General features: G+C 41.7%; 1 protein-coding gene across 8 annotated transcripts; it reads right to left on the bottom strand.

The window, feature by feature from the left end:
* Window positions 1-33,249: 33,249 nt before the first annotated feature.
* Window positions 33,250-143,944, bottom strand: ARHGAP12 (Rho GTPase activating protein 12). 8 transcript variants are annotated; one of them, XM_067704691.1, is made up of 19 exons: window positions 143,803-143,940; window positions 126,953-126,991; window positions 124,554-125,308; window positions 82,610-82,873; window positions 76,449-76,589; window positions 75,279-75,359; window positions 68,747-68,872; window positions 65,183-65,257; window positions 57,689-57,750; window positions 53,553-53,634; window positions 47,706-47,807; window positions 45,371-45,469; window positions 42,506-42,608; window positions 40,631-40,747; window positions 38,522-38,620; window positions 37,127-37,204; window positions 36,893-37,027; window positions 36,561-36,663; window positions 33,250-35,728 (listed from the first exon to the last, which is right to left on the bottom strand). In XM_067704691.1, the coding sequence occupies exons 3-19, from the start codon at window positions 125,235-125,237 to the stop codon at window positions 35,554-35,556; spliced, it is 2,526 nt and encodes an 841-aa protein (XP_067560792.1). In that variant the 5' UTR covers window positions 125,238-125,308; window positions 126,953-126,991; window positions 143,803-143,940; the 3' UTR covers window positions 33,250-35,553. The 8 variants fall into 8 exon arrangements, with proteins under 8 accessions (XP_067560792.1, XP_067560798.1, XP_067560806.1 ...); XM_067704697.1 differs by lacking the exon at window positions 65,183-65,257 and having other exon boundaries at window positions 143,803-143,941; XM_067704705.1 differs by lacking the exon at window positions 68,747-68,872.
* Window positions 143,945-144,179: the final 235 nt, after the last annotated feature.

Here is a 144,179-nt window from a genome sequence, read left to right as displayed (position 1 = left end):
AAGCAAAGGTGGGCCCTCAGAGGCCGGGGCACAGGAGAGGCCGGGTGGGCCCCGGGACAAGTCTGGGAGGGAGTGTGACGTTGCCCCACCTCTCCGCCAGGTGCTCTTGCCACAGGCTGAAGTGTCCCTCCAAAGTTCGTAGCTTGAAGTCCTACCCCCCAGCCCCTCAGAATGTGACTGTATTTGGAGACGGGGTCTTTAAAGAGGTGATCAAGTTAAAACACGGTCATGAGGGTGGGCCCTAATCCAATACGACAGTGTCCTTATAAGAAGAGGAGATGGGGGCTTCCCTGGTGGCGCAGTGGTTGAGAGCCCGCCTGCTGATGCAGGGGACGCGGGTTCGTGCCCCGGTCCAGGAGGATTCCACATGCCGCGGAGCGGCTGGGCCCGTGAGCCATGGCCGCTGAGCCTGCGCGTCCAGAGCCTGTGCTCCACAGCGGGAGAGGCCACAACAGTGAGAGGCCCGCGTACCGCAAAAAAAAAAAAAAAAAGAAGAGGAGATTGGGACACAGATGCTCACAGAGGGACGACCATGTGAAAGGCTCAGCAGAAGCCGGCCGTTTACAAACCAAGGAGCGAGGCCTCAGAAGAAAGCTACCCTGTCGACACCTCCATCTCTGACTTCCAGCCTCTAGAACTGAGAGGAAATAGATTTCTGTGCTTAAGCCCCCCGCCGGTGCTACTACGTAACAGCCACCCTGGCGAACCCATACAGCCCCTTCTGCCCCACTGGTGCTGTCCCACAGAAGCGCTCCCCCAGCCAGCTCTGCTAAGCGCTCACGACACCTGGTCACAGAGCCCTCCTGTCTGTCTGGCCAGGACACTCTGAGTCAAAGGCCGCTTCAGGGGCAATTTCTGTCCCGCTGCTAAGACGTTTGGGAGAGTGTGTCCTCTGTTTCTCAGACATGGTGCTCCAGGGGGTCCCAAAGGTGTGCCCTTGTGTAGCTGTCAGCATCACCTGCAGGGGGGTGGGGGACTGATCAAAATGCAGACTCCTAAAACGAAACACAGAGCTACCATACAATCCTGCAATCCCACTCCTGGGCATACATCTGGAGAAACCCATAATTCGAAAAGATACATGCACCCCACTGTTCACTGCAGCAGTATATACGATAGCCAAGACACGGAAGCAACCTAAATGCCCATCGACAGATGAACGGATAAAGGAGATGTTGTTTATATATATATATAATGGAATATTACTCAGCCATAAAAAAAGACAGACATAGGGCTTCCCTGGTGGCGCAGTGGTTGGGAGTCTGCCTGCCGATGCAGGGGACGCGGGTTCATGCCCTGGTCCAGGAAGATCCCACGTGCCGCGGAGCGGCTGGGCCCGTGAGCCATGGCCGCTGAGCCTGCGCGTCCGGAGCCTGTGCTCCACGACGGGAGAGGCCACAGCAGTGAGAGGCCCGCGTACCGCAAAAAAAAAAAAAAAAAGATTGACATAACGCCATTTGCAGCAACATGGATGGACCTAGAGATGATCATACTAAGTGAAGTAAGCCAGACAAAGACAAATGTCATATCATGTCGCTTATACATGGAAGCTAAAATAAATGATACAAACGAACTTATTTACAAAACAGAGATAGAGTCACATAGAAAAGAAACTTATGCTTACCAAAGGGGAAAGGGTAGGAGGGATAAATCAGGAGTTTGGGATTAAAATATACACTCTAATATATATAAAATAAATAACCAACAGCTCCTCCAAGGGCAGAGTGCATTGACACAAAACGCCCCCCAACTCTGGGGAAATCCTCTGAAACCCCTTTGTGACGTCCGACGGGCCCTTGCTGCTATTTCCAGCCTTCAGTGGCACCCCATTAAAACTGATCTCTGCCCCGAGTCACAAATCACAAGATGTTGGAGCTGGAAGGCACCGAGAGGGTCACGGAGTCCAAGCCCCTCCAACCACCTGCAAGAGACCAGTCTGCAGGCGGGGCAGCCGCGCCCGGACCGTGACCCACTGAGCCAGAGGCAGGTCTCCAGACGCCCCGCTGGCTCCTCGCCTTCTCCAGGGAGCTCCTGAGCACCGTTCGGTCTTCTGCATGTGACCCTGAGGGGCTCCGCTGGGGCCCCCCGGCCCCCTGAACGCCAGGCACGTCACAGGCAGCATCTCATTTAATCCACAGGGTGACCCTGTCTCCTTAGACCTCGTTTTCCACATTTTATGTTACACAGACCTGCCCAACATCCCACAGACCCTAAAGCTGGAGCCAGGGCTCACCCCAGTCTGTCTGCCTCCAAGCCCCAGGTGGCCCATCATCTGGGGACAAGAAGCCTGTACAGTTTAAACGGCGGCCGAGAGCTGGACAGGCTCCAGGAGCACCAGGGACGCTACGCGTCCGCTCTGTGGCCACAGCCCGGCCGGGTCAGGAGCCCTTCCTGCCCCGCCGCACGGCCTCTGGCTTTGCCGGCTCTCTGTGCCGGGCCCACAGGTCCCTCCTGGCAGGTCTCCGGGGACACCTGATGGGCTGGGCAGGCAGCGGTACCTGCGCCAGGACCCCCGGCAGCCCCGCCAGAGGAGAAGGCAGTGCCCGCCCGGATGATGCCGCCGGGCGTCTGGGCCGGCCCGAGAGAACCCTCGCTTTCCTCCCAGCCTGTTTCTCCGCCCACGCCCTTACCTCGTTCTCTTCCTGGACTTAGGGGAGGCCTTCCTGGGGGGGGCTCCCTAAGCTGACTGGATGCCAGGGTCCACTCACAATCACCTGCGACCCCGGTACTTAATGGAGGAGAGGGGTGCGAGGCGTGCAGGGCATGCGCCCCGCGTGAGCCGTCAAGTGATGGACGGCATCCCTAGAGCAGGTGTCACGGAGGCCCTTCCACCCACAGCCTACAAGCAAAATGAGGATGAAGGTGAAAACACACCCGATCCTCTCCATCGCCAAAAACGGCGAAAAGCTCTGTGTCCTCTGACGTTAGCTCAGCGCCCCAGCCTTCTCACGGAGAGCACCTGCTTCTCAGGTGGTGAATGGTCTCCGACCCTGTTTTAAACTCTGCACGATTTGGCGACAGGGTTTCCTTGGGAGGCCGGCTACAAATGCTGCCCGAAAGTACGAGGACCCCGGGGGAGAAGGCCCTCCTCCTGCCGCCGTGGGGGGCCTGCCCCCAGCCTGAGGGCGTGGTTCCCCGCGGCAGCAGGTGAGCAGCAGGTCCGTGCGAGCCCGAGGGGCCGTTCCAGGGCCGTCTGGGTGGGCGCCAGCGCAGGGGAGAGACAACAGGGAACCAGCGCTGGGGCCTTTTTCTTTCCTGAAATGATCATCACTTGCAAGCTAATTGCAATTTCTGGCCCTGCCTGGGTCTCAGAGTCAGCCTTAGTGGCGGAGCCTGTGGCCCATCACTGCTGGCACGCTCTCCCTCGAACTCCTTTTCCTTGGCCAGACGCGGCCAGTCAGAAACTGACAGGGAAGAACCCAGCTCTCCAAATTCTTCTGGTGTCTTGTCCAGGGTTACTGTGGAGCTTGGGACAAACCCCAAACAGGTCTCAGCAGTTAGGGATGCTGACCTGTGCTGACACCTCTCTCGACTTTCCCACCTCACCTTCACACCCCGTTCACTGACACCAAACGGACCCCTCTCTCCTCGACCCCTCCCACGCTGCCCCACAAACCCAGGACCACACGAAGGGCAGGGGCAGCCCCTGTGGGAACAGGAGGCCCTCTGCCAGGACTGGACCAGCCCTCCCATTTGAAAGGCCCTTTCTTCCAGTACTTAATGAGGCAAAGGCCGTTAAGGGCGGGACTGACCAGATGCGGATGGAGAAGGGGGAGTTTGCAGGGTGGAGAGGAATCAGATGAGGAAAGGAAGGGACTCCGGGCGGGGCTGAGTCTGGACGTGGGACAACACAGCACATCTGCTTGGTTTCATTAGAGCCTCAGGTGGTAGAGGCAGCCCTTAGTGTTCTTAGTACTTGAGGGCAAAACCGGGCATCAGCTTAGGTTTTCGAGCACAGAAGTAATGATGAAAGCACATTTTTTCCCAGGGTGGGACCGAGAGGAGGTTCAAGGCCCTGAAAGGCTCACACACCTTGTTCCTGGCCTTCCAGCTCCGTGAAATTTGAAACTGCAAAATTGATGTATGTCAAACGGGTCCATTTTCTACTTGGTGCAATTCATAAGTTAGACTGTGTCATGAGAGCTTGTGGAAAAAATGGAATTCTCTAAAAATCTGAGGGAAAACAAACTCTGAATGCAAAGGATGCAGACCAACTCCCTTCACATCAGTGCTCACTCAGGATGCAAGACAGGTCCTAGATGACAGGAGACTGACGTCTACACTCTACTTACAGGTTCGTTTTTATTTTCAGTTTTTTATTCTCTCAGTGGCCGGAAGATAGGAGGGAAACTCTCCTTAAGTACTGACTGCCAGGTTTTGTCCCGAGAACAAGAGCTGTGAAGCCACGTTCTTGAGGAATGTTCATTGCCTTGACCTTTAGCATCCTGGTGGTCTGACGACGCGGCCCTCGCCCGGGGGATCAGCAGGGTGATAAATACCCAAGACTGCCTCAGTCCCGGCGCGGTGCGGGGTTCAAGTCCCTCCAGCGCCCGCCCCCGGGGGAGCGGGACAGTAAGCGCCCACCTGCGCGCGGGAGGGTGGGCGTGGCAAGCACAGGTGGAGGCAGTGGGGGCGGGGCTCGAGGTGAGGCCCCACCCCGCATCCCTAGCAGGCGTCCCGGTGGGCGACCACGGCCTTCGCATGGGGAGCGGTGGTGTTTCTGCTCCATCAGGGATCACCCGAGGCGCCGCAGGGCTCTCCCACCAGGCCCGTGGTGGGAGAGCCCTGCGAGGAAGCAGCCTCCCTTCGAGCCACAACCATCAGAGTCCCGTCGGGAAGCCCTGCACGTGATGCAGATGCGCTCGCACAGACTCGAGGACGGAGCCGTGAAATTAAAACCACTGCAGAGTCCGGGCGGCGTTGAGGAGCTCTCAGCCTCCTGCAAGCGGCCCGGCACCGGGGCGGAGACTGAACCGGCGTCCACCGCGCGGCGCCGCGGGAGCGATAACCACGGCGACCGCGCGCGCGCCCCGCCCCGGGAAGCCCCGCCTCCCTGCGCTCCCCACTGGCCGCCCGCCCCGGCGCTCCCCGAAGCCACCAATCACCGGCCGCGTCTCCCTACAAAGAGTGGAGAGACCCCTCAGGCCAGAAACCGCGCTCTGTACACGAAACCTAGGCTGATGGCTTAATTGAGGTCAACGTAAACTTCAATTGGAGAAGCAAAAAGCAAGCAAGATTATCTAATCGCCCATATGTAAGGGAGCAATCTGAGAGTCCGAGCAGCTCCTAGTAACCGGCCCTGGAAAGGTGTCTGTGCGAAGAGCCAACAGACTGTGCTGATCCTGGACGTCTGTCTCTCTAGACGGGAGTTCAGGCGCCATCACTACCTGATTCCGTGTCACTTCCCATCCGGGGGTCTCTGATTCCTCAGCTTAGAGAGAAGGACTGCATGGTCTGTCAGGACCCTTCCAACTCCAGATTTCTCTGAGCTGCAGAGTCTGAGTTACACCCCCCGCCCCCGGGGGGGAGCCAATGATGCTTAGCGTTCAGACTTGAACAGGAAAGCACTGAATGGGAGCCTGATTTAATTTTGCTTTTTTTTCTTTGCTTCTATCTGCAGGAAAAGAAATAGCTGTCTCATTCCCCTTTGCCAGAGGAAAAAAAATCGATAGGTGTTTAATCTGCAAGGGAGATTAATTTCCCATCTAAGCCGAGGAGATCCGGGACTGCTCTGGGCTGAGGACTGATAGAAGTGTCCGATGCCAGAGCCGACAGCGGCCGTAAACAATCCCGTCCAGCCCCCTGGCTTTACAGATGAGGAGAGTGCGGCCCGGAGATGCTAGGGCACTTGTGCAAGGCTGCCCAGCTGTCCGGGCCAGGTGGAAATCAGTGTCCTTTCTGCCACACCATCGTGGACAGCTCTGGCCGCTTGCTTAACTCGGGGACCCCCCTTTGCTGTGCCTCCCCTCGTCTTCCTCCTCTTCCTTGCACACTGTCCAGTAATAACTGGCAACATACAGTCCAGCCCTGGAACCTCAGAGGCCAGGACCAAGCTGAGATTCTGGTGCATTCCTTTTCAAAAGAAGGAAGAGGCTGCCTTTAACTTGGCCACAATCTGAAACTCTGAAAATTCCAGTGATTCTGCAGCACAAAGGCTTCAGGTTTACAGGACTTGCAACTGCTTTCACAAACTCTCGAAGCCTTGAAGATCAGAGTGATGGAGCTCAGCAGTATAGCAGATCCTCTTACTTCCCAAATCCACAAAACACAATCCACTGGGTTTGGTACCTGCAAAGTCTTGCCGCCATCCCAGGATACATTCCTTTATTTTACTAAACCCACCTCATTCCCTGTCGTCTCGGACAACCTCCTCTACCCCAGCAACAGGTGTTTCTTGAACTCCAGTACAATCTCAGCACTCATGAGACAAGGGGAGAATCTCAGAAGCCTCCAGGTCTATTCTTGCCCCGCTGCCTCTGCCCACCTTCTGACCCGGGCTGCAGCCTCTTCCCTTCCCATCACATGCGCCAATTCAAAACGCTTCCCAGGGTTCCCGTGGTTTCTCCTAGTTTTCTGGTTAATTCCTGGAATCCAGCTTCTCCAGGAAGCTGGTGCCTCCTTGGTTTGTCCAGGGCTGCTCTGAGACAGCCACACAGCAGTCAGCCAGACTGGTTCACCATCTGCATAAAAGCTGCAAGGTGATGGTGATGTCTAGCCAAAAGGAGGAGGCGGGGTAGGAGGAACGGAAGAAGAACAAAAGGCAAAGGGCTAAACGGCATCCCTTTCGAAAAGAAGCTGAAAGAGAATAGATATATGTATATATATCACTTTGCTGTACACCTGAAACTAACACAACATTGTAAACCAGCTAGACTCCAGGAGAAAACAAAAATGAAAAATAAAATAAGATGCATCCTTTTCCACCCTACAAAGTCCAAAATCTTTTACCACCCGGTTCAAAGCAGAGCCTACCCTGTCACTAACGGGCACTGCGCGTTCATTTAAACAACACTTCGAGCACCTGCTCTGTGCCGGCCCTGGTACACTGGCGAAGGAGATAGGCAAGGCCAGGCCTCACGGAGCGCGCAGGCTTGGGCTCCCGGCACAGGACAGCGTGAAGGGTTCAGGCTGGATGGTGCAGGAGCAGAGAGAGAGGCATGGCTGAAGCCAAGTGCGCAGAGCAAGCAGGGCAAGATCCCCCAGAGCCTCGTACTCAGAGGAGTTGGAATTTTAAGCACAATGAATTCTTTATTTTTTAAATTTTTATTATTTATTTTTGGCCGCACCTCGAGGCATGCAAGACTTCCTGACCAGGGATCAAACCCACGCCCCCTGCAGTGGAAGCGCAGAGTCTTAACCACTGGGAGCCTTTGCGGGGGGGGGGGGGGGGGGGGTTTCAGCAGCAGAGAGGCATGGCCTGATTTACATTTGTAAACCCCGCTCTGCCTGCCCTGGGGCTCCTGTAGCATTATCCAGAGAGGAATCTTCTTGGCACGAGAAGAACTCCGTGCAGCCGCCTGAGTAGACATCCCCTCCTGCACTTTAATCTGCCCCAGGAGGGGACGGTTATCCCACCCAGTCTAGCTTGGGGTGTTGCTTTTGGGCCTCCAGGTTTGTAAATCAACCTCTTATGCAAAGCTATGAACTAGATTCTGTCCAAAGTCCTGCCCGCCTGTGAGGTCCTGTGAGCAGTGAGTGGATTGGAGCCCTCTGCTTTAAACCATCGTCATGTTTGCTGAATGAACCAATGAAAAAGCAAGTAGATGGCTGGCTGGCAGGAACGTGTGTGTGTGTGTGTGTGTGTGTGTGTGTGTGTGTGTGAGAGAGAGAGAGAGAGAGAGAGAGAGGGAGAGAGAGAGAGAGTGTGTGTGTGTGTGTACGTGTGAAGGGAGAGAGAGAGAGAGAGAATGAGGGAGCGCTGGAGGTAGCTAGGGAAGGGTCCCCGGGGAGGAGGGATGGGTCAAGAGCCCCAGCGGAGAGATTGATCTCACCTCTTAAGCGCCGCCTGCTTATTCTGGGACAGCGCTCAGTCTGCCTTCCAGGCTCTTTGGCTGCCTGGAGACAGGCTACGTAAATGGCCCGAAGCAAGCGTCAAAATCTCCCCAGGTGCTTTGCGCCCAGTGGGCAGATAAATCGCCTTCTCTTCAGACCCCACAACTGCATCCAGCCCGCTCTGGGAGCCCAGGCTTTTTCCACATCCCTAGATGTCCCCTCTAGCCGCAGCGGGGTTAGGAGAGCCCAGGAAGGAAGAAGGGGGTGTGGCTGCAGAGACCCCAGGTCAGGGCTCCCCGTGAGGCCAGAGACAAGGTGGAAGCAGAATCCACCCCCATCCCAACCTCAAGGCTGGCCCTCGGATCCCCAAGCACCCTCCCTGCACACAGGTGGGTGCCAGAGTGCTGAGGGTCGGTGCCAAAGGCTCCCTGACCGCGCCATCGTCCCCCACGGCCCAGGCTGCCCCTGCGCAGGGGATCCAGGCCCCCAGGCGCCTGCCATGGGTGAGGCTGACACCTTCCACCAGGAGCCGCTTTCAATACGTTGGTCGGAACCCTGCGTCGGACCGGCTGTTCCTTCGTGGGGTCTGGGCCTCCAGAGGGAGAAACGAGCTTGACGTGGAGCAATGTGCCGACTTAGGCTACCCAGAAACGGAGAAGAAAATGCCAGCACTTTGCCGGGAGGCCACCCTGCTTGCGAAATCGGCCTTTTCGGTTTCTGGTGGGAAGTCCCACTCTGCTCTGTTGGCAAAAAGACAGGGAGAGGGAGAGAGGGAGAGGGAGGGAGGGAGAGAGACAGACAGACAGACAGACAGCCAGGGCCCCACGTCCTCGGCAAGGTTGCTTTTGTTCTCCTGTGAGGGAGAAATGCTTTCCACATGGTCTGAGTGCAGGAGGCTTCTTTCCCCCTGCGTTTGATCCCTGGACACCGCAGCGTGTAAACAGTCATCATCCCACAGACAGTTTCCAGAAACAGAACCTCACTGGCTGACCCCACTCCCGCCTCTGAGGGAGGTGACCACATCCCCGCACCAGCCGGCACCCGCCCCCCTGACCACCTGGAGCTGGACCGCTAAGTCCCCAGGAAGCTCATCCTGGCAGAGAGGAAGGGCCTGAGGCAAACGCTGCTCTCGGTGGCCGTTGTCTGAGGTCACCCAGGCTCCCTGCCCAGAGCTGCCTTCTCTGGGGCCCCTGGGCTCCACGACTGCCTGAGACAGACCACGGTCCTCTCCTCCACCAGGGCTGGGGAGAAACACTCTCATGGGTGCCTGTGGGCACATCGGATACTGTGGATTTCCTCCGTCTCTGCCGGCAATTTGTAATAAATAAATAAATATAAAATACTCCCTGAAAATGGATAGGGTCTCTGAATAAGCACTTCCAGTTCTAGGAATCCATCCCCAGAAAAATAAGCCAGGAATGTGGCAAACAGAAAAAATGGGAAACAACCTACGTGCCCAATCAGAGAGGATTGAATGGTCTCTTCTACTTTGAGTCAACAGCTACAGACCCCTAGCAAACATAATGTTTGAGAGCACATCCTGATAAATAAATGTGTATTTATTTATAATAAGTTGTGTATGGGTACTGTGGTACTACACATGTTATGTGCATTTAAAAACATACAATATGGGCATTCTAAGCAATATTTTAATTTTTATTTTATTCATTAATACCACAGCAATGTTTAGGCTTTGAGAGAGCAAGTGATTTGGGACATGCTCAATCGTCGTAATTACCACTTTGTGATGCAACTGTTGAAAGTTCAATATATTTCTCTGCTTGGTTATAAAGCTGCCATGATTGAAAGTAATCTTTTATGAAGGCAGATACAAATAGGAGGAAGGCATAATTGGGCACACAATAAATCAGTTAATTTTTCGTTCTCATCTCCTAAGCATACAGAGATTTGTTCTGGAATGGGGCTAAGTAAATTTTCCATTTCTATGATGTCAATTAATCCATCCTACATTTTTTTAATACTTCTAACAAATGCATCCAAAACACGAAAACTTTCATGGGAAAATCTTTCAACGAGTTAGAAATTTCTGTTTCCACATTTTAAACTGAGCAAATATGAGAGTATTTATATATAACTGCATTTTTTCCAGCAATAAAATTGCATAACATTGCCATCCACCTGCCATAACAATCGCATCCACCTGCCAATGCAGGGGACATGGGTTCGAGCCCTGGTCCAGGAAGATCCCACATGCCGTGGAGCAACAAAGCCCGTGCGCCACAACTACTGAGCCTGCACTCTAAAGCCTGCGAGACACAACTACTGAGCCTGCCTGCCACAACTACTGAAGCCCATGTGCCTAGAGCCCGTGCTCCGCAACAAGAGAAGCCACCCCAACGAGAAGCCCATGCACCGCAACAAAGAGTAGCCCCCGCTCGCCGCAACTAGAGAAAGCCCGCGAGCAGCAACAAAGACCCAATGCAGCCAAAAAATAAATTAATTAAATAAATGAATTTTTTTTTTAAAAAGCGGGCGCTCTATTTTCTATCTGCTCTTTTACCTATGTATAAGAACAACATTTTTTGTTGCTGTTCTTAACCATTATCGCAAACAGTATTTAATATTGAGACTATATATCCTTCAGTTATCCTTCTTGTACTGGCTTACAAAAACATACTTCATGTGTTTTGTTTTTGAAACAGAACTCAGCAAATGCTGTAACCGAATCATGTTGAAAACGTGTGAGATTTCATCCACCTCTAGAGCAAAACTTCCACACTGTGTTGTGTGTTCGAATACTTGTTTCTCCAAATATTCAGCAACTGCTTTCTATGCATCATCCAGTAGTATTTTCTGGCAAAAACTACATTTAAGTTCATCCCCACATTTTCCCCACGTGTTATTTTGGCCAGTTTTACCCTGGTAAGTGGCTTTTAAGCTTCTAAACATTTATTAGTAGTAGTTGAGTCAAAACGTATAAGTTCAGAAATATTTCTTGTCTTTAAACATCGGTGGAAAATGGTGAAATTTGTCGTTATAGTCTCAATGCCTTTTTTTTTTTTAATGTCCTGCCTATGGTGATATTCTTATTAGCTCTCAAGGTACACTTAGAGTAAGGCCATTACAAACGGAATGGCTAATATATCCATTATTCTCTCAAAACGTTGATACGTTTGAGGCTGACTTATTTTCAGGTCTGTTTATGTTGGTGGTGTTCTTACATCTAACAAGAACTATGACAAGCTCATACCAGACACTGAAGAACCTATTCTGTTATCTTCTTGTTTTCCTCTCACTTTCTACATTTTCTTTGCAGGCAGCTTTTTCAGCCATCTGTCCATTTTGTGACAGTTATTAAAGAGTATGATCTGGAGATCTCTCTAACCAAAAATCAAAAACTGCAGTAAATTGCAGTTTGCTAAAAGCAAAGAAAGTTGTGGGGTTCCCCACCCCGAACAGCCTCCCCCAGGACCATGGGCACCACCTGGTACCATCAGGCTCACAGACTGCATGCAGCACCATGGTGAGTCCAGACATCAGCTTATTTGGGGATAAAAATAAATAGCAGAGGAAGTTGCAACATTTTCTTCCCTCACCCCAGGGGACTGTCTTGCATGTGCCTCACTTTGGAGAGACCACAAGGGAATACTTTGCAGTTTTTAAAAATTATGTTATAGAAGACTATATACAAAGATACAGAAACAGAGTCACAGTATGCTAAATGGAAAAGATCAGGTTCAAAAACAGGATATACACAATAATTTTATTTTGTATATAAAAGTGTAATTCAAGATGATTCAAAGAAATGGAAAGGTATCCCATGCTCTTGGACTGGAAGAATTAACATTGTTAAATGGCCATACCACCCAAAGCAATCTACAGATTTAATGTGATCCCTATCAAATTACCCATGTCATTTTTCACAGAACTGGAACAAATAATCCTAAAATTTATATTTTAGGAACCATAAAAAACCAGAATTGCCAAAGCAATCCTGAGGAAAGGAAACAAAGCTGGAGACATAACCCTTCCAGACTTCAGACCATACTACAAAGCCACAGTAATCAAAACAGCATGGTCTTGGCACAAACACAGAATATGGATCAACAGAACACAACAGAGAGCCCAGACATAAACCCACACAACTAAGATCAATTAATTTTTTGTGTGTGTGTGGCACGTGGGCCTCCCACTGCTGTGGCCTCTCCTGTTACAGAGCACAGGCTCCGGATGCGCAGGCTCAGCGGCCATGGCTCACGGGCCCAGCCGCTCTGTGGCATGTGGGATCTTCCCGGACCGGGACACAAACCCGGGTCCCCTGCATCGGCTGGCGGACTCCCAACCACTGTGCCACCAGGGAAGCCCCGATCAATTAATTTTTGACAAAGGAGACAAGAATACACAATGGTGAAAAAACATTTTTCAGCAAGTGGTGTTGGGAAAGCTGGATAGCCACACGTAAATCAATGAAGTTACAACACACCCTCATACCATGCACAAAAATAAACTCAAAATGGCTTAAAGGTTTAAATGTTAGACACGACACCATAGAACTCCTAGAAGAGAACATAGGCAAAACATTCTCTGACATAACATCATACCAATGTCTTCTTAGGTCAGTCTCCCAAGGCAATAGAAATAAAAGCAAAAATAAACAAATGGGACCTAATCAAACCATAAGCTTTTGCACAGCAAAGGAAACCATAAACAAAACAAAAAGACAACCTATGGACTGTGAGAAAATATTTGCAAATGATGCAATCAATGAGGGCTTAATTTTCAAAATATACAAAGAGCTAATACAACTCAGTAACAAAAAACAACCCACTCAAAAGGATAGGCAGAAGACCTAAATAGACAGTTCTCCAAAGAAGACATACAGATGGCCAATGACAAGATGCTCAACGTTGTTAATTATTAGTGAAATGCAAATCAAAACTGCAATGAGGTATCACCTCGCACCAGTCAGAATGGCCATCATTAAAAAGTCTACAAATAACAAATGCTGGAGAGGGTGTGGAGAAAAGGGAACCCTCTTGCACTGTTGGTGGGAATGTAAATTGGTGCAGCCACTATGGAGAACAGTATGGAGTTCCTCAAAAAACTAAAAGTACAGCTACCATATGATCCAGCAATCCCACTCCTGGGCATATATTCAGACAAAACTATAATTCGAAAAGATCCATGCACCCCTATGTTCATAAGCAGCACTATTCACAATAGCCAGGACATGGAAACAACATAAATGTCCATCAACAGATGAATGGATAAAGAAGATGTGGTACATATATACAATGGAATACTACTCAGCCATAAAAAAGAATGTAATAATGTCATTTGCAGCAACATGGATGGACCTAGAGATTATCATACGAAGTGAAGTCAGAAAGAGAAGACAAATACCACATGATATCACTTATATATGGAGTCTAAAATATGACACAAATGAAAGAGAAACTGACTTTTATCTATGAAAGAGAAACTGACTCATAGACATAGAGGACGGACTTGTGGTTGCCAAGGGGAGGGGGGGTGGGGGAGGGATGGATTAGGAGTTTGGGATGAGCAGATGCCAACTATTATATATAGGATGGATAAACAAGGTCCTACTGTATAGCACAGGGAACTATTGATATATTCAATATCTTGTAATAAACAATAATGGAATATGAAAAGAATATATATATATCAATATATAACTGAATCACTTTGCTGTATACCAGAAACGAGCACAACATTGTAAATCACCTATATAATATCGATGATATCCTGTTAAATTCAGTCTCTTTCCAGTTTAAAAGTAGAAGCCCCATCCTCGTGGCTCATCTGACTGCACGGGGATGGCTGGTGAACACAGACAGAACGCAAGGACCTGAATTATCTACGAAGGACAAGCATACTCCCAAGCCACCAGCCCTAAACAACTACAGACACAGGCTTTAGGGACATTAACTCAGGGACAGGCCTGTGAATTGGACATGGCCAGTTACCTGGAAGGGTTTGGCCCAGGCCTGTGGCAATGGCAAAGTAATAAGACTACCCTTGGGCTTCTGTTCCCAGCTGTGGAAGGGGCAGAGCAGCAATGCAGTGTGGTGGAACAGCAGCCACATGTGGTCCATAAAGCATCGTAGCTGGTGGGAGACATTATAAAAGGCCTACTCGAGTTGTCGAGCAATGCAAAAAACCACTATTCAGCATCTAGAACAGCTGTGCACGACATATAGGACCCCTGGGACAACCATACCAACCAAGGGATCCACTTTACTGGCCGTGAAGTTCAGAAATGGGCCAATGAAAATGACACACTGGCGTAAAATAAATGAATAAAAATAAAATAAATTTTAAAATAAAACGAAAAAAGTGTATACACACACGTGACATTTATTCACGTACACGGCAGGGAGCAAATGCTTCACGCTGTCACCACCTGTGTCTGCCTGCCCCCTCGAGGTAAGTGGGTGCGGGGTGCCCACGTCCTCCTGGAAGCGAGGGAGCGGACACAGCAGCAGAGCTGTGCTTCTGTGCTTGGGGGATGGGAGATGGGGGGCTGCAGTCAGGACTCGGCTTAACGAGGGCAGGCCGTGAGCCAGGAGCTGCGCGAAGCCCGGCCGGGTACCAGGTGCCGGCGGAGGGCGAGCACAGGGCGGCGGCCCACTTCCCAGCTTCCCGCCCCGTCCCCGGCGGTAGACTGCCTGTCAGCTTGGTCTTAGCAACGACCTGTGTTATTCTAACACGGTTCTTCCAAGGGGACCTCACCAGACTTCACGTCGTGGCCTCGCATGTCCGACAACGTGGTTTGGGTGCTGGGTCAGGAGAGAGACGGTCTTCACAACCGACGCAGACATGAGGCGCCAGCACCTGGGGAACATTAGGCCGTTGGCCCAGGGCTGCGGTGCCACACTCCCTGCTCCCCGCCGGGCCTGCTCAGCCCTTCGGTCCCGCCTGCCCCCGCTCCAGCCGGGCTGGCTTTGGCCTCCCGCCCAGGTGGCCTGGAGCAGCCGGTGCGAGCCCCCGGCCTCCGTCCTGACCTCCGCGTTGGGAGGCCTTCCAGGGCTGGCAGGGGCCCAGCGCACATCCCTGGGGTGACCCGGGACTGACCGCACATCCCGGTGGCTTCAGACCCCGCGCCCACCGGAGCGCGGAGACCGGGGGACAAAGCGGGTGAGCCGGGGGCCCTGGGTGCCGTCTCCGCCCCCGCCCCAAGGCCTGGGCTTGCTCCCTCTCAGACTCTCACCTAAAAGCTGAGGCTCCATGGGCCCCGCCGCGGAAACCAGCGCTGGGCCCGGCAGCCTGCTCGCGGGGCAAAGCCTCTGCCCAGAGAGGCGAGGAATTGAAGATGTTATTGCCTGCACCTGCTGGGTATTGAGCCCCAGACGACAGGCCCTTTACACACGTGCTGCCCTTTAATCCCATCAACAGCCCGGGCCAGGTGGGCTCTTTCATCTTCACTTTTACAGATGAGGAAACAAGCTCAGGGAAGCTGAATAAATAAATTGCCCGACGCCTCACAGCCCGGAAGTGGGAAGCTGGACCTGCGAGCCCCACGTGTGTGTCTGGGGACCCTGCAGTCCATTTCTGAGGCAGTGCAGCTGGAGTTCCGACCAGTCGGCAGGCAGGTCACTGGGGTGTCTGTCGTGAACTCTGTCCCAAGGTACACTCTGGCACCCACCGAGGACGGGGCAGATCGGCCTATGTGGCACGAGGCCACCGGGGCCAGCAGCTGGGCACATAGCTCTCAGAGACACCCCGTCCCCCTGGTGGGACTTCACTCCCCACCCAGACCCAGGCGGGGCTGCGAGCACCGAAGTCCCCGGACCAGGCCTTCCCAGTCCATACCTGATCTCCTCTGAGATTTGACAGGAGGAGGGGGCCGGGATGCAGGGAAATACAACTGAGTCTGCCATGAACCCACATGGCTGACGAACCAGCTTCCTGGGCCCCCAGCTCAGCCCACTGAGATACACGCGAGGGAGTGTGTATGTGTACGTGTGTGGGTGTGTGCATGTATGAGTGTGTGCGTATATGAATGTGGGGGGGTGTATTCATGTGTGTGTGCATATGTGAATGTGTGTGCATGTGTGTGGGTGAGTGTGTGTGTGTGCATATGTGAATGTGTGGGTGTGTGTGTACATATGTGAATGTGGGTGTTGCATGTGTGTGTGCATTGTGGGTGTGTGTGCATATGTGAATGTGAGTGTGTGTGCGTGTGCATATGCGAATGTGTGTGTGTTTGCATGTGTGTGCATGTGTGTGGGGTGTGCATATGTGAATGCGTGTGTATGTGCATGTGGGTGTGTGCATATGTGAATGTGTGTGTGTGCATATGCGAATGTGTGTGTGTTTGCATGTGTGTGGGGTGTGCATGTGTGAATGTGTGTGTGCGTGTGTGTGCATATGTGAATGTGTGTGTTCATGTATGCATCTGTGAGTGTGTGTGGCAGTGTGTGTGTGCATGTGTGTGTCTGTGAGTGCACGTCCAAGTGTGTGTTGAGGGGGACCCAGATTCTCAGCAGCCCGAGCTAGGGATTGCACTTTAGTTTGAGGCACCAAAGGCCACACATGTGCTCCCCACTCTCACCAGCTCTGGGGCCTCCTCCTATTTCATGGAGAAGAAAAGCCTCACACAAATGTAAGAGGCCACCAGGAGAGTTGATTATGATGTTGAAGAGCTAATGCTACCACCCACGACTCTCTGTTTACAAAGGACACTTGCTTACCGTCACTCTCGTAAACTGTGTGTACCGTGAGCATGTAAACCGTGTGTACCGCGAGCACTTGGTGGGCAGGGCCCTGAGCTCTCATTCCGGGCAGGCGGGAGGAGAGGGGCCACTGCTGTTGGGCGGGTGAGAGCAGAGACAAAGGCACAGAGGCAGCTGCTCTGGCCCCAGATGCGTGGCGGTTAGGGAAGGTGACAGATCCCGTTAAGGGATGCTGCCCAGCACACACAGGGGAGCCGTGTCCCCATAAATCAACATCAGGCCTAGGTCCTGGGAAGGCTCCTGCAAACCTGGGGCCCAAACAGGCTTCCTGCCTAAGAAAAGACGGGGAAAAGGAAGAAGGGGTCAGTGGCTGTCCTTCAACACTGAGAACAGGGCCCTGAGGGCAGAGGTGGAGTGAGAACTTCAGGGGTCCCCAGTCTCCCAGTCCTGAGCCCCTGGGAGAATCCCGGGGCTCTGAACTGAACCCGAGTCCCCCTAAAACGGAGTTCCTCTGCTGTGTTCATGATTACCCTCTCTATCCAAAACTTTATTCCCCTTCTTGTCCTACACAAGCTCCCCTCAGGACAGAGGAGTGTCAAAGGAAAGGCGGGACTGAAAACAAGCAGGACCCCTCGGGGCCCTCCTGCCTACAAAAGCCCCTCTGCTTCTCCATTTCTTGTTTGTAGAAAAAGGCTTTAGTCTCCTAGGCCTTCCCTGCGTTCCAAAGAGCAGATTTAAGCAGTTACTAATTAGAGAGGCGAGGGAATGCAGAGAGAAAGGAAAAGCAGTTAAACAAGAAAAGTAATGACAGGGATTTCCCTGGTGGCATAGTGGTTAAGAATCCGCCTGCCAATGCAGGGGATATGGGTTCAAGCCCTGGTTGGGGAAGATCCCACGTCCTCCCCGGAACAGCTAAGCCCATGCACCACAACTACTGAAGCCAGAGTGCCTAGAGCCCATGCTCTGCAACAAGAGAAGCCACCACAACGAAGAGTAGCCCCCACTCACCACAATGAGAGAAGGCCCATGTGCAGCAACGACGACCCAACGCAGCCAAAAAGAAACAAATAAAATAAATAAATTTATTTGAAAAAAAAAAGAAAAGTAACAACAATGGTTCAGGGATAAAACAGAGTCCTAGTTTGAAATTCCCTGGCGGTCCAGTGGTTAGGACTCCGTGCTTCCGCTGCAGGGGGCACGGGTTCAATCCCTGGTCAGGGAACTAAGATCCTGCGTGCTGTGCAGCGCAGCCAAAAAGAAACAAAACAGGGTCCTAGTTCCTCCTCCAGGGATGTGGGTAACAATCTGGTGGGTACCTTTTAGTTGTTCTTTAGGAACTAAGGACACCCTGCCCCCAAGGGGAGGATGCTGACCACAAGCACTAGACCCCAGACTGGTTGGAACTGGCTGATGATTGAGATTCCTGCAACATCGCCCTGTTACCTCACCACTAACCAATCAGAAGGAAGTCATGCATCCTGCAGCCCTCCCCCCAAATGTGACCTTTAAAAACGCTCCCCTGAGAATCATCAGGGAGTTTGGATCTTTTGATCATGAGCTGCCCATTCTCCTTGTTTGATGCCTGCAATAAATACTATACCTTGCTTCACCCCAACCCGGTGTCAGTAAATTGGCTTTGCTGTGCCGAGGGCAAGTGGACCCAAGTTCGGTTTGGTAACAGAATCCCTAGGGCAGCCAACTTGGGCCCAGAGCTGCCCCACCTGGTGCAGACAGTCCTGCAGCTGCCAGGGAGAAGGTGTGCTTGTTCCCTCTGGGCGTTTGCTTCTGCTCCTGCATCTGCTGCAGCTAAAAGGCACTTCTCCCCGAGAACCACAATGAACTCATCTACAAAATGGGCTCAGGATTAGTCCTTTCTGACCCTTCCAGCTCCTCCAGTTCTGAGTCCACAACTGTGCAGAGATTCCCCCTGATGGTGGGAAGGAAGATGGTCCCAGCACCTCGGAGCGGGGAGAGACCCCGGCAGGCACTGAGCCTACTTCCTGCATTTTGCAGAAGAGGAGACCTGAGCTGCAGAGATGTCACATGCCCAAGGTTAAGGATGAAGCTGCGAGCAGGACCCAGGCGCCTCGGTGGCCTCCCAGAGCCCGAGGCAACAAGGCTCTGCTTTGCGGCGGCTTAATTTCTGAAATGGCCCTTGCGCGCTGAAACAATGACACTGAAATAAAAGCTAACGGGTTTTCAGCTTAAAATAGTGACTGTTTGGTAAAAATGAGAACGCGTTCAGCTCCAGCTCTTCAGTTTTGCCATGGCTCAACTAACCCTCACCACCTCCTGCAGACAAAAGTGGGAATTAATCACTACTATTCACAGAGCAGCACTGTTCCTGCAGCCTCTCAACGATGCTGAAGCCTTGGGAGGTGAACACCGACTTCCAATACTGTGCAAACAAAGTGTGTGTGGGGGGGAGGCAGGACTGGGTGACAGGAGCCCAGGGAAGGCGCCCTGCCCATTGTGGCCCACATGCTCTCTTCACCAGCCCAGTGAGCCACACACTCTGGGAGGCACTCTGCCTCCTTCACGTGAAACCCTTTAGCATTTAGAAAGGCAAAACCTCTACTGAGCACAAATAAAGATCTTTCCAAAACGGATGGGAAAGTTGCACAACACTGTGAGTGCACTAACACTGCTGAGCTGGACACTGAAGGGTTAAAATGGTAGCTTTTATGTTCTGTGAACTTTACCATCATTTTTTAAATGGGGAAAACCCCTAAGGGGAATAAAGAGAAGACTGGTCCATTGTTTCCAGATCTGGCCTCTGGAGAGATGGCATAAGCCCTTGTGCTCCCAGGAGCCTGGAGCAGCATTGAGCCCAGAGGGCCAGGCCAGCCGAGCTCCCAGCCCCGGCCAGCGAGTGGTGCCCAGCACCGGCACGTGCCTCAGTTCGGGGCACCCTGCTGCACCCTCTGCCCGCACCCTTAGAAGCCAGGACAGACCCAAGGCTGCCGTGTCCATGGGGCCAGAGTCAGGGCAGGGCTGAGCTCAGAGCACTCAGATCTAGCTGCGTCCGCACTAAGTCTAGTTGACGGGGAAACAGTTCTCAGAGGCCGTGTTCCAAAGCCACAACCCTTGAAAGGGAGAGTATAAAATAGCCGTCAAAGAGAATTCATTCAGCTTGCCAGGCACCGTGTCCAGTAGACACAGACCTCGCCCTGCTGGAAACCCCAGGAGATGCACCTAAGTCTGTGTGGTCACAGGGCCAGTGTAGGCGTTACAGGACCACACAGGCAGGACACTGTTGCAGAGAGGATCAGCCTTGAGGAGCTGTGCTAGGAGGAGCCCAGGGCATGGAGTTCATGTCAGAAAAACTGACTTCAAGAAATATATGATTCAATTTACAATAGCGAAGACATGGAAGCAACCTGTGTCCATCAACAGATGAATGGATAAAGAAGATGTGGTGCATATATACAGTGGAATATTACTCAGCCGTAAAAAATGATGAAATAATGCCATTTGCAGCAACATGGATGGACCCAGAGATTATCATACTAAATGAAGAAAGACAAATATAATATGATATCACTCATATGTGAAATCTAAGAAAATAGTACAAATGGACTTATTTACAAAAAAGAAACACACTCACAGACACAGAAAACAAACTTACAGTTAAGGGGAGGGAGGAGGGATAAATTGGGAGTTTGGGATTAACAGATGCAAACTACCATATATAAAATAGATAACCAACAGGTCCTACTGTGTAGCACAGGGAACTACATTCAATATCTTGTAATAACCTATAATGGAAAAGAATTGAAAAAAAGACTATAGATGTATACATATATATGTAAAACGAAATCACGTTGCTGTACACCTGAAAATAACGCAATGTTGTAAATCAACTGTACTTCAATGAAAAACATACACGATCAGATCCTCAAAAAGTTAACACAGAATTACTATATGACCCGGGAATTCCACTCCTAGGCATATGCCTAAAAGAATTGAAAGCAGGGACTCAGACACCTGTACACTCGTGTTTATAGCAGCATTATTCACAACAGCCAAAGGTGGAAACAATCCAAGTGTCCATCAGTGGATGAATGGATAAACAACAGATGGTGTATATACAATGGAATATTATTCAGCCATAAAAAGGAAGTAAATTCTGACACACGTTACAACATGGATGAATCTCGAGGTTATGATAAATGAAATAAGCCAGTTAAAAAAGGATAAGTAAAAAAAAAAAAAAAAAAAAAAAGGATAAGTAAGGGCTTCCCTGGTGGCTCAGTGGTTGAGAGTCCGCCTGCCGATGCAGGGGACACGGGTTTGTGCCCCGGTCCGGGAAGATCCCACATGCTGCAGAGCAGCTGGGCCCGTGAGCCATGGCCGCTGAGCCTCCGCGTCCAGAGCCTGTGCTCCGCAAGGGGAGAGGCCACAAAAGAGAGGCCCTCGTACCACAAAAAAAAAAGGACAAGTATTATACAATTCCACTTATACTAGGCACCTGGAGTAGTCAATGTCATACAGAAACCCAGAGGGGTTACTAGGGGCTGGGGGAGGGGGAATGGGGAGTTATTGTTTAATGGGGACAGAGTTTCTATTTGGGATGATGAAGAAGTTCTGGAAATGGATAGTGGTAATGGTTGCACAGAATTGTGTATATACTTAATGCCACTGAATTGTACACTTAAAATGGTCCATTTATGTATATTTTACCACAATTAAAAAAAAATTCTTCAGTTACTTAACTCTGCAGCGGAAAAAAACCCGCATCACTCCCAGGTTGCTGCAGGCGTCCACAGGCTGGGAGTGGGGCAGCCGGCAAGAGCGTCGGGTGGACTTCTGACTCCTGCAAGGAGACAGATTTCCAAGCATCTCGGCTGCTTTTACCCTAACGGCTGCTGCTAAAATGGGCAAACTGATGGGTTTTAGCTTTAACAGCCCCTTGGGGCAAAGAAACAGAAACCGAAGCCTGCCTCCCCCACGCACACCGTGATAGGGCGCCCAGCAGAAGACCCTTCCCGCAGGGAGGCCTACCCCGGGGCTGCACCCGTTCTCCACCCCCGGAAGCACACTCACCACGGGGCCCATATGACAATGGCCTTGGCAGCTGGCAAGGAAAGCGGACGACCCAGGCCTGGCCACTGGCGCTAGACTGAATTTACAGCCTAGATTCACAGGGAAACTCGAGCCCAGCATGTGTGTCAGAGGGTCCCAGATGGGCCTGCTCCGCAGGTACAGGTCAAGGTATGCTAGCAGCCACGCCCACCACGCCGCCAGCGTGACGGCCTCCCCATCACCCCCTCCATACCCCCTCTGACCCCTCTCCCTCTTCCGTCACAGCTCTGCTTCCTCCCGTTTCCTGGGAGTCCGCTGCTCTCTCGCCCTGGCCCCCACGTGGGCTGGACATTCTCTCTGCCACCAGCAACCCTACTCATCCTTTTGACCTCAGCCCCAAAGGCATTTCCTCAGGGAAGCTTGCTCTGACCCCAAGCCTAAACCCCTTTTTAAATACACTTTTATAAACCTGGTTCCTTGCTTTCAGAGCACTTAAATCAGTTTTGAATTATACTTTTATTAGTGGGATCATTCAATTAATATCTCTATCCCTCACTAGACTATAAACACCCTGACAGCAGGAACTATACCTGGTAATATTCATCATAATTCCAGTGTCTAACACATTGGATGGACTCAAAATTGTTTTTGAACAAATAGCTCAGAAGACTTGGGGTTTGTCCCAACTTTGCCACTTGTTTTATGACCTTCGTCAGCCACTGATCTTTCTGAAATTTGGTTTCCCTTCTCGTATAATGGAATAACGTGACTTATATTTGTGTGTACACATTTAGTTTTATTGTAGCAAAGCAACTTGTACTCTTTTAACATTTAAAACTGAGTGTCATCTTTCCTCTCCAGTGAAACAAAAAGAAAAATCGAAAAATAAACAGGAACAAAATTGCAATAGAAAATGTCAATTGCACATAAGATCCTACAGGTCCTGCCGGGTCTCCATGGAGTGGCAGGGCTCAAGTTATCATTAGCAGAGAATTTTATTTTAAAAGTGTCATCTTAAACTGCAAGGATGTCTGTTAAACACCACAATTCCCGGGGTTCTTATAAGGACCAAATAAAACGCAATATATGAAAAATGTAAGTTTTATTACAGGATTGCAGCTGGAGTAATATCATATTTTGCTCTGTGATTAACACTGATTAGGCACTTACTGTAAACCAGACACTATGCAAGGTGCTTCCAAGACATTTTCTCATTTAATCCTTGTCTTAAAAGCTGCAAAGAAGGTGTGATTGTCTGAATTCTATATATGAAGAAATTGAAGTTCTTAGAAGTTCAAGAAATTTGCTTTGACTCCAGCTGAGAAATACGGGATCGGAACTCAGGTCTCTCTGATCCCAGCGCCTGCACTCTCCTGACCCCCAGCCTCGGGGTATTCTCCAAGCTCCCCCTCGCCCAGAGCTGCTCTGGAACTGACTAGTTGGCTGGAATCAAGGAGGGAACGCCAGAGGGTCTCTGCTTTCCATGTCCCTCCCAAATTCACTAGAAGTGTAGTCACCAGAGCACAGCATTCCCCAGTATAAGGGCAGCTGGGCAAGAACCCAGATCTCCTGGGGAAACCCAGGTCTGCAGAGCATCTCCCTGACTTTGGTGAAGGGGGCCACCGGCCTCAGGTCGCCCCAGATCTGCTTCAGTTCACGATCACTCACCCTGCCTTCCACTCACAGGCGTGTTCAAGCAGCCCTTGAGTGTCTAAAAGATCGTGCAAGGAGACGGTGATACCAAAGGAAGTTCTTTTTCAATTTACAAAAGGTTTTCTAAAAGTGATTTTTCAACCTAAGACAAAAACCAGCTTTCAATTTTTGCCATTGTCTCCAGATCCAAAAGCCCTGTTTCCTAAGTTTGAACAGAACCACACCTCGTCCACTTTGGAATTAGTTTAGTTTCCATTTTGCTCTTTCGAAGGCCTTCCTGTGTTTATGGCAAAGTTTTTTTCAATGTCCATCACCCAAGGAGCAGAAGAACCCTCTGCATTCAGTGCGTCTTGGGGGTAACAAGTGACAACCAGAAAAAAATTTTTTTTAATTTTTTTTTTAAAGAGTGACAACCAGAAGAGTTTCCACTATTGTTTTCTAGGACCCTAAAATTAATTACTATGAACAATTCCAAACAGTAAATGCCTACATCTATGTAGGTTATGAGTGGGTAGATATTTTATTTTAAATATAAACATACTAAGTTTACTTTCTGCAAAGAGACATTTCCAACTCCTACCTCAAGCTCAAGGAAATTAAACCACCACACATACACACACACACACACACACACACACACACACACACACACACACACACACACACACACACACACACACACACACACACACACCCTGAGCCGTATTTTCACCAAAGAAAATGAACAGAGTAGACAAATCAGTCTGACAGGTAATTTACCATTAACGGTTTGATTTCATCAGTCTAGCCACAATGCATTATGAACCAGGAAAATTAGACAAGTCAAGAGCATGATAGCATCAGTGTTTAGTGTTTATTCTCCATTACCTGGCAGCACAATTATTCTCAATAAAATATAACTGTTCTCTAAGAGAAAGACTTGAAGCTGTTTGGCTAATAAAATAGTACTATTAAAGTTTCAAGCAGACGCAGCTACTTGGACAAAGGGACCATGTGCCTTTTATTGATGATCACTGTGACAGCTGGAAAACCATGCAGATTTATCACTCGGTTTAGAAATGCAGGGAAACAGGGCATTCTCCACACAAATAACTTCCACAGCCACTAAATGAAAAATGTTTTTCTCCTTCCCTTTTGAATGTCACGCAAAATGTAGTCATTTTTTAACTGAGTTGACAATTCTGTGTTGGTTACCCCAACCCAAAGTAACATATGACAAAGTTATTGAAAATCTTACATCAATATGAGATATATTAATAAATGTCACACATGCTCTGGTGCCCTAAGCCCAGGTATAAATTCATCCAAAAATGATGAAAAGAGTCTTAACAGTTAGCCTTGCCTATCAGACTTTTCAGAAATTGAGTTTTCAAAAACAGGTAAATTGTTTGAGATTAGCCTCACACACAAATATTCCTGTCATATGGGGGAATTTTTCTTCCCAATGCTCTGTTTTGAAAAAAAAAAATAGTGGAATACAACTTTGGAAAAATGTAGACTCCTTACACTTCAAATGTAATTTCAATGTTCCTAATTTTACCATTGTAGCCCTTATAACCAGTCACCAAACAAAGCAGCTGAGAATCCAAGAAAATCTTCAGTCTGAAGATAGTGTCTTCTTAGAAGCGGAAAGATAGTCATTTCAAGAACATCAAGGCCAAAAGATGGTAAAGGGCAGTTTCTAAGGCTTCATGAGGTCAAGCCTAGCTCGTTCTACCACAGAGACACTGAGGGTTGATGTAAGAAGGGAAGGAGGACTTCCCTGGTGGCGCAATGGTTAAGAATCCGCCTGCCAAGGAAGGGGACACGGGTTCGAGCCCTGGTCCGGGAAGATCCCAAATGCCGCGGAGCTACTAAGCCCATGCGCCACAACTACTGAGCCTGCACATTGCAACTACTGAGCCCGCAGAGCCACAACTTACTGAAGCCCACACACCTAGAGCCCGTGCTCTGCAACAACAGAAGCCACCGCAATGAGAAGCCCCCGCTCGCCCTAACTAGAGAAAGCCTGCGCGAAGCAACAAAGACCCAACACACCCAAAACTAACTAACTCAATTTATAAAAAAAATTTTTTTTAATTTTAAAAAAAGGGACTTTCCTGGTGGCGCAGTGGTTAAGAATCCACCTGCCAATGCAGGGGACATGGGTTCGAGCCCTGGTCCGGGAAGATCCCACATGCCGCGAAGGAACTAAGCCCGTGCGCCACAACTACTGAGCCTGTGCTCTAGAGGCTGCAAACCACAACTACTGAGCCCACGGGCCACAACTACCGAAGCCCATGCACCTAGAGCCCGTGCTCCACAACAAAGAAAAGCCACCGCAGTGAGAAGCCCACGCACCGCAACGAAAGAGTAGCCCCCGCTCGCCACAACTAGAGAAAGCCCACGCACAGCAACGAAGACCCAATGCAGCCAAAAATAAATAAATAAATTTATTAAACAAAAAAATTTTTAAAAAGAAGGGAAGGAAGAGGAGGGGAGGAGGAGTAATAGTAGTAATGATAATAATCAAGCTGAAAAAAAAAAATAATCAAGCTGTAGCGAGGGCTAGAGTCTACAGATCACACAGCACTTGCAGTGTGAGGTATGATTGAAAGAAGAGGGAGGAATACACCTCATATCTCATTCATCCTCCACTTGCCAGTTCAGCATCTACTGACGATTCTTGCCTGAATCCCTTATTACTTTCATGGTTGCTCTTCTCTTTCTTCTTCTGTTCATTTTTCTCCTGGATTATTGGTCTTTTACTTCCTAATTTCTAAGAGTTCTTTAAATATTACGGAGATTATTTCTTCGTCTATGACAGATTTCTTTGTCTATTTTGTTAATCATAAAAAAATAGTAAAAGAATATATAGCTAATAGTTACAGTAAGAGAAGTGAAATATTGAAAACTACTAGAGTCAAAAGAAGACCAGAAAATGAGGGGGAGACATTTCACTTTTATGGCTTTGATATTTCCAGGAACTGAGGACAAGAGACCAAATATTGTAACAAAAGATACTCCCACTGCTCTTACCTCTCAGGCTCTCAGGGAATTCCAAGTGTTTTGGGAGCTGTGAGCCAGGAATTGCAGACAAATACTAAATACATACAGAAAAAAATTTTTATATATATTTGAATATATATGACCAAAATATATCTGAATGACCAAATATATATTTCTTACAAATCACAATAACGCAAGTAAGAATTCTACGTTGGCAGTTTGCTTTCAGTATTTTACTGTTTTTGTTGAGAAGTCAGTAGCCAATTTTATTATTGCTTATGAAGGTAGCGTTTCTCTTTTGTCCCCACTGTTTGGTGCTCTCCCTATGACATCCCTACAATGATGGGGGTTTTGTATTTATCCTGTGTATTCAGAGAGCTCCCTCCATCTATGGTTTGTCGATTTTCAATCTATTTTTGGAAAATTCCCAGCCATTCTCTCTTCAGATGGTGCTTCTACCATATTCTCTCTCACCTTTCCTGGAAGCCCTGCTACATGGATGTTAAATTTTTTTCACCATTTCCCATATAACCCTTATGTTCAATTCTTTATTTTCTATCCTTTTGTCTCTCCAGGTTTCAATCTGGATATTATCTGTTGAGCTATCTTCTGGTACAATTCTCTCTTTAGCTATGTCTAATCTGTAAGCTCAGCTATGGAGTTCTTAATTTCAACTACTGTATTTTTCAGTCCCAGAAATTCCATTTGAGTCTTATTATTTCTAGTTCTTTGCTGAAATTCTCGATCTTTTCATTCAATGTCTTAAACATACTAATCACAGCATTTGTAAAATAGGACAATTCCAATATTTGGAACTCATGTGTAACTATTTCTATTGTCTGTTTTTTCTATTGATTTTGGTCAATTATTGCTTTTATTCTCTGCTTTTTTGCTTTGTTTTGTCTTGTTTTAATTTAATGCCAAACACTGTGTATGAAAAATTGTGACTTAGATGTTCTGGTCCCACAGTGAGGCTAAGCTTCTTTTAAAAGTTTTAAACACATCTCCCCCCCTTTTTTATTGTGGCATAATTTACATGCAGGGAAATGTGAAGATCTTAAGTGAATAGTTTGATAACTTTGACAAATACACACCCCACATCTATCAAAATATGGCACATTTTGTCACTCCTTGGGCCTCTTTCCCAATAAATTCCCTCTCCCCACAAAATAAATATAGAGATGAATGTATAAACAAATGCAATAGAGACACAATGGAATACCACGCAGCAATAGAAAGACACACAAACACCTGGGTGAATCACAAAACGCTACAGTGAATCAAAGAAGTTGGACAGAATAGAGTATCTGCATAATGGTTACACTTATATGAATCTCTGGCAGAGTCAAATCTCATCTAGAGTTATAGAAAAGCCCATCGGTATTTGTGCTTGGGACCAGGTCTGGAGAATAGATATTGGCCAAAATGGGCTCTTGGAACTTCTGGGGGTGATGGAAGTGGTCTTTGTCTTGTTTGTGCTAGTGGTTTACACAGGTGAGTACATCTGTCACTAATCAAACTATACACTTAAATGGGCATATTTTATTGTATGTAAATTGTACCTCAATAACGTTGATTTTCAAATGTTACCAGGTTTTCCAGTTGTTCTCAGCTGGAGAATCTTGATTCTCAGGGACCCAGGGGATGACAGAATTAGTGTTCATTTGTTTAGTCTCCTGTTACATATACACCAACCAGAATAATACCACCAATACAATTACTAAAAATATTTTTGAATTTTTGCGTATGTCCTCCCCATTCTTCGTAACAATGGTACTGAATCTTCATTTGGAAGGGTGTATGTAGTCATTAAGGACTATCTTTCCTCCCTGTTGGCCCTCATTTAGTCTTATTTCTATTATAAGTAACTAAATATTTAATACTCAACCACCAGTCCTTATGCAGATGTCTCCAAGACATTTTGGTAGCCTGAAACTCTGTAATCTGTAAACTTCTGTAATCAATTCTTAAAGATGGGATCATGAGAAGAGGCTTTCTTGAATTCTTAAATGATGCTGATAACAATTTGTGCCTTTTATATTTCAAAGTCGTTTTGTTAGATAGGAAATCCTTGACTTTCTTGAGAATCTTAAACACATTGCTCCACCTGCATCTGGTATAAAATAGTACAGCTGAAAATTCTAATAATCTAGTAATTTCCTCTTTACAGTCCAGTAATTTCACTAGAGTACGTCTTATTGATGGTTATTTTCGGTCAATATTAGTTATCTGGTGTGCTCTTTCAATACATAATTTCTAATTTCAGGGAAGTGTTTCTTTTATATATATATATATATATATATATATATATATTTTTTTTTTTTTGCAGTACGTGGGCCTCTCACTGCTGTGGCCTCTCCCGTTGCGGAGTACAGGCTCCTGATGTGCAGGCTCAGGGGCCATGGCTCACGGGCCCAGCCACTCCACGGCATGTGGGATCCTCCCAGACCGGGGCACGAACCCGTGTCCCCTGCATCGGCAGGCGGACTGTCAACCACTGCGCCACCAGGGAAGCCCTAAAATATTTTTAATGTCTTTTTCTTGCCTTGGTTTTCTTATGAACTCCTATTGGTACTATGTTTGACCTTCTTTACCTATCTCCAATGTCACTTTTTAATCTTTTAAAAATCTTTAAGTCTTTTTTATTAAAATTTTTACACCTTCTATTTCTTTTAAGGCATTATGTTTTATTTATCTGCTCTCATTATGTTTTATTTAATAGCTCTTGCTATTTATGATCCTAAAGTGTTTTATTTCTAATTCTTTCCTGAGTTCTGCCATCTTATAATTCTGATTTGATGTTCTTTCATGTCTTATACTATTTCTTAAAAAGCTCATTTTGCAATAAAAAATTAGTTTTCTTTTATGGGCACATGTTTCTGGAATGCTCCCATTTTCCATAGGGGTGTTATTCTGCTTATTCTTTTTCCTTATAACTTCATATGGGATTTGGCCTTGATGTTATTATTTTGCTCATTTTCATGTACAATTGATTTTCCTGAACTTACGGACTAAGGAGTCAGGAAAGCTTTGTTAACTTCACAGATTCATTCTTGTGTTGTTTCTGCATTGTGTTAAAAAGTATGGCAGCTTGATTCCTGGGACTTCCTGGCTCTACTTCCCCTGCCCACCTTGAACTAGACAACCTCCTTTATCTACTGTCCCTATCCCACCCAATTTTGATTCTACTCCCAGCAACTTTTCTTCAGTGTGAGGCCTTGTCCTGGAAGGGATCTCTGGCAAGTTGGTTTTGAGAATTCCTGGGGTGACAGTGACTCAGCCCCTTCAGTCCTGGTGGTTATACTGTGGTTCTCCTGCCCTCGCGTTTACCAGATGCTACCCTACTGCCTCTTTCAAATGCTGTATGCTTCCAGATCTTGGAGCTGGTGGTGCTTTATCCCCAGCTGCTCGTATTTTGGGAGTTGTGAGGGTATCTTGTTACCTAGCTCTGCTGTCAATGTCATCATGCTGTTGTTCTAACATGGGGATTGAAGAACTATGCCATCACCACTACCTCCCAGGAATCCTCTCCATATATTAATTTTCATACAGGAGGTGTGGTGTGGATTACTTGTGTGGCCACTGACAATGTGGTTAAATCCATGCTTTTCCTGACACTTCAGTTGAGAATGTCCCACTTCACATCTTATTGCTTCATGCCACGATGATCCGTCTGCTGTTTAAAACCAGGCCTCATCCACTGAAATATGCTTCATCAAAGTCTTTGACATCTCCTGTATTTATTTGACAAACTTGCCTAACTTCAACTCCACAAGTACTCAAGAATTATGTCATTCTCAACTCATACCCAATCACGTAGCAATAAATCTTAGTTCAATCTCAGCAACCTGGCCTGGCCACTAGCAGCTGACTGGGAAGGCACATTTATAATAAAACTACTGAGATTGACCATTTCAATTCACCCACTCAATAAGGGTTTATGTCAGAACTAAATATATACCAGCTGTCATAATACCAATCTCAAAACCAGAAAATGGGACTTCCCTGGTGGTCCAGTGGTTAAGACTCTGTGCTTCTGTTTTGCTTACCGTTATATCCCCAGAGGTTAACACCATGCGTAAACACCTAATACAACGTCACTGAATTTGTTGAATGAATAAATGGGATCCTAGCAGGTTGTTTATATTAAACTCTCTTCAGTGGGGGATGTTTCAGTACTACCTGTTATTTAAAACAGCAATTTCACATTGTATGATGCTGGCTTTGTGGAACCACTGATGCCAACTGAATATGCTCCAGCCGCTTCCGAGTGTGGTAAGATGGGTAAGGAGGCTGAGCTGTTGGTACTGGCAGTGCTCAGGCAATCAATCTGGCTAATGTAACAGGCCAGGAAACAGGGCCGTTATAAGATGCAGCCAGGTGTCAGAAACACCACATCTGATCTGGTTCCCAACGTAAGGCATTGAATTCAGGGAACCTCATAGTCAGAACTAAAGATATTGGTATCTTTAGCTACTGTCCCCCTTTATAACGCAGCTGTGCTGGCTTCTGTAGAGGCCTTTGATTCCTCTTTGATTCCTTTCCTCTTTAAGTCTTTGATTCCTCTTTAAGTCCACTGTGGACACAAGGACCTCAGCAAGCCCCAATACGGCCTGTGTGAGTAGCCACACATCTGACTGTCCAAGGCAAACAGCAACTGCTGAGGCAGGCCACCTCCAGACTCATAAGAGATGTACACAACATATAAAAGCAAGAAAACAGAAGTTTCAGCATGCCCCATAAATAAAAATTTAGCTTGAAAACAGATGTCCACAATAGGTAGACAAGCTACATGCTTCCTCCTCAAATGATACTATGTGAACATGCCACAATATGCTTTACTTAAATTCATCACAAACTTTTTTTTTTTGGCCACGCCGTGTAGCATGCGGGATCTTAGTTTCCCAAGCAAGGATCAGGGATTGAACCCGAGCCCCCCGTAGTAGAAGCGTGGAGTCTTAACCACTGGACCGCCGAGGAAGTGCCTGTCACAAACTTTAAACTGAAATAACATAACTAACCAACATCCCTCAGGCTTCTGAGCCGCTAACCAGCCATCAGGCTGTAGGCACTCACATGCACTCTGGGCCTCCATAACATAAGACTGTGAGTGTGAGAGTCCCTATGGTTCTGGCCTGCTTTATCAATCAGTGAGACTCCGTTTTACCTGACTGTTAAGATACCCATTTCTCTTGACTACATATATAAACAATCTCTCCAAATGCCCAGGAGGCGGCCCTGAAGGCCATGCGGAACCCGCACTAGTCATGACCCTGACCGGACGGCTGTTTTCACTTCTACCTCCGCAAGGGCTCTGTTGATAAGAGCTTCCACGACGTTGTCACTCTGGTATCAGCAGGTTCCATGAACGTTACAAGGTTCACGACAATTTACAAGTTTCAGTGCTACCTGCAGTGCGAGCCACAAGGATTAGAACTACCTAGAAGATCTGGCTGTCTGTTAAAATCTTTACCAAAGACTGCTCTTCTGAAAACGTGGAGAGAGCAAGTGAAACAGAGGGAGGGGCAGGCTGATGAGAAAAAGTAAGAAACCAAACTTCTTTAAATTCGTATTGTAGTGATTTGTTAAACAGTTACCTTGTCCTGGAAGTGCTCTGTTTATGAGGACCATGGAAGTGATTTTTTCTTTCCTGTGGGAGAAGGGAAGCAATGAGGGAAATGAAAGAGTTCATTTGAGTGCCATATTCACATAAGGCTAATTTGAAAAAGCTCAAAGCAGCTGAACACATTTACGGCCAGCACTGCCCCACAAAACTTCACTTGAGAAGGCTAATTGAGATTCTTCAGGAGAACTCCCGGCCTTCAGCAGTTAGGGAACGTTTCATTAGCATTCTGAGCCTCCCCCTTTTCTAGAAGGCTAAGTGTGACTCTGCCTGGCCTGGGTTCACGGCTTGTGAATTTCCAGCAGAGTCTAATCACTATCATTGTAAGGCTGCTGATGCGGTTTTGCAGCCCCTTTGCCTTTTTTTTTTTCCTTTTGGTTTCAAACTAAAGTTGCATTCAACACGACTGTATTAGTTATACAGGAATACTGTTTAAAAAAAAAACAAAAACAGAAATGATGCCCCACCTTCAGGACTGTAACATACAGGCTGAACTCGCTAATTAAGACACCTCTGTCTCAAACTAGAGGCGTGCTTTCTATAAAAGAGAATCGTTAGAGCTGACGGCTGGAGTTCAGAGACCAGTAAACTCAATAAAATCTTATATTCTACCATTTTCAACTCTATATAGATGCAGTATTTGAACAGTTGACTTTTTAAGATCAGTGAGAGGATGACACCCATTTGACTATGCTTATTTTTTACTAAAATGACATGTTGTAGGTTCCTCTGTATATTTTTTTAAATGCTTAAAGATGTTGGAGAAATCAGTGTCATGGGAAACTGCATGTTTACTTTAAACATTTAATTAGAAGCCTCTCCCACGAACTAGGAAAAATTTCCTCTCACTGCTATCTTAATATCTATTATTACAGGCTTACAAAGAACCATAGGATAAAACTAAAATAGTACAAAGGTCCGCAGGTATCTGCCATGATTATTATTGATGAGTTTTCATTTGTATGTAAGCAATGACACATACACACACACATTCACATACACATATATGTGCATACGTGTATATAACACAACTGCCTAGCCCCAAAGTTCGGCTGAATTATTCCATCTGTACTTTTCACATAAGAAAAACAAAAATCTATACATTTGCCTCTATCTAAAAGGTAACATCGTCTTCCAAGAAATATTTCCTAATTTTTCTAGAGTAAAAGGTAAAATTTCTTACTGCTGTAACATTTAAATAAGTATTTTACTTCTATTGGATTATAACAACATACTTGAATATACTTTTTCCTTTCAATTTCCAACTACTTTTTTTAATGACATTCTGAAGGAACGCCTATTAGTAAATGAAATTCCACTGACAATTTATTTCAGCCTTTAATATATTTTCTACTAAAAATCAAGCTGTCAAGACAGAAAAATATTACTGGTTTTGTTATGACAAGAAAACAAGTGAGAATTTTTAATTCACAAAGGATGAAAACACAAGACATTGATCTCATTATACATACAATATTACAATAAGCTGATTAGCTGTGGACTATTAAAACATTCAAGACTTCACATACACACAGGTGTACTTGGAAACAAGAAACACAGGACAATTTTAATCTTTGATATGTCATAACTACCAAGAGAAAGAACATCACTGATTTGAGTCTAATTGTTTTCCTGGCATTACAATCACTATATAGGCCAGGCCTAAAGCATACTGTATATTGTTAAGGACATCTTTAGGCAAATACAAACATTCTCATTTGGGAGCTTTTTCTCCCTACCCAAAAAACAATACTTTCCCATTGCTGTCAAGTAGCTTGGTTTGTTATCAATTTAACAAGATCACAACAACAAACAACATTTTCACCACAAAACTCAGGTGAGAGGTTTTTACGCAGGTCATACAAAAAATATTTGTCCCCAAGAAAAGTAATCTGTAAATTATAGATGCAACCCTAAGAAAAAGAATCTTGGTTACAAATAATTCACTTTCAAATATTGATGAAAAAATAAAGAGTGGAGGGATGGGAGGGGGTGGGAGGGGATGGAAGGGGTGGGAGGAGGTGGGAGGGTATGGAAGGGGTGGGAGGGGGTGGGAGGGGGTGGGAGGGGGTGGGAGGGGGTGGGAGGGGGTGGGAGGGGTGGGTGGCAGAGGCACTGGCATGGCAGGGAACACAAAAGGTGTGAAACGAGGAAAACATTTGCCACAGGAAGTACTGGATTCAGTTGATTTTTTAAAAATGAGGTATTATAAGAGTGTGCCAGTAAATGCAAAAACAAAACAAAATTATAAACCAAAATACACATTTCCAATGGAAAAATCTCTAAACCTCTTATAGTTTTCTTTATTCGGATTAGACATTTCATATACAGCAGTTAATCTAGAAAAATACATTTTAAAAAATCTTCAGCAGACCATGCTCTCTGTAACAAAACCTTCCAAACCCTGTTTTATTATACAAACCAATCTACAATAGTAATGCAAAAAGAAATTCTCAAATTTAGCAATGTCATTTTCGATCTGACTTCCCTCTAATTTACATATGGGTTTCCACTATTCGTACTGCAGTTAGAATTCTGTAATAAAGTTTTTCTAATGTATTCTGTACATATTAAATAATCTAAAAGGTTCCTCTTGTAGTGCATTTACCATTTAGCAAGTCTATTCAGCATTGTTCCAGTACCATTTGCATTACAGTGATTTGCCTGTAAATGTAATTAAAATCTAAAAGTGCACACAGTTAACTTTCTCAAATAACGGCCTATTTCTGGAGGAACCCTAATATTCACGGAGAATTACCAATATCGTGATTAGAAATGAGAGGTTAGAATGTACTCTGAGACTATATAACACAATTATATACATAAGCTAAAGGACAGTGAGTCTTTAGCCTGCATTTACATCAAACAACATTGGTTTCCACAGGATCATACCAAGAACTCAGTATGGCACTAGGTAGATTAGGACTGTTAGCTACAAGTCAGTGTAGCACAGACAGCCCCAAAATACCCCGAACCGGCTTATGCTAAATTAAACTCCAGTATATCACAGTGTTTTAAGTGCTGTTAGTATGCTGCTGTGCTACTCCGTGAAGACAGCAAGCCTTCATCGAGGGATCGCATCTGGGTTATAATGGGTCCTAGCAATCAGACTGCCACTGCATGCAGAAACCCCGAAAAAAAACAACACAGGTTTCAAAACAGATATACTTCATTTCGTTTAAAATGCCCAGGAGCGTTTTCAAAATAGGTGATAGTAAGTATTGTTCTATCGAGTGATCAACCTATTGAATCATGAGAAGAAATTCTACGTCATCCAGTTTGAGGAGAAAAAATGTAGTATTCTTACCGAATTATCCAGTGTATATGACTGGTTAGAATCGCAAGTTTTGATTTTTACTGGAATTCAGAGTATGAAATGCAAACATTCAGGATAAAATTAATTCAAACGTACACACAGTTCTATCAACTTGCAAGAGAGCAGCAAATATGAGGGCCTATCACACATCTGGACTCTCCCATTCCCTTCCGGTCCCTCAGAAAAGTGCAAAATCAAAGAGTCACTGCTTGGTCCAAACATAAAATACATCAGGTGTAAGGACTTGGAATCTGATGAAATCCGGCTTCTATTCCACAGGTTCTCTTCAGTAAGAGTCAACGTCCGAAGATGGAATTTACCTCGAGAAGAATTAACTCTACAATCTGATTCTGGTAGACGGTATGAACTGCTATGTTGCCAGTCTCCTTCTCTGGCTTTAACAGAGTAGGACCGAACACAATTGCTATACTCTGATACGTCATTCTGTTTTTCTCTCCGTTTTCTATCACTCTAAGAGGAAAAACAAAAATTTTAGTTAAAAGAGAAAATTTTTAAATAGGGGAAATTCTTCAAAAAATATTATAAACAGCTTGCATTTAGAAAAGAGAAATAATGCTCATTTTCCTAAGGTACATATAAACTATTTAACCAAATAGAATTCAGTCTGAATAGCACGTAAAGCTTTCTTTTGCATAAACACAGCTGAAAGGTATACATATTCTCACAAACTTTAAATGTGTGATATTTCAGCTTAGTTTTAAAAATAAGACATAGACTTGAATACCTATTACAATTCAGGTAACAATGATTCCTCCGCTAGGGTGACGGGGAAAATATCATTAGGGCACAGAGATTAAACTTTGAATTTTACTCATTTTATGCTATTTTTTAAAAAAATCTCTCATACTGTGATCACTTATTTTAGTAATCTCGTGTTCTTTCTATCAGAAGTTTCAGAGTGACTATGTAGTAACTTAGACCTAATTACCTTGACTTCAAGGTAACTGAATATTCCTCACTTAACCAATCTCATCTTCATCATAATTAACTTTTAGCAACAATTTCTGAACACTTACTACGTGCTAGGCATTATATAAATGCTTCACATATGAAATCTACTTCAGTGTATTCTTTATACCGAACCGTTTTACCTACGAGGAACTGGGGCTCAGAGAAGTCATCTTTCTCATGTTACAAACAGGCGAGCAGCACAGCGGGGCTCTGAACCTAGGTCTGCGTGGCCCTGGCCCCGGGGGTCCTACACCACATCTCATACCTGTGCACTTCTCCGACCTTCTTTTTCCCCCTAATTATTCCTTCTCTTTTGTGGTGAGACTCTTACCTTTTGAGATGTCTAAACAGAGTCTGCATTGTGTCCTGATTAGGCTTTGGCAACTGTTTGATTAGATCCTTCACAGCAGAGACACGCTGTCTTGGTTCTTGTTCTGAAAAAAGACAATGACTGGAGATTTTGCATGAAACTGAAAGCAGTGACATTATTTTGGAACCTGGTATTTGGTAATACACAGTGACACCTGGTGGTTACATTTAAAATTTCTGGAGTAAAACAATCCTTTGAAAAAACTTGTTTAAAATATCAAGCAGTGTTGTAGCAGCTACAGAGGGTTTTCAACATCTAGGGAAAAAACCGAGTGGAGTTAATTACATACTTACTAATTGCATTAACAAAATCATTAAAATGATTAAATGTAAAGAGAGGTTCTGGTAATTCTCGAAAAAACATTTTCAGTGCTCCAGTGATGACATGAATATCTTCCCATTTACTATCCTTCAAGTCCAATTTCTCATCTGGAAAACAGTAGGAACGGGAAAGTTTCTGAAATTATTTTAAACCAATTCTAACAGTCGTGAGTTATTTATTCTGTATATAACAATACATGATCTTACCATGATTGACTGTAAACCTCAGCTTCTGGATCACTGCAAGGTTGCCACTAACTCTATAAATCCCATCAACATCCAACCCTAAGAGACAAATAACAATAATTTTATGTTTAAAGTTCTTGTTGGCGTCTTCTAAAGATGCTTTCATGTTTTAGAATTCTTATTTATTAACATTAGCCTAAAATAAAATTACTCTTTTCCTCTAAATGGCTTTTTATAGATGCTTGGCAGTGAGAGGGGGGTGGAGATTCGCTCTGCATCGTCTGGTAAACAGCAACAAGTCTACTTTATCATGCAGACCGTGGATCACCATCTCAAGGAAATCATCTCAAACTTGAAATATTAGCAATTTAAGATAAACTTCGGCAAACACCTGAAGATAATTCAAAGAGTAAAGGAAGCCAGTAGATAAAATCAGCCCACCCGTTTCTCGGCACGTCACTTGAGAGTGTAAATGTACATATTAAGGTGCTCTCTGAATCAAAGTGCTTGTCATATTAAGTGCTTGTAATAAATAAACTTAATACAAGCCAGCAGCTAAAATAATGGTTCTATAACAACAGATAATTTGATAGTTATTCATTTCTTTTACATATGAAACAGAATCATTTGAAATTCACGCAATGAAGCCCAAAAATTCATATATTCATTAAATGATAATGATGCACACACTTAACACTATCTAATGTGCTACTCATTTAAGTTCCAGTAAAGCCAAGGAGCATGGTGTCTCTATTGTCAGGCTGAGAGTCAGAGACCTGTGACTAGCAGAAATTACATTTTATGCAAATATTTTAATTACACAAGATATTTTTGATGATATACTGATATAAGTTAATGGGACTGCAGTCAAGATACTGTTATTTTAAAAGCTAGTATAAATATTATAAACATGTTAAAATTAACCGAAACAGAAATTAGTTTAAGTCTTCAGAAGTACAGGAAATGACATAAAGAGGATTTGTCTATTTGCACACTTTAGAGTTGATTTAGCAGTTTGGGAATGTCATCTCATTTTTATTATAAACAGAAGAAACTTCCCCTTAGTAAGTAAACACTATCTCCTCCTGTCTCTTACACTGCTGGATCATTTCTTAATAAACACAGTTTCACAATCACCACGTCCATTTTAAGCAAATGCCAACAACTCCCAATGGCTTCAAGGAATACCATACGCTGAATCAACCCTAAGTACTGAACATGCAATAGATGACTGCAAAGGCCTTAATTTGAAACAATGCAAAAAAAATGGTTTTTTGCAAAAAAGATGCTTTTCTTGACAACTTATGACTATAAAGAACTTTTGGTTGCAACACTCAAAATCATAAAAATCCTAGAGATTTTGATGGCAAAACAATGGGTGGTGTGCTTAACTTTAAAAAAAATTCATTTTCTTACCATATTGCTCAACATGTTCAATGCACAATTTCACAAATTTTGGCACGGTGCCATTCTCTCTCTGACACAGATTAGCAAGATTGGCTCCAAATACCTGATCTGAAAGAGATGTCAAGAAATGAGTCACCTTGCTAAACTTTAGTTCACAAAATGGCTAAATGGTTCACAGTGCAACAGAAGATACCCCTGCATGCAGACACTTTCACCACAACGCACGCCTGTCTGATCTGCACTCGCCTACCTCTTCCGACTCCAAGCTCCAAGAACACCCTCCTTCATTCCTGCCTGGCTCCCTTCTTACCTTCCCCTCCTGTGCGGAGATCAACCTTCCCCCAAAGGGAGCTCCTTCTCACCACTCCTGGTCTCAGCTAAAATGCCACCTCCTTTTAAGAACCCTCTGACCATCCTAAGGCAGCCCAATTCCAGTCACTCTCTGTTTTATCACTATGTCAGATTCTTCAGGTAAGTCACCATTATTCTAAATTACCTTGTCTGTCTCTCATCTTTATAGAAGTTTCATGCGGGCAGGGACCCTCTCATTCTTGAATGCCAATAGTTATTCCCAGCACTGAGGCTCAAGTCCACCACTTAGCAAATACTCAAATATTTTTTAAACTATTAAAACGTGCCCATCTGGGCTTCCCTGGTGGCGCAGTGGTTGGGAGTCCGCCTGCCGATGCAGGGGACACGGGTTCGTGCCCCAGTCCGAGAGGATCCCACATGCCGCGGAGCGGCTGGGCCCGTGAGCCATGGCCGCTGAGCCTGCGCGTCCGGAGCCTGTGCTCCGCAACGTGAGAGGCCACAGCAGTGACAGGCCCGCGTACCGCAAAAAAAAAAAAAAAACACATGCCCATCAGATTGGGATTGACATATATACACTAATATGTATAAAATGGATAACTAATAAAAACCTGCTGTATAAAAAAATAAAATAAAATTCAAAAAAACAAAAAAAAAACACATGCCCATCGTGTGCCAACATCTGATTTCACAAAATATATCAAAGTCCGTTCTAGTAATCTTTCAACCCAACAGTTTTGAAATTCCACATTAGTGCTAAATATTCAGGAAAACAAATAAAATACAGTATTTGAAGTGGATGAACAACACCAGAAAGTGGCAAGTTTGTATTTCTCATTGAAAAGGTCTGACGAAGAATGAGCAGCAGTTTCTATCCATTTATTTGTGAGGCTTTTTTGAAGGTTCTAAGCTCAACATGCTAAATTCACGTGCATTATCTGGGGGTGCCTGCTTACCCTTAACTCTTTAAGGCTGCTAATCTGAATCACTTAATTAGCTGAACTCTTCCTAGAAGTTTTAAATAGCTTTTTAATGAAACTCATTTGTGTATTTTAATCTAGATGCTTTGCATAACGGATGTTTCTGCAATGGTCTTTGTTAGAAACTTCATAATCAAAGACAGCTCTAATATATATGGTATAAATTATGTTACCTTTTCCTATAGTTTTATTATGAACAAATGTCTCTGTTTTGAGTCATGTGTTAGAAAATTTTATCTTTGGAATTAAACATGCTTGTAAAAACTAAAGGTATATATATACAAGTATATGTGATTTTAAAGAGTACTTTCCTATTAAGAAAATATTCTGTTAGTACATTATGGTTCTTATACATGAAAATAAAATGTAAAAATTAGTTAGAAAAAAACACTTTATCCTAATTTTAAAATTACCTTAAATGAGAACTGAAGGCAAACCATCAAGAATAAAATTGTACATTATCTTTTCTTTCTACAGCTAGTGATTACCTGAAATTTCTTCTGATCTGTGCATCTCAAAACTAAAAATCTGTCATTCTGAAAATCTCCCACGCCACCCCATCACATCCATGTAGCTCCTCTGGTACAGGGTTTCTAAAAAGCTAATTTGGTATTTATGTCTGTTTGATGCTTTAGTTAAAATAAACTCTTCATGTGCATTAAAAAATCAATTTTAATTACTCAAATGTATTTTAATCACTGAACCTGATAACTTTATGAATAAAGAATGAGACATTTTTACTGTTTGGAAAATTTTCAGCTTTTAATGTAAAATGTCTTATTTCCGATTTAGGCCAAAGTTCATTATTATAAACATCATTTCTACCTACCTTTAATATAACCTTTTTCACGAACAGCTTGCAAAGTGGGGCGTCGTGTAAGAAATTTCTTTAAGTTTTTCTTGGTTTTTTTCTGTTCTGAAGAATCTATGCTAGATACTTTCGTGGCTTAAGACAGATAGATATTAAGCATTTTATAAAATAAAGGCTTTTTTGATGAAAATTTTTCCACCTAGTACTCAAAACATATTAATCTCATATATAAAAAATCACAGTATATAAATTCAGTTTTTCTAACTTTAATACGGTTTAAGAGTAACACATGAAGAATCAAACACTAACACAATTTCAAAGTGACAAACCAAATGAAACATTTCATTTTTATCACTAAACACTGACCGCAAACTGTGCCTTCTTTAGTATATGTGCCAAGACATTTGTAAGTCATTCTAATTTATATTCATTATTTCACAAATGATACAGTCTTGGACTCTCCATCAGGTTTAGACGGTAAAATGACCAGCAAAAAATAAAGTAACCAACCCATAAAACATAAACAAAATCCCTACCCTTCCCCATACTCACTGAACTAGGAGTCAGGGGATATATATGTATAAATATCCATCACAACTATTTGTACTTCAAGCTAAGACTCATCATAACTATCTCTACTCCGAGCTAAGGATGGGACCACCTGGATTTCCACATGGCCTGCAGACCTGATTTATCTTTGGGTTACAATAATAAAAATTCAGGAAGTAAATTTCTTGAAAATAACCACATTTGAAGAAAGTTGAGAGCACAAACAATATATTAGTAAAGAATTAAAACAATAAAAGTTTCGTGGTTTACACTATTATACAGTGACAGTGTCAGTAACAGGCCTAAACTTCATAAGAATGTGGGAGAAAAAAAGGAGAACTGATTTTCTAACCATTCAGTTAATGTGAAGACCAAAAATTTCTCAGTTAAATGTGGATTTGTTAAAATAGATTTAAGCAGGTTCAAGTCACGGGTAATGGCCTATTTAAAGCACATAATTCACAAGAGGCCTGTGTTAGAAAATGCAATCCTTGGGACTTCCCTGGCGGTCCCGTGGTTAGGACTCCCGTGCTTCCACTGCAGGGGGCACGGGTTCCATCTAAGATGCCTCATGCGGCATGGAGTGGCCAAAAAAAAGGAAAGAAAAGAAAATGCAATCCTTACAACCGCTGGCGTTTCTCTGGTCCTGTAACATAATATGTGGTCTGGAGATTAAATGCACAGACATAGCCCAGTCTAGAGGCGGCTGCCTGGCATCCAACAGGGAACTATGGTACATACCCCGTGACTTCTGACTTCTTAATGTCTAAGGGTCTATCTAGAATCTTAAACAGTAATTATATATTTTCCAATCAATGAAGTTCAGCTTCCTAGAGGCCTCAACACAAGCGCATTCTGTTGTGCGCATTTTTTTCTCTTGGAAGGGTATCATAACATCTTAAAATTAATGTGATTCCATCGGGGTGCATACGATTAGGCTGAAAAGTGATGATGAGTTGGGCTTCCCTGGTGGCGCAGTGGTTGGGAGTCCGCCTGCCGATGCAGGGGACGCGGGTTCGTGCCCCGGTCCGGGAGGATCCCACATGCCACGGAGCGGCTGGGCCCGTGAGCCATGGCCACTGAGCCTGCACATCCGGAGCCTGTGCTCCGCAACAGGAGAGGCCACAACAGTGAGAGGCCCGAGTACCGCAAAAAAAAAAAAAAAAAAAAAAGATTATGAGTTAACGAGGAGAGAGAACACTGAACCACTGAGACCGCAACTCCTGAATCTTAGAAGTCTTGCAACACTGGAGAGTCCACTCAGCTTTCATATATTTACTCTAAACCTTTGCTAAGAGAATAAGCTCACTCAAACCACTAGCAACACCGGGAAAGAAAACTTACAACGCGATTTCTTCAGATCCTTATGGTCCTTTTCTTTATCGTGCTTTTCTATTCCTGGTGAATCTGGTACGTCCTCCTCAATCGCTTCATCGGGTTCTACTGTCTGTTGGTTAGAGATTTTCCAAACACATATTACTTTTGCTATTACTTTAGATGTAATTCTCAGAATGATCAGTAGTCAACTCTTCCAAATGATTTTAGGGAACCAATTAGTATATACGATATATGATTTAGCTATTTGATAAATCTTTAAAAATACTCTTCCCCCTACCCCCAATGATGGCATTAACTGAATTTCGATAAAGAAAAAATTATTGATAATTCACAAGGATAATGCGCTTGTACTGATGGTGATGCTATCTTGCCACATTTTGATCAAGCGACAAGTAATAACAGTTAAAAGGTTGGGCTATATAATCTGTGGTGATAGAACAGGATGATGGTACATTGTTGATGATAGGACAGATAAAGCTAACTAGCAATGGTACCTTAACTGCTTCACACCAACAATCTTTTAAAATTGCACTTTGTGTCAACAGTTAATTGACATCACTCATTACTCACAGACCTACGGATATCAGGAATTGAAAGAAATCCTAGAACTCATTTACAGCCTAACTACGGTCACTTTTACAAGTTAAAAAGCAGACTGAATTCTCAAAGCTAAAAACACTGCTCTGCCTTTTACTCTGAGGTCCTCTCTCCACCCGGAGTTTATTTTTGTGCACAGTGTAAGGAAAGGCTCCATCTTCTCAGACATCCAGCTGACCCAGCACGTGCTCTACCTGGCACAGAGTGTCCAAAGGTACGTGGGTCTGTCTCCAGGCTCCTTATTCTGTTCCACAGGTCTGTATATGTATCCCATTATGGATACACAGCTTTATAAGGTCCTGCCTGACATATGCTACAGCAAGTCTTCTTCAAAGGTGTCTTGCATATTCTTAGCCCTTTGCATTTCTATATGAATTTTAGAATAAGTTTGTCAAGTTCCCCCAGAAAACCTACTGGGATTTTGAATGAGATTCAAAAATCTCAAACCTACAAATTTATAAGCCATTTGGAAGAATATTATATCTTTACATAATTGAATTTTTTAATCCATGGACATACTTCTCATTTAAGTTTCTGTCAATGTCTCTTAATAAAGTTTTGTAATCTTGCCCATCTCTTTGCCCTCAGTATCTTTTGCCACTTTGTAAACAGTACACATTTAAAATTTTTAGAGTCAATTATATGTTCCTCTCTTTTCAGTTGGCTTATTCCCTGAACCCTTAGGCCTTAATTTAAAAAGCCACTTTCTCTGCAAGGCCTCCCTTGATCCCTACACTAGATTAGCCCCTACTTAATCAGGGTTTTTATAGTTCATTATATGAACTGTTCAGTTGTCTGTCCTCAGTAACCTTCTGTCTTTGACTGTAAGCTCCACGCATTAGGTGAGCATCCGGTTGCACGCTGCTATACCCCAGTGCGTAAGGCACTCACATGTGTGTGAGATGGACGCGGCCACCCTTGCTTTCAAGGGGTAGCGAGCACATTACAGTGACTAGACCTGCAAGTCCGTACTGGGTAGAGGAGAAGGTACATTTGAAAAGACTGGGCTCAGGCTGCTGAATTCTAATAGGAGTCACGTAAGGTTTCTGTGCAGGGGAGGATTATAAAAGTGACATCAGGAAGTTTCATACAGTAGTGGCATTAACAGTGCATTGGTGGGGGATGAGATGAAATAAGGAAAACTGTTTAGGAGGTTACTCTTAATATCAACATTTAAAGGCCTGCCCATGGTTTCAGGAATAAATGGAAAGAAAGGGACAAGGTTCAGAAACATCACACAGTATTACAAACTGCAAAGGAAGAATTCACATCTAGATTGGTAAATAATTTGCTAGAAGAGGTAAAAGTTGGAGGCGGAAGAGTTAAAGAATACTCAGATTCCAAATCTGGGTGATTTGAACTGGGTGAATCATAAAATTTTGGAGCTTAAAAGGATACTTGGAGACAATCCAGTGCAATCTCTCTATTTTTTTTAAGTAGAAAAACTGAGACTCACAGAAGGAGAACACCTTGATACAATCACAAACCTTATTAATAATGAAGCGTCACCTATAAAGTCTCTGAAAGACATCTCCATCTCCACTAAAGCCAGTGATTCCCAAACTTTTTTTGTCTTCATTTAGTTTAAAACCTGTATTACATACTCCCGTAAGTATTCACTTTCATTTCACTTCTGTCACTGATACATGATCCTTAATCAGGAACCATGTCCCCATATGGTGAGGGGGTAAGAGTACAGCCTAAGAAAGTACAGCTTCTAGTTGGTTATCACTGCTCTTACAAACACAGCTTCAGAATATAAATGCGAGGTTCTTTTTGGTTGTAATACACATGAGAAGAAATTTTCCAGGAACATGAGGGTACTCTGAGTAGAAAGGTCACTAGGAAAGAAAAAGTACAAATGACAAGACGACAGCTTCATGCATCTCACCATTTTGCTCAGGATCTGTTTCCACCAAATAGGATGATTTCCAAAGCATTCACTCCATGAATAAATACTACATACTAGGCACAGTTAGACCGTCCCTACCTCCTGAGCTATTTTCTTTTTGAACCAATGCCTCATGTGAAAGTTATGTGAAATCTACTGGTGGCAAAATCCTATAAATGCCAATGTTAAATCACTCATCAGCCCCGGGGAATTGCTAAACTAATCACTGTCTTTCCTACCTCTTTCAAAATATGTATTTTTTAAAAGTACTTTTTAATATAAATTGGAAACTAGATATATAATAACCAGTTAGAAAGCCAAAAAACAAAACAAGAGAAGCAGCTCTAAAGTTAAAAAAACATTTACCTGAGTCAAACACATACCTGATTACTGATAGTGCTACTAAGAACTTTAAACCACTCATTGATAGCAGCATCATTATCAGACTGAATCAGCAGTTCGGTCCCTTGACGGGTTTTCAGCTTTAGAGATAAGAAGGAAAAAAAAAAAAAGCATGGTTAGTGCTTTCAATGAAGTAAATAAATACATTTAATTCAAAGTCTACAAAACCACCAGAAGATTGGATGCCATATATCATATTAATGGTGGAAAGGTTACAGTACTCCACAGTGATGGAATTATCTTTTATTTTAGTATAAAAGAATACCAGCTGGATAATTTTATAAAACATGACGTTTTTCTCACAGTAAATTCTCAATGAAAATCTAATAATTTAGGATCCCAAACTCCATCACACAAACAACATAAAACTTGCTGGAATCTAGAATACTTTATCATTAAAAAATAAGTTCAAGTACCTACGCTGTGCATTTTAAATGAGAATTGAAACATAATTTGTTAAGAAATAAAATCTATAATATTTTAACATAAGTTTGAGAATTTCTCTCTCTGGTTAAAAAAATATATAGAGAAAGAGAATATACAAGAGTTAGACTTTCAATATTGACTATTTAATAGGAAATTATACATCACAAGCCTTCTGGACAGAAACATCACTAAATTGTAAAATCATGAACTAACTAAAGTAAGGACACGATATATGATTCTACATGAACGCAATAACCCATTTATGTATGATCTCCTGGGTTCAAAGTTTCTCACACCTGACTGAGGAAGAATTTTGAGGTATTTATAGAAATCATTCCTTCTATTTTCTGTTTGGTAAGTGTCTGATTTTCTTTTTTCCTAGAGGAACATATGGCAATGTTTCCCAAACAACATTCTGAGATATATTCCTCAAACAGCTCCTGAAGTAATGTTTTAAAAGGCATTCCTCAAAAAAATAAAGAACTCATTATGTGATGTTAATTTGGGAAGTGCTAGATTGAAAAGAGCTAAACAAGACTCTATCCTTCAAGACTTCTCAGAGTTTTGCTATTCCAGGGTGCACCGTGACTTCCTAACAGAGGAATAAAATATATACTTTCTCCCAAATTTATTTGACCATGGGACCTTCTTCATTCTGGAATGAAACAAGGCTACCTCAGGTAACAGTGACTTCCTTTCCTGCATTCTTCTAGAAAGTGGGCCAAGATACTCTGTTAGAGGGTCTCACTTTGTAAAAGTAAGGAAAAGCATGCAGTCTCTTTGCTTGCAAAGAAAATTTTTTTAATAATCTAGCGGGGGAATAATTTACAGATGAGGAAAGTCCCAGGTGCATGAGAACAAGCGCTACATTAAAAGCACAGAGCAGCAGCATCTGTGCTATGGTAATGTTTCTTGTGGGTCTTGGAAGAGAGGGAACATTTGACAAGGAGAGACTAGCAACCGTTGGTATTAAAGGCAGATCCATCAGGAGCGAAAACCATCAAGACAGGAAAACCCGGGTTCCACTTGGGAAATATCAACTGTTCTAATCTGCCTAGACGACAAGTAGGAAAGCCCTGAGACAGGAGAGATTCTTTGCAAAGACAGTCCGAGCGCCCTCTGCCCTCTGCATATGCAGCCCTGTGCAGTGTTGCTGCCCCTCCACCAGCGGGGGGGCCGTGCTTTAAGCCACAGAACACACTGCTGTTTGGCTCTTACATCTGGTCCCCAAGAAGGCTTGCGGCTCCCACTCTGGCCCCCCCGGAACCCTGACATGTGAAGAAGCCTGGGGTCACCTCCTTGAGGAGGAGAGATGGTGACCGGGAGCCCAGCCAACAGCTGGCACCAACCCGGAGGGGGGAACTAGACCGTCCAGCCCCAGTCAGGCCACTGGATGACTGAAGCCGGGTGACTGGACCCAGGTGCGACCAGAAGAACCATTCAGCTCTGCACAGGCCAAACCAAACAAGCAAAACGGTTCTTTCCTCAGGCTACTAAGTTTGGGGATGGTCTGTTAGGCAGCAATAAGTAACTGATACAGGATCGTGCATTACTGCGGAGGGCTTTTAATGGCAAATAGGAAAGTTTTAATTTGTTTTTTAATATTAGATTTGGTAGGCAAAGGGAACCACACCCTTTTATTGTTGCTGGGGAAAGGCACGACTTGTGGAACAAAGGCTTGTAATACATCTTCGGAGATCCAGTGACTTCTGCAAATGAAGCCAGATCTTTACACCAGCTTTTTTCCTTAAATTATGAATCAAAGTAACTTAATGACTAACTTTGCCTTAACTAGTCACACTGAAAGACCATTTCCCGAAATAACTCAAAACAGAACATGAAGCTACTATGGTTAAGAATGTGGATTATACTTAGAGAATAATTTATTACCTCAAATACATTCTTTTTGCTGGATTTATCCTTTGAAGCCATCTCAATTGTTGCCCCCTTAAGGTCCACCGTGAACTCTGGTTTGGACTGATTACTCCCAAACTTCGTTTTAGAAAAAAGGAAAAACCTTTATGTTATATTCATGTACATGTGTGTATCCAAAAAGAATACGGCCAATTTTATATTGTTAACAATAAATCAAAAAGGTGGTCACCTCAAATTCCTCTTCTCTTTTCGTATTATAAAATAACAATTCCTACTTTAAATTGAAATTGAAAAATGTAAGACATGATTATATATAGTTCATAGAAAAGGAAACAAAATGGCTCAACCTCCATCATTATAAGAAAAATACAAAATAAAGCCATAGTAAAATCTTTTTTCACCCATTAGTGCAAAAACAACAAAAAAAGTTCGATGAAAAACTGCATTGGTGAGGCTACAGAGTAACAGGCCCTCATTTGCAAGTAGGATATGGATCAGAACTCCTAGAGAAGAAAAGCTGCTCATACGGTATTTACAAATTTATAAAGACATGTATCCTTTGGCTCAACAATTCTATATTTTGGAATTTATTCTAAATATCTATGACTAGGTAAAATGATGTGTTCAAAAGGCGATATTCTTACATACATATAAATAATATCTGGCAGAAAAACAAGTTCTTTTCCACCTAATAAATATTCTCTAAACCTGATTTCGTGCTTTCAAGGGTTATTTTCTTATCAACTATTTATGTTGTCAACAACTAACAATAACTTGTAAAAACAACATCCTAAGCCCCATGTTCTTCTATTCAGCCTTTGTTAGAAATAAAAACTAGAGCCAGGTGCTCTAAAGCCTCAGCAATTTAATGAGGAACCATGAACAGAAGAGGAAAACAGTTGACATGGGTGGTTTGAGAAGAAGCAGCACTTAACTATTATATTTTGTTAACCAGACAAGGAAAAGATTAGAAAATATCAGAAAATTTATGTTAAATATAGACCTACTCTGTATCTTGCCATCATAACTTAAATTTCTGTTTAGTCTGTTAACTGAGAATAGAAAATAGAATTCCTATGTTAGTGTAGGGTTTGGGGGTTTTAAAATCTTTAAGGGCTGATGAATTGTAATCTTTAAGGTCATAAAGATTTGTTACAGGAAATTTCATTTGCTAAAATATTTTCAAATTATGTTTGTCATTGGAAATGGATCTTACCCCCCAATCCTGTGATAACTTACCGCTATTCATAACATTAATGACTACTTCGTAGTTTCACATTTAAAAAACGGTTTGACTTCATCTGTTCCCGTTTACTTCATCTTTTCAGTGTGGACTTAAATAATATACTTGTTATAACTAAACAAAACTTAGGATGTTATATTGAATTTATTAGTGGAATCAAAACAAAATTTAGGGTATTTCATGGAATTTTATTAGTGGCATCATAATAAAATTCACAACAAAAATTTCAACAATTCTACAAAGCCTTTGCCTTCCTTAGTACCTTTTGTCATTCAAAAGACATGTAATTAATCATAAAGCTATGATGGGCACAGATAACTTTCTGAGCAAATTTGATATATCTCAAAAGTCACAAAACTTAAATGGACACATTTAACAAAATGATAGAAATCAACTTAATTTAACTTGTCATCATGACATGTTCTGTAGATAGTTAACTATAAGGTAAGATATAAGTAGCCAACCAAATAAGTTATAGCAACCAAATACAAATATCAATACAATCACATAACATGGAATGCTATAAAAATGCTTCAGTGTGGTTGGCAAAATTTTGGGTTTGTTACCCAGTATTTCTCAAAATCTAGTCCTGCTTTTCTCTACTGTAATCATCGCTCCAATACATTCATGGCAAAGAAAACAGAACGACCGTGGCAAAGGACATGCAACAAGAAAACATACAGTGACAGCGGACACGGGAGCAGATTTTACATATGCGACAGCAGGCCGGCGGCTGACAGAGTTTGTCCAAGAAGAAAGCAGCGAGAGCAGGAGCTCAGAGACTGAGCCCTGCCGGCAGAATGACTTGATGGGAAAAGGGAAGAAAATGACGATGTCATTACAGTGCACAATGGCAAAATGACGTACAAGAGAAAACCATAACGGAACCAGAGAGGACAAAAACAGGACTCCGTAAGCAGGTAACACAGGCCAAGCTGCATCTCCAAAATATTTTTCAAAGGCCCTAGAATTTATCTCAGAGTATTTTCTGACTTCTGAATTTATTCTATAAATTCATGTTTTATTTTTAAGATGAATGCTTTATACAACTTACTTTAAGCTAACTTGTTCTCCCGTATACTCACAATGGAAGCCTTGGGGGAATGGAGAGGAGTCCCTGAGCCCCTCCTATGGCCTGCGGGCCTTGTCCTCTGGTCCCTGTCCGCGTCCTCTCTCGGGAGAGGCCCTGCCACCCAGCTTGCCCTCCCCGTCCTCTAGGACAGTGGAGCTCAACCAGAGGCGATTCTGCCACTTGGGAACATCTGGCAATGTCTGGAGACGCTTTCAGTTGGAGGTGGGGTGCTGCTGTTACCTGCTGAACCCCCCAATGCATAAGACAGTCCCCACAACAAAGTATTATCTGGTCCAAAGAAGCCACTGTTTTTAGAAATTTGAAAGCATCGTATAAATGAATTTGAACAACTACCAATATCTGTGGGGTGACTTTTGAAATACTCAAGGAATATGAGTATTTAAATCTGCAGTGAACACAGTGTATGTCGTGTCGTCTTGTGACTGTGCACGTGCTGGTCCCCCTGTTACAGTGTAAGCTCTGAAGACGGGGGTCACGTTACTCACTTCTGAACCCCCAAGCCTAACACCAGGCCCAGAACAGAGCAGGCTTTTATGTCTGCTGAACAAATGAGGTGAAGGAAGTAAGAAAAGAGAAAGTATAATTTAAGTTACTGATACAACAATCCGGGAGATAACTAATATTTTCCGGAAAACAAGTGGTGTCTACCTATCCCAAGGAGAAGGAAAGGCTCGGTGGCTTCTGGATGATACAGCACTGGTGTAAAATCATCTTACAGCGGAGCTGCGTGTGGCATATGCGCATTTCATTTACTCAGTTTTTACTACCCATGAAACCAAAAATAAACACGAAGCATGAATGGTTTTCTAAAAACAGAGCTTCAAATGTATGGATGGATTTACTCAGCGTCCCATCGATGAGTATATGCCCTGGAGTAAACTGTAAGATCTGAACTGGCTATTTCTTCCAGGGGATCTCGGTATAGGTTTTTGCACCAAGTGTGACACTAATCTGTAAAGAACCATACTTCTCCAGCATGGCCCCGGAACAAACCATCTGAACCCAACTGAAGGAAAAGCAATCTCTTCTAACAGCAAAGGAAAAAACTGGCTCTGCGAGAGACTGACTTCTCACAGCATCTTCCCGAGAGACACTCAAGGGAAATTTTCACTACAGGTGATTTTTGTCCTTTGGGCTTATGTGTTAGCCTCAGGTTAGGTGTGATTTCACTGTATAAACAGGGTAACATTTTACCTACGGAAGATCTAGCTGGTGACCGAGCAGGGAAATAAAGCTAGGATTCTTTCAAACCCTTTTTGAACAATCCTGATTACTGAGTTAATTAAGAAGCACCTTGCATATTTCATCAATTTTTAATATTCATGAGTGTTGTATATGCCACACATACTTACATGCTTTTTATTTGAATAATCTTACTAGCTTTTACTTAGGCCACTTAAATTAGTTTTCGTTCCCTTAATATGTGTTACATATGGGAAGAAAAAGCAAGGCAGTCTGAGATTTTTTAATTAGCCATAAAATAAAAATTAAGAATTGACTGTACAGCCAAGCATTTTATCATATCTGTTTAGTTTTTAAGACTATAAAACACCGTGTGACTATGTTTTATTTAATTATACCAACCTGAAATGATTACCATAATGTACTGTATTATTAACAACATATTAATAAAATTTCATTTAAAGGCAAAAATTCAAAGAGTGAATCTCTAAAGTTAAAACTCCATTAAGAATTCTTCAATTTCAAAATTGGCTAGCTCAGTGAATTTTAAGCTACGCTTCTGCTATTACCACATGGTAATGCTATAACACAACTTCAGCTGATAAACAGAAATACCCCACACCCTCTGTCGGCGTTAGTTTTAATCATGAGTTCTGAATTATGTAAGGTCCCCAAGAGACCTTCATAAAATGCAACCAGACTGTACTAATGGTTCTGTGCCAGGGTATTCACTTAACATCTTCAATTTTTTTTTTAATTTCATTTTCTTTAAATCACATGCATATCTGCCTACCTCAACGATGCCTCACTTACCACAATGATCTATGTACTTGCTTTATCTGTATATACCACAACCTTCAATCTTTAGGGGTCAGTAATTATCAAATAAATGACCATTATCCAGCTTTCTTCAGGAACTTTTTTGTTATTTTAATCTCTAATTGCTTCTCCATTCCTTTTCTTTCATTCACTTCACTCAGTGTCAAATAAAAGTTGAGCCACAAGTAGGAAGAAGAAATAACTGCATCTTCTTCTAGAAATGCATTAATATGAACAAAAAAGTATCATATGCTTCACCTCAGGGGAAAAAGGAGAAATAATTATCAATTTACTTTAAGACAAGTCAAATAAAAATTTCAGTCTTTTAATCTGGAAAGCATATCACAGGTCAGTTCCACTGCACTGGCTGACCAGAGAGCAAATCAAAGCATCAGTGAAGCAAAAGAGAAGAAACATTCCAGAAAGTTCACATTCATGCTCAATCCAGCAGATCTGGGGGGTTGCCATAGCAGAGTATTTGAGGACTAATACGCTCTGTGGCACTCCTGGCTCAGAACAATGTTACATGGCTGCACTGTAAACGCAGAGGACTAAAATTTGCTTGAATTTTACACATGGATTTCTCTTTTATCAAACGTAAAGTCCATAGGTCCTGTTAATTTTAAATCAACTCCGTAAGTGTAAGAAACACTGGTTAAGGCAGGATATAAAGCAGACTAAAAACATTAGATTAATTTCATTTTAAAACCTTTTTGGAAATACCCAGAGCATGGACTCTGGAGCCAAAATGGTACCCAGATCTGTCACTTAGTATCTGTAAGACCTTGAGCGAGGCACTGAACTGTTTTATACTTCATTTTCTCATCTCCAACAGGGGGAGAGGGAATGATAAACAGTACTCTCCCAGAGTTAAGAGGATAATATATATACCATCCTCTACACTTAGAACAGTACCTAATATATTTTCAGCATTCAAAAAATGTTAGCTATTATGATAGGTCACAAATTATAATTTTTGGTATTTGTGTTACAAATAACCAAGGAGTAGCGATAGTAAACACTCAAATATACAAAAAGCTTCAAAGTCCCACAGGTAATGGTGACATTTCTTTTTCTTCTCAAAGCTGGCTGATGTCATATATAGACACGGAAACCTGACTAGTATCCAAGGGTCAGATCACAATTCAAGGTGGGGCTTGTCACATGACTGCTTATTTTCTGACTAAATATCTGAAAGAGCCAAGTCACAGACACAGGAAAGCTTTGGCATCCTGAAAACAGACCAAGAAATATATGTTCTCTAATGCCCAAGTAGTAAGGTCACCTTTCAGTTCAATGCATAAAATATAATTGGTTGGTTTTAACAATATGAGTCAGACTTTTCTAAGTAGCCCTTTTCTTTCTCTTGTGAGTCAAAATGCATCTTTAACTAAGAAAACCTCATTTACTGTTATTTGCAAGCTAGCGGTAGCTGGGAGGACTCTGGAATACTTTGTGAAGTTCAGGTGCAACACCTTCCACGTAATTTAAATGTAGAAAGCCTCCAAAGAAAAGAAATACTTGCCCAACTTGTGCTACTTCCTTGAGTTTTGGTAAACAGTAAAGATGAACCCTGCAACACGGCCCAAGAAGACAACCAGTTCTTTCTGTAATGATAAAGACGGCCAATTAAAGCTCCGTATCCAGTTTTCCCCCCCAAATTTAAAAACTTAAAACCTACTTAGCTGTTATCAATGTTGTCCACAATGTACAGTCATACTGACATTCCAATTGTTTTTACTGGGGATATAATTCTAATGGAAATTACAATCATTTTATGGTCCCAAAACTAATGAGGTCAACGAGAGATGTAAGTTATCAGAATAACCACACACCTAACTATGTGCACATGGGGGTAATCCAGCACATCTGTGATCAAGGACACTAATTTAGAGTCACATGAACTGCACACTGCATTTGGCAAGAATTCTTATTCACAATTAAAAATTCGACAAACATGCTCATCTTACGTAATTCTCTGTAGATACAGATTGTTTTATATCTCTTAGTTATCTTCCTTCCCTTAATAAGGCTATACCAGGTAAGTGGTAGATCGTATAAATTACATGCTGGTTGATAACTAAGGTTACTACTACTAAAATGAGGCTTTCAAAAAATCTTTCCTAAATTACAGAATCAACACACAAACTATATCAAAACTCTGAACGCAGAAATGTATACAGAAAAAGGCCCCCTTTCTTCTCCTTCAACCGCCTCTCCAGAGGTAACCAGTGTTTACGTTATAAGGCAATTTAATTGCTGGCAGGCTAAAACGAACGTCAAATGTATCTTCCACAGGAATTTATTAAGGCTCGCCTTACAGCCAAACATATGGCCAGTTTCGTGAAAACTTTATAGGCACTCAAAAGAAGGTTTATTCTCCATATTCAGAATGTAGAATTTAATATCTACCAATTTGACCTACTTGATTATTTTACGACTTTTTATGTCCACTTGAACTTGAAAAGGTGAAATAAAGTTTACTCCTACTGAATCTCTATTTTTCCTTTTATTTCCTGTTGTTTTGCTTATGGTCATTAACATCACTTACTCAGTGAATGGCTATTTCTAATGATGAGATCTTCACTGTGGATTGATCCACAGTGCTTTATCATTTTAAAGATGCTCAGTGCCTTCCCCCTGAGTTGAACCTGTCTGCTATTAAGATCCCTATTCCTGCTTTACTTTTTTATGCCTTTGATATGTGTTATTTGTTTTAACTTTTCTGAATCGTTTTTCAGATGTCTCTTTTGTATGTAATATTGAACTGGGTTTTGCTTTGTGTTCCAGTCTGAGCACCTTTTTCTTTCAACGGATGAATATAGTGCATTTACATTTATTTATACTGATACGACACATATGTTTGGTACCTGTTCTGTCATCATTTTATTATATTTTCATTTTATTTTATTATTTTGTTTTGTGTGGACCTCAAGATATTTTGGAAGGATTTATTTTCATTGGTAAATTTATTTTATATTCCATCTTATATTTCTTTAGATAATATCTAACTTCTCTATGCTGAAAAATGCTAAACTATATTCCCACTTTAAAATATATATATATATGTATTTCCACTTTAAATAAACTTTTTGAGTTTAATTTTCAAAATAAAAAAAAATGTAGAATGTGTATCTCAGAACAAATATTGAATATCTGGATACTGAATGAATGACAGTATCGAAATATTGAGTTGCAGGTAGAATTAGTCACACCTTTTTCATGGAACCAATTTTTTCCTGAACAAACAACTGACGGATACACTGCTTGCCTACTTGGCAGGTAGACATTATCTCAAAAATAAATGAAGTGAGCCTTTCATTTCAAGGAAAATAAATGATAGTATATGTTCACAATAACAAAGCTTTCAAACAGAAAGCAGAATTCTGGAACACTTGGCACATCTGCCACTGTGAGGCTGACAATATTCTAAAACTTAGTGACTTTGATGATGATATTACTACTGATTTATGATTCTTTGATATTGTAAAATAAAATGTGCCAACATTTGAAAAATCGGCAAACTTAGTAAACCAGTATTTTCCAAATTACCTACAAGATGCTACAAAATTATGCATAGGTAAAGATTCATTCACAATGCAACACAGACCCATGGATTTTAATGTAACTGTACTAAAAGTTCAAGGAGAGTTTTTCAGAATCTTCATTGCAACTAACATTTTTGGCATTTTGGTGTAGCAGAAAAATACGCACAATTATCTGAGAAGGCTATTAAAATATTCCTCCCTTTTCCAACTTTATCTATGTAAAGGAGCATTTTCTTTATATACTTCAACCAAAATAATATGTTGCAACAGACCGACTGCAAGCAGAGATGAGAATCCAGGTGTCTTCCATTAAGCCAAACAGTAAAGATTTCTGAAAACATAAAACAATGCCACGCTTCTCATGGAAGTTTCCGGCATGAGAAAATACAGGGGGTTTTCTTCATAAAAGATGTTATTCATGTTAACATGTAACAGGTTATTAGTTTTAAAAGAGTTAATAGAGATTCTTAAAATTTCTCAGTTTTAATTTTTTACAGTAAATAATTCTAGATAAACTATATAGACAAAAGTTCTTTGCACTAACCAATAATTTTTAAGAGTTTAAAGAGGTCCTCAGAACAAAATGTTTGATAAACACTAAAATACAGGAAATTAAAATACCACTGTGCTCATCAGCTCTATATAAATAAATTTGAATATAATGAAATGGATGATATTCTTAGGAGAAGTATTCCAAAAAGCATTCCAAAGTAAGTAGAAAATCTAAAAAACTAATTATCACAGGAAAAATGACAGCAATGAAAACAGGGAAAGTGGCCAAAGACCTACCTGCACTACATATGCCCAAAAGGGAGAAAAGAAAAAAAGATCCAATTCACATGACTTCTACCAAGGAACAGCTTCAGGAACAGGTAATTGCAGTATTTGTAAAGCTATTTCAAAGCACTTAAAAGAAAAACTTCCAAGTACCAAAATCTGACAAAGTTCAATTAAAGCAAATCTAAAAAACTCAACTACATGTAAATTTTAAACTCTTTCTTAAACAACAGACTGATCTCACTTTGGCTATAAAACCCTAGCATTTCAGCGGTTTTTTAAAACTGGGGAAAATGGAACTTACCTTACAAAGAGTTAATTTCCTTAATTTATTAACCAAAAAAAACCAACAACCCAACAGAAAAAGAGACAAAGGGTATAAACTGATAATTCGAGGACAACAACAAAAAAGAAATAAAAATGGCTTGTGGTACTCTACCCCACTAAAAAGGAACGCAAGTAAAAACACCATTTTCTCTCGAATCTCTATTAGCAAAGATCAAAGAGTTTGACAACGTACTGAATGGACAAAGGCATAGAGAAATCCAAGGCTCCTGAGGTTGGAACTGACTGAGGGCCTTAGGGCACAATTTGGAATTGTATGAAAATGTCCAACTGCATATGGCCTAGCAATTCCACTTTCATAAAATATGTTCTACAGGCATATCTACATACTTGCAAAATGAACCGTGCAAGACACTGAGGGTAATACTGTTTGTAATAGCAAAAAATGGAAACATCCTAAATGTCTACCAATAGACACACTTGCAAATAAATAACAGTTAAATAAACTATGATGCAGCCATACAACATACAACTATGCAGCAGTTAAAAACTATGTGTCAGCTGTACATGCAATGAAATGCACCATCTCCAAGATAAACTGTTAAAAGACTGTGTTAAAAAAATTAATCTATGCACATGTAAATGTATCTATTTTCTATCTCTGGAGGAAGACAGTACACCTCACTAGACATAACTGGTTACCTCTGGGGAGGGAAACTGATGGCTGGTCACTGACTTCTGACCACATGTTTTGTGTATGTTTGTATTTTGCCATGTGCATTTATTACTTATTGAAAAAAATTTTAATAAAGCTAATGCCTGCTCAGAATCCTCCGCCTTATCACCTCTGAATTTAATCTTACCTTTAGAAATAGGTCAAGACAAAGAAAAATTTTCCTCTACTTCCTGACAATCTTATATCCATCATATTAGAAAACACATTTGAAATTCTTTGAACCTGTTAATCACTTCTACTAGAATATAATTATATTCAGTTTTTATTTATATCAATCAGATGAAATGTGAGAACATTAATGATCTGTGTACTTACCGAACCTTTTTCCCATTTTCAGTAATTTTTGTTACATTTAATAATCCATATTTCTCTTGACCCTATGATATGGAACAGAGGTATTACTGTTTATAGATCATTCATACAGACAGTGAAGTCCAAATTCTTACATAGGACTGAATCAAAATGATCTGGTACTCTAAATATTAGCTTAAAAGAAAAGATCAGTCAGTGTGTAATACGGTTAGTTCTAGACTACCTTAAGAATATAATTTCCTAATACTTCTGTAAAGTTTTTTTCAGTTATTTTTGTAATTAAACACTTGGTCTGGGCTTCCCTGGTGGCACAGTGGTTGGGAGTCCGCCTGCCGATGCAGGGGACACGGGTTCATGCCCCGGTCTGGGAAGATCCCACATGCCACGGAGTGGCTGGGCCCGTGAGCCATGGCCGCTGAGCCTGTGCGTCCAGAGCCTGTGCTCTGCAACGGGAGAGGCCGCAACAGTGAGAGGCCCGCGTACCGCAAAAAACAAAAACAAAAAAACACTTCGTCTTCTCAAGGAATAGCAGCCATAAGGTAAAATCAAATTAAATTTCCACATGAACGCTACAAATCAGCACTGGAAAAATGATTTATGACTTCCTGTTCAAACCAAGTGATACGATGCTATAAATACCACAAAAAAGGAACTGTTTACTTTGCTGTCATTTTAGAACAGCGTAGTCTGAAAATTATTTAAGATACTAACCTACTTTGTCAGAATGTGAAAATAAGTAGGTAGAACAAATGCAGTGACTGTATTTAATAAATTACTTAAAAGTAAGTGGCACTATGCATAGAACTGGCCTTAATGTGGCATAAAGAATTCAATATGTTGCTTCATTAAACATATTATCAGATGGCAAATTGAGCTCTGGACAAACTAGATCTATTAGTCAGCTGATGTAAAAAACAGCGACACAGCTTTATCATTAAACCCTAGGAAGGCAAAAGTCACTGTGCTCGAGTTAAATGTTATCTTAAAATTCTTCCAGGTGGAACTGAAGAAGCACTTTCTCATTGCTCTAGCCTTCTATAGTCAAATGAATTTAATCAAAATGCGTTTGTGCCCACAGCAATCATCCATTAGTGAGCACTGTCTGAAAATGACCAAGCAGTCAATTTTCCTTCAGTTAAAACACACACACACAATACACACACACAGAGGAAAAAATAGTCTCAATGCAGAATTTATTTCTAACTATTTACCTCAGCTATTTTCTCAATGTACTTTAATTAGAAAAAAAACTTTCTTGTATGAGAGATAAACATAGCATTATTTTCTCACTAATGTCTAAAGTTTTGCCTGGTCTGATAATAACTCACATCTATAGACAAAGCTGACAAACTATTATGTTATTCACTTTTGTTATACTGGGAACTTGGGAAATATCCATATTACTATAATTTTTTCACAAAGCATAGGTTGGATCTCCTAGATATGCAAGTCTGATACATTTCATAAGAGCTCTCTGTTGCCTCTCAATAAAAATATCAATTACACAGTGATAAGTATGCACAGGATGTTAAGTAAGAACTTTCCCAATTTACCATCAGAAGCAGGGAGGGAAAGAAAAACTTTCAATGATCCAGGAACTAAGTAACATTAATCTGAGAGGATGGGCGCTGGTGATGTGAGCACAGGAACTCGAAGGGCGGAGGTGGGAATAGCCTATTAAAAAACACCAAAGCTGGAACTATGCAGGGTGAAAAAGCAGACACAGGAAGGAAATGCCAGCATCAAAACAGGAAGAAAAATGGAAGGGACAGCCGCAGTGACAGACGGCCAAAGCCTACGGGGGAAAGAGACGCTCTGGATCAGGGATTCTTACCTGAGTCATGGCTGGACCAACACCGCACATAATCGTGCGTGTACATGCACCACTCAAGGGAAAGGCCCAGAGCTCCCATGAAATTCTCACAGGGACCAAGGCCCAAGCACTAATGCTCTAAGCAGTAAGCACTCTAACGTGAACATAAAATAAGAACAAAATGTGCCACGTCCCAAACGTACCAACACAATGACCATTACCACGCGGTGTGCAAAGTCAGAGTGCTCTGAGGAAGGCATACCTAACTCCACCTGAGAGGGGAGCAGGGAGGAAGAGAAGCTTCCCGGAGACCCTGACCCAGGAGCGAGCAACAGGAGTCGGCCACACAGAAGCGACGGACAGGCGAAGGCACAGAAGCTGGAAGCGCATCATCTCTACGCGGCTTAGGTTCCCTCAGCGTACGGGGTGCAGCAGAGCAGCAGCAAGGGGGGGGGGGCAGCGGAACGAGCAAGGCGGGAGCAGGTGACGCAGCGCCACCGGAACGGTGTTCTGATAACTCCTATCAATGCAAGAGGTGCTGACGGCCTGGCCCAGGGAGAGGCCTGAGAGGGTGAAGAGGGGCCACACGTGAGAGCGACTCGGAAGGCAGGACTGACAGGGACAGGCCGGGAGGTAAGAGGCAAGATCGGGGAGACTCCCAAGCTTGAGCAGCTGGGGGCCCTCAGCTGCAACGACAAGCTTTAGAGGAGCCGTCCCTGACCCCTGCGGTAGGAGCTCCTCTGCCCTCCAATGACTGACGACAGCCCCCAGGTTGTTTCCTTCGTCGCACATAATGCAAAGCACAATTACGTATTATTTATTCGCCACCTACTGTCAGGCTGTCCGTCGGGACCACATCTGCTGTGCTCACCATGTATGACAGCGCCCAGCACAGCGGCTAGCATGGTGCCGGGGCTCAACACATGTGTGTTGAAGTAATTAACCAACAAAGCAGCCGTGCTATCACACTACCAAGAAATGTAAGAGAAGGTCAGTGATGGAGAAAATAAAGCTTTAACTTTTAAGCACTGAAGTTCTGAATTTGACATCAAAGTGACAAGCAGGCAGATACAGGTTTGGCTACACAGGTGTAGATTTCAGGGGGGAATTTAGGCAGATTACCATTTCATACTGTTTGGTGTACTCTTCTCTACTTAATATGATTCAAAGTCAACCAATGTTTTTGTGTAGCTTACTAAAATAACTTCATAAAAATACCTTGTTAAGTCCTTTAAAAACTGCCCATACTCACACATGAGTATTTCTTAGTCCAAATATGTCGATACTCTAAGGGAAACTTCGTGTTGAAAATGAGCAGGAATGTTTTAATATGAACTGGCAAAATATGGTTAAATTTTAACCAAAAATATTGTAGTAAGATTGTCCTATCCTAATTAAGGCAAGAAAACAATAAAATGTCAGTCCTACTGAGTAATCTGGGAAAACTTCCACAGGTTCATAATCACTTTGCAGGCTCCAGAATTTCTAATCGATTTTATTCATTTAGTAAGATAAGCATTTCCCAATTTTGGCTAATAATTATTATATATCAAAATCAATACCTCCCATTAAAATCTTTATCTTCAATCATGTTATAATCATGTAATAAAAAGATTCTTTCTCTGCAGAGTAAGTAACCTTGCCCTGTGATACGCTGAAAAAGAACCAGTGTGACAGAACTTCCAGAGCAGGCAAATCCATGCAGACCTTCAAACTAGAGGCTGCCATGCAGAGGGCAGGAGAGGTGGGGAAAGGGGCAGTGACCGCTTAACGGTAGGGGGCTCCCTCTGAGGGGATGAAAGTGTCCTGAAACTGGGCAGGAGTGACAGCTACACACATTTTATACACTAAAGCCACTGAACTATATACTTTAAAGTGGTTAATGGCTAATTTTATGTTATGTGGATTTCACCTCGATTAAAAAAAATGTTTAAAGAACCAGTGTTATAAAAAATTGTTAAAATCATGTTTTTAAAAAAGGTTTTAGAATAGTAATATTCAATGGAAAAAAATTAGCCGATTTGTCCACTAAACCCTTTTGGTAACGAACGTGTTGAAATGCCCTTTTCTCCAAAGTGGGTAAAGCATTTTAATACCATAATTGGAAACACAAGGTCAAAAGTTCAAGTTTCCAAATTATATACTTAAAATTGTATTCAGTATTCAGTAAATGAGAACTTTAAAATGCATATCCTCATAGGCACACTGGGACAAACAGAGACGAGGTTCTTAGATCAGCCTACAAACTCCTGTTTAATCCACGTGTGGCAGTCATATTTTAGAGAAATACCAATTTTAAAAAAACGTATACACTACCTATTTCAAAAAAGGACTTGAGGGCCTCCCCGGTGGAACAGCGGTTGAGAGTCCGCCTGCCGATGCAGGGGACATGGGTTCGTGCCCCGGTCCGGGAAGATCCCACATGCCGCGGAGCGGCTGGGCCCGTGAGCCATGGCCGCTGCGCCTGCGCGTCTGGAGCCTGTGCTCCGCAACGGGAGAGGCCACGACAGTGAGAGGCCCGCGTACCGCAAAAAAAAAAAAAAAAAAAAAAAAAACAGGACTTGAAGTGACTATGAAAAATAACAATGCATTTGAAAACTGGAAATAAGACAAGAAAAAATGAACATGTTTAAAATTTAGATTAAGGGATGAAATTTTAATCTGGTTTGATTGGAGGAGACTGAATGAAAGCATCATATGCTACGTGAACAAAGCCTGTCCAACAAGACCATGTGTTCTACGACTCCACGCATGTGCAGTGTCCAGAAGAGGCAGACCTAGTGAGATAGAAAGCACATTGCTGGCTGCTTAGGGCTTGATGGGATGTGGAAGCAGAGGGGTGACAGCAACGAGTACTGCTTTTTGAAGTGATGAATGTTCTAAAATGACTGTCCTGATGGCTGCACTTATCTGAACATACTAGAAACCAATGAACTGTACACTTTAAACGGGTGAACGGTGTAGTATGTTAGTCATATTTCAATACGGTTTTAACAAAAAAAAAATTAAAAAAGAGAGATTCAATAGGCAATCTGCAGAGATTTAAAGATGCCATGAGGTAACTAACACTGATTACGATGTCAGTTTCTTTTTCTTACCACTAAGGCTTTACACCAACCAGATTTTAACTCACAAAGAACCAAAAAAAAGAAATCTGCTTGTATTAACTGGGTAAGAGTGGGAAAGACAGGCAAAAGACTCCATTCAAACAGGGCAAGAAGAGAAGAGGGAGCAGAGGCTGCAGGAGGAAAGAAGAGACTCTGGGGAGCAGAAGCCCGGGGGGGCCAGACTGGGGCTTGGGGGGAAGGACGCTGCACACTTACAGGGAAACAGAACAGCCTCAGCAGAATTAACAGAGCCGTTCCTGTTTTCCACCCAAAGGTAAATGAAGAACGAAACAGAACCCTGCTGAGGCAGTTCCTTGCCGTGGCCACCAGAGGGGACCCTGAGTCTGGGGCAGTCAGGTGACTGGCAAACTCTTGTGAAAGGGGTAACTGCCTGGGGGAATAATTTGCAAACTGTCCTTTTAACTCCCATGCGAACACTTATAAACTCATGTTTCCAGGATTACCAAGAAATTCCCTTTTACCAAAATGTAAATAATTTATAAAAGGTCTTCTCAGAAGTTACATATTACCCATATTTAAAATAAGTTAAAAAGCGTTTCTGCCTCTTTTCTAGATGGATGGATAGATTAAGAATACTGCAGTAATAGCACCTTACATTCATACAGGAAATCCTGACAATACCACTAAAATCATGTTCACTTTGATCTTTATTTAATGTTCATGCACCCAGGACTGTGTTAAATAATGCAAAAGATAAAAAGTATTAGAAAGCAGCCCCTCTCTATCTCTCTGAGTCCCTTCAAAGTTTAAACCCTTAGCAGAGAGCTGAGGGGCACATGGGGTAACTTTCACACCATTAACGCCATCAGTGACTTGAGAGCTCAAAGAAAAAGAAGAGATGCTATTATGCTGAGGTTAGTGTGGGCAGGCCCTAAGGGGTCATCCCACTGGTCAGCACGAGATTAACTGTAGGTGCAGAGAGGCTGAGGACCACGGTAGGCAGGGAAACCACCTGTGCAATATCAGCAGGACGGGTGGACAACACGTGATAGGAACCAAAAGACCTGATTGCTCAGGGGATGGAGAAAAGAGCCAGACAAGGAAAACAGCATCTGTGAGAAACCCGTGCCTCTAGAAAACCAGAAGTACCCTAATGAACAAGAGTCTGTTATAGTTTCTTAAAATTAAGGCAGTAACAATAAAAGTTTGTCTTCCGGAAAGCTTTAAAAGTTTCATTTCTTCCTTTTAGCAAAACCCCACAGAACAGCGGCTCTATGGCGCTGGGGTTACGCTGGCCCTGCTCTAAGGAGTCTTTTCCTTGTCTAGTGGGGAAGACATTAACTGAGGGTTGGAAGTACCTATAAGAAATAGGAAATGAGAAGAGTTACTCGATTTTATGGAATCAAATAACATATAATTAAATGTTGTTAAGAGTATCACAGGGAAACCTGACCAAATCTAGAGGATCTGAAGAAAATTCCGAGCCTGAACCAAGCTCTAAGGAATGACCAGAAGTTGACCAGGCAAAGACGTCGGGGAAGATGGGTTTCAGTGAGTGAAGGGGCTGGAGCTGAAGAGCAGGCTCCTTTGCAGAGAGGAGAGTAGCAGGGCTGCAGGAAAACACACAAGTGGGGGCAAGGAGGGGGTATGAGGACCCGGGACAGGCGCAGTGTTGCAGAGCTCGTCACGAAGTTGCATCCTCCTTCTAAAATGAAAGAAGAGCCGCTGGAGGGGAAGAGCAGGAGGGGCAAATCACAGGCTAGACTTGGGGACGGGGGCGCTGCAAACACCAAGATCAAGTAGGATTCCTCCAAAGTTACGACTGAAGAGAAGGGCTTCCCTGGTGGCACAGTGGCTAAGAATCCACCTGCCAATGCAGGGGACACGGGTTCGAGCCCTGGTCCGGGAAGATCCCACGTGCCGCAGAGCAACTAAGCCCGTGAGCCACAACTACTGAGCCCACGTGCCACGACTACTGAAGCCCACGCACCTAGAGCCCGTGCTCCACAACAAGAGAAGCCACTGCAGTGAGAAGCCCGCGCACCGCAACCAAGAGTAGCCCCCGCTCACCACAACTAGAGAAAGCCCGCACGCAGCAACGAAGACCCAAGGCAGCAAATAAATGAATGAATGAATAACTGAAGAGAAGTCACTGTATCGCCAATATTACCTGGCCTAGGCTGGGCAATGCATTTGACAGCTTAGCGGGGGGGCGGGGGGTGGGGTGGGGGGGAAGGCATCTAAGGCTCGTTAAGGACGGAAATGATTCTTACCTTTGGACTGCTGGCCTGAGGAAGGAAGGGTGAAGTGTAATTTGACAGTATTCTCCAGGGATTTTTATATTTATGTTTAACAGCCAAACATAAATTCACTGCTTACAAATATGGTATATAAGTTGATCACGAAGATACCATATTTTACATAAAAGGGGGAATTTTTAAATCAATAAAATCTGATTTTTAATTTAAACCTATTATCTGATTATTTTTGAAAGACCAATGAACTTTAATAGAAGCCCAAGAGGTATTTTTAAACATTACACTTAGAGAAAATTAATTTACTGAAATTGATTGAAGTAATTGGACTATATTATCTATAAGCTGCTATCATACTAACTGTATCTTGGTTCTTTGGTGAAGAGGGAGAAGACTCATTTTCAGGATAGCAGGGTTTTGAGGCAGTTGGAGATTCCTACAAGAAATAAGTAATGAAAAATGTTACTCTATTTCATATAATTATATTTCTCCCTCTACTGACAGTGGGAAAGCTTAATAAGGGACGCTAAGAAAAATTTTTTCCTAGTTATTTCCCTTCTATATTCAGCTACGGAACTAATATGGTACAGATGTGAAAACTACAGATATCATAAACTTTATGAAATACGGCATATTTTATACCAATTACAGTAAATTTAAATACCGCATACGGAATTACTCAAAAGAAATGATGCATGTTGCCTTAAAATCATGATGTTGCATCAGCTTAAATTAACCATATTTAAAATAAGTAAAATCCAAACACTTACGGATAAAAATGTAACCGTCCCCATACTAACTTGCTCTTGGTATGAATCCTGGTTTAGGATTTAGGATTAGGCAAGGAATAGTCACAGGAACTACTTGGCAACTGCCAGAATGAGAACTTGTATTAAGAAATTAAATTGCTATTAATATTTAATACAATTTATAGCTAACTTTCCAATTATTAGAAATAAGCAAGATTGTTTAAAATGCAAAGAAGAAACCTCAGATTTACAGATTAATAACTCACCAGGAAAAAAAAATATTTTAATGTCTAAGCCTACAAGAATATATAATAGGAGCAAACCAATAATGTGCATTTTTAAAGCAATTCTGCTTTGTTAATATTAAAACATGGTATGTGATTTCTACCTCAGATATCTGTAAAACTATTCATGGAGGATAAGACTGAAAAAACATTTTTTGGTACCAAGAGCCACTGGTAGCCAATGGTACCAATGGTATCTACCAAGCTCCATTTTTCTCTGTTCTCCTAGAAGCTCTGAATAATTTCAGGAAACGAGAATTAGGAAAATCATATGCCAATGTCTATTATTATTTTTCCTATAAAACCAAATAATTTACTTGACATTCATCTTCGCATCTGTATCATCTACTTTACTATACTTATGAAACCGGATAACGTACTGTTGATAAGCCTGGGAATTTGTATTAAATCACAATACAAAACACCATTAATAAAATCCATTCACTTAGAAAAAAGTCTTCAGGTTTATATCCTGTACAATTTGTAAATACAGAAACCAGGTAGCAGTGAAACTGTACAGGGAAAATCCTTGAAGGTAACAACCTTAAAATCCAAGACCTACACTATAAATGGAGAAAACATTAAAATCATTATCAAATATATCTTTATAAAAATTAATTACATGTAATGTCCAAATATCAGTTTAGCTTCATTTAAGTATATTTTCTAACAGCTTCAGATGTTTTACTTTTCAATTTCTTGACTTCTGAAAGCGTCTAATATTAAAACACTCTGAGAAAAAGAGGAAAGATTTGATGACCCATAAACTGTAAAATAAGTAATTGAATAAAATGAATGGTAATTACAACTTATTTTTCATGGCATTATCAGTCCTACAGAAATGAAAACCATAGCAAATGTAGTAATAATGTAAACACAACAATTATAATTATTATAATCAATTTTACATTTACCCATTTGTTTATGTATACTTATAAATGTATATGCACATATAAATACATCTTAATGTCTACAAGCAGCAGGTTTTGGTAAAAATCATACACAGGCAGAGACAAACAGATGTATCCATACACACACACACACACGCACACACCCCTAGCTCCACCAAGGTTGTCTGGCAACCGAATTAGGACCCATATCATCATAACAACATTCACTACATAGCATTAGGTTTCTCTGATTACCTTTCAAGTTATATGCATTTCACCCCTTATCATGTATCAGTCAGCTAGTTTGTTCTGGTATAGTCCCTCTTTTATAATCTCAAATCTTAAAATCGTGTATACTGTGTAATGATAAATAGAAGAGTTTACTTGGTGAAGTAGCTATCTATGACTCCATTTATAAAGGTGGGGGAGGAGACATGTCTACCAAAAGTAAGTAGAGCTCTGGTCTCAAGAAAATCACGTTATCACATGCTGAAACAATTAGATGAAAAAGGATACATAATAAGAACTTCATGCAGGTTATTCTAATAATAGACTGAAAATGAATCTCAAGAAAGATTATAAGGGAGTAACAAATTTTAAGTCTACCTCACTAAAATAACCATCCCTTTTGTTCTAGTACGAAGAGGCAGTAGAGTTGGCTCAACAATGGCTTTCGCACTAGAGCTTTCATTACATACAGTAGGAGCTTTCTGTATACACTGAACTGTAATCTGGTTCTTGGAGTTAAATGAATTTTTCTATTAAAATCTCTAGGACTCTTACCTACACAGGTTAACCTCAATGCTAGTATACTGGGTTGGCCAAAAACTTCGTTCGGGTTTTCCCACAAGCGCTTATGAAAAACCCAAAGGAACTTTTTGGCCAACCCAATATTTTCAAGCATTCCTCAATAGACAGACTCCAAAATTTCATTCCTTTAATATGCCCCCTACATTCAACCACATCACATCCTTACAAACAGAAATCAGAAGTACTTGTCTGACTGACTGACTGACTGAGATAATTTAGAAAGGAATTTAGGACTGAAAGCATACAAACACAGAGAAATACGCCTCAGGAGAGTTCATCCTGTTTTCACTAACTACCTAAAAATGCAGGAAACATTAATTATGTCAAAGGAGCAGCCTGGTGGTAAAATAACAGAGTCCCCAGTGACCAATATTTTAGCTTTAGGGTGTTTCCACCACCCTCAGATTTTAACATTAGTATGTCTGCTGTTCTACAAATTCGTACTAATTTCCTATTCTATCCCCAAAATGAAGTCACAATGTAAAGATGTAACTCACAAGGAAATTCAAAACTTCATGGCTTTTCCAATCTCATGTTTGCATCAAAATCCATTCCCTGGGGCTTCCCTGGTGGCGCAGTGGTTGAGAGTCCGCCTGCCGATGCAGGGGACACAGGTTCGTGCCCCGGTCCGGGAAGATCCCAAATGCCGCGGAGCGGCTGGGCCCGTGAGCCATGGCCGCTGAGCCTGCACGTCCAGAGCCTGTGCTCCGCAACGGGAGAGGCCACAGCAGTGAGAGGCCCGCGTACCGCAAAAAAAAAAAAAAAATCCATTCCCTATTTGAAACAGAGAACATGACTTCTCAGAAGCACTTGTGCAAATAGCACTTAGGGAAACAGGAGGAGCAGGGTTCCAATCTTCCCTGGGATGGGAAAGTTAGTTAAACGTCTTTACCGTTAAACCTCCTAGAGACCGAAGACAAACAATAACGGATATGTGACTTTAAAAAGAGATTATGAAAAAAAACCTGTCACCTACTAGGCCCAAATGTATCATGGAACACATCGTTATGCCACATGTAAGTCAGTCCGTTGTGCAAAACTCAAAAAACTTCAGTACCAAACCCCACTCCAGGACAAACTGATATGACATACGATAAACCAGTCATCACCAAGGTATGAGGTTCAGTTGAGGAGAAAGTACAGCAGAAAGAACTTGGCAGAGTCCGCAGCAGATGTTCTCAGAAGGTCCTACCTTGTCATTGGCGTCCAGCACAATGGTGCTATGTCTCCACTTTGTCAGCACTATTGGTTCTTGCAGCCGCCTGTCCAGACTCCTACTTTTAATAATTTCTCTTTGCTGCTGAGATGAGGCATTATACTAAAGAAAACAAATTATACCTCATAAATAATAGAAACAAAAGTGGAATCTAAACATGCTGGCTCCGAGTGACACATGGTGTTAGGCAAAATCCACCACGTGACACTAACCTGAGTTTTCTCATCTTTGACCAGCACTGTGACACAATCAAGAAGATCACAGACTTGGGTACTGGAGAGACCAAGTTAATGTTATCTTTGGCAAAACACTTAATCTCCACAAGGCTAAGTTTCATCAACTATAAAACAGATATAATGGAAATAGGGTTCTAAGGATTAAGCAGTATAAAAAGTGCCAGATGTAGCCCTGATAGGTTCTCAATAAATATTAGTAGTTGTAATTTATAAAATGAGGTCACTGGACAAATTAATTTTTTAAGGTTCCTTCTACTTCGAAAATCCACATGAATTCAATTTGTGGTTTAGGTTTTTTTAAAGATGCTTTCATATACAACAGTATTCTCACATTTAAAGGAGTTTTTGTTTTTACTTTTACTTTCCACATATAGGCCAAACACACTATTATTTGTTTCTCTGAAGTGGTGAAACATAACCGAGTCAAAAGGCAGAGACGGTACTCCTTCCAAACACCAATCCTGAACATACCAGTTGTGTACAAAGGATAAGTAATAACTACCAACTGAAAATGAAATATAAAATTAAGAACACATTATCAATAAGGTATTAGGTCTTGTGAGTATCTGAAATGTGAAGCAGACCACCAGGCATAAACATCTGAGAAATGCGAGGTTTAAGAGTTATGCTGTTTTATACAGGCAGTTTTAATAAATTATAAATAATAAATTTTAATAAAGTGACAAAAGAAAATTCATCTACTTTTTAAGGGATACATCCTTCTCCTGAAACCAAAGGATACCTAATATCTACTTCTCTAAAAAGCCCAGTAAATCTTAAATTTTAATGACTCGTAATTTCAGTGAAATGTCTTATTATATGTTACACTACTAAATCTCAGTAATATATTATTTATATTGTTTTTAAAATTTAAAAACCTTCCAACATCTTTCTCCATAATATGCCATTTCTTCACTTTCCAAAATGAGTCCAGACAGGTCCCCCAAACTGTTTCCAAAGCCGTTACTTCGTTTTTTACATTAAAAACTTGCCAAAGCCGGGCAAGCACATGTGTGTATGTTTTTCATTCACTGCTGCTTAACAAACCGCCATCGTAAAATCTGTCACAGAAGTTAACACAGGGATCACTTCTAGAATGAACAAAGATGAAGCTTAAAGGCTTCCCCCCCAAAAATTCTGCGCCGTAAATCACTAAGTGAAGAGAGACCGAGTTATTAAGCAGAGCTCCTTCCAGACAATCATCATTAGCAATAATTAAAATGTGTAGATGCGTGGAAGCTTGTGTATGAACTTTAATGGATACCTACCCTAGCCGTTGAGCTTTATAACTACAGTTGTTTAGAAATCCTTTCCAAGGGGCAAGAAAAATAATGTAAAATTTAACTGGGTAATATTCACAATTTAAAAGGTGCTGGTAATTTTATTAGGCAACAGTATGTTGATAAAAGCAAATAAAGCACCAATAAAATGTCATATAAAATCTAGTGTAGACAGAAGACAAAAATAAAGTGTCACATAATCAGAGAAAAGAAAAATAAGATGACACCACAGCTAAAATACACACACACACACGTATAGTTAAACAAGATGGCTAAAACAACATTTTAGAAATCTTTTTAGAACACCTTTTTTCTTTTAAGAATTTTAATTGCAATTTTATTTGAATTATTTCAAACATACAAAAGAACAGCGACTATAATAAAAAACCCACCACAAGTTTCAGCATATCTAACATAAAACAGGTACCTTTTTTTTTTAAAGAAAAAAAAATACTAGAGTCCTCTGAAGACATCTTCCAGATTCCATTCCTCTCCCTCCCTCCCTGACAGTACCATATAGTTCAGTGCTCACCATTCTCACGCACTTTACACTTTAGTACATATGTGTGTATCTGTAAATACACAGTACCTGTAAGCTTTTAGATTTTATAAAAGTGGAATATCACATGCATCAATCTTCAACTTGCTTTTTCACTCAACATGTTTTTATTAAAACAAAAAAGCCTGCATCCATATCGGTGAGTATGCAGCTCGAACTCATTTGTGTTTCACTTCTGTGTAACACTACATTATATGCAGACACCACGATTTAACCATTCTGTTGTAAATGGACATGTCCGAGGTGGTAGTACTAATTACACTTCTACCGGCAGAACATAATACTTTGGACTGCCCTACTTGGTACTGTTGAACTTATATGCATTTGTGTATAAAAAATAAATGTATGCACACGTGCACAAATTTTTAAAATTCTATTAGAAGAGTGAAATGTTATCTTTTGCATTCTCTGATTACTTATAAATTTGAACATCTTTTCATGTACTTATTTCATGAATCTCCTCTTCTCCGTATTGCTTAGTCATATACTTTGCCTGTTTTTGACTGGGTTCTCTCTCTCACTAGTGTGTACAGAAAGAACCAAGAGGCTCTTTATATATTTAGGCTTCTAAGGCTTCGTAAGCTATGTGAGTTGAATGTAGCTTTTCCGAATCTGAAGCTCATCTCTTGCCTTTTGTGTATGGTATCTTTTGTATCAAAAGGTGTTCTGTTGAATTTTATGTAGTTGTATCTGTCCATCTTTCCCTTTATAATTTTTCCTTATATAGTCTTGTTTAAGAAATCCTTCCCATTCTTAAGTCAAAGATATTCTTTGACATATTCTTTAGCTATTAAAGTTTTGCTTATTACGTTGACAACTGTCATCTATCTGGAATTAATTACTAGGTGTGAAGTCAAGATCTATGTTTATTTCATTTCTTCATGTGAATAACCAATAATCTTCCCAACATTTATTGCACAGCCCACGCTTTATCTGTTAATTTGTGATGCCACATCTGAGATTCCTATTCTGTTCTGCTGGTCTATTTCTCTACACATGTGCCCACAACTTAATCACTACAGCAGGAACCCCATCCCTACCCCCAGATTCTCCCTACTTAGGAACATTTTGGTTCTTCATAGACCTTTGTTTGCAAATAAAATTTACCATCAGTTCAAGACAAAAAAAAGGTAGGGACGGCGACAGGAAATGGAAATACAGTGAACTTACTGATCAATGGGGACATTTATAAAATTAAGCGTCCCAACCCAAGGTCATAATGGTGTATTGCACCATTTCAGGTCAACTTTTATGTCCCTCAATTCTGCTCTGAAATTTTCTTCATTAAGATCTTACAAACCAAACCTTCTGCAGGCGTATTCTTAGTTATGACTCTTCTTAGTGTTGCTGCTGCTTCTAATGTAAAAAAGATCTTTATTCCTATCACATTTTCAAATTGACTTTTTATTAGAGACATGGGTGCTTTTTAGGTTGATTTTAATATCATCACTCTTCAGTTTGCCGAATCTCCTGATTTTCTAATAATCAAAAGAACTGAATCTTTCAATTCATTTTTTTTTTCTTATTTTATTGTTGAATAGAAACACTGATGGGAAAGTTACAGTCTAGGTCCTAACTCTATTGGCAAAGCTTCTGTAATCGCACCATGAAGTATGAGATTTACTGTTGATTATATGATAAATAACCTTTAGCATGATGTAATATATCATTACATGTGAAGTGATCTTTTTGTAGAAACATATAGTTGGGTCATGGTTTTTTGTCATTTCTGAGAATCTTTTAACAGCTGTGTTTAAACCATTTACACTTAATGTAATTATTTATATGTTAGGATTTAAGTCTATTTTATTTGTTTTCTGTTCTGTTTATCATTCCCGTTTCTCCTTTCTGGCCTTCCTGTGGACTACCCTGAGGAGTTTTTACTATTATAGTTTAATTTACCTGTAGTTTCTTGAGTCTATCTCTTGTTACAGTTTTTTAGTGCTTGCTCTAGGGATTACAATGTACATACTTAATTTCTCTCAGTCTACCAACATCAGCATTTTACTATTTCAAGTGAAATGTGGAAACCTTACCAACAATTACATCATAGTACTCTCCCCTCTCTATGATATAGTTGTTTTAAATATCATCTCCGCCTACAATGAGTACTTCTTCAGAAATGTTATAATTTTTGCTTTAAAGGTCAAACATAATTTTTAAAACTCTCCTCAGATATTCATGCTTCCCATTGTACTTTCTTCATTCATAATGTTCCAAGTTATCTTCATTTATCATTTCTCTTCTGTTTTAAGGACTTCCTATAGCAATTCTTTGAGAACAAGACTGCTAGTAATATATCTCTTAGTTTACTTTCATCTGAAAATGTCTTCATTTCACCTTCATTCCTGAAGGATATTTTTGCTGGATGTACAATTATGGGTCGACAGGTTTTTTTTTCAGCATTTGTAAAATGTTACACCACTTCCTTCTGGCTTCACGGTTTCTGATAAGACATCCATGCCATTCAAATCATTATTACCCTACAGGTACTATGTTGTTTCACTGAGCTGCTTTCAAGATTTTTTTTGGAGGAGGAAAAAGGGAATTCATTAATTTTCAGAAATTTGATTACAATGCATCTGGATGTGGATTTCTTTGAGTTTATCCTGTTTAGTACTTATTCAGCTTCTTGAACCTGTTGATTTGTCTTTTGCACATTTGGGTGTTTTCAAACATTGTTTCTGCATATATTTTTCAGCCTCACACTCTTTCTCCACTTCTTCTGGAATTCTGATGAAATGAATGTTACATCTTCTGTATTTTCCCACAGATCTCTGAGGCTCTGTTCATTTTCCTAAAATGTGTTTACTCCTTCTGGGTCCAGGAGGCTAGCCTGGTGCATGCCTCTCATGGCAGTGGCAGAAGTGGAAGAGCAAGCCCTGGCACACAAGCCCATTTCAATACCATGTTTGTGACACATTTGCTCATGTCCCACCAATGGAAGCAAGTCACATGACTAGACTGGATTCAGTCATGATGGTAACAGCAGGACAATACGCCCCATCCACAGCGGGAGGCCACTACAAAGGTACACAGCAGACAGCACTGATACAGGAGTGGGTAAGGAATGGGTCCAATGCTGCAGTCTGACACCACAGGTAATCTGGTTGTCTACCCTGTGATGGCTTTTAAGATTGTCTCCTCTGCTGAGCTTCCATAGATCCAGTAAAATCTGTCAACACGTGTATTTCTTTTTCTCTCTCCTGGTCTGTACTGAGGGCATATTTTCCAGTTAAAAATGCATGCCTGGGGCTTCCCTGGTGGCACAGTGGTTGAGAGTCCGCCTGCCAATGCAGGGGGCACAGGTTTGTGCCCCAGTCTGGGAGGATCCCACATGCCGCAGAGCGGCTGGGCCTGTGAGCCATGGCCGCTGGGTCTGCGCGTCCGGAGCCTGTGCTCCGCAACGAGAGAGGCCACAACGGTGAGAGGCCCACGTACCACACAAAAAAAAAATGATAGAAAATAAAAAGTGCATGCCTTCCTTTAGTTTTAGAAAATTCCCAGAAATTATATTTTCCAATACTATTTCTCTACCATTTCCTCCATCTTCTTCTTCTAGAATTCCTGATATATGAATGTAGGAAACTTCCCACCCATCTTCCATTTCTCCTAACTATGCTTTAATATTCGTTACCTTCCTGGCCCTCTGTCTATAGTTTACACTATCCACTGCACTTTATATTTCAATGATTTTTTTTCTATATCCATGTATCTTTATACTAATAATATTTTTCTTTAAACTGACTTACTCCGGGACAAAGAAAACTAAAGTCTATCTGGTAATTGACACTACAGATATGTCTGCTACTTACACTTGCCTTCTAAAACATTAAAATAATGTACCAATTAAAGTTTAAATGTTTGCTCAGATTTCACTTAAAATTATCTGAATACTAGTAGTGATAAGTATATGACCACTATGAAACCTACTGCTTTAGATAAACTCAGCCCTGGTGCACTTATCTAAAGAGAGAGAGCCAATGAGACCCTAGATCTCATTGCCACAAGCTGCTAATGACTGACTCAATTACAACACACATCTACATACAAGAATAAACTTGAATACTGAGTTGCTTTTCTTTCTTTAAAAAAAAATATAAGACCAACTTCATGTAGAAGACGCAATATATTCAAGGAAACTACTGGCATTATTGGCACTGAAGGGGACACTGTATCCAGGAACAATGAAAAACTGATTTCAAGTTAAACCAAAAGAATTTTTAAATAGGGATTATCAGTATTATATAGCTATAAGATAATGCACATCTTAGAAAAATTTAGCCAAAGGATTCTCGATGAATTCTGAAAAAACTAGTCTTGCTGCTTTTTAGAAGTTGAATAAAAATTTAAAAGTGAATCTGCTGTAACCATTTTCAGATATTATTTTATCTACTATTTCTAAACAGAAATCCAGTGTTAATGTTTATTACCTTTGGCAACTCCCATTCTGACCGAGATCCATCTGCACTGTAGTAATATTGTCTACCTTGATCGTCAACATGCTTGAGCCACTATAAAGACAAAACAGGTGTTATATTTTAAATGTACATAAAATTGAGTTTAAGCCTATACAACCAGAGATATTAGATGACATTCTCATGAATTTTATTCTACTTGCTCAAGACCATTGCAAAAGAAATATAACAAAACCTATACTAACAGACTTGCATTTTAAGTTTGGTAAAAATAAGTAAACTAGGGACTTCACTGGTGGTGCAGTGGTTAGGAGTCTGCCTGCCGATGCAGGGGACACAGGTTCAAGCCCTGGTCCAGGAAGATCCCACATGCTGTGGAGCAACTAAGCCTGCACACCACAACTTACTGAGTCTGGGCTCTAGAGCCCACGTGCCACAACTACTGAGCCCATGTGTCACAACTACTGAAGCCCGCACGCCTAGAGCCCAGGCTCCGCAACGAGAGAAGCCACCGCAATGAGAAGCCTGCGCACCGCAACACGGAGTAGTCCCCGCTCGCCACTACTAGAGAAAGCCCGCACACAGCAACGAAGACCCAATGTAGCCAAAATTAATTAATTAATTAATTGATTTTTTTTAAAAAAGCATACCTCCATTTATTCCCAAGGGTCTTATTCTTTAAACTAGCACAACAACCCATTACCTTCTCTGATGATAAACACATAAAATTTCAAAATGCATTCTCAAACTGGTTGATGAATCATAAAATACTAGATTCATGGTTTTTGTTTTATGTAACTTGGTTATAAAAGAAAAAGGAGTGTAGGAAGTGAGGTGGTATGTCATAACAGCATGTTGAAAAAACTATTCCCAAAAAACTATTCCCCAAGAAAAACACAAAGAAATATGTTTACTGAAGAAGTGTAAGCAGATTGACACTCAACGGGTCTTCTCTTCAAAGGGTCTGTCTTAAACAGGTTGACACCACAAACATTACTGTAACTGGAAGCAGTTTAAAACCATGAATAAGTAGTTACACTGAGTTTTCATATTGTCAGTTGACATGATTACAGAACTACAAGAAAATATTTTCATGAGTTTTAAAAATACTAAAAAAGCTTCAGTACATAATGATTTTATGAGAGGAATCTGCCAAGAAAATTAGATGAGAGAAAAAGAAAGTACCTTTTCATTGGTACAGTCACTGGTATACAAGGTATGCCCATGTTCATCCAGCTCTTCTGACCAACCCCTTGGAGGAGAACCACACTGACTATCTGACTGGCTGTAACAAACGCTGTGGTAGTTTTCTTCTGATGAAAGAAGCTATAAATAGTCAGAAACATAAGGATTTTTCTTCTTTGAACATATATATGTGTGTGTGTGTGTGTGTGTGTGTGTGTGCAGCAGTTGAAAATCTAAGCAATTGACTTTATTTGGCTACACATACTAATATATCTTGAATATATTTAAATATTTAGTTTTCCAAACAAATTGTTTAGTCTTTTTAATGGTATACTGTAAGTGGTAAGGTGAAATTAGTAAGTTATTTTATCGCATTAATGCAAGCCTAGAAAAATTTACTATAATGAAATTGAGAACAATGTTTTCAGACTGAGAGATCAAATGCTACCTTCTATTTAATGCTGCTTTTGAACTGAAATAAGGTTAAGAAATGACAGGGGTGCGTGTGTGTGTGTGCACACATCCATGTGTGAGCAAAGCAGGAAGTGAGGGCACTTCTGTAGACTGAGATTCTTGAAACTTCTCACCGATTTATTGCAAGTTCCTAGCCAAATGCCCCGCAAAAAGTGCTCAATATATGTTCAACCATTTTCTTAAAGCGTGTGGGATGGAGATGGAGGGAGAAAAGACACTAGCTTTGTAACACTATGTTTTATGTTCTAATTTATTGTCAAGTTTTCCTAACTCACTCAACCAAATGCTTCTTAAAACTATTCAAAACTACACTTTGAAAGAAGAAAAAATAATATTGAGAAAATACAAACACAATACAGAAAGATTAAGAAATTCAGTATGTAATATTTACTAGGCTAACTCTAATGTGCAAATGACCCTTCCAGGGTCACGTTCAGGTAAAATATCTTCTACAATTAAATCTACTCAATCAGACTGGATTTTCTACCATAATTTGGTCTGAAACACTAAGATGTAGATTCTCAGTGCTGTAGAAGTAACATACGTAAACATCCTAATGTTAGCAATATGTTCACAAAAACTGACATAGACAACAGAAGTCTTACGTAGAGTGAGCTATATATGTTTTGTAACAGTAACGTTTTTAAAAAATGAAAAACCTAACTCAAAAATCAGGATTTATTTTAATTTAATTGAGACCACTTAAAATGTAAGCTCATATAGGAGAGGTACAGTAAAATCTTTTAGAAACAGAGTAAAAGAAGGCAATCTGTACAGGAAAATATTATTCAACCATCAAAAAAAAAAAAAAAAGAAGGAGGGCTTCCCTGGTGGCGCAGTGGTTAAGAATCCGCCTGCCAATGCTGGGGACACGGGTTCGATCCCTGGTCCAGGAAGATCCCACATGCCACGGAACAACTGAGCCCATGTGCCACAACTACTGAGCCTGCGCTCTAGAGCCCGCGAGCCACAACTACTGAAGCCCGCGTGCCTAGAACCCATGCTCCGCAACAAGAGAAGCCACCGCAGTGAGAAGCCCGAGCACCACAACAAAGAGTAACCCCCGCTCGCAACTAAAGAAAAGCCTGCGTGCAGCAACGAAGACCCAACGTAGCCAAATAAATGAATATATAAATTTATTTATTTTAAAAAAAGAAGAAGAAGAAGAATCCAGAAAGGTAAGTACAATAAAAAGGCAGCTTTCTCCTTGATGGCATTTGCCAAATCCTGAACTGGAACATTAGCTTTCAAGGCCATGCAGAAGTGCTGGGGAACAGGACTCGGAACAACCTAAAGCAGTGAGTCCCACAAGAAAGAAAGGGGACCCCAAAGAATTATACCTGCAGTTTACGGGGTGAATCAGAAACAAATCTTGGCCCTTTATTCCATGCTAGGAAAATCACAGGACTAATCAGGGGAAACTGGGGGAGAACGCAACAAGCCACTCTTCGTGCAATCCAAAATTACTACTACCTAGGTGGCCTGTGAAAACGCAAACTGAAAATTTAGTTTCAAATGTTCACAGCATACTAGTTTCCCCAGGCACCTGGCAGAAACAAAAGCAAATCCTCTCTGAAGGAACCAACTTTCAACCCTAGCATTAAACTTGCTATATATGAATTTCCAACAACTATAATCTCACATTAAAACACACACACAGGGCTTCCCTGGTGGCGCAGTGGTTGAGAGTCCACCTGCCGAAGCAGGGGACACGGGTTCGTGCCCCGGTCCGGCAAGATCCCACACGCCGTGGAGCGGCTGGGCCCGTGAGCCATGGCCGCTGAGCCTGCGCGTCCGGAGCCTGTGCTCCGCAACGGGAGAGGCCACAACAGTGAGGGGCCCACATACCACAAAAAAAACCCAAAAACACACACACACACACACACACACACACACACACACACACACACGATGTAAAACAAACACCATGAGTGAGAGTCAGCAGAAGAACAGCATATTCAGACTCTTAAAGACTATATACTGAAATTAGCAAAAATAAAGTAGAAAATAAGACTTAAGAAAGATATGACAAATAAATGCAATATATGATCCTTCACTGGATCCTTCACTGCAGGAAAAAAACTATAAAGGATATGAGTTGACAAGTGAGAAACACGAACATTACCTTTGTATTAAATAATATACTGATATTAAATTTCTTGGGTATGATAAAGTATTTTTCACACACACAAAAAAAGATTTTGCTGGAAACAGTCCTTATACTTAGAGAATAAAACATTATGTTGTCTGGTCCAAATGATTCAGAGAAAAAAATTACTGCAGAGTTAGAAGGGTAAAAGGAGGCAGAAAGTAACAAGGCAAATGTGGTAAAGTGTTAACAACTTGTAAATCCAGATGAAGGGTACCTGGCAGCTCACTATACTATTCTTTCTACTTTTTTTGTATGTTTCAAACTTCTCAAAGTAATTAAGATAGGGAAGCTCCCCAAACAAATTTAAAATAACACATTTTTTAAATTCAAGGGTTGGTTTAATATCAAACAAACATACATGATGAAGAGAAAAAGAGCAAACAGTAGCTTGGCTTGGAAATGACTGGGAACAAGCAGAGAGAGACACAGCAATAAAATGTTAAAGTATAAGGGAAATCGAGAGACATGATAAACGGAGCGAGCAGATTAACTGTTCATCTAATCAAAGTCCCAAAACAAGAGGAAAGAGAAAATGGGACAGGAGCTGTATAAAGACAATGCCTACGAGTTTTTGCAGAACTAATCAAAGATGGAACGCCTCAAATTTGGGATTCCCAACAAAGCCCCGGAAGGAAATAAAAAAGATAACTTCACCGAATCACATCATAGTGAAACTACAGACACGAGATCCTCAAAGCCACCCACAGGAAGGGATCTACAAGTTGAATCTTCCACATCAACAATGGAAGCCAGAAAACATGAGAATAAAGTCTTCAACAAACAAGGGAAAAATAAAAAGCCATCAGCTTAGAACTGTGCACCAGGTAAAGATACTCTTCAAAAGTAAGGATGAAAAACAAATTTCCAGGCAAATGAGAACTAAGATTCTATCACTAACAGAGGCTCACTAAGGAAATTTTAAAGTAGGTACTTAGGACAGTATAAAGTTATCCAAGGTAATCTAATTTGCCTAAGAAATGTGAAAAAAGAAAGTGGTACGTATGAGGATAAATTTTGAGCCACCATGTAGAACAAGTAGTAAGGGAGCTAAAAAATAGAAATAAAATAAACAACAATAGCACCGCTGCACGTATAGTTCCTGTATGGTTTCAAAAGGAGCAAGAAGAGCTGATTAACCGCAGACTTTGATAAGTGCGTCAGTTACAACTCCTGAGGAGGCGTTTCTCATCAGCAGCACGGTGGACAGTTAGGGCCAGGTTGTTCCTCGCGGTGGGAGCTGTCTTGTGAACCACAGGATGCTCAACAGCTTCTCCGGCCTCTACCCACGAGGAGCCAGTAGCCCTCGCTGAGTTGTGACAACCCAAAACACCCCCAGACATTGCCTAGGTCCCCCTGGAGACAACACTGCCCCACGTGAGGACCACTGTGCTAGGGCAACCACTGAAATAACAAACTTCTGGGTTAGGATGAGAGGGCGAGCATCTGCTCCCTCTCTAACCCTACTGAAATAAAAGTATCGAAACAAGCCTAAAAAGACCTGAACCGCCGAGAACAGGGAGAACACAAGGAGACACAACAGCCACAAAACTCTGGAGGCTGAGAAGCAGATGAACAAACCCCTACATTATCCGCAAAGAAAGCAGAATCTAAACTGGTGGGGGGGATGGGTGCCGGGGAGGGAAGATGAAATGCACCAGGTGTGCAGCGCGAGGTCTGCAAACGGCCCAGAAGCGACAGTATTAGGTCCTCCCGGAGCCGAGGGCACCGGACTGAGGACTGGAATCACCAGACCCCCCTCCTCATGCCTGGCCACTAGGTGTGCACCCCTCCCTTATTCCAGCCCAAGTGTTGGGGTTTACTCCCTATCAAGAGGGATTCTGAGTTGGAAGACAACAGGCACGACTGGGACGCAGGTACCAAACAGAAAGAGGGGAGACTAAGGAACTATGTGCAAACTAAACGCCGGGTACCAAGACCCAGGCGGCCCTTACTGCCCAGGCGTTAAGACTTCTGCAGAGACGGGTCAGTCTGAAAGGGAAGACCGAATGGTTCCAACACTGGAGACATCCCACACGCAGCTGACCGAGAATGACGTAAAGTCAGGTTCAAAATGCCTTGCAACTGTGAGAAGAAATGATTTCCAACCTAGAATTCTCCACTCAGGCCAACTATCGATTAAATAGGAGGGCAGAATACAGACCTTTTCACACACAAAGTCTCAATGTTACCTCCCATGCACAACCTTTCTCAAGAAGTTACTGGAAGATATGCTCCAGCCACTCTGGAAATACCTACTTTACACAATACCTGCAGAGAGTGAGTGGTGTGAGCGCAGATTCTGAAACACTAATCACTCTCATCTAGTCACTGAAATAGAAAGCTAAGAAGGGCTGTTAAAGTTCCCATGTATACTTCAAACTTCTTTAAATTATTCTACAATTTAGCCCTTACCCCAATTCTTCCAAATTATATGATTTTACTTTATTATTGATACACAGGACAACTTATTTTCAAATCTTTCTGGACACACAAATTCAAATCACTTTTCTAACATTTTCCTATTATAGTAACACATGAACAATTTCTCACTATCCTCCCACCTCATTCCTGAATACTAAAAGTACAAGTTACCACCAAAGCAAAGCTATAAATAACCAAATGAAAAACAGGATAAGACGAGGGGTCGTTAACTATAAAAAGCTTCCAGATTCTGCTAGATACAGGATGTGTTACCTGATTTCTCCAGCTCCTACCTATAACTGGAGTTCTGTTCTTACTGTACAAGCCAGCTGCTCTCTCTAAGAGCAGGTGTCCTGTGCAGGTGCGGGGACCGCCGTCTACCAAACAGCAGGATTTAACTCCATTCTATCCACGCTACCCAAGCTTCTCCTGCACACCTGAACAGTCCCAAGGACTCTCTCCAGGCCTCAGAGATAAGTGTTTCTCAAAACGCCGCTGGCCAATTCACCTCACCACCCTTTGAGAGGTGGGAGGGAAGTGAAACCAAGGCAGGTGGGGAGACAGTATGGACACATGTTAGAGAAAATAACGATATAGAGTGAATTGTCAGACTTAGAGGGTGGTCCTTTGTTCGCAGCAAAGGAATTATACTTATTTCCCCTACATAGAAACAAAAAGTGATCTTGTATCTCTAACAAAAACTGACAAGTATCTTGCTAGCCCCACCAAACCATAAAGAAAAGTGTCAATTAAATAACTTTGTTTTTATTTGTTTGGCTAAATCATATCACATATTTTCTCTCCTTTTTCTAAAAGATGTCACTCCTTGGGCAACAACAATGATTGAATTAGTATCTTCTAGCGCATGAGGGAAACTACTGCCACTAGGCAACATTAACCCAGTTAATTCTGGAACTAGTATGCATGCTACAAGGCTAGACACTGTCCACTAGTTAGAGATTAGTAAGCGACAAGCAGTAATATAATAAAACGTGGAAAAAAGATTTAGTATCTTAGAGATGTCAAGGGTTAGAAGCAAACCTATTCACTTCTTTGAGGAACAAAAAGAGAAAAAGCTCGGTAACTCACTGGTTGACCCCCTAACTCCTCATACCTCTTGATCTCCTGGACTCTGGGAATCTCCTTTGCTTATGTTTGTATCTCGAGTCCAACGAGGGGGTTTCCAAGTTCTTTCCTGTGTTCCTCTGTTATAGTAATAACAACGCCCTGAACTATCTTTATGAGTTTCCCATTCTCCATTAATCTGAATTGCTGGGCTTCCAGGGATCGGGGGGAGAGCCGACTGGGATATTTTCAGTTCTTGCAGGTTAGCGTAGACAGGAGAATCTGGCCGCCCTTGATTTGGAGGTGTTGTCGCCTGTGAAAAATGTGAAATATCCATGTTTAAACTGGCATAACGCTTATAAATTAAACACGAGATTTATAAACATAAATACGAATTCATTTTAAAACATATATACAGGTGTATATATTCTTTATAAGGAAATAAGAATTTAACAGTTTTAATATTCATAGTTTGAAAAACAAACATAAGCTTTAAAGAGAATCCAAAGTGTGCCTGGGCTTCCCTGGTGGGGCAGTGGTTGAGAATCTGCCTGTCAATGCAGGGGACACGGGTTCAAGCCCTAGTCCAGGAAGAGCTCACATGCCGCAGAGCAAATAAGCCCGTGCGCCACAACTACTAAGCCTGTGCCCTAGAGCCTGCGAGCCACAACTACTGAGCCTGCGAGCCACAGCTACTGAACCCGCAAGCCACAACTATTGAGCCCGTGAGCCACAACTACTGAGCCTGCACTCTAGAGCCCACGAGACACAACTACTGAGCCTGAATGCCACAACTACTGAAGACCGTGCACCTAGAGCCTGTACTCTGCAACAAGAGAAGCTACCGCAATGAGAAGCCCGTGCACCGCAACGAAGAGTAGCCCCCGCTCGCCGCAACTAGAGAAAGCCTGTGCGCAGCAACGAAGACCCAACTCAGCCAAAAATAAATAAATAAATTTTTTTTTTTAAGCGTGCTTAATTACTTCCCCTCACCCTGAAAGACTACTCGACTAGAAGTCAGGAGCTATGGGTTCCAGTTCAAGATCTGGCCTAACAAGTTGTAAGACAACAAAAAAGATCACTTCATATCTCTGAAACTGAACTTTTTAATCTCTGTAAGTGAAGAAACTGGATTAAACCACCTAGTCCCCATTGGCTCTAAAATTCTATGATTTTAGGCAATTTTCAAAATATAAAAAGTCTTACATATAGGTAACTCAGCATTTATTCAGAAAACTACCAAAAGAAAGATTTCATATCCTAAGCTCTAATATTAAATCAAGAATATAAGTAAAAGACAAAGGAGATACAATACTTCAGGTAAGAATTTACCACATACTGCTTCTCAGCTGTAATTTCTCAGCAGCCATAAACAAATCTTTCCTCTCTTCCTAGTCTACTTATTTGTGAATTTCCTAAGCCTGGAAAAACAATTAGTAGTAACTCTGTTTTACATGCTTATTCAGTCTCAACCTTCAGTTTTACTTTTTATTTTTAAATGTCTCACTAGATGTCAGTCAAGAGCAGAATACTCTTCATACACTTTGCATAAGGACGTTGTAAACTGTATTAAGTTAGAATTATAATTGCTGAAAGAAAAAGTGCACATCTGAGAACGCCTTTTTAATACTGTGTGTTTGTATTTGTGTATACATCTTTCCTTTTACAAGAGGGTTTCTCAACCTCAGCACCACTAACATTTGGGAAGAGATCATTCTTTTTGTGGGAGGCTATCCTGGGCATTGTAGGATGTTCACTAGCATCTCCAGCTGCCACCCACCAGATGACAGTGGCTTCCCCTCACTGTGACAATTAGAGTCTCCAGACACTGCCAAATGTCTCATGGGGACAAACTGCCCCTGGTTGAGAACCTTTGCCATATTAGTCCTAGAATGACTCAGATGTTCAATTACTTCTATAATATACCCATAGTTTTATGAACACTTGAAAACACTGAATTAAAAAAGGGAAATGTGGGCCATCATCAAAAAATCTACAATAAGTGCTGGAGAGGGTGTGGAGAAAAGGGAACCTCCTGCACTGCTGGTGGGAATGTGAACTGATACAGCCACTGTGGAGAACAGTATGGAGGTTCCTTAGAAAACTACAAATAGAGCTACCATATGATCCAGCAATCCCACTCCTGGGCATATACCCAGACAAAACTCTAATTCAAAAAGATACACGCACCTCTATGTTCATAGCAGCACTATTCACAATAGCCAGGACATGGAAACAACCTAAATTCAGCAGAGGAATGGATAAAGAAGATGTGGTACATATACAAAATGGAATATCACTCTGCCATGAAAAAGAATGAAGTAATGCCACCTGCAGTGACATGGATGGACCTAGAGATTGCCATACTGAGTGAAGTAAGTCAGAGAAAGACAAATATCATATGATATTGCTTATAGGTGGAATCTAAAAATATGGTACAAATAAACTTATTTACAAAACAGAAATGGAGTCAAAGATGCAGAAAGCAAACTTTTGGTTACCAAGGGGGAAGAGGGAGGGAGGGATAAATTGAGAGACTGGGATTGACATATACACACTACTAGATATAAAATAGATAACTAATAAGAACCTACTGCATAGCATAGGGAACTCTACTTAATACTCTGTAATGACCTATATGGGAAAAGAATCTAAAATTAAAGAGTGGATATATGTATACGTATAACTGATTCACTTTGCTGTATAGCAGACACTAACACAACACTGTAAATCAACTATATGCTAATAAAAATTTTATAAAAGGGAAATGTGGATGGATACACTGAATCAGTTTTATTGAAATTAAAGTACTTTAACTGCTAAAATATTATTTGCCTATAAATTAATTATAATGAATCTAAATTACAGAATAAGCTTTACAAAAGAAAACAGTAGGGACTTCCCTGGTGGCGCAGTGGTTAAGAATCTGCCTGCCAATGCAGGGGACACAGGTTCGGGTCCTGGTCCGGGAAGATCCCACATGCTGCGGAGCAACTAAGCCCGTGCACCACAACTACTGAGCCTGCGCTCTAGAGCCTGCGAGCCACAACTACTGAGCCCACGAGCCACAACTACTGAAGCCCGCAGGCCTAAAGCCCGTGCTCCGCAACAAGAGAAGCCACCACAATGAGAAGCCCGTGCACCGCAAAGAAGAGTAGCCCCCGCTCGCCGCAACTAGAGAAAGCCAGCGTGCAGCAACGAAGACCCAACACAGCCAAAAATAGAAAAATAAAAATGAAAGAAAATAGTAAAACTAACCCGAGACCTGAATACATTTATAAAATGGTTACCTTTGGTCTTTTTAAACATGGTAATTATGTAAATATTGTACTCAGTGATACAAATTAGACCGTTTTCCTATAAATGTTAGCTTTGAATTTAGACTATCACCAAACAGCATTTTTCTATGAAGAAAATCTATCCATGAAGACAGATTTCCATGTGTTTCTCTTCCAGACTAATTCCATATCCTGATGACTTAGCTGGATAACAGTGCTTCTCTGACTAAAACCAACCCTGTTAGTATAACAAGTAATTCTATATAGTAAATCATTTCCCAGGACCTTATCTAGAAAATTCAACAAGTGTTAAAGTTCTTTGCTCCTGATACTTCACTAGACTTGGGGAAATAAAGACACCAAGAAACAGCAACTTTCTAAACAATGTTAGAGACACACTGTACTACGGCTTTAAGAAATAACTAATTCCTGTTGTTTAAACAATTCAAATTTAAACAGTTTTCCCAATTAAAAAAAACTGAAATGCCTTAACAAAGTTTATAAGGCTAGCATAATTCTGAAACAAAAGCAGAGAATTAAATGAAAGAAAAGTACAAACCAATGTCACTTATAAATATAAATGAAAATATACTAAATAAAACATTAGCACTCAAATCTAGCAATGCATTAAATAAATCAGGAAAAAGTGGAAATATTAAGGGAGTCTGTCTTCTGGAAATCTCTTACTGTAATTCTTTACATTAACAGATTAACTTGATCATCTCCACAGACACCAACAAAGCTACTGATAAAATTCAACATGGATTCAGGATAAATCTCTTAGCAAGCGAGCAACAGGTGATGCCTCCTTAATTTGATTTTTTAAATTATTATTCAAAATAAACATCATACTCAGCAAGACACTGATAGAAGCATTTTCATTAAAGTCAAGAATAATTCCAGGGGGAGTTCCCTGGCAGTCCAGTGGTTAGGACCTGGCGCTTTCACTGCCAGGGCCTGGGTTCAATCCCTGGTCAGGGAAGTAAGATCCCGCAAGCCACACAGCCCAGCCGAAAAAAGAAAAATCCCAGCATGCCAAGTATCACGGCTTTTATTCAACAAATGTGCAATACTAAGATATGAAATGTACTGAGACACGAAAAATGAGTTAACGCATAAATACCCAGTAGGAAAACAACCCTGATATTTGTCACTGACATAATGAATATTTGAAAATCTAAGTCCATGAAAACTACTTAGAAGTTTAATAAGTTGGCCAGATAAAAAGATCATTTAATCAGTTTCTGATACATGAGCAATGACAAGTTAGAAACTGTAACAGAATTTTTAAAATCTCATTCATACTAAGAACTGTTAAAACACAGTTAATAAGTTTAACAAAAAGCTTTAAAAAAATAAGCTTAAAAAAAATGAGGAATACTTCTAGATAAACTGTTGTTGTTCCTTAATTTTGTAACTGTGTTCCTTCTCATAAAATTAATCTATACATTCTACAAATTCAATGCAATGTTTGGCACACAGTATAGTTAGTCCACAGCCTTGCATACAGTAGCACTGAAGGAAATTTGCTGAATGAACAAACAAGTGAACAAAAGAATGCAAACATATATACCCAAGTAAAAGCAAAACTGAAGGACCTGGAAACGGTTACATGTGATAAAGAGAGGAAACTAGGAAATCATTCACATTTCTAGTTTGGGAACAAGGATGGACAACTGTGTCACCATTTAAGACAGGACTAAAAGTGGACTAAGCATCAAACCCTCAGCAGTGCTAAGGTTACGAATATGATTAAAAACTGAGTCTTCGTCTTCTAGGACCTCATAATGTAGTAAAAGAACGTGAAACAAAGGTCATTTAAATGCATAACAGACCTCATGCTAGAGCTACACATGGGACAGTGTAGGAGCAAAACCGAAGAGACTTGGAACCACAGGAATAAGCCTCAGAAATGAATACATCAGAATTAGCCAGGTCAAAGCAGGGGACACAGGAGGCAGAAGAACAAACGTCTGAAAAGCATAGTGCATTCAGGGAAGGATGCCGACTCAGAGGGCAGGTGAGAGGAGAGGCACGAGAAAGATGTAAAGAGAAGCAAATGCCAGAACAAGGAGAGTTTGTGTGTCGTGTTCAAAAGCAGACGTTACGCAGCAGCATTTAGGGAATAACTGGAGAAGTTAAGCCAGGAAGTATATTCTGAGTCAAAATTTTGAAATACTGCAGATTTTAGATGAACACAATTAGAGGCAGCGATCAGTTAGGAGGTCGGTACAGACAGAAGATGAGAGAGGCAACAGGCCAAGAAGAGTAGGAATAGAGAAGCAGGGCCAGATGCAGGAAACAATTAGAAGTTACATTAACATGCAGATTGTATGTCTGTTTATGTGAAGCATGTTTTTTGGTGTGTGTGTCTTTAACCATGGGTTAAATAATGTCAAGATGAAGAACAGGATAAAGAGAGGAACACAGAGAAGTTCCATTTAGATTGTAGGAGGTTGGAACTCCTTTTCAAGTCCAGGTGGAAATGCTCAGACTGTCAGGTACCCAGATTGGGAGCTCAGTACAGAATCAGTGCTAAAAACATAAAAGTCATCAGCATACTGGTGGGGCCAGACCTTAAGGGAGCGCACAGAGGGCGGGGGTGGGGGAGGACAGGCCCCTGGGGAGCACCACGCAGCTGCGTTACAAGGTAAAGTGAGGAAACAGGCATGAAGTTAGCCTGAGGTCTGGCACGATGACCTCTGGTGGTGTTATTACAACTACTGATGCAATTAATATAATTAAGGTACTAAGCAAAGTAAGAGGATCCAGTAAAGGAAACAGAAAGTCAGAAGTAAACAGCCTGACAGGAAAAGATGGTATTTAAAAGTCAAGGATGGGCTTTCCTGGTGGCGCAGTGGTTGAGAGTCCGCCTGCTGATGCCGGGGACACGGGTTCGAGCCCTGGTCCGGGAAGATCCCACATGCTGCGGAGCGGCTGGGCCCGTGAGCCATGGCCACTGAGCCTGCGCTCCGCAATGGGAGAGGCCACAGCAGTGAGAGGCCCACGTACCGCCAAAAAAAAAAAAAATTATGAGGTTAATGAGAAAAGCAAAATATAAAAGTGCATCTAACTTCCAACTTAAAATTTTAAAGTATGAAGAAGAACAAGCTAAAACATTATGAGTACCTGGCAAGGTTTTCACTCAGATCTAATGGAGAGATCAAAAGTTTCATAGACAAGCAAAAGCTAAGAGTTCAGCACCACCAAACCAGCTTTACAAGAAATGTTAAAGGGACTTCTCTAAGCGAAAATGGCCACAACTAGAAACACGAAGATTATGAAAGGTAAAGGCAAATACACAGTAAAGGTAGTAAATCAACCATATATAAAGCTAGTAGGAAAGTTAAAAGACAAAAGTAGTAAAATCATCTTATCCACAGTAAGTGAGTGATACAAAAAACGAAAAGGTGTAAAATACGACGTCAAAAACAGTAAACCTGGGAGGGAGGGGAGTAAAAATGCAGGGTTGTTAAAATGCATTGGAACTTAAGAGATCAGCAACTTAAAATAATCATAGATAGATAGATATAAACCCTGTGGTAACCACAAACCGAAAATCTATAATAGATACACACAAAAAAGAGAAAGAAATCCAAACACAGCAATAAAGATAGTCATGAAGTCACACAAGGGAAGAAAAGATAGAAATATTGAGTCACTATGTTGTGTAACAGGACCTATTATTGTGTTGTAGGTCAATTATACTTCAAAAACAAACAAATAAACAAACTCATTGAAAAAGAGATCAGATTTGTGGTTGCCATGGGGGAAACTGGATGAAGGTGATCAAAAGGTATATAAGATAAAGAAGTACTAGGAGTGCCATGTACAGCATGTTAAATATAATTAACGCTGCTGTCTGTTACCTATGAAAGTTGTTAAGAAAGTCAATCCTAAGAGTTCTCATCCCAAAAAGAACTTTTTCTCTATTTTTAAATTTTGTATCTGTATGAGAAGATGGGTGCTCACTAACCTTACTGAGATAATCACCTCATGACGTATGTACACCAAGTCATCATAATGTCCCCCTTAAACTTACACAGTGCTGTATGGCAATTATATCTCATTAAAACTGGAAGAAAAAATTTTAAATTAAAATTTAAAAATTTTTAAATCAGTTTTGTCGAGAATTCCCTGGTGGTCCAGGGGTTAGGACTTGGCGTTTTCACCACTGAGAGCTCAGATTCAATCCCTGGTCGGGGAAATAAGATCCCCAAAGCCACTAGGCATGGCCAAAAAATCAGTTTTCTCTGCATAATGTAATTATATTTTTTTCTATGTGCTTTATTACCTAATTTCATCACAATGAGAATTACTACCCATAGAGTTTGATTAGGACAAGAATCTGGGGCATCTGTCTAGTCTACCGGACTCATAAAGTGACAGCAATGGTATTAACACTATACAAACTAGTTTCTTAAGGGATGGTCAATGGATCATCTATAACAGACTCATCTAGGGGTGCTGATTAAAAGTCTTGTTACTGGGGGTGGAGAGTAATAGGGGTGGGGGTCAAGAATCTGTATTTCTAAGTACCCTATGTGATTTTCATGTATACTATTATTCAGAAGATACTCAATCTTTCTGAATGAACTTAGGGCAAACCGGGCCCCTGGTCCAATACACTTGTATTACAAAAAACATAAAAAACTTAAAAGACAATTCTTAAGTCCATACCACCAGCTTCTTACTCTGCAGATAATTCAAAGGAAGAAGTCTTAAAAGAATAAGCAACAAGAAGTACTTCCAATATATGAATCAAATAAAAATTAGTTCTCAGTTATAAGACTTAAGTATTACACACTTAAACTGAACAAACAGCCTTGTTCGTGAACTGTCACGAACAAAAATGAGTGGATTTTTCATACCAAAAAAAAAACCTTTAAAAGGAGAACACAGAAACAAAGTTAATTTTATGGGTCATATCTGTCATTAATTAACAACTGAACTGGGACCAGTACCTCTGCACATGACCCAATTTAATATTTAAAAAAAGACCTGGCCTGTTCCACTTCTATCTATATGCAGACGAAAATAGTCTTCCCACTGTCCACAGAAAGGAAAAACTGGGGAGCCATATATAAAGAAGGTAACTTTAAACTTCGATTGTACCTGAATTCTTACTTTCATACCAAAAATACTGAGATTTGGCCCTCTTTACTTTTGACATTCAGTCACTGTTTCTAAAATAAACTTCAGAGAACAGGAGAATACATATTAGCTACACTTCTTGTTTCTTAATTAGCATATGCTAATCTGTACTAATACTTAAGTATTTTATCTACCTTACCATAAATGACAAATTATATCTATATTACTGAATAATCAGTAATTTATATTACGGAATAATCAGTCCCCGCAGCCTATAATCATACCGTTAGATTTAGATTTATGGGGAAAAAAACATATACCAAAGTATCAAACTCCAAAACGGAATTCTAATTACTTTTTAAACTCTATTTTAATTCATGTGGAAAAATGACATTTATGTGCCTTTGGTAATTTACCTGCTTAAACTCTGCTTTACCATAATTGCTAATTATAATAACATCGGGTTAGTTAACAGAAGGAGGACAAAAAGAAAAAATATGGTCAACAAGCCAATATTTAGTTAAAATAGGACTGAAATTTGTTTCAGTTTCACAACTGAAAATTGCACACCAACTTTATTTATTTATTAAATTTATTTATTTTAGGCTGCATTGGGTCTTCGTTGCTGCATGCAGGCTTCCCTCTAGTTGTGGCGAGTGGGGGCTACTCTTCATTGTGGTGCGTGGGCTTCTCACTGCGGTGGCTTCTCTTGTTGCAGAGCACGGGCTCTAGGCGCGCGGGGCTCAGTAGTTGTGGCACACAGACTCAGTACTTGTGGCTCGCGGGCTTTAGAGCGCAGGCTCAGTAGTTGTGGCGCACGGGCTTAGTTGCTCCGCGGCATGTGGGATCTTCCCGGGCCAGGGCTCAAACCCGTGTCCCCTGCATTGGCAGGCGGATTCTTAACCACTGCGCCACCAGGGAAGCCCTGGACATCAACTTTAAACTGGAAAATGCAACTTTCCAAAAGACAATATTCTCACTTAAAGTCAAATTTTAGGGGGAGGAGGGAAATATATTACCCTCTGTTTAATAATTTTTAAATACAAACACTTGCAAGTTGAAGTGTTCATATCTTAAAGCATGGCTGCACTGAGATTTCAAGCTCTGTACAGTACTCTGATATTTTCTGCAACTCACTTATTTAACTATCGTTTAAGAACTAATTATGAGCCAGGTGGGAGATGAACATAAGACAGTCCCTGTCCTTCAGGGCCAGCAGCCTAGAAAAGAGGAAGAGACAGGCAGAACACGACTCCAGGGACAGAAGCTGAGAGTTATACAGAGAAGCAGCAATAAACAGAGAGAAGAGGGTGAGATGGGGTGCTCGGGAAAAGGCTCCCGGCAGGTTTAACTGCATCTTTAAGGAAAGCAGGAGGAAGCCAGGGACGCCAGGAAGCGGTGAGGACCCTCCAAGAACACTCACGGTCTTAGTGTTTAAGCTGACATACACAAGGAAATGAAGCAGAGTCTTTCAATAATGAAACATAACTGGTAACTAAGTGAATCCAGTGCTGTGAAAAGCTTTCACAGATATTATTTTCATGGTAAATAAATTCTTTTTCTTACTGGTTTTCTAGTTATTGCAACCCAAGGCTGCCCAACTCCTCCGGGGCTTGCTGTCTCACATTCAGCTACTAAAGGTTCCCATTCCACCTGGCTTCTGTCCTCCCCCTGCTCCGCGGACCGTGGCCAACGACCTGAAGGAGCCCTTCACGTCATCACAGGTCCATCACTTACGCCTCCTCCCCAACAGACATAAACAAGGCAGGTCCCAGGCGGGAAGGCGCGGAGACCTGACGGATGCTCGTTTCTGGGAACCACACAAACACACTGGAGTCATTCCTGTGCCACCAAACCTGCCGTAACCGCTGCCAACAGAGCAACCGGGCCACGCCATCAACAGAAATCGCTGTGGTTCAGGACTCTGGACCTCCAGGGTGGGTAGATAGCAGCTGACAGACACCAAGTGAAGAGCCCAGGGGCCTGGAGCCCAACACATACATAGTCGTGAGGGGGTGTGTGTACAGTTGGGAGGTTTATCATAAGTAAAAGATCTGCCAAAAAGGGACAAGTGACAAACTTCCCCTTGGAGATTAAGCCCACAGCTCTCCAGTGTCAGCTTCTGTTGTCCTCACGTGGGTCCTTCCTGGGCCCAACTACCCTGTAGCTTGTCGTGGACCTTACGACACCGCAGTGTCATCCCACACGGGCTGCCGGCCTTTCCCTCTGGAGCCTGATCGCCTTTCACGCAGAAACGTCTGCCTGGTTTCTCGCTTCGTCTTTGGCGCCAAGCACAGCACTCGCGCACGGTAAACACTCAGGATGTTCTTAAAGGAAAATTACCTTTATAGAACTAAAGAAGCTATCAGGAAATCCATGCACTAAAGTTAATTTCCTACTCCTGTGTTTACAGTCTCCCTGGGAAATCTTAACTGACTCCACTGCTTCAAAAACATCAAACTCTCTCTCAAACACCCACCTCCCTCCCCTGCACAGCAGATGTGTTGTGAAAGACCTCCTGGCATGGACCCTCCAGATGCTCAGACTCATCACCTCCTCGGCCTCAACCTCTGTCCGTAACACACTATCCTAGTATCCTCACCAGTTCAAACAACGGCATCACGAGCTCCTCAGGGGGAGATCTCAAAGTCACCCTGTGTCTCTTCTCTTCACCCCAATGAGCTTCTACTAACTCTTCCCCCTACTCTGTCTTGAATTCCTTCCTCTCCTATCCCAAGACAACCACCTTAATCGAGGTGGTGAATAAGTGAGGACAAGTCCCACTTCTTCACCTTGTCGAACTGACCCTCCAGTCCCAAGAGTTATTCTCCAAAAACAAATCTGATCTCGTTACTCACCCACTTCAAAAACATCAATGAATATTTCACTGACTGTAGAAGTTCAAATATCACAGCAGAGAATTGAAGGCTCCTAAAAACTTCAGTCCCAAACAATCTTTTCTGCCTTTTATTGCGACTGTTTTTACATTCTTTGTCCAAAACCCCCATGTTACTCACAATTCTATTAATGTCATGCTATTTTCCCTTTTTACACATTCAAATCATTATCCCTCTATCTACAACATACTGTTCCCAACCACCAACCCGTGAACCACATATAAACCATAACGAGTTGGTTCAAAGATCACTTTCTCTTTGAGATGCCCCTCTATTCTTCAAGGGCAGAATTCGTAGATTTCCTGTGCCTCTAGAGCAGCGCTAACACGAATATCACACGAGCCAGGTGATTTAAAATTTGCCAGTGACCACATTAAAAAGGTAAAAATAAAGAGGTGAAATGAATTCTAATAGTATATTCATTCATTCAACCTAATATTAAAAATATTAGCATTTAACTGTATAATGAATATCAAAATTATTGAGGTATTTTATTTTTTCTGGACTAAGTCCTCAAAATCCAGCATGTATTTCATAGCATACCTCAATTCAGATCCTAAACTTTCATCAAAAATACTTGATCTGTATACAGATTTCATAAAATTTACAGTTGAAAAATAGATTCACAGACTCAAATGATTCCAAACAGTCTTAAAAGTTTTCCCATAAATGAGTCAAGTAGGAGTTTTAAAATTTTAACTTCGAGTAACTGAAATAAAATAAAATAAAATAAATTCAGTTCCTCGGCCTCACTAGCCACATTCGAAGTGTGCGATTACCACACTTGGCCAGCGGCCGCTAGACCAAATAGGGCCAGCTGGCAGCACCTCATATTCCCCTGTACTAACTGTCCCCAGCACACCCCACAGTAATTAATTGCTGTTCTTCTGCCTCCCAGTAAACTGTAGGCCCCTGAAGAGTTCAGAGCAAGACCACGTCTTAATCATCATATGCTTTCAAAGTCTAGAACTGAAGATCCCTTCTCAAGCCCTGACTCAGACTCTAATGATTTCTGTTTTCCCAGTAATTGCTTTCCCAGTCCATAGTATGTTTTAAGTAGAAAGGTAATGGGGATAGCTGCTAGATACTAATATTTATTGATGAAACCTCATTATTAATCTGTGTTAAAAGTATTCAACAAGAGATGCTCATCGTTGGTCAGTTAAGCAAACAAAATTCCTCAGCACGACATAATGCTGAGATAACAGGACTTAGTTACTATTTTATGCTGATGAAGCAACAGTGCAATGGCCTGGTGCACTGCCATTCATTATTACAAATCTCCCTCCCTGGGAACTTGAATGGTAACTCTAGGATCAGCATCCAGGGGATGACTAAAGAATACTCTGTTGCTGAAATTTCTAGAAGGTAAAAGTTTATGGTACAATTACAAAGGAAAAACAAATGCATCTGTGTTTAATTATTGAAAGCATGTACTACATGTACAAATCTAAGCTTAGAAGCTGAGGTATCTGGCAACAACAAAAAATATAATAATTTCAAAAAGATACAAAATTAATCCATAGTAATATGGGATACATTTAAAGGGCTGACATACTATCTTTCCTCTAATTTTCTGACAAATAACTATTCCTTTTTGCTTTTCAAAACTAAGATTCTGGAAATAAAATATTTTGAAAAACTTTCATTATCTAAGTAAAATAATTTATAAATTATTATTTCGAAAAAATACAACTAAATGAATGGGTTTCTAACCTACCACATGTCCTAATTCATTAACAAGTCTGCATGAGAACACTGTAATACAACTCCTTGGATAATCTATTATTATATTAATTACAAACTGAGTGTTAGTTATAAGTTTTAAAGCATTACTTCCTTAAAGCTATATTGAAAGAAGGTCTAAGTACACAAAGTGAATAAAAAGTTGATGATTTACCATCATTTTGATTGCCCAGCAAAAAATACTTAAGCCCTGAATTCCTTAAAAAATATTCAAAATAGGTATTAAAATACATATAGTATGAATCTATACATATAAAAATATGTGTATACTTTCACACACATACATACATGCATGAAAGAAGATCAAAACACTACGTAAGGGGCTTCCCTGGTGGCACAATGGTTAAGAATCCACCTGCCAATGCAGGGGACACGGGTTCGAGCCCTGGTCCGGGAAGATCCCACATGCCGTGGAGCAACTAAGCCCGTGCACCACAACTACTGAGCCCGTGCTCTAGAGCCCATGAGCCACAACTACTGAGCCCACGTGCCTAGAGCCTGTGCTCTGCAACAAGAGAAGCCACTGCAATGAGAAGCCCATGCACCACAAAGAAGAGTAGCCCCCGCTCACCACAACTAAAAGAAAGCCACGCAGCAACGAGGACCCGACACAGCCAAAAATACAATAAATAAATAAATTTATTTTTTAAAAAAAACAGGGGCTTCCCTGGTGGCACAGTGGTTGAGAGTCTGCCTGCCAATGCAGGGGACACGGGTTCATGCCCTGGTCCGGAAAGATCCCACATGCCGCGGAGTGGCTGGGCCCGTGAGTCATGGCCGCTGAGCCTGTGTGTCCAGAGCCTGTGCTCCGCAACGGGAGGGGCCACAACAGTGAGAGGCCTGCGTACCGCAAAATTAAAAAAAAAAAAGAAAAAACACCACACACACACACACACACACACACACACACACACACACACACACTACATAAGATTTTGCAATTTATTTCATGGAATTATGGATGGTTTTGGTTTTGTTTATCTGTATTTTCTTTCTTTTTTAAATTTATTTATTTATTTATTTTTGGCTGCATTGGGTCTCCGTTGCTGCACGCGGGCTTTCTCTAGTTGCTGCGAGTGGGGGCTACTCTTCATTGCGGTACGCGGACTTCTCATTGCGGTGGCTACTCTTGTTGCGGAGCACGGGCTCTAGGCACGTGGGCTCAGTAGTTGTAGCTCGTGGGCTCAGTAGTTGTAGCTTGCGGGCTCCAAAGCGCAAGCTCACTAGTTGTGGTGCGTGGGCTTAGTTGCTCCATGGATGTGGGATCTTCCCAGACCCGAGCTCGAACCCGTGTCCCCTGCATTGGCAGGAGGATTCTTAACCACTGCGCCACCAGGGAAGTCCTGTATTTTCTAATTTATTCTTCAAGGAGCACATTTATTTTGGAGATTAAAAATTTGTGGGAAAAAAAGCCCATTAGTTTTAAACCCACGAAACAATTCTGGAATGATCTTTAGGGAGTTCTATAGCCTAATCTACAAAGGCAAGAACATTTATGATATCTATGGAGGTCAATACTCAAAACTTCAAGTTTACCCAGCAAGTCTAGAGCAGGCAAGGAGGAAGGGCTTGTTCACGGTCATAGATATTTTGAGTTCATTCTAAGCCAAAAATGTAGCCACTGAACTTAGAATTATGATCCTCATGATAAGCCACAATGAGAATAGAGTTCCCTTTAGCAAGTTCTCCAAGCAGCTAACGGATAAAGCAGGGTAGGCAGAATGGGATTGTTCTATAATGACAGTGATCAAAAGTCTAGCGCCTCTTTGAGCCGTTCATCTTAAAGTTTCACAAGCTGAGACCTGTCTAGACATTGGGTAATCGTTCCCAGCCCTTCTTTCTTTAGAACCATCAACACCATCCATCTCCAGAACTTTTTTCATCTTGCAAAACTGAAACTCTGTACCCATTACACAATACTCTCCATCCCCCTCTACCCCAGCCAGTGGCAACCAACATTCCACTTTCTGTTTCTATGAATCTGACTACTCCAGGTGCCTCATATAAGTGGAATCACACAACACTTGTCCTTTTGTAACTGGCTTATTTCAGTTACCATAACATCCTCAAGATTCACCCATGCTGTAGCATATGTCAGAATTTACTTCTTTTTAAGCCTGAAAAACATCTTATTGTATGTATGCACACCCAAAATTTTTTCTATGCATCTGCTGATGGAACTTGGGCTGCTTCCACCTCTTGGCTATCATGAATAATGCTATGAATATGGACATACAAATATCTGTTGTAGTCCCTGCTTTCAATTCCTTTGGGTATTGTGATGATTGACTGGATGTGTCAATTTGACTGGGCTAAGGGGATGCCCAGATAGACAGTAAAGCATTACTTCTGGATGTGTCTGTAAGGGTGTCTCCAGAAGAGATTAGCATTTGCATCAGCAGACTGCGTCAAGGAGACTGTCCTCGGGCTTCCCTGGTGGCGCAGTGGTTGAGAGTCCGCCTGCCGATGCAGGGGACACGGGTTCGTGCCCCGGTCCGGGAAGATCCCACATGCCGCGGAGCAGCTGGGCCCATGAGCCATGGCCACTGAGCCTGCGCGTCCGGAGCCTGTGCTCCGCAACGGGAGAGGCCACAGCAGTGAGAGGCCCACGTACTGCAAAACAAAAAAAGAAGACTGTCCTCACCAGTGGCGGCGGGCATCATCCAGTAGTTCAGGGCCTCAACGAAACAGAGGAAGTGCAAATTCACTCTCAACTTGAGATGAGACATCCACGGCTCCTGTCCTAGGACGATGGCTCTCCAGGTTCTTGGGCCTTGGACCACGGGACGTACCCCTCCCCCCACCCCCGCCTCAGGTCTCAGGGTGTCTGACTTGGACTGAATTCCGCTACTGGCTCTCCTGTTCCCCAGCCTGCACACGGCGCACTGTGGGCTTTCTCAGCCTCCAGAACAGCATGGGCTGATTCCTGTAACAACTATGCTCTGATATGTATCTGCATACACCCTGTGGGTTCTGTTTCTCTGGAGAACCCTGACCGATAGATTTATACCCAGAGCCCTTTTCTTTTGAAACTGCTTAAGGAAGGCTTACCATTACCTTTAGACGTCATTATCTAAAAATAGCACTGATGCTTTACACGTTTTCTGCTTCCCAACATCTTATGCACACTGAAGACCATTAATCCAAAAGAGAGGGGAAAATCAATCCACAGCTAAGTTTAAAAGCAATTTGTTTTTGCTCCTCTTGACCTCCTCATATAGCCCCATTCCCACGGAGAAAAATATAAAACATTCTGCTTATATTTCAACGTGCAGGAAACAAAATCCACCTCACAAATGTACTCCAGGTCAACGGAGAGTTAAGCTAGTCAAAGCTGCAGTTTGTTTTCCAAGATCCTTGGTCTCCTTTTAGAGCCCCTTCCAACCTCTCTTCTTCATCACAGCTAGCTCTCAGTTCAGAATTTTCAGAAAAGATTCCTAAATACAAAAGACATGTTTCCCATAAGTCAAATTAACCCCAATCCTCATCTAAAGACTCACAATTACTCCACCCCGTTCCAAGGCTCACTTGAGACATGGTGGCTCCCTCTGTTCCCAAGCAGCTTTTTTTTTAAGACTTTTTTGATGTGGACCATTTTTAAAGTCTTTATTGAATTTGTTACAATATTGCTTCTGTTTTATGCTTTGGTTTTTTGGGCATAAGGCATGGGGGATCTTAGTTCCCCGACCAGGGATCAAACCTGTGCTGCCCCTGCAGCAGAAGCGCAGAGTCTTACCCACTGGGCCACCAGGGAAGTCCCCCAAATCAGTTATTTATATGTTTGTTCCTTTTTATCAGGTATCTGAACATTCACAGGAGAAATAAAAAGGTTTTCATTCAGGGTTCCGAAGTCTCTAGAGAACATCTGCAGCAGAGACCTAAATTCTGTATTAGCTTCTTGCCCAATTTGCCCTTTTGGGATACTGCTGCTCTTCAGAATGAGACATACTGAAAGTGGCATAAAGATGCCTGGTTCCTTTTAAGAGAAGAAAAGGCTGGCCACAGGAAGGAACAAGTCTGGTTATCACAGTTTTCAGGCTCCACGTTCTATTTCGGTGAACGCACTAACATAAAATCTATGATACGTATGTGTCAGAGCAAGTAACTGTTTTAAGAGTATCCATACCATTTTTCTAATTACAGCATATTTAGCTTTTATAGGAACACTGAGATTTATTCATTCCTATTTAAATCTTTAGAGCTGCAGCTAAGGAGATAAAAAGGTCACATTCCTCCCCACTTGATTACGTCACCCGTTCTTTAACAGCTGGCGATTAAGTTATCGTAACTGAAGAATAAACTGATTGTTTTTCTCCATAAACTCATTTAAATTACAGTAACAAAACTGTCCATGAGAAAAATTACTTTAACTAAAACATAAAATAGATGGTTTTTCTATAAAAACAAAAGGTTTTCATCTCTATGTATATGTCACATTACTTGAATATTTAGCAGTAACATCCACATGACATGGGTCTTTCTCAATGCTTTTCTACAGTAAGCACAATAAATCAAGTAAAGGAAAACCTGACATACTCAAGGGAGATATTTTGCAGATAACTGATAGAACTTTGAAACCACACTTTGCTGGCTAGAAAAGTGATGTATTAATAACCTGCACAAAATCTATCTTCCTTTTATAAAAAAACGGAAAATAGAGACTAGAATTAAAAAGGAAAAAAAAAAAAAACCTCCAGAAAACTACTCAAGCATAACCTATTGATGTCTCCGATGAAGCTGTAATCATAATAGGTGCAGGCTGTGACCTTTTGCTTAGAATTTTTAACTTTTAAACATCTTGCACTTCCATAGTTTCAAAATCAAACTCCTAAGCTTCCTTTCATACATAAAATTTGAACTGTCTTATACCAGCTGATGAACTTTCTGAGCAAATAATGGCAACAATTCTGTTTCAGAAGCCTTAGATTTCTCTGTATAGCAATGCTTCTGCAGTCTTGTATTTGAGTATTTTATTGAATCTTACACTTTTTAAAATAAGGTAAAACTATGAAAATGGAAAAAAAAATACTGCAGCATCTCCCTATTTATAGTAAAGGGACAGGCAAGATATGGTCCAAATGCAGCCTGTTGCCTGTTTGTGTAAATGAAGTTTGACTGAAGCACAGCCATGCGCCCTTGTTCCCACTGTCTCTGGCTGCTTAATGCCAAATGGCAGAACTGAATACTTGTGACTGAGACCATATAGCTCACAAAACCTAAAATATTTGCTCTCTGGTTCTTTAAAGAGAAAGTTTGCCAACTCCTGTGAAAATGCCCTCCTTGGGCTTCCCTGGTGGCGCAGTGGTTGAGAGTCCACCTGCCGATGCAGGGGACACGGGTTTGTGCCCTGGTCCGGGAAGATCCCACATGCCGCGGAGCGGCTGGGCCCCGTGGGCCATGGCCGCTGGGCCTGTGCGTCCGGAGCCTATGCTCCTCAACGGGAGAGGCCGCAACAGTGAGAGGCCTGCGTACCACAAAAAAAAAAAGAAAAAAGAAAATGCCCTCTTCAAGTTAAGCTAGATTTTATTAAAACCAAGCACACAAAAATTAGATAGATATGCACTGTGCTGCATTCTTCCAAAGCAATTACTTCAAATAATTACAAACTTTAGATTCCTTCAACCTTGACATTCTCCTTCTCTAGAAACCTCAAAAAGGATGGACAGAAAGTGCAATCTTCAGCTACGTACAAGTGTCACTTCCATGTTAACAGTGAGTTTCAACTGATTTTCTTAATTCACATGTTAGTTTTAATACCTATTTCAAAGATAAGAAATTTTCTCTTCCTTAACTATGGAAATAAACACCTACCACAGAGAACTTCAGTGGTTTCCTTTAAAAAAGGAAAATTTTATTTAAAAAATATAACTTTATTAGAACCTAGCCTAAGTCAAATAGTCACAAAAAGTAAGTGCAGAATCTCTAGCTTTCTTGTTTATTGTTTAACTTATCCTTCCCCGTGAATCTTTCCTCTGACCTCTGACCTTGTATTACCTAGTTCATTGCCTTATCCTACTAATTACCTGCAACCCCACAAAGCACCTAACACGCTCACGTTTGGCTCCACTTTTTTTTTTTTTTTTGCGGTACGCGGGCCTCTCACTGTTGGGGCCTCTCCCGTTGCGGAGCACAGGCTCCGGACACGCAGGCCCAGCGGCCATGGCTCACGGGCCCAGCTGCTCCACGGCATGTGGGATCCTCCCGGACCGGGGCACGAACCCGTGTCCCCTGCATCGGCAGGCGGACTCCCAACCACTGCGCCACCAGGGAAGCCCTGGCTCCAGTTCTAAAAGCAGCCAATATAGACTAAGAGACTGACACTAGGCTGGCAGTTTTTATATCAAATAAATTCCTTAACTAAAATCGCCACCACCTACACTATCAGAGCCGTATTAGAATCTCCTACACAGCTCCTCCACGGTTACAGTAACGGCACCTACACACTTCTACAAGGTTGCCGGCAATTCTCTGCAGGTACTTTTAACAACCCCCGGAGGTCAGGGAATGTCCAATTAAAATTTTCTTATGGGAGATAATAGGGAAGCAACAGAAATGAGCCACTGTTCTACATAGGTATCCTGTGTGCATTCATCAAGTAGGGCTCTATTAAAAGATATGCTCCGCGCTGGCCATCAAAGCCCCAGAGTCTTGCACGGTACAAGGTACACAGCTGGTGCTCAACAAATATTTACTGAATGCATGAATTATTTAATTATTCCATTAAATCTACAGTTACGGTTTTTGTTTTGTTTTATTCTTTTCCATCAGTGTTTTCCTTTCTAAATAAAAAATGATTAAAATATTTAACAAATATGTATGAAAAAAATCTAACAGTTCTATTAAAGCCAATAGCTCACAGTGGGTATTAAAAAACTATTGTTTAGTGGTGATTATTTTTTTAAATTAATTTATTTATTTTTTGGCTGCGTTGGGTCTTTGTTGCTGCATGCAGGCTTTCTCTAGTTGCAGCGAGCGGGCTTCTCACTGCAGTGGCTTCTCTTGCTGCAGAGCACGGGCTTCAGTAGTTGTGTCACATGGGCTCAGTAGTTGTAACTCACAGGATCTAGAGCGCAGGCTCAGTAGTTGTGGCTCTCGGGCTCTAGAACGCAGGCTCAGTAGTTGTGGCGCACGGGCTTAGCTGCTCCGCAGCATGTGGGATCTTCCTGGACCAGGGCTCGAACCCGTGTCCCCTGCATTGGCAGGCAGGTTCTTAACCACCGCGCCAGCAGGGAAGCCCCTAGTGGTGACCATTTTGTAATGTATAGAAATATCAAGTCGCTATGTTGTGCACCAGGAACTAACATAGTGCTGTAGGTCAATTATACTCCAAAAAACAAACTCATAGAAAAAGAGATCAGATTTGTGGTCACCAGAGGCGGGAAGAGGGTGCTGTGAGGGGAAGGCGAACCGGATGGAGGGGGTCAAAAGGCACAAACTTCCAGCTATAAGATAAACAAGTAGTAGGGATGCAATGAACAGCACGGTTAATATAATTAATGCTGCTGTATGTTACCTATGAAAGTTAAGAGAGTAAGTCCTAAGTGTTCTCATCAAACTCTTTTTTTTTTCTTTTTTTTAATTTTGTATCTACACGAGGTGATGGATGTTCACTAAACTTACTGTGGTCATTTCATTATGTATGTAAGTCAAATCATTATGCTATACAGAAACGTACACAGTGCTGTATGTCAATTGCATCTCGATACAACTGGAAGAGAAGAAAAAAACTACTGTTTAATTTGACGTGTCCAAACCTCTCTGAAATACAGGGAAGACACTGCAGATTCTATCTTCAAATATCCTGACTTATGGTCTCAGAAAAATGCTTATCCAGAAAACATAGCCTTACATCACTTCATGGAAAAGAACCAAATGTAGATACACATGTAAGTATCTACATCGAATAACCACAGTAATTAAGTTCTACCTTTAATACTTTGATCAACAGATAATTATATTCCTATGACTTATACATTCAGCCATTCACTTACTAAGTAAACTTTATTTCCTACATAATTAAAATAGGCTTTTGCTATTTTTCTTCTATTTTTAATTAAAATGTCAAAAATATATTGCTCTATGGGTATGTTTGAGATCAAAGTAATAAGAGTACACCTACACATAAACATAGAAAACACTTAGCAGTATATTTGTGGACCAGACACTATTCTAAGAACTTATATAAATCCAACTAATCTTCATAAAAACCTATGACATAGGTACTACTATTATTCCCATTTTACAGATGGGGAAATAGTTCCAGAAAAGTTTGGGTACTTGACCACGTGTGGACAACTAGAAAGTGATCGATCTGAACTTTGAACCCAGGCAACCTGGCTCTTTGCCTCTCTTATACTATGCTGCCTCTATACTTGATTAATGGGAAAAACTTTTATGAAAGTTATAATATTGAATTCTTAGAAAGAGTTATTAGTTATGAACTATAAAAAGTAAACCACACAAAAATTCATGTCTTCTTTGGAAGTACATTATTGACCAAATTGGAAAAACATGAAAAGGGCTTGTGCCAGTGAATAAGATTTCTGTTTGACAACACAACGTTAATTAAGAAACAGAACTGAGAAGTCACGCTCGTTAATGTCTTTTGATTTAACTAGAGCCTTTTATGCTCTCCTTCATTCACTTACTCATTCAAGAAATGTTCAATACATCCTGATTGACAGGATAGAAAAAAGTAACAGACAAATCCCTGTCCTTGAGAGGCTCTGCAACTCAGGAATGGGAAGCAAGGCTCAAAGCAGTGAAGTGTATTTCCCAGACTTTACATCATAGGCTCTCCCCGCAAAACTATATCACGTCAGCTTTCCATAAGAACATTAAAACTGACAGAGGATTATCAAATATAATATATAAATGTAGTGACTAATGTCATGTTAAAAAAAAAACCTGTCTAAGAGAATAACATTATCCCTATAGGCTGAGAAACGGGAATAAATGCCCTGGGCCCACAGATGCGTTACAAGAGGCCCAATATAGTATACAAAATACATAAAACACACCCAAATAAACTGATTCTAACCCAATGTGCCAACTATGCATTTCTTAAAAATTTTTGTTTGCGTCCTTAGAAGTTAGAAAATCTCTTTTGAACGGTCTCAAATAGAAACCCACAGAGTTTAGAACTGTCTTTTCTTAAATAAAATTTTACTTTAGCAATAAAAAAATACTACATAGCAATGACTATTTACTAAGCATATACTCTGTTTGAGGCACTTGACTCTCATGTCATTAGTGTCCTCAGCACCCAGGAGCTTCATGTTTCCTCCCTCCTCACAAGGGAGTTGCGGAACCAAGATTTAAAACTAGGTCTGTTTGATTTCAAAGTCCAGGCTATTACTCACTACCTACACTGTCCCTACCAAGTACAAGTAACAGTAATCATCTTACAGCTGTGTTTAATAAATACTCTTATTACCACAGTGTAAAATATTTTCAAATTTAAGAACTGGCACATTCTCTCTCCCTAAAGTTACAAACAGAAAAACACTAACAAGAAATATTAAGTGCTATGTTATTCCACTTTAATTTCATTTTGCCTATCTTCCAGTGAAAGATTTGAGAATACTGTTCTGTAATTTCTAAATCATGCCTGTCACAACAAAAGTAAGCAAGAAATACTTACCTAAATAAATAATGCTCTCCTCTCCATGAGCACGGCAACCGTTTGACGCAGTTCAGATTTCAAATATTACCTCCCACGCGTTCCCAGAAGTTCATTCTCACTTACACTCATCAGAACAAATGTTGTGACTTTTGGTTCGGTAAGTACGGCTGCCTCACCGTGACACTACCAAAATTCCAAGCTCAAAATGCTGCCAGCTCTCCAGCTAAGTTTGCAATGCAAAATAAAACAGGATGATTAACAGTGGGCAAGTGTGTTCGACTAGGAAACAGATTCCTTGATTCAATACCCCAAGTCACCGAGCACCTGTAAATATGGGACACTAGGTAATTTTAAGTGAAAAAAGAATCCTCAAGGTTCATTTCATGGTTCTTCAGTATGCTCAAGTAACAAAAAAAATCACAATCACTTGGGAACTATAAAATGACTGCCAAGACACACCCACCATTTTTTCTTTTAAATGACCTTCACAAACATTTCTGCCTACAAGTGCCACACCTGTCTGCTCTCCCAGAGCCAGGGATGGGACACCCGCCCCAGCTCAACTGGTTTCCCAAAGAGACAGGGAGGCTGAACTCCCCCCACTGACAACCTTGCACTAGATTACATGCTTGGGTACTTATGAGATTCTCACTAACACAACTCTGGGCTTCATCTGTGGAGAAGCATTAGACAAAAAGATAAAAAAGGCCACAGGACTTCCCTGGTGGCACAGTGGTTAAGAATCCGCCTGTCAATACAGGGGACACGGGTTCGAGCTCTGGTCCAGGAAGATTCCCACATGCTGCGGAGCAACTAAGCCCGTGCACCACTGAGCCTGCACTCTAGAGCCCATGAGCCACAACTACTGAGCCTGCGCTCTAGAGCCTGTGAGCCACAACTACTGAAGCCCGCGTGTCTAGAGCCCGTTCTCTGCAACAAGAGAAGCCACCGCAATGAGAAGCCCGCACACCGCAACGAAGAGTAGCCCCTGCTCGCTGCAACTAGAGAAGCCCGCGTGCAGCAACAAAGACACAACGCAGCCAAAAACATAAATAAATTTATATATATATAAAAAAAAGGAGATAAAGAAGGACAGACATATGCTCTGGGCTCTCATTAAGAGGCCAAGAATGATAAGTAAAATTCAGAGGATAGAGTCACCAAAATAAGTCCACATCCACAGGATTTTAAGTGAACGTCAGAATAATGCACACAGAGATAAAGAGATCACAGAGTAGGAGAAACAAGTGTTTTGGTTTACATGTATTTTTTTTAATCAGACAAAAAGAAAAGTAAACATATACATTTAAAAAAAATTACAGTAATTAGAGCCTATCTAACCAAAACTGTTACCTGGAATTTTTCAACATTTTCACTTTAGCAGAATTAGACAAATGACACCTGACAGTACAATTATTTTTTTTCCTCCAAAAGTAACACTGAGTATGTCCTGGAGACACTATGAACTAACAAATATACTATGTACTATACAGACAACTAATAGTAATAATAATGATGGCTACAAACGTCTGATTCTTTGAAGGAAGGTTCAATAATCTTTCATATGCTAGCTTTACTATTGCTGGAGAGCAGAGTGAAATACACTAAACTATGAGCTCCTTAAAGGCAGAAACCAGACTAGACGTGGCATCTCTTCTAGCACATAGAAAACCTTTAATAGGTGGTGAATGAAACATAGATACTGGATATTCAATTAGGCAAAAATTTCCATCCCCCAGAAAAACTGATTGAGGTGTCAGTGCATTAAAAAGTACATATTTATTTACTCCCTAAGGCTCACATTAACTATCTCCTTGCCTGAACTTGCTTCAAATTTTAGTTCAACAAGCTAAACAGATAAAAGAAGAGAAATGGTGTTAATTCATCTTATATGAAAGTACTGAAAAACAGTCCCGGCACTGATTGAGGCGTCCCTCACTCTGCCTAAGGAAGAACAGATTCAGAAGGCAGACTTCCCCCCGCCCCAGCCCCTTTGATAAGCTTTCCATTTTCTAACTTCAGCACAAAAAAATATTTAAAACAGTCTGGCTACGGGAAATCTTCCTCTTTTCCATCCTTACTAGAGACACACGTCTTTCACTGCTTGTCATGTCTGTTTTTGCATAGTCAAGGTTTTCAGATCTTGAAACTGAGTGTGTTCATGTTGTGCCCTTCTTATGGGGATGGGACTTTATGTATACTATATATAATATTTTATATTAAGTATGAAGAATTTCTAATGCAAGAAATTTCCAACATTTTAATATTACTATAGTTCATAACACTGCCTATATGCTTAAAACAAAAAAAATAAATTTAATTCGATGTACTGTTAAAACACCACTGACTATATGCCTACCAAATTAACTGATAATAGATTTTAACAAAGAATTCATCTCTCTAACTGAAATAGAGTTTAGCCAAAATGTCTCTGGCCAAATTTTATAACATTTTACCAAAAAAATGTTATCATCATCAAACACTAAACCACTAACATACACCCTGAACCTATAAATAAAGACATTAGATTCTAAGGAGAAGAACCTTGTGAGGCCTCAGTCAGACACTACTTTCCCTTAGCTAAATGCAGACCCTTTCACCAAAACAGCATTCTCAAACTTTTTGATCCCAGAGCCCCTCTACCCTCTTAAAAATTACCTGGGATACAAAAGAGCTCTTGTTCCTGTTCAATATCATATCTATTGATATTTAGTATTAGAAGTTAAAACTAGGAAATTTTTATATTATTTTTTAAATTTATTTAAAAATAATTGTTGCATGTTAATATGAATATGTATTTAGAAAAATGATGACAGCCTCCCCCAAAAACAACAGTGAGGAAAACAGCACTGTCTCGCAGTTTCAAATCTCCTCATCTGGATTCTCATACCTGCTTCCACATTAAACCTCTTGCAATATGTTGTTCTGGCTGAAGCACATATAGAATAAATGGTCTTATACAGACAGGCAGACAATAAAAGGAGAATTATTTTAATAAGCTTTTCAGATAATTGTGGACATTCTTTAACATTCCTCCAAAACTCAATGAGTAGCGGTTTCTTAAAGATTAGTTGCAATGTGGAATCTAAAATCACAATTAACGAGTTGTACTTTGTCACATTAAAATCCACTGGTCTATCTTGCCTCTGAATGACTCTTGTATCCATCATGCATTGGTCACTTGAAAAATAATAATTCACTGAGTTAGGCTTATCTTATTTTCCAAATGTTGGAACATTTCACTACACAGTATCAAAAACAAAAAACAAATACAAAATCTTTAACATCACCACTGCTTTTATCAGGAAAGTCTTGAGATTGAAAAACTATAAGCTCACAGCAGCAGATACAAGTTTTCAAGATTCTAATTTTCATCTGAAAGCTTGATTTTTATCACTTGCAACAAAAATCAATTTTTTTTAAAGCAATGGCCTTACTTTGTTCATTTTTGAGAAAATGTCCAACAAATGCCCTGCTGTGAATAAGCAGCCTGTCAGTCATTCTTTCAAGTAAAATTGGTGTTCCATTAAAAAAGTAACTGGCTAAACTCACAGCTCAATCAAACAAGGTTAGGGGACTTCCCTGGTGGTCCAGTGGTTAAGACTCCACGCTCCCAATGCAGGGGGCCTGGGTTCAAACCCTGGTTGGGGAACTAGATCCCACATGCCACAACTAAGGAGGCTGTGAGCTGCAACTAAGGAGCCCACGTACGGCAACTAAGAAGTCCATGCCTGCCGCAACTAAGACTCAGCACAACCAAATAAATAAATATTTTTTAAAAATCAAACAAGGTCAGAATTTTGATCTAATTATTTTTAAGTGGTTTTTTTTTTTTTTTTTTTTGCGGTAGGCGGGCCTCTCACTGTTGTGGCCTCTCCCGTTGCGGAGCACAGGCTCCAGACTCGCAGGCTCAGCGGCCATGGCTCACAGGCCTAGCCACTCCGTGGCATGTGGGATCTTCCCGGACCGGGGCACAAATCTGTGTCCCCTGCATCGGCAGGTGGACTCTCAACCACTGTGCCACCAGGGAAGCCCTTAAGTATTTTTAAAGGTATAAATACTCCCTTGACTTCATAAACTGAGAATATGCAATTGTTTCTTCAATGTAAAAAGAAAGTTATCCCTACCTGCCTTACAAAGCAGCTGTGAAGCAACCACATATGGAAGCATCTATTCTAGTGCCTGACACAGCAAAGACGCTCAACTAACCATGGTTAGTTCCTTCCATCATCCTGTCTCTCACTATATTATTAATACTAATGAATCCCCTCTAGTTCTTCATTTTTCTATTTCTCCTCTATAACCAAGTTGTCACTCACCTACCTTCCAACCACTTTTAAGTTACTGAATTCCTCTCTATGAGACAGAAAAACAGACAGGTAGTATTCAACCATAGGTTACGGAAAGAGGGCTTCAGAAGTCAAGCATCTTGTAGAAGGGCTCCGAGACACAAATTTCTCTGGTTTAGAAGCCTAGTCCTTTCCCTCTCCCTTTAATGTACCAAGTTACATTCATGATTCTCCAGAAATGTGAGCTCAAATGTTGTTATAACACGTTTCAAAATAATTGTTGTGATAAAATTGTTCAAGGAGTCATCCTGAGTTTAAACCATCTGTCTGGCATTTACTGAAGCAATTGCTAAAGATATTCTATGCATACAGATGAGATTTTTCTCAACAAAAATGTTTTCACATCTGTTGTTTTTGTTGATATGTCACCTAGATTAGCAAATTCTTTCCTACGAAGGAAACAGGGTGAAAACACAGAACATTTTTAATGAACACATTTTTAAATGAGTCTTAAAATTATGTCATCTTTCCAACCATCTTTTTCTACTGCTACTCTATGACAATCATACTAAAATTATGTATGTGTGTATACATACATACACACGCATGCACACACATGCACACATACATGTACGTACGCATGCATATGTACACTCGTCTGTGCAGATGCATACACTCATACTTACGCACATACATACATATATGCATACATACATCTAAAGAGACAGAGAGAGAAATTTCCAGTATCTCAAGTCAACTGACACTGTGACTTTAATCTTTAAACATGTCTAAGACTTCAAATCACAAACTGGAAAATTCACGCATTGAAGTCCATCAGAACTGGTCTACAGAAGTGAAGAAATTTATATGCAATTGATGTTACACAGTGTCCAAGAATTCTAAAACATAAAGAATACACTCATTCCATATTCCAAAAGATAGATATATTCCAATGTGTAGCAAATAATTGTACCATATGAACATGTATTGTTTTGACTGCCCAGCAGGCCCTCGTTTCAGGTGCGAGCACCACCGCGGCCCTTTCTTTGGTTATCTGCCCTCCCCCGAAAGCTGGGACTCTGGTGGTACTGCCAATCATACTACCCTGCACACCTCATGCCTTCTTTGTGATGGGCTGGCAATAAATACAGTGCTGACGCATGAGAGTGCTCAACCTACCTACCAGAGGAATTGGTCCAGAGACGAGCACAAGACTTAATTAAGCTAAGGTGAGCCGTCCCTGCAAAGGATTTCACATACAAACTTCAGGTCTTTCTTCTGGATCTAACTGTGATGATAGAAGCGTGGAGCAGTCAGCAGCTGTAACCTGTACATTACGGTTCTCCAGAGAAACAGATACAAGAAGAGGTGTATAGACAGGCAGACAGACAGAGAGATAGATAGATAGACAGATATAGAAAAAGATTTATTTTAAGGAATTGGCTCATGCAATGGTGAAGGCTTGGCAAGTCCAAAGTCTACAGAGCAGCCTGGCAGGCTGGAGACCAAGGGAAACATAGCAGTTCAAGTTCAAGAGCGGTCTGGTGGCAGCACTCCTTCTTACCAAGGGGAGGTTCTAGTCTCTGTTCTGTTAAGGCCTCCAACCGATTGGATGAGGCCCACCCACATAATGGAGGACAACGTGCTTTACTCAAGGTCCGCCAATTTACATGTTAATCTCATCCAAAAAACACCTTCACAGAAACATCCAGAATAATGTTTGACCAAGTACCTGGACGCCATGGTCCAGCCAAGCTGACACCTAAAATTAACCATCACAAGTTCACCTCTTATCAACTGCAGACGTATCACGTTAAGCATATTAAGTTGCTTTTTTTTTCATCAGTATTGCCTTCACTGTACAGATTCTTTATTATTTGTTGTCAGAAGTTTGCTGGCAGAAATGGGTAGGATACAATCTTTGGCTTTAAAGACTACAGTCTGAAGAGAGTAGGACGTGCACAAAGGGAATATTACTTTGCTCTTCCTACGCTGGACTGGAATCAGCCTGATAACTCTCTCCTGGCCAGCTCTTCCCCTGGCCTTCGTGGCACTTGATAACTGGCCTGGCACAGAATGGGTGTGAAGTGGGAAGACCTCAGAAGAAGAAGGTAGGGTCGACAACTATTATCTGCCTGCCTGGCTCCTCTCCCTTATTCTGGGAACAGCACGTCTGCTCCTTCCGTGGGGGAACTGCTTCTACTCAAATTCCAGCTACGCAGTCTGGGTACGATCCACCCGTGCCCCTGGTCATAGCATAAGCATAATCCAAGCCAAGCCAATTCTCTCTCCAAGGTTTTCTGAATTAGAACTAAGGGAGGAAAAACAGATGCTCTAATAGACGCTCTAATAGGAAAACTAAGGATGTGACCCTAGCACTTGCCAGCAACTTGTCTACAGCCACGTGGAAGAAGTCTGTGTGGAAGAACGACAGAGTCATGGAAGGGGAATGAGAGATGAGAGAGAAAGGATAAAAGGAATCCTGACAGTGAGAAGGCCTTAGTTCCAATCACCCCTAACGCCTACATGAATAAACCCTTCCTCTAGTTTGGTTACATGAGCCAGTAAATTCCCTTTTGCCTAAACTAGGCACAGTTGGGTTTCTACCACTAAGTCCTGACTAACAGACAGGAATTAAAGCAGAAAAGGGTAAAATAAAGCCAAGTGCATCTAGGATCATGAGGCAGAAGGACAGGTCAAGTTTATAAGAAAGGTAAAGAAGAGACCAACGTGTCTTAGAAAAGGAAAAGGTGAGAAAAGGGCAGGAAAAAGGTGAGAGAGGTGGATGTAAAGAGATTTATGTGGATTGTGAGCCCAGCGGCACCATATGCATGAACACACGTGCAGGCATTTTCTTGAAAAGATGGTCTACGGCTGTCACTAGATCCTCGGAAAGGAGCCTGGTAAACAGATCGATGCTAAATTAAAGCAGGCTCTTGATTCCAGGAGGAAGTTAATGATAGATGATAAAGCATTTACTTTCTAATATCAAGAGTTTCTGAGAAAAGACCCGCAGCAGTTAGAACAAGGTGCTCTTCTCACGGAGAAGAGAAGGCATGCCAAAGAAAGTAAGAACAGTCATCCTAAGAGATCTCGATTCATTCTGCCTTCAGGTTTGATCCAAATGTAATTTCAAGCAGATCTAGCTCCTCTCCCAAATTTCCATCTAATTAGACATTTATGCCTAAATTTCCTTAAAGATTTATCAATTTTCACTCCATAATTACCTTGCCCAGAACTTTCACTTTAAGAATCTGGGTTTCTGGATACCCTGAAATTAAAGCAGAATTTGATGTAAATGTGCATTTCTTGAGAGGATTTTGCATTTTTCACCAAATTCTGATTGCATTTTTCATCAAATTGCATTTTTCATATAAATCCTGTGACTTTATAAATATGTACGTAGTCAATTAAATAAAATCAAAACAACTTTATTCTTTCCTGTTTTGATTTAGTAGAAAGATTTGACAAGAAGATGATCCTAGAAAGCAGAAAAAGAAGATAGTTTCCCAAATGCTATTCAGAGGAGGAAAATACAAAGAAAGGAAGGCTAAAGGACAAACTAACAAAACCACCCAGAAGAGCACTGCTGATCTCATCACTCCCAGGGATGCCACGAATTAAAATATTACTGAAAGAAGATTCAAGCTTAATACAAACAACTCTCCGTATGTGGCGATGATGACCATTTCTGCAGACCATCAGAACCCTTTTCTTTACTTCCCACCACCCCTTTAGTACTTTATATGCTCAAGCAAAGGACAGTCCAAGAACTGGAATGGAACTGAAATGCTGATCAATTACTACTTGCTAAAGTAAGTTTAAAGAATAAAAAAAGATTAACGAGGGGAGAGAGAAAAACTACTGATTATGCCACCTACAGAGTTCACATTAATACATTTCCTGTTCAACACAGGCAGAGACTATTAAGGGCTTACTATAAATATGTTCAATTTCATGTACATCTATTCTTATATTGAGTCTTTTATTTATTATTTATTTTAGTTATTTAAATGAAATGTCAGTTCCAGTTTACCAGCTTTTTCGCTTTTATCTTCTAATGATTAAGCCACCAGATACACCTATCTTGGTTGTCTCAAAACAGTCAACTGTTTTAACTAATTTTTCAAGAGTCAAGTACTGTTAATACTAGATTATGCATTCTGGGCAGGGGGATATAGAAAATCCAGAATCTGACAGTAATTTGGCTGGCCAGCCTTCGAAAGCAAAGCCACTAAATATACCGGCCAGTTGATTTGATTAAGTAGATCTGCCACCCATGAGATCGTCTTTCTGAAATTTGGTAGAGATATTAATCACTCCAGTTTCTGTGCCAAAAAATATACCACCAATTCTACTAATAATTATTATCAAAAGGAATACAAAGTTCACACTCAAATAAGTAAAGGTACAGCTTTCTACTTTATAAAAACATTTAAAAATAATTTTGAAAATTGTTTAAAAATCCAGGAACCACTTAAAATGTTCATCTCCTACGATTCAAGGTCTAAGAAAGATTTTAGTGATTTTTAACATATATATAAACTTAAAACATCAGGTTTTAGAAAACTAAGGGTTCTGAAAGAGCAGTGAAACCCTTAAACATACTGTGCCTGGGCATTCTAATCTCTAAGACTGCCAGCAACTACAAGGCTTGGAGAGAATAGAACTAGTATCGTGCTTGGGGCTTCCCTTGTGCCAGATACACAAGGAGTTCCACACACAGTATTTCATTAAATATAACAACAATTCTCAGTTCATTTTTAGAGGTAAGAAAACTGAGGCTCAGCGATTAGGGGACTTGCCCATGGACATACAGCTACACAGCAGCAGATCCCAAATCTTAAAAGCCACATCTGTCCTAACTCAAGTTCAGACACTACATTGCCCTAAATTTAAAAAGTAAAATAGGGCTTCCCTGGTGGCACAGTGGTTAAGAATCTGCCTGCTAATGCAGGGGACACGGGTTTGAGCCCTGGTCCGGGAAGATCCCACATGCCGCCGAGCAACTAAGCCTGTGTGCCACAACTACTGAGCCCTGTGCTATAACTACTGAAGCCCGTGCACCTAGAGCCCGTGTTCTGCAACAAGAGAAGCCACCGCAGTGAGAAGCCTGCGCACCGCAAGGAAGAGTAACCCCCGCTCGACGCAACTAAAGAAAGCCCGGGCACAGCAACGAAGACCCAACACAGCCAAAAATAAATATAAACAAATAAATAAATTTATTTTTAAAAAGAGAGAGAGAGACATAATTTGAGAGCAAATCACAAAAGACAACAACAAAAAAGTAAAATAAACAATACCAGCACTCAAGAGACAATTCCAACTGCTCTGAAATAAGACACTGAACTTCATCCATACTTTACCAAAGAAAATCATGATATAAATGCTGAAGATTAGGTTTTCAGACAAATTCACTAAAACTTATTCAAGCCATTATATAGCATAAGCCATCAGCACCCAAATCTCCTAAAATTCCTAATTTGGGAGCTGCTCTAAGCAATAAAGAAATTAAACAGGAAGTTGTGGTGAGTCTGAGCAGGTGGCAAAGCAGCATTTCAGAGAATTTTAAGGAAGCTAAGTAATGACTCCACGCGTTCCAGCAGCAGGGCAGGGGAGGACTTCACAAAAGGGTCTACCAACAGCGAGCGAGGATCTGGACGAAAGGGGACATTATTAGCTGCCGCTACACAAAGCTAATTTATGTCTGTTTTTAGATTCAGCACCATCTTTGTGGAAACAGATTTAGGAAAATCTCTAACAAACACTGAAACCTTTTATACCTAATCCTGAATTAACCAGAAAATCTAATTAGCCTGAAAAATTACACCTCTCAGCATTCTTCTTTGTTTAGTAAATATTCTGTTTGCATAACAGATATTTTGAAAATACTCCGTATGGTGAAACTGCACATACAGTATGATTCTTTCTTTGTAAATACACAGATATATTTATGACTGTATAATTAAAATCTGTATTTTTAAATACAATAAACATCTGTATTAACAGTCCACATAATATGGGAATAAAGACTAAAAAGAAATATTTAAATATTCTTCAATTAGAAACAAAGCTTCAATCTATAAAAAATTACACAATTGATTTTGTGAACCTAGTGTACTATGATAACACCTAGAAATGTTGATGAATTGTTCCATATATAAAATTTTCCAGATGAATTTAATATTAGATTTCAAATACCAGAAATACGTTAGTTTAGCAATGTCAATGAAGAAACTTTCTATAAATATATCTGCCAATATAAAAAAGCTAGTATAGAACATAAACATTTCTAGATTCATAGTCATCATAAACATTCATATTGTATTTTTAAAATAACATGATTCTCAGCTTTACAGTATTTTGGCCTTCTTCCTAAAGTCATCACTTCTTCTGGCATCCTGTCAGCCTCACAGATGAAGGTCTACCATCTCGACTTTCCAGCTTTAGACCTCACTTTCTAACTACAGGGAACCGGGAAACTTGATACTCAAGGCTGGTAAGACACACATATTAAAGGAATATTAATGAGATCATGAGAGAAAAATAGGGCATCAGGAGCAAAGTGTATAATTTTTAAGGCTGTTCTAAGGTTTGGAGCTCGGAACACTGATTTTTCAGTTTCATCTTCATATCAACCATTAGTATAAACTTTGAAATGACCTAAAAACTTGATCTGATGAAGACCCTGCATATGATGTACCCAATTTAAGGGGGGGGTGGTGGAGACTGAATATTACGATTTTTTTGTTGTTGTTGCGGAGCACAGGCTCCGGACGCGCAGGCTCAGTGGCCATGGCTCACGGGACCAACCGCTCCACAGCACGTGGGATCTTCCCGGACCGGGGCACGAACCCGCGTCCCCTGCGTCGGCAGGCGGACTCTCAACCACTGCGCCACCAGGGAAGCCCTATGATTTTATTTTTACTCAAATTTTGGAATCTCTCTATTGCATTACAGTTTTCTACCCCCAACTTCACCTCTCTAATACCATTCTTCATAGAGCCTATGCTGTGTCAAAGGTCACAGCACTGCTGGATGGCTGTTTTTCAAGCAGAAACATGCATCTTTGATGGGACATTAATCTAGGTCTCCCCTTCCATGTATTTGTGGCTAAACACTGGTCATTATTACAGAAGCATTTAGCACATCTACTATGTACCAGGGTACTATGCTAGGCACCGGACAGACAGAGAGATCAAGACATGGTAGATAGCTTGGCCTCGGAGATCACAGACTGACTAGTGAGAAGAAAGAAAACAATCATAAGTGTGATGAGTACAGCAAAGGGAAAAGACAGGGCATGATGGAAGCTTGTGGTGAGAGGATCCCCCAGAGAACTTTCACCACTGCCAAGTGGCAAAGAGGCCATCCTCTAACCAAGACTGTTAAGAGGTCAAGACAATGAGTACTTAAAAACTACCATTAAAAACTTACCAATCACTTCCAGTTCTGGGAAAAAGGAGGAAATGTACTTTACCCTATTCTTCACACTAGGTATAAATAAAAACATAATATATAAAACAAACAGAAGACAACTCTGAAAGGCAGAGAGAAGGTAAACCAACTGTGACCTTAGGACCCAATGAACAACAAACCGGTGAGTTCCCTGGGTTTAGTTGTGGCTTCATACACCACAGGTTTGAAGAGGGAAGTCAGGGACTTCCCCGGTGGTCCAGTGGGTAAGACTCTGCACTCCCAATGCAGGAGGCCCAAGTTCGATCCCTGGTCGGGGAACTAGATCCCACGTGCATGCTGCAACTAAGAGTCCACATGCCACAACTAAGAGTCCGCATGCCGCAACTAAGAAGTCCGCATGCCACAACTAAGAAGTCCGCACACTGCAACTAAAAACAGGTGCACCCAAAATATAATAAATATTAAAAAAAAAAAAAGAGGGAAGTCAGCAACCCAGAAACACCAACAGGCACAGACCAAAAAAGCCCCAACAAATCCCTGCTCTACATCTAGCAGAAGATCCAGAAAAGGGGAAGACCAGCAAGGCTGAAAGGTTTTGGATATTACCGCGCTAGTCCAGCCAAATGGCACAGAACAAACCACCGATTCCACCCACAGACCACCAGCGGCGGCAAGCAGGGCTATAACAGGCACCCTACAACCCCCGCCAGGGTGCTGTCAGAGAAGGCAGAGGCGGCAACCAGGGAGGTCACTGCCAGACAGTCACAAGACCCCCCAACCTATGTATATACACACAGAGGGCGCTTACTGGAGACTCAGAACCTGCACCACCGCCGAGCAGCAAGGAGGCCATCCTCTGACCAGCACATCGGTGGAGGGCATGTGGGCCAAGGAATGAGGCACTGCCGCCACCCCCCCGCCCCAGTCAGGAAGGCAGCAGGGAGATGTACTGGGGAGCCAGGCACTAATGAGGAACTCTCAGAGAAGGCCAAAAACATGGGTACTTGAAGAAGTTAAAGCCTCTGTCTGGTACCTACAACTACATCAAACCTTAGACACAGTCCAATTTCTAGCCCGTTGAACATAACACTGCACGCTAGAGGCCTATTTACTTCCATTCCTATTACCCAATAAAACATGTCTGGCTCTCAACAAAAACTACGAAGCATGGCAAAAGGCAAGAAAAAAATCATCTAAAGAGATAAAGGTAGCATCAAACTCAGATACGGCACAGATGTTGGAATTATCAGGCGGAATTTAAAATAACTACTATTAATATTTTAAGGGCTGTAAAGGAAAAAGTAGGCAACATACAAGAACAAATGAGTAATGCAAGCAGAGGGATGGAAAATCTAAGACAGAATCAAAAAGAAATGCCACAAATTAAAACACTGTAACAGAAAAGAGAAAATGCCTTTGATGTGATGATCAGTAGACTGGACACGGCTGGGAAAAGAATCAATGAGCTTGAAGATACGTCAACAGAAATTTCCCAAACTGAAAGCAGGATAAATACCAAAAACTTACACAAATACCAAAGTACAAAAAAACGCACACAAACTGCAGAAAACCAAAGATGAAGAGAAAATCTTGAAAGAAGCCAGAAGCAAAAACACTGAACTAGTGAAGAAGAAGAATAGGAGTTACAGCATACTCCTCTCTGGAGACCATGCAAACAAAAAAAGAGTGGGAAAAATATTTCAAGTGTTGAAAGAAAAAAATCACCAACAAGAACTCTGTATCTAAAGAAATCATGCGTCAAAGTGAAGCACTTTCCTGAACAAACAAAACTGAGAGAATTCAGCACTAGCAGACCTGCCTGCAAGAAATGTTAATACTGTTAAGATGGCATTACTCCCCAAATCAACCTACAGATGATCCCTATTAGAATCCCAGCTGGCATCTTCAAACCTGCCTCTGCTCCATCTTCACACCTTCCCTCTGTGTGGTGCCCCTCTGCCTCTCTATGGACATCTGTGGTCGCATGTAGGGTCCAGGATAATGCCCTCATCTCTAAATCCTTACCTTAATCATATCTGCAAAGGCCTTCTTCCCGTCTTCAGCCTACAATAGCAAAAATATCTTGGAAAAAGAAGAAAGTAAGAGGAATCAGTTTACTCAATTTCAAGGCTATTATATAGCTAGAGTAATGAAGCCTGTGTGGTATTAGAGGAGGGACATAATGTCTCTGAGTGAAACAGAAGAGATGGCCCAGAAACAGACCCATACAAGTGTGGCCAGCTGATTTTTGACAGAAGTGTAAAAGCAATTTATTGGAGGAAAGATAGCTTTTCAACGAACAGTACTGTAGTAATCAGATACCCATAGGCCAAAAAAAATGAACCCTGATTTAACCTCATACAAAAATTAAACTCAAAATGGATCACAGGGACTTCCCTGGTGGAGCAGTGGTTAAAAATCCGCCTGCCAATGCAGGGGACACGGGTTCATGCCCTGGTACGAGAAGATCCCACATGCCGCGGAGCAACTAAGCCCGTGCACCACAACTACTGAGCCCACGTGCCACAACTACTGAAGCCTGTGCACCACAACTACCGAAGCCCGCGTGCCTAGAGCCCATGCGCCACAACAAGAGAAGCCATCACTATGAGAAGCCTGTGTACCGCAGCAAAGAGTAGCCCCCACTCACCTCAACTAGAGAAAGCCCGTGCACAAAACCAAAGACCCAACACAGCTAAAAATAAATAAATAAATAAATTGATTTTTTTAAAAAATGGATCACAGATTCAAATGTAAAACTATAAACTTTTAGGGGAAAAAAAATACTTGAGGCAAATATTTAGAATCTAAACCTACTGTGATGGTTAATTTTGTGTGTCAGCTCAGCTGGGCCACATATTTGGTGAAGCATTATTCTAGATGTTTCTGTGAGGGTGTTTTGGATGCAATTAACATTTAAATTGGTGGACTCTGAATAAATCAGCTTGCCCCCTGCCCCCAATAGAGTGGGTGGCCTCATCCAGTCAGTTGAAGGCCCTCAGACAACGGAAGACTGACCTCCCGTGCAAGAATAAGTTCTGCCAGCAGACAAACTTCGGATCTGAACTTCAACACTGGCTCTCCCCTGGGTCTCCGGCCTACCATCCCATCCTGCAGGTGTTGGACTTGCCAACTTGTATAATCACATAAGCCAATTCCTTAAAATAAATCTCTCTCCATATACACACACACACACACACACACGCGCCTTATTGCTTGTTTCCCTGGAGAACCCTGACTAATAGAGCTATATAGCGAGTTCTTAAGATTTGACACAAAAGCCTGATCCATAAAAGGGAAAATTAATAAATTGGACTTTATCAAAATTAAAAACCTTTGCTCTGCAAAAGACACTGTTAAGAATACAAAAAGACATTGGGAGAAAATATTTGCAAATTATATATCTGACAAATGACTAGTATCTAGACTATACTAAAAAGAGACTCTCTAATCAGCTTGATGCTTTGTGATGACCTAGAGGGGTGGGATAGGGAAGGTGGGAGGGAGGCTCAAGAGGGAGGGGGTATGGGGATATATGTATACATAGAGCTGATTCGCTTTGTTGTACAGCAGAAACTAACACACCATTGTAAATTGCAATTACACTCCAATAAAGATTAAAAAAATAAAAAGTAAAAAAATAAAATAAAAAAAATTTTAAAACTCAACAGTACAAAAGTCTAATTAAAAATAGGCAAAAGCCTTGGGGCTTCCCTGGTGGCGCAGTGGTTGAGAATCCGCCTGCCAATGCAGGGGACACGGGTTCGAGCCCTGGTCTCGGAAGATCCCACATTGCCGCGGAGCAACTAAGCCCGTGCACCACAGCTACTGAGCCTGCGCGTCTGAAGGCTGTGCTCCACAACAAGAGAGGCCGCGACAGTGAGAGACCCGCGCACCACGATGAAGAGTGGCCCTCGCTCCCCGTAACTAGAGAAAGCCCTCGCACAGAAACGAAGACCCAACACAGCCAAAAATAAATAAATAAATTAATATTAAAAAAAAAAAAAAAATAGGCAAAAGCCTTGAAGAGACATTTCAATGAGAAGGATCTATTGATGGCAAATAAGCACATAAAAGGTGTTCAACATCATTAGCCATTCGGGAAATGGAAATTAAAATCAGGAGCAATCACTACACACCTATCAGAATGGCTAAAATAAAAAAGAGACAACACCAAATGCGGGTGCGCATGCAGAGGACCTGGACCACAAGCACTGCTGACATAAGTGTAAAACGTGCAGCCGCTCTAGGAAACAGCTTGGCAGCTTCTTGAAAAATTAAACGTGCAACTGCCATATAACTGCTGCTTAATTTTCTTGAAAAGTTAAACAGCAATTATACACACGGGCATTTATGCCAAAGAAATAAAGAAGGTACGTTCACACAAAAACCTGTGCACAAACGTTTATACGTAGCAGCTTTGTTTGCAAAAGCCAAAAACTGGAAACGCAGACATTCTTCAACGGGTGAATTATTTTTAAGTACGGTACATCCATACCATAGAATACTAGTTAACAACAAAAAGAACAAACCCTGATACACACAACAACCTGGATCAATCTCCAGAGAATCGTGTGGAATGATAAAAGCCAATCCCGGGGACTTCCCTAGTGGTCCAGTGGTTAAGAATCCACCTTCCAACGCAGGGAACGCAGGTTCAATCCCTGGCTGGGGAACTAAGATCCCACATGCTGCAGGGCGACTAAGCCCACATGCCACAACTAATAAGCCCACACGCCACACCTAGAGAGCCCACGCATCTCAACTACTGAGCTTGTGAGCCACAACTAGAGAGAAGCCCACGTGCCGCAAAGAAGAGCCTGCACACTGCAACAAAGACCCCGCGTGCCGTAACTAAGACCTGAAACAGCCAAATAAATAAATAAATATTTTTTAAAAAGCCAATCCCAGAAAGCTACATAGGCTGTGAGTCCATTTATATAACATTCCTGAAATGACAATATTATAAAAATGGAGAACAGATTAGTGGTGGTGAGCGGTTAAGCGGCGTTGGGGGTGGGAGGGGAGCGGGTGTGGCCATTAAGAGGGCAACATAAGGGTTCGTTGTGTTGATGGAAACGCCCAGCATCTCACCTGTACCAACATCAACACCCTGACTGTGATACTACAGTCCAGTCTGGCAAGACGTTACAACGGAGGTAAATGGACAGAGGGCACAGGGGACCCCTCACTATGGTTTCCTACCACTGCTTATGGAGCTACAATCATCTCAAAATGGAAGTTTAGTTAAAGAAGACTGATCAGTACTACCTTGTCAGAAGAATGAAAATCTCCTAGCAGAGACACGGCGGGGAGGGCGTAGATACTGACTGGGAAGGGGCTCATGGCTTTACACAAGCACAAATCTATCAAGCCATACATTTAAGATTAGTACAATTTACACACATGATTATATGCTATGCCTCAGTGAAAAATTATTTTAAGTTGCCTTTTGGTTATTAACCTTGTTCACTGTAACCATGATATGATTATATATATAATTTTTTTTAACTGTCTGTACACTTATCAACAATGAAACCGTGGGCAGCTTTTAGCAGAAGCTGTTTAGGTGGGGTGGTGAAGCCATAGGAGACCAGGTTAAGGAATGAGCAGGAAATGAGCGAACACAAAGAAGCAAATACGTGCAACTCTTTCCAGAAGTTGCCAGTAAAGAGTGATAAGGTGATACTCGGAAGGGAAGGTATTGCTGAAGAGCTTTACTAAAACAGGAAAACATGAGCAAATGTACATCCTGAGGGAAAAAACTTGGTAAATAATGAGTCTAAAGCCATACGAGCACAACGCTACACAATGTTTAGCAAAAGGTTTGTGAAAAAGAGGGAAAAGCAAACATGAAGAGACCACTCATTGATAGAAGATGCCACGCCTGCACTGCCTGTACTGGGGGGAGATCACTGATGACACTGGTGCACCTGTAGGTTTCATGGTGGGAATAACTGTAACAGAAACGACGACGACAACCGTAATGACAGCTCTGTGGTTCCGAACGCGTACTGCGATAGCCAGCCCCGAGGTGACCCTTAATGTCCCGTAGCCTGACATTCACACTCTGTGCTGTAACCTCCACACAGAGCAGGGCTGAGCTGTGTGATTGCTAAGACATGACAGGGCGCAACTTCCAACATCGGGGCATAAAAGACAACGCAGCTTCCACCCTCTTCCCTCTTGGATGGCTCTGTCTAGGGGAAAGCTAGTCACAACATTCAAGCATCTGCAAAGAGGCCCAAACAGGACCACGGGAGTGACCATCCTAGAGGCAGCTGCTCCGGCCCGGCCAAGACTTCGTAAGACGCCAACCCCGTGAGAGACCCTAAGCCTTTAAAACCACCAACTAAGCTGCTTCTGAATGACTGAGCCACAGAAACTGTGACATAATAAATGTTTACTGTTTTAAGCCAGGAGATCTGGGGGTAATTTATTAAGCAGCAGTAGATACCTACTCTACTTGCTTGAGTGCCAGGCACGCTAGGTATACAGGAACCCACTCGTGATCCCCATGTCAAGAGGAGGAAACTGAGACACACAGAAGTTAAGTAACTGGCCCCAATTATCACTCAGCCGGCAAGAGATATGGACCCGGATTCAAATCTAAGGACAGCTCGATTAACTGCTGTGCATACGTCCTCCCCAAGCAGAAGCAGTTCCCACCCCACAGTTTTCACTTCTGCCGTGAAACAGAAGGCAAGACTATCTGCTAAGACAGCAGGGAAAAGCAGGTGAATCAGAGAACTGAATAAAACGGAAAACGGCTGAAACAGCTGCCACAAAGAGCTAGGACGAGGTCTGGCTAGAGAAATCGAACAGGATTTCCAAATAGTCCAGGAGAGGTTAGGAGCCATGACCTTCCACGTAGTGAATTTAAGATGAGCACGATGAAGAGAACACAGGGCTGCTAGTGGACCTACACATAAAGCGTAATTTCAGGTGTGAAACAGTGGTGATGGCCAGATGGAAGAGAAAACACATGTCTTTCCCAAGTCCAACTAATACATAAGGAGCCACATGCAGAAAAATTCCAGGACACACGAAAGAAATATTCTACATCAAAGTATCACGTAAGGACTGAAGAAAAGACTAAGACGAATGATGATAAACTGACAGCAACTGCCTTGATCTCAAGCATCAGAAGTTTTTCTAGAGAACCTTCCCTTTTTCCTGTCTCCACTCAAAATGTCACAAGAAAAATTAAAACCTATAAAAGAAAAAGAACATACTAGTTCCATTACAATCGGACACACCTTAAGAGCAGCCTCACTGACTGAATTTGATGAATAAAACTTACAACAGAGCTTTAGGCCCAAAATTTATCAAATTCACTAATAATTAAACTTTTCTAAACACATTTCAGTTTCACGCATGTGCTTTTAAAATTACTTCACTTTACTTGACAAATTGACACAAAGGGGCTTCCCTGGTGGCGCAGTGGTTCAGAGTCCACCTGCCGATGCAGGGGACACGGGTTCGTGCCCTGGTCCGGGAAGATCCCACATGCCACAACGGGAGAGGACACAACAGTGAGAGGCCCGCGTACCGCAAAAAAAAAAAAAAATTTTAAATAGTAACACCTATAATTAAACGGTTATGAAGGTGGCACAAGTGTTCCATCGTCCACTTTCAGTCTTACCCTTATCTGCTCAGTGGAGCTGCTGCTAAGCTCATCACCGGACTCTGAATCGTGATGTATCCGTTCCGAGCCTTCTCCTGCTGAATCACAAGACTGTTCCTGGGAGAAGCCAGCTTTCTCTACGTCCAAGAACTCCGGACCAGGAAAGTGACCAAATAACCGTGTCCTATTCTGGCCAGAAACTTTGGGAGAATGTGAGTCACTGTTGAACTTTCCATTATTATGGGTCAGGTCCAGGCTGAGGTTGACAGTCTGACCTGGAATATAACTGGGTCCAAAATTCTGATTGGCATCACGAGTAAGACCTGTTCCTTGCACAGACGGCGACGGCTTTCCAAAACTTGAAAGCTCGGGCAATTTGCTCACATTTTCTGTGGACCTCTGCAGGTGGAGACTCTGCATCGTTTTCACAGAATGATTCGGCAGCCCCGCTGCCTGTTTCACAGGTGGCATCAGGGCTCTGCGGCCGACCTCCCTCACATACTGGGCAGGCACGTAAAACGCTTTGGAGTTCTCATCCAGCTTCACCTGCCACCAGTCATCGTTGGTCTTCTTCACCAGGATATATCGCTCCCCTTGTTTGATCACGACCTTTCTGTCCTTCGCTTCGTATTCGTAATCATATTCCACTTCAATATACACCTGCCCTGGAACAATCTTCCCACCTCTGTCAGCCATTTTCATTCCGTAATATTCACCTCTCAAAAAGGATGCTTTGCCACATTATGGCTCTGTGGCTTGTTGGATCGATACGGCTATTTTTATTTAAATGAAGGAAGAGAATGAAGAAAAAAGTTAACATAGTCTGGATTTTTAATATTCATTCACAAGCATCATAGAATAAAGAACATTACCTTCAAATCTCAAACCCAGAAATTAAACATGTGTCTAATATTGTATGTATGGTCCTGCATTACAAACACTCTCATTCTAACTGTAATCTACATTTTTCAGTCATTTATGACCAAAACTGAACCAATGACTGGAATGGTAAATACGCTAACCAACCAGACGTACGACTATCAAAAATAAGAGGTGAGAAGAACTTTCCTTCCTTTCATGACTACCTCAAACCTCCTTCACTTTCTTAGAAAGGCTCACTAACAATCACTAATACATGTTAGGCACTTACCAAGGCCAGGCATTGCTCTAGGTTCACTGTATGCCTTATCAAAAACCCTCTTGGAAGCTGAGGCTGAATTTCAATGACCCTGAATTTCATTCACTGACCCTGTATTCTTTATTTTCTAAAATGATCAAGTGCATTAGTGAGCTGAAAAAAGTTATCCAAATATATGTTTCATTTTCTAATATAAACTGATTAAAAAGCAGCATTGTTATTTTTAGGCAAAATACACACAAACAGAGAAAAGAATCTGCTAGTTTACTTTTGTTTCCTCTTACATCCACCCCAGGACGACGACATCCTCCTTAGCTGAATCCCACAAATCCCAGCAAATAACCAGTCTTTTTATTTGTAAATTTTACACACACACACACACACACACACACACACACACCATGCAAAGTCTACTAGAAATATCCCTAAAATGGCTTGAGAAACCTAGGATTCACTGTTACAATTCCAAATATTTTAGTACCTCATAAAACACAGCATTCAAGCTTCAGAATGATCACAGCATCTCGATTTTGCTACAATTCAAGTCGAGCCCCAACTACTGTGGGATGAATTGTGTTCCCCAAAAAGGTATGTCTAAGTCCTAACACAGGACCTGTGAACGTGACCGTACTCGGAACTAGGGTCTTGGCAGATGTGATCAATTTGAGATGAGTTCACATTGATTAGGGTGGGCCCCAAATCCTTGGAGACAAGGAGAGGAGACGCGGAGGGAATAAGACCACGTGCAGACAGAGGCAGAAATGGGGAGTGAAGCAGCTACAAGTCAAGGAATGCCAGCAACCGCCAGAAACTGGAATGGGCGAGGAAGGATTCTCCCCGAGAGCCTTCAGAGGGAGCACAGAGGACCTCTGGCTCCAGAACAGTGAGAGAGTAAGTTTCTGTAGTTTTTAGGTCACCCAGCTGGTAGCACTTTGTTACAGCAGCCCTAGGAAAACACACTCAACCCAGCACTCCAGGATCCTCAGGCAAACCAGAGTAACTCTGACTAGTGAGATGTACCGGAAATGTTCCTACAAGGTCGCGTAGCCTCCCAATTTTCCTCAGCACCTAAGTACCGGCGCGGAACTATTTACACTATATGTGCAGTAACCACCACGCCCCTGCGGAAAACATCCTCTGAAACAGACAAAGCCCAGGTGATAACTAGTTAGGCATACAATTTCAGCAACTAAAATTTACTTTCTAGACAAACTACTTGAATAATAAATTTAATGTAGTAATGTTGTTTCAAAAAAAATAATAAAAATAAAAAACTTACCTTAGAAGGAGAACTAAACAGCCAGTCTTACATTTAAACCTATAGAAAAAAAAATAATAAAGTTCATTAACTTTAACCGAGATTGCTTAAAGAAGGCTAAGAATGCAATGTTGCTCGCGGTTTTAGAAGCATAACTTTTTTACAACAACTATAAGGCACACAGTACAATTTTACATATCACGACTGCATCCAGCACCGCCCTCCAAACAAAGCACACTTTACCACTGCCCCTTCTACTTCATTTCCACTTCGTTTCAACTTCATTTTCGCCCTTAGTTTTTATCCTGACAGAAATATCTTTTCAAACTTCTAATAACATGAGTAACAACTTTTGTAAAATCGTTAGTAAAAAACAAACCCAGAATGTGAGACATTCCATGAGAAACACACCTGAACTCTTCAAAAACTCAATTTCATGAAAAATGAAAGAGAGAGAGAGATTCTTCTAGATTAAAGGCGACTACTGACACACAACAACTGAATCCACTCAGTGTCCTAACAGGTACCTAAAACTTAACCATACCCAAAATCTACCCCCCCCACCCCGACCCCGCCCAATCTGCCTGGTCTTTCCCCACACAGTAAATAGAAATTCTAAGCTTCAAAGCAATCAGCCTTTATTTTCACGCATTACCAGGGCATTAGTCACTATGAACCTTAATCCTTTTACCTACATAAAAGGTTTTCACTACAACTTTTCAAAACTCCACATTGAAATACTTATCCTCAGGTGATGTTTTTTTCTTTTACTTTCCAGGAAGTAATGAAATAACTTACGAAACATCTCTGAAGATACTGAAACAAGTCAGGGAACACACAGAAGGCTACAGGAGCTCAGGTGTACCAGAACTGCTCAGACACTGATCCGCGGGCATGGAGCAAAGGAAAGTATGAAGAGTAAGGAGTAAACTGCATGGTTTCCTGGTAGCACGGGAGGGGCCGTGAGGTGGAGTGCAGCACAGGTTAGCGGCGTCCACGCCCGGGCCTCTCACTGCCAGGCTTTACGACCACACCTTCCCCACCGACCGCAGAGGTATGGAGGAAGAGGAACCAGGGAAAACGGGAAGTCAGTTTCACCACGCTCAACATGGGACACCCAAACTAAAGTTCTCAGTACTGTAAAGCAAATAAGAAGTGGGAGGACAAGAAAGAGGAGAAGCAGTCAAAAGACATCCAGATAGAACAGGTAGTTGATACAAGGCAGATGACATGAGCAAGAGTGAGCACAGGGGTAACAGGACCTGAGAACAGGTTTCTAGTTAATACGGGGATGGGGGTGGGAAACGAACTGGGAAGCCCGAGACAACTGAAATAATAAACTTCTAGAAAGTCACGTAGCAGGAATTACGTATCACAATCCAAGGTCTAGGAAAAGTTAGATAAAATAAATATGAAGAGAAAAGCCCTATTATAAACTACAGATTCAAATAAAATTAAAATAATTGTGGGGTAGCTCTAAAAACTTGGATCTAAGGGAAATTTATCTGCATATATGTGAATAACATCTGCTGCCTATTTTTATTTAAAAACATAAGCTGCATTAAAACAAATGTTTGTGGTTTTAATTTTGGTTTGTTTCTTCGTCTATTCCCCAAACTGTGGATTTTTTTTTAAGTTTTTTATTGAAGTATACTTGTTTTACAATATCATGTAAGTTTCAGGTATACAGCACAGCACTTCAGTTATATATACATTCTTTTTCAGATTCTTTTCCCTTATAGGTTATTACATAATATTGAGTATAGTTCCCTGTACTATACAATAGATCCTTCTTGATTATCTTTTTTTTAATTAAGAGTGATCATCTCTTTTATTTTTAATTTTTATTTTATTTTGTTTATTTATTTTTTGGCTGTGTTGGGTCTTCCATTGCTGTGCACGGGCTTTCTCTAGTTGCGGTGAGTGGGTGCTACTCTTTGTTGCAGTGTGCAGGCTTCTCACTGTGGTGGCTTCTCTTGCTGCGGAGCACGGGCTCTAGGCCCACGGGCTCAGTAGTTGTGGCACGCGGGCTCAGCAATTGTGGCTCGCGGGCTCAGTAGTTGTGGCACACAAGCTTAGTTGCTCCACGGCATGTGGGATCTTTCCAGACCAGGGCTTGAACCCGTGTCCCCTGCATTGGCAGGCGGATTCCTAACCAGTGCGCCACCAAAGAAGTCCCTTGATTTTCTATTTTATACAGACTAGCCTGTGTATGTTAATCCCAAACTTCTAATTTATCCCTCCCCACACTGTGTATTCTTCTCTTTAGATTAGGTTGAGCACTGTTTATCCTGCTATCTTAACCTCTCAAGTATTTCGATTAGAATCTTGTTCAACTACGACTGTGCCCTCTGAGCACAACACTCCTCCAACTGAAACATATTCTACACTTATCACCACACTCCTCCACCCTTTTTCATCACACACACACCTACTAAGCACCCAACCACGAGGATAGAGTTTTTGCACATCTACTATTCGGTAACAACCACTGCTTTTCTTTGAGGCGTGAAAAGCCTCTTACCAGTGGTCCTCTTCCTCAAGCTTCAACAAGAACAGACACACCCAGAGACACAGAACGTTTTACAACTTTTATTTCTTCCCCACCCCCACCAAAGTCAGATTCATTTCTACCAGGCTATTTTAAAATCTAATGGACTCCTCCTTTCTGTCTACCAATTTTTCTCATTTTCTTTCCTAGCACAAATTACACAGCCAGCAAATGTTATCTTCCCCCCCCCCAAGACATCTGCTTTAATCAACTACATCTCACAGCGTGAGATCCTTACCAGGTACATCAAAAAGTAAACAAGTAAACAAAGTCTTAAGAGGACTGGGATAATTGTATCCATAATTAATGACCTTACAATTTAAGTCTGATACATACATGTACAACATACTTAGCAATTCTAACACCATGAACAACAAAATGCTAATATAGCCTCACACACATATTAACCCACTTAAAAATACCACAATTTAAGCACCAATTCTTGATACTAAGTCCTCCAGTAGCTTTAAAAGTACTTGTTTAAAATTAACACTCCCTAAACAGCCCTCTACTAAAGAAATCAATTAAACTTAATGAGCACAACAAAAAAGTTAAAAACAACTCCAGCATAAGTTCCACAATAAGAAATTATTCCACCAAATAATTTTGTAGATTGTACACTTAACAAGAAATCACAGGCCATGATAGGGCACCTAAGGTTTTTTTCTTAATGCATGATCCCTGTTTTCTAAGAATAAAAACATATAGAATATAAGATATATATTTAGGCCTAAAGAACAGAAGCAAAATATACTCATTGCTATTATAAACTATTCTGGTCATAAAGAAATAGCAAAAATAGGAACACCAGAAAGGAGACAGGAAATAATCAGGTAACTGGAAAGCAGTAGAAAACTCAGCCAAGCACAAACTGGTAAAGGAAATTCACACCCAGATTGAAATATGAAACAAAAATGAGGAAACAACAAAAGAAGTACTTGGGAGAGCAAGCAGATTTTAATAAAAATGATATTTGCGGGCTTCCCTGGTGGCGCAGTGGTTAAGAATCTGCCTGCTAATGCAGGGGACACAGGTTTGATCCCTGGTCCAGGAAGATGCCACATGCCACAGAGCAACTAAGCCCGTGAGCCACGACTACTGAGCCTGTGCTCTAGAGTCCATGAGCCACAACTACTGAGCCCACGTGCCACAACTACTGAACCCACGTGCCACAACTGACCTGCGCTCTAGAGCCCATGCTTTGCAACAAGAGAAGCCACTGCAATGAGAAGCCCGCGCACCGCAACAAAGACTAGCCCCCGCTCGCCCCAACTAGAGAAAGCCCACGTGTGGCAACGAAGACCCAACATAGCCAAAAATTAATTAATTAATTAATTAATTTTTTAAAAAAAGAAAGAAATGAGGTGGACGTAAGAAATTTTTCTTGGATTGTTACAAGAGTGAAGAAAATATTCCAATTTAAAAAGGAAGAAATATAACCTTGGGTTTGACAATTAGTCTTTAGATATACCACTAAATGCATAATCCATGAAAGAAAAAATTAAATAGGACTTTATTAAAATTAAAAACTTCTGCTCTGTGAAAGATAATGCTGGGAGAATGAAAACACAAACCACAGACAAGAAGAAAATATTTGTAAAATACATATCTGATGAAAGACTTTTATCCAAAATATACAAAGAACTCTTAAAACGCAAAAGAACCAAATTCTTTTTTTTTTTTTTTTTTTTGGTTTTTTGCGGTACGCGGGCCTCTCACTGTTGTGGCCTCTCCCACTCCGCCTGTGGCGGAGTACAGGCTCCGGACGCGCAGGCTCAGCGGCCATGGCTCACGGGCCCAGCCGCCCCGCGGCATGTGGGATCTTCCCGGACCGGGGCACGAACCCGTGTCCCCTGCATCGGCAGGCGGACTCTCAACCACTGCGCCACCAGGGAAGCCCCAGAACCAAATTCTTTAATCGAAAATGATCTGAAAAGAGACATCATGAAAGAATATATGCAGGTGACAAATGAGCACATGAAAAAATGCTCAACATTGTCATTAGGGAATTGCAAATTAAAACGAGATACCACTGTACAACTATTAGAACGTCTAAAATCCAAAAAAACTGACACCACCAAATGCTGATGAGAGTATACAGCAACAGGAACTTTCATTCACTGCTGATGGGGATGCAAAATGGTTCAGCCACTTTGGAAGACAGTTTAACAGTTTCTATTGATACAAAGCTAAATGTTGTCTTAACCATACAATCTAGCAATCACATCCCTAGGTATTCACCCAAATGAGTTGAAATCTTATTTCCACAAAAAGTCCTGCATGAAAATGTTCAGAGAAGCTTTATAACTGCACAAAACTGGAAGCAACCAAGATGTCCTTCAGTAGGAGAAAGGATAAACTGCGAGACAGCCAGACTTACAATACTATTCAGTGATAAAAAGAAAAGAGCTATCGAGCTACGAAAAGACAGAAATGAATCTTAGATATATTTTGCTAAGTGAAAGAAAAAAACATAGCCTGAAAAAGCCACATACGGAATGATTATATTATATGACATTCTGGCAAAGTCACAACCATAGAGACAGTGATTGCTGGTGTTAGGACGAAGCGGGGGGGGGGATTCCATAGATGAAGCACAGGGGATTCTTTTAGGTCAATGAACTATTCTGCATGATACTGTAATGGTGGACACATGACATTATGCCCTTGTCAAAACCCATTAATCTTTACAACACAAGCATGAAGTTCAATGTTTGCAAATTCTAAACAATCATTTAGGAGGTCGGGGGAATCCCAGGATGGAAAGCAGATGTGACAAGATAGTCTAACGGTATTACACATACATGGAACAACCTCACTGAATGGAGAGGGCATGGAGGGAGAGGTTAACCTCACTCATTCTGGAAATAAGTGAGGTTTATAAGAACACAGATAAAGGAACTGCACATAAGCACCGTGTTCTAACACATAAAAAACATTCCCCATGGGGTATGAATTAAAAATTCTGATACTGCTATACATGTACACACACTGGACTTGAATAATTAAGTACACAGAATGCAGATGTGGGCACCAAGTTTCCCAATGTTGGAATACGAATTTATAGACATGCAAGGGAGAAGGCTAGAATGGTCCTGGGGTAACACATTAGACTTGGAGACAGAAATATGAACTCACTTTGAGCTTACCACAGACAGATGATTACATAAAGAAGTATTACAGGTATATGTCTATACACTGCTTAGTACACCATACACAGATCCTTGCTGTCAGTAAAAATGACACCTTGGCAGCAACAAGCACACCTAGCACCCAGATTTGGTTTCTAATACCATTCTCCAAATAAAGGAACCGAGGCTCTTTGGAGAAATGACTGATTCAAGGGCTGGGGCAGGAAATATACAAGGTGAGCCTGGAGCCTGTAGTGACACATTCTCCCCACCTGGTTTTTACGTACTTGATTTAAATGCTTCCTATCATTAGACACTGTCTTCTTAAACAGTAACTCAAATTAAAAGTGGTATCATGCATATTTGATATTCCTATTAACATATCTTACATTATGCTGTCCCACCTTTAAATAAGTTAAACAAAATTACATTTCTTTTGTTCTTTACTTTTACACACTGCTTTTCTCATCAAAATACAAATTACAAGTATTTAAGAGGTATTAGGAGTTCTCCATTATCACTGGTTGTTACAGCTTCAAAATCATTCTAAAATGATCTCTTCTTATACATGGAAATCTAACTACTGACCCAACTGATATAGGGTAGAAAGTGAGGAGAGTACTGTATCCAAAAAATTTCACAAATTCAGTACTTTAGGAAAACAGCCCTGATCAAGCCCTTCAGACCAAAAACTATTAAACTGGCTTTTAAACCCCTCGGATTCACTTGCACACACTAAGACTTTTTTTTTTTTTTACATCTTTATTGGAGTATAATTGCTTTACAATGGTGTGTTAGTTTCTGCTTCATAACAAAGTGAATCAGTTATACATATACATATGTTCCCATATCTCTTCCCTCTTGCGGTCTCCCTCCCTCCCACCCTCCCTATCCCACCCCTCCAGGCGGTCATAAAGCACCGAGCTGATCTCCCTGTGCTATGTGATGATGCAGGATACCAAGAAGATAGCCTAAAGGTAAAAAACACATAATCAGTAAAAAGTCTAAGGAACAAAAAGAACTTTTTCTTGAACCAAAGGTTAAACCTCCCTTTCCTTCATATGCTGTGTCATCAAAAGCCACCTATACCAACAATAGCTCCACATCAACCTCTAAAACCAGCTTTCTACGATCTTCACTTAGCCTCTACATTCTTCAGCTCTTTACTTCCTGCTACATGCACTCTAGTCAATGGATTCTTCCTCCTATATCCTCATCACCTGAGTCCCATATTTTAATTTCTCACTAAGAACTTCCTAAAATAATCAGCTAAGGGAGTTCCCTGGTGATCTAGTGGTTAGGATTGCCAGCTTTCACTGCCGTGGCCCGGGTTCAGTCCCTGGTCAGGGAACTGAGATCCCGCAAGCCGTGTGGCCTGGCCAAAAAAATAAATAACTAAAATAAAATAATCAGTTAAAAAAAAAAACCCAGAAGAAAGAAATTAAGATTTTTACAGTTCACACAATTTTCCTCTTGCCTCTGTGGCATCTCGCCCACCCTACCTGTTGTAACAACCCCATGCCCAGGGTCTCAGTCCACATCATTATACAAGTTGTTATGTATTAAGGAGAAAATCATAATCTTGGTCTTTAAGCAGTTTAATAGGATTTCCAATCCTCTAACAATTCACTTTAGAAGAAAAACTCCATTCACTTCACAACTCCACTGGCTACCCAAGCATTAACCACCAGCCCAACCCATTCAGATATTCCTCTGAAACTATACATGCTACCGTCTTAATCTCGGAGATGACTATTTACATTCAACCACTTTCAAATGTTTACCTAATCCCATGCTTTAAAAAAAGATACAGTCCACAAAACAAACACAAATACAGCTACAAGTCCAGTGATCATTACGGTCTGGTCACTGCAAAGTTCTAGTCAGACATCAGCAACTTACTTAAAAAAAGAAATAAGTACTCATTATAATGCTTAAATTATGCCAATCTACTTCAAATTAAATTGTGATAAGGACAGTCAGGTAGGCAAAGGACTTGAATAGACGTTTTTCCAAGGAAGATACACAAATGGCCAATAAGCAAATCAAATGCAAATCAAAACCACAATGATAGGGCCTTCCTTGGTGGCGCAATGGTTAAGAATCCGCCTGCCAGGGACTTCACTGGTGGCCCAGGGGTTAAGAATCCACCTGCCAACGCAGGGGACACGGGTTCGAGCCCTAGTCCGGGGAAGATCCCACATGCTGCGGAGCAACTAAGCCCGTGTGCCACAACCACTGAGCCTGTGCTCTAGAGCCCACGAGCCACAACTACTGAGCCCGCGTGCCACGACTACTGAGCCCGCGCGCCTAGAGCCTGTGCTCCACAACAAGAGAAGCCACTGCAATGAGAAGCCCATGCACCACAAAGAAGACCCAACACAGCCATAAATAAATAAATAAATAAATAAAGTATCCGCCTGCCAATGCAGGGGACACAGGCTCCAGCCCTGGTCCAGGAAGATCCCACATGCCTCGGAGCAACTAAGTCCATGCACCACAACTACTGAGCCTGTGCTCTAGAGCCCGCGAGCCACAACTACTGAGCCCACGTGCCACTACTGAAGCCTGCACACCTAGAGCCCGTGCTCCACAACAAGAGAAGCCACTGCAATGAGAAGCCCATGCACCACAAAGAAGACCCAACACAGCCAAAAATAAATAAATAAATAAATAAAGTATCCGCCTGCCAATGCAGGGGACACAGGCTCCAGCCCTGGTCCAGGAAGATCCCACATGCCTCAGAGCAACTAAGTCCATGCACCACAACTACTGAGCCTGTGCTCTAGAGCCTGCGAGCCACAACTACTGAGCCCACGTGCCACTACTGAAGCCTGCACACCTAGAGCCCGTGCTCCACAACAAGAGAAGCCACTGCAATGAGAAGCCCACGCACCGCAACAAAGAGTAGCCCCCGCTCGCCGCAACTAGAGAAAGCCCACACACAGCAACGAAGACCCAAAGCAGCCAAAAATAAAATAAATGTATAAAAACAAAACCAAAAAACACAGTGATACACCACTCCATACCCATTAGGGTGGCTACTGTAAAAATAACAACAGAAATAACAAGTGTTGGTGAGAATGTGGAGAAACTGGAATTCTTATGCATTGCTGGTAGAAATGTAAAATGGAGAATGCAGTTTAAATCACCTTATACCTGTCTATTCCAAAACCATAAAAATCACTAAAATCCTCACATAGCTTTTACAGATTCTCTTTCAAAGTAAATACTATAAGGCAAATAAACATTCAACCTTTTAGAAAACTGAAAAGTAGCACTTCTGTAGCACACAGACAATGATGAACTACTACTGCTACCAATCCCCTAGAGGTTTCTGTCCTCTACTGGGGAAAAAAAAAACCCACAAAATTCCATGATTATTCATCTTTATTCCATTTAAATTATTTTACAAACCATTAAATATCCTATAATGCAAACTAAAACCAAAACAAGATATCACTATCCACCAACTATAATAAAGTTATTTTTAAAAAACAAAGACAATGTCAAGTGCTGACCAGGATACCAACAACTGGACACACATTCAGTGCTAGTGGGAACGCTAAATGGTATAGGCAGGCAGTTCAGTTTCTTATAAACATACATTTTCTTTCTCTTTTTTTTTTTCTTTATTTTTGGCCACGCTGTGTGGCATGTGGGATCTTCAATTCCCGGACCAGGGATCGAACCCGTGCCCCCTGCATTGGGAGCATGGAGTCTTAACCACTGGACCACCAGGGAAGTCCCTAAGCATACATTTTTTGTTGATTATATTCTGGACCATGAAACAAATCTCAATAAATCTAAAAAGACTGAAATAATATGAAGAATGTTCTCTGACAATTGAATTACATTATAAATTAATAAAAAGATATATTAAAACCCACAAATTTGCTGTTAGAATTTAAACAACACACTTCTAAATACCTCAGAGGTCAAAGAAGAAATCAAACAGGAAATTTGAACCGGATGAAAACGAAAAGGTGACAGCTCAAAATTTGTGGGATGCAGCTATAGTAGTGCTTAGAGAAAATTTATATACTAAATGCCCATAACTAGAAAAGAAAAAGGTCTCAAATCAGTGATGTAAACTTGCACTCTAAGAAACTAGATAAAGAGCAAATTAAACCCAAAGCAAGCAGAAGAAAGGACATGATAAAGGTCAGAGCAGAAAGCTGTAAAAGATAGAAAAATGTTAGAGGGAATCAATGAAACCAGAAGGTAGTTCTTCAAGAGGATCAGTAACACTGACAATCCTCTCGCCAAACTGATCAGGAACTGAAGAGAAGAAACACAAATTACCAGTATCGGGAATGAGACAGGAGATATAACCACATATCCTAAAGACACTGAAAGGAAGATAAGAGAATATTATGAACAGCTTTATGCTGATAACTTCAACAACTCAGTGAACCAGATAAACTCCTTTGGCAAATTACCAAAGCTTAAGAAGAAACAGATAACCTAAATAGTCCTATATTTATTAAATAAATTGAATCCGTCTTTAAAAATCTTCCCACAAAGAAAACTCCTGGCCAAGATGGCTCCACTGGTGAATTTTACAAAATGTAAGGAAGGTAATACCAATTCTACACAAACCTCTTAAAGAAAATCGAAACAGAGGAAAAACATCCCAACTCATTCTATGAAGTCAGCATTCTCCTCATACCAAAACCAGACAAAGACGTTATAAAAAAGAAAAACTACAGACCAATATCCCTCATGAAAATAGACACAAATGTCTCAGACACAAACTTATCTCCAACAAAGAACTCATATCTAGAATATATAATAACTGTACAAGCCATTAAGAAGAAATATGACCCAATTAAAAAAGGGCAAAAGATAGGAACAGACAAGCGTTCATATCCAAGGAAGATCTATAGATGGTAAATAAGCCCATGAAAAGATGCTCAACATCTTTAGTCGTTAGGGAAATGCAAATTAAAAACACAAAGAAATAACATCACACGTCTACTAGAATGACTAAAATTAAAAGACTGACGATACCAGTATTTCTGAGAATGTGGAGCAACCAGAACTCTCAAATACTGCTGGTGGGGATGTAAAATGGTACAACCACTTTGGGAAAAGTTGGAGAGAGTCTTAAAAGCTTGAAATATACATCTACCATATGACCCAGGGATTCTACTCCTAGGTAGTCACCAAAGAAAACGAAGACACATGCCCACACAAAGACCTGTATGTGAATGTTCACAGTGGCTTTATCTGTAATAGTCCCTAATTGGAAACAACCCAATGTCCACCAACAGGCGACCGGATAAACTAATTGTGTAATATCCACACAATAGAATACCACTCAGCAATAAAAGGAACAAACTACTGATACACACAACAAACTGGATGAATCTCAAAATAATTTTGCTGAGTGGAAGTAAGTCAGAAAGAGAAAAACAAATACCGTATGCTAACACATCTATATGGAATTTAAAAAAAAATGGTTATGAAGAACCTAGGGGCAGGACAGGAATAGAGACGCAGATGTAGAAGATGGACTTGACATGGGGAGGGGGAAGGGTGAGCTGGGACGAAGTGAGAGAGTGGCATGGACATATATACACTACCAAATGTAAAACAGATAGCTAGTGGGAGGCAGCCGCATAGCACAGGGAGATCAGCTCAGTGCTCTGTGACCACCTAGAGGGGTGCGATAGGCAGGGTGGAAGGGAGACGCAAGAGGGAGGAGATATGGGGATATATGTATAGCTGATTCACTTTGTTATAAGCTAACACACCATTGTAAAGCAATTATACTCCAATAAGGATGTTAAAAAAAAAAAATTTGCTGAGTGAAAAAAATCCAGACAAGAAAGAGTGCATACTGTACGATTCCATCTACATAAAATCCTAGAAAATGCAAAGTAATACATAGTGCCAGAAAGCAGATCAATAGTTACCAGGGAACAAGGGCAACAAATTACCTTTGGGCTCAAGGAAATGGGGAGGTGGGTGAAGGATATGCTTGCTATCCTGATAACGGTGATGATTCATATGTCCAAACTCATCAAACTACACACTTAAAATATGTCCAGTTTATTTTACAGCAATTATACCTCAATAAAGCTGTTAAGACAAAACCCTTATAATGCAATGGCTTTATGCAGGGGACACGAGTTCGAGCCCTGGTCGGGGAAGATCCCACATGCCCCAGAGCAACTTTATATATATTTAGAATGGCTTTACATACATATAAAGGATATTTTGTAGGGTAAGGATACCAGCAACAGGAATTCTCATTCACTGCTGGTGGTAATGCAGAGTGGTACAGCTACTCTGGAAAGCATTGGGGCAGTTTCTTATAAAGTTTAACATACGATCTCGCAATTCCTCTTCTAGGTATTTACCCAAGAAAAATGAAACCATAAATCCCTGAAAAGGCCTTACATGAACATCCATAACAGCTTTATTCATAACAGCCAGAAACTGGAAATGACCCAGAGGCCTATCAACTGGTGAATGCCTAAACTAACTATGATACACTCGTCTGTAAAACAGGAAACAATACAAACTTCAGAAGATCCCTGTGAAAATGGGTAGAGAAAACATGAAAAAGTACTTAGTAAATTATAAAGCGTGATAAAAAGCTTCACATTAATCACAGTTTACTCAAGGAAGCCAAATGGAGACAAAAGCATATATACATGTAGTATGTAGCCTTTCATGTCTGGCTTGTTTCACCTAGAACAATGCTTCTGAGATTCATTCATGTCTTTGTATGTATCTGCAGTTCAACCCATTTTATCGTTGAGTGTTTTATTTTATTGTATGTATATTTTAACTCAAAACTGATTTTTTTAAAACAAACCAGTAATATACAGCAAAATACAGGTAATTTTCAACTAACTTTAAAGATATCACTCTAACTGGTAAATGTATTCTGAATTCTCCTGTGGTAAAGGAACAGAGAACTCAGGGTGGGAGGACTGAAATTTAAATCAGGATTTGCCACGTATTAGCTCTCAGGCCCTCAGCACCTCAACTATCTGTAATACAAAAGAAACACCACAAACCTCAAAAGATCCTTGTGAAAATGGAAAGACAAAAAAGTACTTTGTAAACTACGAGGCATGATACAGAACACGCACATCAATCAGTGCTTATTCAAAGCAGCAAAACTTGTAGAGAAGGAAAACACTCACAAATGAACTGATTGCTCTTAAATTAGTCCCTCCTCAAACGTCCCTGTTTCTGCCTCTTGCTACCTAAGACAAGTCACCTAACCTCTCTGAGCCTCAGTATTTTTTCCATTTGTGAAAAGGAGCTAACTAATGGTACATATCACATATTGGGAGAGTTAAATGAGTAAATATGTGTAAAGGACTTGGCATAATCCCTAGCACATGCTAAGTGTTTTATAAGTTTTAGCTCTTATTACAAAAATACTATTACTGGGAATTCCCTGGAGGTCCGGTGGTTAGGACTCTGAGCTTCCACTGCAGGGGGCCTAGGTTCGATCCCTGATCAGGGAACTAGGATCCCCGAAGCCATGAGGCGTGCCCCCCCCCAAAAAAATACCATTATTACCCTATGAGACCTAACAGTAGCCTCCATCCTGCCCACCCAAGCTGCTACAGTGCAGGTCACATTAGCGATCTAGATCACTGCTTCTCACTTTTAGTGAAAGACGGCATCACCTGGAGAGCTTCTTTTAAAAAAAAAGCAAAAAAACATTCTTTTAGATGAGCTTTAGATTTACAGAATTACTGCAAAGATAGCAGAGTTCCCATACACACTGTCCACAGTTTCCCCTACTACAAACATCTTACCTTAGTATGGTACATTCGTCATATTCAGTGAACAAATACTGATACCTAATAATGTCCATATTCCTTAGTCTTTCCCCAATGAACTTCTTCTGTTCTGGGATCCCATCCAAAACATCACATATACATTTCGTAGTCATATGCTGCAAGTTACTGAGACTCCAGATATTCTAAGGAGAGTAGGTTTGTGGGGGCCCTAAAATGTCCATTTCTAACACGTTCCCAAGGGCTGCTGATAGGGCCAATGTGAACACACACTGAGAACAGTACTGATCTGGATTCTAGACTCCAGAACCATGCTGCTCAACACAGCAGGCAAACGTGGTTCCTGAGCATGTGAAGTACGGCTAATCTAAACTGAGACGTGTGGAAGTGTCAAATACATATGGGGTTTTGAAGATGCCATGTAGACAAAAATGATGATAAAATTTATTTCATGGTTTCTTTTTAACTTTACCTATCATGTGAGTACTAAAAACCTGAGAATTACACAGGTGACTGGCATTACATTTCTATTGGACAGGAGCAGTCTGAAGTCCCGGCAGCATCGGTATCATCGGGGGCTTGTTAGAAGTTCAGGTGATTCCCATGCACAAAGAAATCTGAGAAGGAACAGATTATCAACAGGGGAAGGGTGCTCACAGACATCAGTGTCTGGCAGTTCAGTTCAAATGAAAAGCTGCTCAACTGCAAAATGAAACTGCAAAATACTAAGTCAATATAATAAGAAAATGGCTGAATCACTGCAAAGCCATCCACAGATGAGGGTGTGGCACGATTAGAACAGTTAACAACTGAAGGAAAGAAAACACAAAGACAGTGGCCCAGTGGGTTCCTCAAAAGAGAATGATTTGAAAAGCATGATTTGAAGCACAATGATGCTATGTGGTACCATCCTGCCTTTTCACATCTGATTCATTCTACAAAGCAGTGCGTATTTGCAATTAGGACTAAAATTGTTAAATATAAGATAAGATAAACGTTTAATTTCACTTTTTTTTTTTAATTTCACTTTTCTCTCCCACTATTATAAAACTGTTCTGCCCATTTTAGGCAGGTTTACCTTTAGCTGCTTTTTCCTAGTACCAATTTTCTCAGATAAGCAAAAACCAGTACTACCACTTAGTAATTTTACACATCACCACATTCACTGTTTGAATTAATTTAAACTGTTTATTACCCTTTTGTGCTCAGAAATGTCAACTGCATTACTTAAAGAATTTACATTCGTAAAACCCATTTTCTGTCAACTTATTAAAAAAACCACTCAGCAGATACTTTCTAATTAATGAAAGAAAAGCCAAATGACTGACTACAAATAACACGCTGTTTTTCTGCAGTATTTACATATTTTCACTTGTGCCTCACAACTAGTGCAGTAATTTGAAAAATCTAAAGGTATGTAAAATATTGACTATATATGGACAACTATTCTACAGAGGGCATCATATTAAGAATCAATGAAGGACTTCCCTGGTGGTGCAGGGGTTAAGAATACGCTTGCCAATGCAGGGGACACGGGTTCGAGCCCTGGTCCGGGAAGATCCCACATGCCGCAGAGCAACTAAGCCCGTGCGCCACAACTACTGAGCCTGCACTCCAGAGCCCGCGAGCCACAACTACTGAGCCCGCGTGCTGCAACTACTGAAACCCGCGCGCCTAGAGCCCGTGCTCCGCAACAAGAGAAGCCACTGTAACGAGAAGCCCACGCACCGCAACGAAGAGTAGCCCCCGCTCGCCGCAACTAGAGAAAGCCCGCGCGCAGCAATGAAGACCCAACGCAGCCAAAAATAAATTAATTTTTTAAAAAGAATCAATGAGTTAGCAATCTTCTCCAACGTCTGTCGTTCATCAAGTATAAATAGAAACCTATCAGCCAGTACTGCGGCATGCGCACGTAATCTGGTACATTAGTCTGTATTTAACTCATTTTTCCCAGAGAGCCCCCCCAGAGCAGCAGAGCTACTACCTGCAACCACGGGTCACACCTACATGCCCAGCTTCTCTGGCTCTTCGGGGTGCCCCACTCAGGGTCAAGTCTTCAGAGCCCGGCTCACTACTCTGGGCTCCCAAATCCCTGCTGTGAAACATTTGCAAGGCATTTTTAAAACAGAGATAAAGAGAAAATACTGGAGCCAGCAGCCAGACTGTCTACTGGGACCAAAAGACAGACAAAGATGCCCCATCCTGTAACGCACCCTCCTGCGGATCAGGAAAGAACACTGGATATGGACCAACATACACCTCCAGGCCTCCGTTTCCCAGCGTTTAAGTGGGAAAGAGGCGGGGCTAGGAACTGGACACTTGTTTTAACCACCTTTCACTGTAACATTCAAGAGTCTTTGAAGGTCTCGCCTTCAGACGCGGGGGGCGGAATCTGAACCCGAGCGACTCCTCATTCAAAGCTCGTTCCTCTCTACGTCATCTCCTCTTAGGAGCATGTGCGTAACTGCTCAATAAAGTCTACCTCATCGCGTCATGATTAACCATAAGGCAGCACGAGTGTTAACTGGCTCTACCCACCACACACACTCTACTTGGAAAGACATCAGAACTTTCATAAAGCCACGCTCTGAACATTTTTGTTTTCGCCTTCGCAAGTGCATTGAAAACTGCGGCTGCAGTCAGAAAGAAAACACCACACGCCTCGAGAACGCCAGGAGGCCGTGCCCTTCTCAGGGCTGATGACCCTGTGGCCTTTTCGTCTCAAAGGGTCTTCGGTACCTTCAGCCGCAACACGTCAAAGACAGTCATGCTTATAAGACAACCCACCGCCCCCGAGGACAGTGCACAGCATTCTTTAAACTCAAGGACCCGGAGGAGATTCCTCGCAGAAGGGCTGGAAAGGAGCAAGAGCCCATCGAGCAGGGGCGGGGCACCTCTGAGGGCTGCAAGGCCTCGCGTGCCCAGTGCTGAGGTCAACAGCCCTCGAGGGGAGGCCCTGGGGGAGGGAGGTTGCAGCCCCGGCAGCGCTGGCGAAGCGGGCACGGCGGCGGCGGGAGGCCAGGAAGGAGGGCGGCACCGCCGGCCTTTTACACACGCACAAGCACACACACACACACACACACACACACACACACACAACCCAACACCCTCTTTCCTGGGGGCGGGGCGGCGGGCACTGCCCTCTCACAGGAAGTCAGGACACCCGGGGGGCAGAGGAGCCGCAACTTCCAGCCATTTAAACCCCGTCGCCCCAGTCGGCCGACCGACCGGCAGCGGCCCCCGGCCCCGCGCCGGCCCCGCGCCCCGACTCCGCCGGCCGCGCCCACGACCGCACCTCTCGCACCCCAGCGCCGCCGCGCGCCCGCACACGCCTCCCCCAGCCCCGCAGCCCCGGCCCCGGGCGCCTTTGTGCAGCGCCGCCCCGACCTGCCCGCCCGCGGCCCGCCCCCCCCTCACCGAGGGCCCGGCGGCCCCGCGGGGGGCGGCTCCCTCCTGGCCCAGCTCGGCGGCGGCGGCGGCGGCGGCGGCGGCGGCGGCGGCGGCGGGGCGCCCAGGCGAGCCCGAAGGGCGCTCACTCGGCGGCGTCCGCGGCCGGCGCGTCCCCGCAGGCTGCCCTCCCGGTGAGACAGAGTTCCAGGGCACGTCGGAGCGCGCCGGCGCGGGGGCGGGGCGGGGCGGGGCCACGTGACGGGGGCGGGGCGCGGCCACGTGACGGCCCGGCGGGCGCGGGGGGAACCGGCGGCACGGAGCCGGGAGGGGGAGGGGAGGCCGAGGGAGGGGCGCGGCCGGCGCGCGGAGCTGCCGGCGGAGGGGGGCGGTGGCGCCTTGTACAT

The sequence above is a fragment of the Pseudorca crassidens genome, chromosome 1 (assembly GCF_039906515.1).
Source record: "Pseudorca crassidens isolate mPseCra1 chromosome 1, mPseCra1.hap1, whole genome shotgun sequence".
In the NCBI taxonomy this organism is placed as follows: domain Eukaryota; kingdom Metazoa; phylum Chordata; class Mammalia; order Artiodactyla; family Delphinidae; genus Pseudorca; species Pseudorca crassidens.
Note: the sequence above shows the minus strand (reverse complement) of the source record. Positions and strands in the feature narration are given on the sequence as shown.

Coding starts and splice junctions, on each gene's coding strand:
- ARHGAP12 (XM_067704691.1), bottom strand. CDS start 125,237: ATGAAAATGGCTGACAGAGGTGGGAAGATTGTTCCAGGGCAGGTGTAT. Junction 75,360..76,448: donor GTGACTGTACCAATGAAAAG/GTACTTTCTTTT, acceptor TTGTCTTTATAG/TGGCTCAAGCATGTTGACGA. Junction 36,664..36,892: donor TGATTTTGTTAATGCAATTA/GTAAGTATGTAA, acceptor GTCTTTTTTCAG/AACAAGAACCAAGACAGCGT.